General features: G+C 42.4%; 7 protein-coding genes across 9 annotated transcripts; 1 reads left to right on the forward strand and 6 right to left on the reverse strand.

Moving 5' to 3' along the window:
- Positions 1–1,549: 1,549 nt before the first annotated feature.
- On the reverse strand, positions 1,550–8,535 carry LOC103698262 (uncharacterized). Its single transcript, XM_008783790.4, has 9 exons — positions 8,106–8,535; positions 7,706–7,990; positions 6,322–6,375; positions 6,013–6,222; positions 4,385–4,530; positions 4,191–4,288; positions 2,306–2,430; positions 2,057–2,220; positions 1,550–1,929 (listed from the first exon to the last, which is right to left on the reverse strand). Exons 1-9 carry the CDS (start codon positions 8,289–8,291, stop codon positions 1,908–1,910), a joined length of 1,290 nt encoding a protein of 429 aa, XP_008782012.1. The 5' UTR covers positions 8,292–8,535; the 3' UTR covers positions 1,550–1,907.
- A 14,337-nt stretch (positions 8,536–22,872) lies between these two features.
- Positions 22,873–25,103, reverse strand: LOC103701644 (uncharacterized). The gene is made up of 2 exons (XM_008783789.6): positions 24,319–25,103; positions 22,873–24,143 (listed from the first exon to the last, which is right to left on the reverse strand). The coding sequence occupies exons 1-2, from the start codon at positions 24,930–24,932 to the stop codon at positions 24,140–24,142; spliced, it is 618 nt and encodes a 205-aa protein (XP_008782011.5). The 5' UTR covers positions 24,933–25,103; the 3' UTR covers positions 22,873–24,139.
- A 7,945-nt stretch (positions 25,104–33,048) lies between these two features.
- LAF3 (Amidohydrolase family) lies at positions 33,049–88,033 on the reverse strand. Of its 3 annotated transcripts, none has more exons than XM_008783787.5 (15): positions 87,795–88,033; positions 87,554–87,702; positions 87,356–87,457; positions 85,842–85,914; positions 84,105–84,211; positions 83,897–84,020; positions 74,133–74,327; positions 73,668–73,753; positions 70,535–70,642; positions 68,366–68,461; positions 68,172–68,270; positions 67,972–68,046; positions 56,738–56,869; positions 56,515–56,630; positions 33,049–33,422 (listed from the first exon to the last, which is right to left on the reverse strand). In XM_008783787.5, exons 1-15 carry the CDS (start codon positions 87,877–87,879, stop codon positions 33,236–33,238), a joined length of 1,734 nt encoding a protein of 577 aa, XP_008782009.2. In that variant the 5' UTR covers positions 87,880–88,033; the 3' UTR covers positions 33,049–33,235. The 3 variants fall into 3 exon arrangements, with proteins under 3 accessions (XP_008782009.2, XP_088569665.2, XP_088569666.1); XM_088713539.2 differs by having other exon boundaries at positions 85,842–85,933; positions 87,795–87,921; XM_088713540.2 differs by lacking the exons at positions 56,515–56,630; positions 56,738–56,869 and having other exon boundaries at positions 87,795–87,974.
- Positions 45,959–47,541, reverse strand: LOC149751040 (uncharacterized). The gene is made up of 2 exons (XM_089928118.1): positions 46,964–47,541; positions 45,959–46,878 (listed from the first exon to the last, which is right to left on the reverse strand). The coding sequence occupies exons 1-2, from the start codon at positions 47,237–47,239 to the stop codon at positions 46,108–46,110; spliced, it is 1,047 nt and encodes a 348-aa protein (XP_089784244.1). The 5' UTR covers positions 47,240–47,541; the 3' UTR covers positions 45,959–46,107.
- A 2,257-nt stretch (positions 88,034–90,290) lies between the features above and the next one.
- On the reverse strand, positions 90,291–95,606 carry LOC103701642 (Haloacid dehalogenase-like hydrolase (HAD) superfamily protein). The gene is made up of 6 exons (XM_088713541.2): positions 94,888–95,606; positions 94,508–94,614; positions 92,415–92,523; positions 92,167–92,328; positions 91,625–91,798; positions 90,291–90,575 (listed from the first exon to the last, which is right to left on the reverse strand). Exons 1-6 carry the CDS (start codon positions 95,233–95,235, stop codon positions 90,546–90,548), a joined length of 930 nt encoding a protein of 309 aa, XP_088569667.2. The 5' UTR covers positions 95,236–95,606; the 3' UTR covers positions 90,291–90,545.
- Positions 95,607–124,350: 28,744 nt separating this feature from the next.
- LOC149751041 (protein FAR1-RELATED SEQUENCE 5-like) lies at positions 124,351–126,456 on the forward strand. The gene is made up of 2 exons (XM_089928334.1): positions 124,351–125,654; positions 125,727–126,456. Exons 1-2 carry the CDS (start codon positions 124,840–124,842, stop codon positions 126,160–126,162), a joined length of 1,251 nt encoding a protein of 416 aa, XP_089784460.1. The 5' UTR covers positions 124,351–124,839; the 3' UTR covers positions 126,163–126,456.
- A 5,633-nt stretch (positions 126,457–132,089) lies between these two features.
- On the reverse strand, positions 132,090–134,929 carry LOC103701641 (two-component response regulator ORR9-like). The gene is made up of 5 exons (XM_008783785.4): positions 134,411–134,929; positions 134,218–134,309; positions 134,043–134,120; positions 133,812–133,882; positions 132,090–132,714 (listed from the first exon to the last, which is right to left on the reverse strand). The coding sequence occupies exons 1-5, from the start codon at positions 134,556–134,558 to the stop codon at positions 132,426–132,428; spliced, it is 678 nt and encodes a 225-aa protein (XP_008782007.3). The 5' UTR covers positions 134,559–134,929; the 3' UTR covers positions 132,090–132,425.
- Positions 134,930–144,179: the final 9,250 nt, after the last annotated feature.

Consider the following 144,179-nt stretch of genomic DNA (forward strand, 5'->3'; position numbering starts at 1 on the left):
GTGCATGGACCAAAATATGAAAACATCTAAAAGGAGGAGATGACATGAGATCTATTTCTTTTATTGAGATTTTTAATTATTTCTGGAAATCTTTCATATTTGCATATCAATCCTGTATTTTTCATATTTATATTAAAAACATGCGTAAAATTTTGCTCATATAAATTAATCCTTCCACATTTTTTTTTTTTTTTTGTGATTGAATCCTTGTTAAAAATAAACGAGAGTTGCAGAAGGATAAACATATCCTTGTCTTAACAACAAATGAGGCTTGGGACTTGGCATCTTTTGGCTCACTTTACTTTCTTCTCACTTGGGATTTGGTTGCTAAGCATGAATTCGGGCGCCGATAAAGTTTAAAAACTAGGAGCAAAAAATGTTCAAAAGGTATGAAATTAACCCCATTGGAAGAATAAAAATGAAATATTTCGTCCTTCCCTAGCTGAATTTAGGATGTATAAATAATAAATTACAAGATTTTAAAGATTAAGATACAAATATGAAAAGGTAGAGATTAACAAGCAGATATAAAATTATCAAGGACTAATCTACAAAAAACCTCTTTATGAATGTATACTTTGAGAGAGCTGAAACAGGTTCTACAAAATAGAGGAAATAATACTTAACATGTGCGAACCGGAGTCAATGGTAAGAGAAGTAAACAGACATGATGGATTCCTTGGAAAGTACAGAAATCTTGTTGCTGATTGCTAAACTATGGAGAACCCTCCAAATGTTGGGCACTATTCTGCATTTAGACCTAGTAGAGGAAGGCAAGTTAATTCCTGAGAGCACAATCCCATCTTTTTCTTAGAAATAAAAACTTGTGACCAGTTTTGTCTCTGGTCACTTCACTTGATTCCAAATTGGCATCACCTCTAATACTACAATGTCCTCCATCATAGATTCCTTGGTCTCCTACCTGCTTGACCTTGCAAATGAACTGAATGCTTGCAGCTTTCGAAGATCTATTCATCACTTTCTCCGGCCTTAGAAGTCCATTGCACTTTTTTTTGCAACGTATCAACAGGAAGTAAATGTTACAGTTGCTCCCAATCTAATGTTCTCATCGTCACCTATCCAACTCTAAGAACATTTGGCTACCAACTCGATTTGTTGGGATTATACCTAGGCCAAATTACCATAAATTTGAAAAGAACTCCCTGTAATGATACCAGAACTACTTTGTGAACTGCAATGTCGGATATTCATACTGATTTTTCACACATTGCATCACACTGATGTATTTTCTCTAGATTGGTATTGATAAAATCTGGTTTTACCCCAAAAACAATCCCCATGATGATATTAAAAATAGAGATGGCTAGCATTGGTACGATCGAGGATCACATTATAGTTCACCATTTTTTATTCCAAGTTCTTTAGGTCAAAGATGGACAGGAATACATGGGAGAAAAGCTTCCTTGATCATCGCAAAGTTTGGGATTTACACAGACAATTTGAACATTCAAGTTGTGGGGTAAGGTTTGTACCGTTCTTCAGTTTTTGATGGTCCAAGGGCTAATTCATGTGAATAAAGAAGTTCATAGACATTAGAGAGTTTTTCAATAAGTTAGAGAATACTGTCTCAGGGCAGTGATATACAAGAATTCCACACTACATTGCTTCTCTCCAAATAATTGCACATAACAAACTGAATATGCTTGTAGTTGGGATGCAATGTAGAACTGATAATAATGTCACAAGAGAACAAGGTTTTAGGAAAAGGAATCAAGATTAAACAATGCAAAGGAGAAACTTTCAGCACTTTCAGATAACTCTTGTGGATACAATGTGAATGCTACTTTCTGGGTTCAAACCTGGATCTTTTTGCCAGTTCCAATCCCACCTGCATAAGCATGCATTTATTGAAAGAAACTGCTGCTCATTGTTGATAACCCACTCCATCAGCAGCCCATCCATTCCGTGCTACATAATCACAGAATTTACGGTAATATAATTCTATAGTTTGCCTACCAAATGCTCAACCATGATTAAATGCTGCTTGTGTGAATCATTGTTTACTTGTTGTGGATGACATGAGAGAGGAACCTACCATGGTTCCAAATTGCAACCCCCATAACTAGCACCTATCTTGCGCTTGCTCCAACCTTCCTCTCCTAAAATGAGGTTTAAACGTGCTTTTAAATTCTCTACCGCATCTTCCTCCAACTCCTCCCTTACTTGATCGGATCGAGACTTTGGACATGGAGAACAACTCTGCAACAGTGTAATTATCTTTAGTTTTACCAATGCATTAGTAATTTCTGGTCTTAGCACATGATTCGGGTATCATATACATTACCTTTGCAGTTTCATATGATTTCAAGCACTGTGAACATTCCTCATAAAGTCCACAATGGTATAGGAGAATTGCATAATCTCTTAATTCTCGGAAATCAATGTCCAGGAATATAAGGCGTTCACAAGCTGTCAAAAGAGAATTTAATCAACAACTATAAAATGGATGCACAGCAGAAATACTTCTAAAATGAAATAGTCTAAAGATCAGTTATTTGTTTATAACATGATACGATCTCAAAGAGTTCATGTGAGAAGTGCCAGGCAATGGACCCAAGTCCCATTTGAGTCAATCTTAACAATAAATACTACACAGGAAACAGGACACCCCCCCCCCGGCGCGAAAAAAGATATTCTATAATTTCTGAGACTTGACAATTGCAGAACAACATAAGACGAATGCAGTCCATGATTAGACCAGATCTCAGTACAATGAACGTGAGTTGAGAAAAAAAAAAGCAAACAACAAAAAACATTAAATAAATCATTTACCAAAACCTGCAATTTGAAACCACTTCATATCATTCATTTTTGCACCCGCATATTAAAGCCTAACAATACAAGTTGCTTGGTGACCAGGCTGAAGAGGTGTGTGCCGAAGCTGATTCCATTTAAGATGTTTGAGAAGATGTTTGATTTCCAACAACTCTATGTACAAAACATCCTTCAACCATTTCTAACAGCTTTAGAATCAGCTGAGGAGAGAAGATGGTCAAAGAGAGAGGTCCTTGATCTTGCAAACCCCTTGAATTTTGAATGCTAGAAATCACCTAATATTGTCAATGTGATGGTCTAGATCATGTGAATCCATCGTTTCCAATAGGGTCATGGCTCCACCCATTGGAACTCCTAAATTCACCTTTTTAATTGATTGTAGCGTTGCCTTTATAGATGTGCTAGAGATTACAACTCTATAACCATATCATGATCCTGCAACATGCATTCCATCTGATGCTCCTATCTGATTATAAGGTATCCTCACATATCATAACCGGACATTGCAACATCCATAATAGTATGCAATACTAATTTACATTCATGATCTTATACCTTTCCAATAATATGCTTCAAAACTTGTTTACCACTGTCTTAACAAAAAAAATCAATATGAGATATCACACTAAACGTAATTTCATCAACAAAGGAAAAATTACTGCATAAAATAGGAAGAGAAGGTAATGAGCTCTATAAAGTAAACAAGAGTCTGTATGTTGGTCTGGATACTTGTGCCTCTGTTTGGTCATTGACATGGCATTTTATTTTTTGAAAAAAAAAAAAATATTTGACAAGGCAATTAATTGGTTTCAACCTGCATCAGTGGCATGTGTTTTAACTTGCAAAGGCCATGTCGAGGGTTCAAAAATAAAATTATCCTTCAGCCATCAAAACCTAGGTATATTTAAAAATAATATATGCTTGCTAATATAATTTCTGAGAGTATATCAAAACAGAACGGGGAATATTAAACACTTTCCAAGAAACCTTTTTCTCAAGGCAAGCCTCTTTCTTTCTGTAAGCTTCCGTAAGCCAAGGGTTTGAGGTGATTTAGTAGAGGGTTGGCATTAGGTTTACAGTTGGCTGCAAGAAGCATACTTTGGGGGGAAAAAAAGACTGGCTGCCCAGAAGAGCTTATTGTACATAGATGAGAAAAGTTTGTTTATTTTAGGTTAGCAACTCATATAACATGATTTTATGAACACAATATTATGTAAACTTAGGGAGGTTTATGTTGCACTCATTTCATCTTTTTGTTTTCTCTATGTCTCTAGTTTGAAAACATTTGGGACACCATGACATCTTGAATGGAATGATAGATATTCTGTCAAAAGTAGGAGGAAAACATATAAGCCGTTAGACTTAAGAGAATAAAAAGCAAATGATATAAACACCTGCCAATGCACGCCGCATATCACCAAAGCACACAGTAGTCCAAACTCCACGTTCTATCCTATGCTGAGCAGCCTTGGCAGAAGCTATCTCTAAAGCACTGCAAGCACAAGTTACAATACCCAAGTCAACTACTATACAAATTGTAATATCTCAAGAAACAAATTAAAACCTCCTGTAGAAGATAAAGGCTGACCTCACATTGCTATCTGACTTTGAGTTCCTTTCCCCTTCAATGCTTGATCCATAAATGTGATTTGCAGCATGCGCTGCTCTCAAAAATAAACTGCTAGAATGATCATACTGGAATGGCCAGAAAGCATCTTTTAGATTCCTTAGTACCTGCAAAGAGTAATAAATAGAAATAAATGGATCAGAAGTTTCCCATGCCCAATTTAAGAAGTCTCTCCAGAGAAAAAGTTGATACTAACTTGGCTGAATCAATAAATGGAGAATGAAACATGTTGCTTGAAACAGACATCCAAATGCATATATATGTAAAAGTTTAAATGAGAAAGACCTTATTAGTTTGTTCCAACTCTTAAGTGCTAATGTTGGAGCATGAAAAATCCAAAATCCCATCAAGTTCTTGCCAAGCAATATGTTGGCCCTGCAAACTAATTCACCTATTTGCTACCGAAAATAAGGTAAAATCAAGCATCTATATTTTGTGATCACTGTTAACAATCTACAGTGTAAGGGGGCTAATAGAATACTTTGCTGACTGTGGAGAACCACAATGAGTGATTGAATCTACCAATTCCTCTCTAAAGCTCTCATGAAGTTCCAGAAAAACATGTTATTTGACAAACTAAAGTCGGAAATATGCAGTAATGCAAATCAATTGCAATCATGTATATACACCTTGTTGAGATAGATCTCATCAACCTCCAATAAACTGAAAATGAGACAATTTCTTATGGTCCACCCTTAGATAATTATCAACCTTTACTGGTCGTCAATTTACTCAACTTTGTTAATAAGTACAACTTGTCAGCCAATCTTTTGCCAACTCATTGTCGAAGTCTAGAATGAGTTGGTCCAGTTTCTCAATTCTTTATGACACTTCTAGAGTTCACCAATTTCTATATTCAGATGATCACCTTTCCTCCAATAGCAATATTAACAGGAAAATAATATTACCGAGGTGTTATGGCGCCGTATTCTTCATTTTGTTCATTTTGTTTGATGCCGGATATTCATCTTTCCAGCAAACAAAAAAAGTTGAATACCTCAATCTCTTGAGATGAGGCAGAGCAACTGTCATCCCATGAAGCACAACTCATTATGTACATGTACCCTCAAGGTGATATGGGATCACTATTACATATCTACTCTCCCTACTTTATGATTGTGGAACATCATGATTGATTGCTCCCAGCTGTGTCTCTACACTGGCTAATCCCCTGGTTGCTATATCTTCCCTCTGTAGAAACTTTTATAGAAGAGACTTATACTGTTGAAGAAAATCAGAACTGTCATTCTATGTTTTATGATAACCTATAATCTTGTGAAGGTTTTTTTTGTTCAGTTGAGGCAAAAATAAACTTTAATATTTAATTAATTTTTAACAATTAACTACTAAAAACAATAAATAAATTATTAACAATTACTGGACAAAACTGGGTTAGTAAAAGGTAACAATGACTGTAATGGTATAAATAAAGCACATGATTTGAACTAATTATTAATACAAACATTATAAATATGTTATTTTCAACTATAAATTCCTAGTGCCAATAATTCTCTATATATCATGTAAATTAGTGTATTATATCACGTCAGTACAATGCATCATTATCAAATACAGAATGATAAACTCACCTCGACAAGGAGTGACTTTGATGTCATAATATCAGGTTGATCTGACATTTTACTTTTCTGTTTCTGGTATCCCCTAGGAAGACCAACAAAGTCATGGGGAAAGTAGATCTCTGCATCAAAATCCAGAAAGCCGCATATCCTTAGCGATTTCAACATTTCTGAGTATATAAGCGACAGCATAATTGCAGATCCTGATCGACATGTCAAAACCTGGTCATAGTATAGAAAGAGAGTAAAAAAGATGTCTCATCAAAAAAATAATAATTCTAATATTGCAAAATAACACAAATTAAGATGAGAAGAACATACTGAATGGAGATATAAAGCCTTTGAATCAGACGTGATATCCACCCTGCGAAACCCCTGACAAAATGAGAGAACTAGCATTAGTTCCCTATAACAAGAAATAAAACAGTATGCTGTAAATGTCAAATGTTCAATACTGATTGAATTCCCAAAATATGAATTGCCTCACTCAAATAAGCTGAGCAACCATAAGGTTGAATTAAAATAACTTCACGGAACACCCATCTATAAATTAAACGCAACAGTAGCGAAACTAGAAAAAAGAAAGCACACTTAGCATGATGTTGAAGTGTCATGTCAAGCAATAAGTTATGAACATGAGAACCCTAGAGGCCATAAAAATATTGTTCGAAATATGCGACACAGCTGCACAAGTAGACAGCCGAAATACTGCATAAAGCCTGTATAATAGTGCTCATAAAATGGATCTTGAAATTGCGTTAGAAAAGGCAAGTGAAATTCAAGTCAGGGTAGTCTTACCCCAACCATGGTTAATATTACTTGCACCAAAGTTTTCAAATAGCCCAGCTGATCCCATGCGATTGTTCTTTATACAAACCTACTCAATTAGTCTTCAGTTCAACAGCATCGACAATTTTTCTTAAATATCAGTACATTAGCATTTATATAAGTGTAAAGCATTAAAAACACTTTCAAGATATCAGTAGGCTTCTGCCTTGATGCCCAATTAACCTATTGTGCTGCTCTATCATATGATAAATACAAGTTGATAAAACTCATATGTAGATATGTTGTCTTTAAGTCTAACCATTTCATTCCATCGATCGCCTTACCAAGAAGATATAGCCTATTGATATAAATGCAGTTGGTTTTCCGATATTATTTTTATTTTTCTTAATTTTTGTTGTCCATTTTGCCGTAAATTTTCATCCCCGGTCTCAACAATTTATTTCACTACAAGTGTTACTTGTCTGCACATCACCTTTATTTTCATATAAAAGTAGTATAATCCCTCTGCTCCAGTCAATCTTCTCTTGTTAATTTCCGAATTCTCATTAGATAACTAGATCAACAAGTTTTCTCCCACAAATGTTTTTAACTCAATTTAAGTGGTATAAGAAATACTTTAGGGATATTAATTTCCATGCTTATGTATTATGTATGTGTGTAAATGAGAGGGGCAGCCCAATAAACCTGTACACGCTGAGCAACTATTGATAATTGTGGTTGATTTCATCCATCAAACCCATAAAGCTCTTCTGCTTCTTGGATTTCGTGGAATTAGATTGCAGTATCACATCTCCAAACTAGAGGGGCGACACTAAAATGCAAACAGAGCGAGCATCTCTAACTTGAATTAAACTGTTCAAAACCTTTACAACTTCCCTGGACCCTTCTTTAGTTTCAGAGCATCAGGGATGCATACCTTGTGAACATAGAAGTATCTTTCCAAATTCCCAAAGAAAACCTCCGGCGCCGCATTGGAGGGGGGCAAGTAAAGTGAGCAGAAGCCCATGGAGAGATCATCGAGCCGGTCGATAAACGCATCGACGGGGAGCGGAACCGACGAGTGCGAGACGAGAGAATCATCCTCCGCCGCAATATGAAGCGCCGCCTTGGCAAGATCAGCCCCTCTGCTGATGGTGATGCTCGACTCCAAGTCGATCCCGGACAGCTTTCCCACCTGCTGGCAGAAGCTCTCCCTCGCAGCCTGATTCTCTCACAATTTCCCAATTCAGCCACCATGAACCAACGAAGTAACAAAAAAAAGAGAAAAAAAACGGAAAACAGGAGTGTGTATGATTTTGGAGGAGGTCGTCTCTCACCCTGGCGAACCGGGTGTCGATGCCGGCGGTGTCGAGGGAGTCGTGGAGGACGACACGGGGGAGGCCGGCCGCGGCGAGGGCGGCCTCGGCGCGGGGGAAGCGGCAGAGGACGAGTTTTTTTCTTTGGGAGGAGAAAGAGAGGCGGAGTTTGAGAGGGGAGGAGGAGGTCAGGGGAGAGCAGCTCATGGTTGGAGCTCACAACACAAGAACGAGGAAATCCTACCGGTTTAGAATCAGTGAAGGTACGTCGGAGAGCCGGTAATATAATAATCTCGGACGGTCTTCCTTTCTTTATTTTATTTTAATTTTTTTTTCTTCTTTTGACCGAGGTAACAGCTGATGGCCGCCCTTAAAGATTTTTTTTTCCCTTTTTTGACAAACTGCGTTTCGCTCTCAACTTCTGCAAGCGAACTGCATCCATCTCAAAAACAAATTGGCTACCGTAGTCGAGTGAATTTGAAGGCGACATACTGCAAGGGACGGACAGCTTTGCTCCACGACATTCAGAGGCTCACGGGGCTGTGACTTCTTCTGTGCCATCCATATTTATCAGAAAATAAATAATATAATTAACTAGATGCCATTTTTTACGGCGCATTACTCTAATAAATTTTTTTAAATAAATTAAATAGTTGTTTTTTTATCTATTTTTTTTAATTTTGTTGACAGTACTCACATCTCTATTATGTCACGCATGCCAATGTATATTTAAAAAAAAAAAACTCTGAAATGTGAACCGGAAATGTGAAGGATAAGAACTGCTGCAGAGAACATTGGTGGCGGCATTCTTGTCGTTGCATCATATTTGGATCCTTGTCTTTTTGGATTTTGTTTTTATTTTATGACATTGGCGTGGGCGTTATGTGGAACGTGGTGTCCTTGGAATGGAGCTGGCTTTGATTGGAACGGACAGCAGAACTTTGTTCAAAAAGCAAGCAATAATAAGGGGAAAAAAGATGAAGAGAAACAACATGATTTAAGTATTATTAGAAGCCAGCTTTTATTTATTTATAAAGGACTAGCAATTGATTCAAACTTTGGCATATTATTTCTTTTCACACTAATAACTAATAACTAATAATATGTGCCTTTTCAGCTAAAGGTAATGCACATGCACATATACACCTACTCATCCAAATGAACTCATGAAACATATGAAAATTAAAAGATCGGTCGAGACCTTTTGAAATACAAGGAAAGCAAAGAGCAGACACAATGATAATTCTCTTCTTTTTTTTCACTTTTTTTCCATCAATGTGCCCTTTTGTTCTAAAATTTCCTATAACATCAAATGTTCTTTATTTTTCTTAAAAAAATAGTTCTCTTTGTTACCATAAATGTTCACAAAGTGGAGCACTGCTAATTCAAACTCTTACCTCAAGATCATTTGCTACAACATGACTTGCTAGTGGAGTGTTGATTTACGATTTTAGGCATCATTTAAGTGCCTATATTCTCTTATTACTTTTTATTTGATAAATCTAATTTATGATTTGATTTGGTAAATTACAAAAACAATACTTATGAAACTACACCCAGAATCCAAGATTGTAATGAAAATCCAATTTGCATGGTACCATGAGACTTCTACGACAGCAATATATTAGCAAAACATTATTTTCCTTGAAATTCTTGAAGTTTTTCTTTTTTTTTTTTGCCTTTGTTGAGTGTTGTATAAAAGAATTTTTTCCTTCAAATTATGGAAGAATGAGAATTGGAGAGAAAGCTTTGGCTTGCCTGATATCTACATTGTTGGTGATGGAGATAACAATGCCAAGCTTGAATAAGGAATGGAGAACCAAGGAATGAGGTGTAAATAATATCTACCCAACATTCCCCCCACTAGATATCTCATATGATGTTGTTGGTCCAACGAACCAGGCAATTGGATGCATGGAGTCAAAACATCAATTTCAAATGTCTACACACGCACTAAAGAACTCTAGTATTTTATCTAATAGAGATAAGAGAGAATCATGACAAGATGTTAAAGCAGAATCTGAAAATGAGGCTATTAGTGAACTTGTCATCGCATCGCTAATCCTTAGCTAGAGGAGACAATTCAAACGTTTAATTTTAAATAAGATCGAACTAAAAGCTGTTACACCAATATCTATCGCTACTATTCTAGATCGAGAATTTTCAAACGAACAAGCTATTCATGAGCAGCCTACAGTCAACTTGAATTTCAACATGCTCAATTACTGAAACAAGCCAAACTAGAGCTAGTCATGGCTCACTTAGGCTCAACTCAATTAAATTTATCTAGAATTAATTTTTTATATTATAATTTTAAAACTATATAATATTTTAATATTGTAATAAAAAATAGTGTTGTATGGATGAAAGTTTTGAAAGATCTTAAAAATCTTGCTAGGCCTTTGGAGCAATCACCTATGGCAGCTTGAGTTCAACTTGATTTAGAAAGAAAAAAGAAAAAGAAAAGATAGTGTTGGAGTTTGAGGGTAAAACCTTGCTCCATCATATGATATGGGTCATATCAAGATGTTGACCCACAAGCTCCAAAACAGACACATTCTTAACCTATCAGTTCTAAATATCTACCCTAACAATCCCAAAACAAGCTAACGGCTAAACCACTCAAAATTGGTGGACGTAGACACTTTCTTGGACGATGGTCGCAACTAGCAGAAAATTCATGGAACCAGTGACTGTCTTTTGAGTGTCCAAGGGAAATCAATGCTCTAAATAAATGGTATACGATTGGCCGCTGAGCTGGGAACACTAGGGAGCTTATCTCCACCTTATCCAGTGGAATTTAGCCATGTTTTAATCTTCAGAAACAAATTAATTTACGGTGTAAAGCACTTGTTGGAGTATTTCAAAAATTATAAGCCTATCCTTTGTTTTCTTCTATATACCTTCTTTAGTCCCACATTAGAAAAGATGAAATTCTAATGGTCTTTATATAGTCTTCAACCTTTTTAACATGATAAAGCAAAAAAAGTAAGAAACTCACGCGCGCATGAGCCTAATGGAGGCCCAAGACAATCTAACAGATCAGATCCGAAAACAGGTTAACCAAGCGCGTCGTGCTCGATCATCACACGCAGGAAGGGAGCCCCCCTCGGGAGTCGAGCGCGTCACGCTCGATCATCATGCGCAGGGAGAGAGCCCCCATGTAGGAGTTGGGCCTGGCTTGTTTTTGGTAATTATCGTGTTCTTTTAAACATGCCTATTTTCGTACTCCTTTTTGTGTTTTCCCATTTTCTGTTTGTGAGCGAATCTGGGTTGTTCATTTGTCACTGCGAGTGTACGCTTGGAGTGACCGATTGTTGTATTCTGGAGCATAGGTCTCCATTACCTGCTACACCGAGATTTATTCTTCGAGGGGCGAGATCTATTCTTAAAAACAGTGATAACATGCCTCAACCGACGCGATAAGTTTTCTTTCCATCTGCTCTTTTACCCACAACACTTACATCAATCTCTAGGGGAAAAGATTATGGCAAGTAATTAGTTGCCGGAAAACCTTTTCTATCATAATCTTGGTTTTATAGAATTTGTTAAGAAGTGCTTTTGGACCAACTACATAGCCAGATTTTGATCAGAGCCTGTCCAAAAGCTTAAGAATAAGAGGGGCAGAAACTTAGCATATGTAAAACATGTCCAGAAAAAAATCCCAGCAGAAAAGAAGCCTAATATATATCAGATTCTCTTGTTCTTGGTCGTTTTTCTTCGCACAATTCTTGGATGTTATGGACAGCATTTTTCTGAAAAACAGATGCACCAATACTTGTAATCATTAAGGTTTATTCTCCTCATCTTTGCTGGCTGCTGAGAATAGTAAGGTTAAGTTGGTTGTGCGCAGTGCATGAATTGTACTTCAGGTTGCATTTGTCCATCGTGAGATGAATACTTGTTGCATCTGAAGGTAGGTGTGATATGCACAATAACATCCATGCTGTCAATGAAAATCTAATACATTTCTGTAATGGATGTTCAGATTATACAAAGCTTTATACGCATGAACGCCAATATTCATATGTTCCGCCATCATTAAGATCCATTGCTTAATATGTAATAAAAATTTGGCTATTGCAATATTCCATGGATTATAATTTGTTACATGTCATATTGCATTTTAAAAATTGTTGAAGAAAAAGAAAATTTGAGCCTTGCATATGATATGGGCCAACATGATATTGGTATTAATAATGGAGCTTCTGGAGTCTTAGCTCTTGCAAATTTCTCCTGTCATTATTATATAATGATAGAAATTTTTTGCTCGAGAATCATTAAAGTTTATTAGTTAACATGCAAAAAAAATTTAGCTATTCAAGCTTTTTAAGAGAAAAAATATACTTCAGGCACTGTGCACGTTATATGCTAGTTTGTTAAAATTATCCTCTTTTTTTTCCTTCTAGTCTTTTGATAAATTTTCTCCTCGTAATTTGCTATTATTCTGATATTTAGCATGCTTTTCAAACATTCACACTTAAGTTGAATGATTCGAACATCAAAGCTTCTTGCTCTCTCGTTTCCTTTGCTTTTCTTTGGTTCCATGTCAAATTAAAGGAAAGACGCCTGATGGATTACTGTCCTTTTGGGCTTCCAACGGTTGAACGACCAGAATCTCGTTGGTATGCGCGATTCAAAATTTGAGCTCTCTTTTGTGATAATTGAATGTAATTAAGATAACGGACATCATGTGTACATGTAATAATTAGGTATGATCTCTGTAATTTGGCTTGCTATACTAAAAGATAGCAACAACGCCTGGTGTAGACTAGCCAGACCAAGAAGGCCAGGTTTGGGTCAGGTTGGCAAGATCTGGGTCGGGACACAAATAAAATTGCCACTTTGTTCGTTTTATCTTAGGTTTGGTGTAAATAGGCTGTGGCCCAACGGTTCGGCATGTTGGGCTACCCCTAGAACATAGCCTACTGGCATGTAGAACTCTCATTCATACCGTATTCGGCTATCTGATACTCTCTCTTCCATATTTCTCCGGGTTTGACAAAGCTATTAGCTACGAGAGGAAACTTTATAGCATAAAGTCATTCGATGAGGAATGGCAATGGATAGAATACCTGCAAACAGGGGTGGCTCAAGCCTTAGGCGAGTGAGGCGGCCGCCTAAGGCCCCCGGCTCAAAGAAGGCCCACTACAGTCTTCACTCTTCACAGTGAAAGGCTGAAGCATGAAAGCTAGTGCCTAGTGACTACAAGCTACAGTGAGGTAACCAGTCATGCCTTCAGCTTCAAGATGACAGTGGACAGAACGTGGCTACAGCCTACAGCCCCTTGCCGACAGGCTACGGCTATAGGAAATAGGCTATGGCCCCTTCTCGACAATAGACAACCTCCTGCTTCTCTCCCCCCTTTTCTGCCTTTTTTTTTTTTTTTTTGCTGAAGCCTGAAAACCCTTTAATCCTTCTCTACTAGGCCCCCTTCTCGGCTTCTCTCCCAGTCTCCCCCTTTGGGCCCTTCTCTCGTTCTCCGCTTCTCGGCTTCTCTCCGATCTCTGGGCCTCCGGCAGTCCGGCTTCTCTCCCCCCTTCTCTGCCTTTTTTATTTTGCTGAAGCTTGAAAATCAGAAAATTCTTCTCTCCCCCCTTCCCGAGTTGAAGCTCAGTTTTCCTTCTCTCAGTTCTCTGCCTTTTCAGTTTTCACTGAGTTCTCTCCCGGTCTCCCCTCTTTCAAGGCTGGCTCAAGCTTTAGGTAAGTGAAGCGGTCGCCTAAGGCCCCCGTCCTAAAGAAGGCCCATCGCAGTCTTCACTCTTCGCAATGAAAGGCTGAAGCCTGAAAGCTAATGCCTAGTAGCTATAAGCTACAGTGAGGTAATCGGCCATGCCTTCAGCTACAAGACGACAGTTGACAGGATGTGGCTACAGCCTACAACCCCTTTCCGACAGGTTATGGCTATAGGGCACCGACTACGGCTCCTTTCCGACAACGGACAACCTCCGGTTTCTCTCTCCCTTCTCTGCCTTTTTTTTTTGCTGAAGCCTGAAAATTCTTTAATCCTTCTCTGCCTAGCCCCCTTCTCAGCTTCTCTCCCGGTCTACCTCCTTCGGCCCTTCTCCCGTTCTCCGCTTCTCGGCTTCTTTCTAGTTTCTGGACCTCCGACAGTCCGACTTCTCTCTCCCCTTCTTTGCCTTTTTTTTTTTACCGAAGCCTGAAAATCAGAAAATCCTTCTCTCCCCCCCTTCTCGGCTAGTCGGCTTCTCTGCCCCCTTCTCAAGTCGAAGCTCAGTTTCCCTTCTCTTAGTTCTCTGCCTCTTCAGTTTTCACCGAGTTCTCTCCCAGTCTCCCCCATTGACTGCAAAATTCATATCTATACTCATCCTATCAAAAAACCATAAATCCGTCTGGTACTCGAACCTGCCTGATTAATCTTTATTTGAATCAGGTTGTTTGGGTTGGGTCAAGTACCTGATCCAAAATTTCAAGAAATAAAAAAATTGAGGAAATTATATCAAATAAAAATGGGTATAAATAATTTGTTCTGAATTTTCCAAATCTTATGTTCTAAATCAAATTTTTCATAAATGATGTAGCTTATTCACCATTGCTTGTTTTCTCCTTTTCCTCTTGCGTGGGGATACCATTAAGCGTGAACTTTGGATCTCTCTCTCGTGGAGATGAGTGCCAACCAAAACCAATTGTGTCCAGGCTGGTTGTTTTTTTTCTTAATTTTTTCTCTAAGTAAAATAAAGATCATGGCCTCGTTATCAGAAATCTTTATCATCCTGCTGTCATTTATTCATTGAATCATGGTTGGATTCCAGACAATTTCCAATTTAGCACTGAAACTTCACTTATGCAAGAGATATGACACCTCTAATAATTCGCAGTTGTATGAAGGGCTAATATCGAGAAGCATGGCGAGTCCGGATCCTCTTAAAAGTTTGGAAATTAAACTTGATAGCCCTATTTGCAATCATGACCATCCGTGTATTGCATGATAAGCATCATGCATCAGGTTCCAAATATCGCAGGAGCCACTATTCTATATATAACATGGGTCTCGATGCATCATGGCCATCACACAATACACGAAAGGCCAGGATGTCGAAATTGATTTGTCAAGTCCAGGACTTCCTAAACTTAACACCACCTAGTATAGTTAGTAAAATTATTAAAGATCGACACCAATGACCTAAGTTTGGCCGAGCTATCCAGCATCCTAATTCTAGCAAATTTATTAGGACTTGTTTGGTTCGCGAGAAAAGAAGAGGAAAAAGTGTGGTCAACGAAAAAGTAATGAGATGCCTCTTATTTGGTTGGAATTTTCGAAGGAGAGAGATGGAAAAATTGTATTCCCATGGAAATATAATTCTCACATTTTATGAAAAAGTCTTTCCAATGAGAAACATGGAAAAGTTACTTTCCTACGAGGCGGAAATCACTCCATCTTTATTTTTTTCTCAAAAAGGCCCTTCAGCATTAAAGAGGCATTAAATACCTAATTTTTATTAAGGGTATAATAGGAATTACATATAACTTTCCCAGAAAAGTGGATGGTCAACCAAACATAATTATTCTGGAAATCTGTCACTTTCCCATGTTTAACCAAACATGCCAAAAGTACATTCTCAGGCATTCTCTTCCTAGGAATTTTCTCCCCAGGAATCATATTCCTAAGAGAAAAAAATGCTTCCCGCGATCCAAACGAGCCCTTAGTTCCTCATCATCACTATATATAGTTATATAAAAATACATTATGTTGCACATAGTTCGAGGATAAAAAGATAAATGCCAATTAAAACAAGGAATCAAGAAGTGAATTTTTAGCTCTGATTTTCTTCTATCTTCATTTGTTTATATTTTTTTTTTAATAGGAACACCATCAATTAAAACAATTGGGCATCAAACTCTTTTGCCAACTAACTTCCCAAATGGAGACGGGATACAAGCACCTATAGCCCCTTTGCCCACTCAACATAGTTTCTAATGGTGCAATAAGAATAGATATATAGTCTAAAAGATAATTTTTGCTGAATTATAACTAGTTTTCATTGCTGGTGGCTGTGATTTTTTGAGCCAGCATATACAGCCATTGCATGTGAGGTGGCTATGTGTCATTAAGGGTCCATAGATCTTATTTTAACTTTTAGATTGCTAATATTAAGTGTATCCCAATGCTTTGCTCTGGGCTGCGGTATTTTTCTTGTTGTCAAGTGCTTAGAGAGGCTAATCAGGCAGCGGACTATTTTTTCGAGCAGATATTGCAAGTGTTTTCATTTCTTCATTTATTGTGTTTTCGCACTTATCGTAACCCAAAAAAAAAAAAAAAATCTCTCTCTTCAGATGGAAGAGTAAGATAAAGAGAGATGATTGCTTATTCCATCATGTCCATATTACAAGAACTTACTGTGTGACATAAGCCAAACTGCCTCTGTTATCTTATTTATTCAACACTCACATATGACCTCACAACTTTTTAATATTTTATGATTTTTTTCTTTTTTTTTAATTAACATAATCAGAAAATTTCTAAAAGGAACAAGATTTTTTTTGTTTTCCTGAAAACATTAAAAAGACAATCACTTTCAGTAAGAAAAATGAAAGATGTAAAGAAGGCAATAAAATAAGGTTATAGTTATCTCGAGACAAAATCGAACAGGTTTCAGTAGAAGTCCATGATGAGAAAATTGACTCAAGAAATAGCTCATGATGAATGCCTTCCAATCCAAAGGCTTCAAAGAACAACAGAGGCCAGGAATCTTTTCTTGAAGAACGAAGGCCTAGAAACCAGTATAATAAAGAAGGCACTAAAATAAGGTTATAGTTATCTCGAGACAAAATCGAACAGGTTCAGTAGAAGTCCATGATGAGAAAATTGACTCAAGAAATAGCTCATGATGAATGCCTTCCAATCCAAAGGCTTCAAAGAACAACAGAGGCCAGGAATCTTTTCTTGAAGAACGAAGGCCTAGAAACCAGTATAATAAAGAAGGCACTAAAATAAGGTTATAGTTATCTCGAGACAAAATCGAACAGGTTCAGTAGAAGTCCATGATGAGAAAATTGACTCAAGAAATAGCTCATGATGAATGCCTTCCAATCCAAAGGCTTCAAAGAACAACAGAGGCCAGGAATCTTTTCTTGAAGAACGAAGGCCTAGAAACCAGTATAATAGAGATCCACTAAAATGCACCACCGTATCTGCTTGAAACACAGAAGTCTCTAATGGTACATACTAGTAGTATTGAGAAAGCTATCCAATAACACTGCCTATTTGCCCACTATAGGACATTCAAATGAAAGGTGTGATTGGAGATGATATATGTCTTTTTTTTCCACCTTGGTGTAGAAAAGAAATTAGCATCACAGATTAATATGTGATTCTAATTTCTACTCAAAGCCATGTACTTATTGTCTGATTGTATACTAGCAGGGTCATATGGAACTAGCTCCGGATGTGGATCTACTCCACTTTTAGAGACCATACATAGTGATTTGAGAGATTTTAGCTATATATCTTAAATCACATTTTCTTAGGTCATACATTCTTAAAACAGCCGTGTAATCATTCCTTTTATAACATAAATGCAAATATCATCAATATAATTCATAAACAAATCATTAATATTAAAATATTCATAGAATTGTTCTTTTATAATAAATTATGAGTTTTATAATATTATATGCTCGATCTTTAATTTAAGAAAACATGGAATCATCAATGTCAAATATTTTTTATATATATATTTCATAAAGTTTTAAGCATTGAAAACTTTTTTAAGTTTTCTACAATACCCTGTATTTCCTAACATGAATTGTTCCAAATCTTTTTTCACAATATTAACACTTCAAACCTATTTCAGCCACGTTTTCTCAAAAAAGGAAACAAAATAAAATTAGATTTCATCTAAATGAATCTTAACCATTCATATGGGACAAAAAGGAATGAGAGTAATACATGATTAAGCTAGTAACTGAGTGGAAAGATTTTAGAGATTTTGTGGAACCAATTCAAGAAAAGAAGTGATGAGGGTAATGGTAATGTCCACCTGAAATAGAGTTGCTTCAACCATTTGTCCCCATCATTTCTTTGTTCGCATACCATAACATTCATCTTGACCCATCCATTGCTTTTGTTTCCTTAACCATGTCCATAATCATAATCTCCCACTTGTTCCATGACCAAATTATAAGCTACCCTCTTCTACAACTCAACAAATTAAATCATATAGGAGACTGGCATATCAAACTTGAACTTTTGCTCATGATCATTGGATCTCTATTGCACACTAGGTAATCAATAGGAATACTGGATTTTTGCATATGTTTTTTTTTTTTTTTTTTTGGATCCCGATGAGCTCAAATTCATGCAACATTTGCATACAGTTCAACAATCACAATTTATTAGTTAAAATGCACTCCGCATACTAATAATCCAATGGCCACCATTGTTTAGCTAACACATGCTCCATCGAGTGACACTATATCATATTAGTAAAATCCTTTTTTAGAAAGCTTAATATCAATTTTCATATTGTTTTCCCTATATATTTATAATTTTTAAAATCATTGTTTTATTTGATATAATGCAAAATTAAGTTGAGTTGTAATGATTAAAAGTATGCATCAAGTGCTAGCTAGATATGGGTTTGAAATTTCGTTGCTGCATTTTGATGGTGTCTAATGCGGACCAGGACAATAAAATCTTGACTACTGCAATGTTAAAGCAATCCAAAAGGATAATTGCAGTTATAATAATCAATTTAGCCACTTTGAATAGGTCCAAATAAAACTCAGAAGTAAAATTAGCTAGGTTTAGATTCACTCGTGGACTAACTTTAGAGGTCATAACTTTCTTATTTGATGTCGATTTTCGATGTTATACCAAAATAATGCTCTTGCCCAAAGCATAGAGACCGGGGTTGTATCTTTTGCACGAAGAATGATTCACCTTTCTTCACAGAAATCCATAATTGGATCATGCACCGCATAAATCTAAAAGCACTCGAACGTGTCATTCATCTATCCACATAAATCTCAAAGCGACTAGTGGAAGCTTCCAATGGTCTTCATCTTGGCAAAGAACACTCAATCACCTTGGAATTGGCCCTCAGAGCACATCATGCTCCAACCTACCACTCACGCTGGAACATGATCCCGCCAATGTTTCATAAAGTATATATAATCCCATGAAATATTTACGAAGCTTGTGTAACTAAATCTCGCAACACTAAAAAAAATAATCAATATTTGAAAATAAAATAAAATAACAACCATCTGATCCCTCTGCTCTCTCTACCTGTAATATAGGAGTTGCTGAAATCCTTGATTGCTTCATCAAGCCGTTAAATTATACGATATTTTCTTTGGCTTCTCCTCCAAAAGCTCTGCTTTAAAGGTTAGTATAATATCTGTTGTTTTGGCCTTGTTAGCAGAGAAAAGAATTGAGGATTTCTGCTACAGTTCTCTCCAGTCTCTACCTAAGCAAACAAAATGGCATGGCAAGCAAGCTAGCTGCAGCACCAAGAGCAATTCCTCAGCTTGAAGCTCTGGAAGCGTGCGAGGAAGGATGATCCACCAAAGGAGCATGGTGATTGTGTAAGGACCTGTGTAGGCGTGTGTTTAGTCCCACATCGATTATTTGCTAAGGAGATCTTGGGTACTTATACAAAATTAAAAAAAGCCAAAAAAAAACCATCGACTAGTCTTTTGGGGTGAAGTTCTGAATTGTTACAAATAGTATCAGAGCAAACTCGGTCCATAGCCTGTGAACTAGGAGGCATTGCAGCATTGGTTCATAGAGGCTGCCCACGAGCCAATCATGGTAGTTGTGATTAGATTTGAATTCTTAGCTCGACGAGGACATCAGAGCTTGTACGGGGAGAGTATGTGAGGACCCATGCAGACGTGTGTTTAGTCCTACATCGGTTATTTGCCGAGGAGATTTTGGATACTTATACACAATTAAGGAACCCAAAAAAATACCTTTCGTCTAGTCTTTTTGGATGAGGTTCGGGGTTGTTACAGATTGTCCACACGTATGTTGGGCCAGTAGATGTTGCAAGGGTTGGAAACTTGGAAATCATTGTCGGAGAGGACTAGATAGGTTAAATAATCATGACTGGAAAGTGAAGATGGCAAGCTTCCTGTGAGATTATTATAATGAAGGTCAGGTGCAACAAGGGAAATAAGATTAAAAATAATGGCCTACATAAGCTACCAGAGAAATGGTTACTACAAAGGTTCGTGCAGTTGAAAAGATATGGAGGGATACTTCAGCCAATTTATTCCCTTTGTCAATTCCCAATTGAGTTTGGGATGTCTCCTTCAAAGAAATTGTTGTCCAGCGATAAGGTATATAAGCCAGATTTAGCAATGCTATCTGGAATTTGACCACCAGATCATTGTTGCTGACATATTTCCGAAATGTTTGAAGAGTTCCACAGCTGATCAGGAACCATTCAAGAGAAGTTTTCCCATTCCAATGTACGTAAGAAGAGGCAGTCCACTTAAATAGCCTAGTGGCTCGCCATACAAATTGTTTCCCTCTAGAATCAAATCGTTGATATGATCAACCTTTGAAGCTTTCTTTTATGCCACCTGTTAGCTCACTCTCAGATAAAGAGAGAAGAGCCAATGTCTTTGCTCCGCATATCTTGGATGGGATTCCCCTCGAAAACTGGTACTGGTTGGCATCAGCAGAGAATGAGGTTAGATATCGCAGTTCTAGTAGAGGCAAAGATCACATGAAGTTGTCCATATCCAACATCAAATTCAGGTTTCGAGAAGATTTGGATTGCCAATCTCCATTGGAATACTCTCTGTGAAGCCATTCGGTCCTACTCAAATACAGGTGCTTAGATTCTGTGAGTCCCATTATGTCTCCGCGATTTGATCAGAGAACTGGCAGCCACTGAAGTTGAGTTGTTTCAGAGATGTGAATTCCTTGATGCAGCTTGGAATCAGTAATTCGAATGGTATGAAGGATAACGTTATTGCCTGAACAAAAGGACCTGAACATGCGATGCCTGAACAATTGCATGCATGGGTCTTGGATCAAACCAGCTCAGATCTTCTCGATGTCACCATTGTAGCTTGCAGCTACCGTAGAAAGATGATGAAGACAAGGATGCAGAATAAAGTGCGCTTGTGTCGACATCTTTATGCTGCTAGGCCCGCTTGATAAGCTTTTAAGATTTCGGATAATTTCAACCTATGGGTTGAAGGGAGATTAGCGAAAAGTGTACATAAATCCTCCTACTAATTTGGAGTGTCTGGCAATTTGTGGTCAGTAAAACTCCAGCAAAATGACTATTGTCACTTGTGCAAATCAAATTAATAAGCTTCCAAGATGTCCAGAAAACAATTTTAGAGAATTTTGGCTAATCTATTAACTAACTCTGATCCACTAATCTTGCATTCAAACAACTTATTGCTCCATATAATACTCCATAATTACTATAACTTTAACATTCATGTTAGTTAAAAAAATAAAACTGTGAAACCTGAAGCATCTAAATAAAGTCGGGTCAAGTTGTTTATGACCAGATCGAACCCAATTCAGTAGAAACTAGACCTGCTAATTTCATGTCTTCATGGCGAGCCATGTCGAGAATTGCCAGAATATGAGCCCAACTGATTGATGACTGACCTTGAGGCCTGACTGAATCCAATCTAGGCCAATGATCAAGGCTTGGCCATAAAAATAGAATTAGTATAGTAAAAATAAAATAAAATAAAATAAAATAAAATGTAAAGCTAGAGGTCCGCTTCTGGTCTAGGTCTGCTTGCAGTCTGCCATGCACATTTGCCATCCTACGTTGAAGAGTTCTTCTTTCTCAAAAGAATAATATTATCGAATGGTTTAATTACTTTCTCTTCTTTTGTAAATGAGGTTTGCACGCAATTATTGGCTTGCACAACACGATAGGAAGCAGATTTAAATAGTTATTTCTAACAGGTTAACGGATGGTTGAAAGAACTTCGGGATTCCTTTCTAATTTTTAGCTGTTAGGAACGAACAAATCAAATTTAAATAGTTATAGGAATTAAAAGATTGCTGCAAGCATGCAAGGAGTGACATGTAAGCACAAGAACACCTCCAAACGCATATACTCAAAAACAACTCAGAGGGGGAGAGAGAGAGAGAGAGAGTGAGTGAGAGAAAGAGAGAGGCTATCTACCTACAAAGCGGAAATAGAAGAGAAGTCTCCATCTTTCTGAAGGGTTGTGTGTCTGCTGGGCAGCTAACTAATGTTGAGTTACACAACGTAGCAATCACTGATCAATATGCTAGGGTTTATTAAAAGGACAAAGTTATTCGTGGTTTTTCGAATTTTGTTACTTCTTTTTTTTTTAGACGGGTTCTATTGAGACATTAGTTTTCTTCCATAAGGAAACATGTACGTTGATAACCTAAAAATCTAGAAAATAGCTTCATCTACCTTGAAGCCCTTGCAAGGTCTTCACTAGTTTATCTTTAAGATATAAAGATATTTATCAGACATATGTGCTTTTATAAACACATTAAAGGCGTGTTTGATTCACAACTGGAATCAGAACCGCAATCGGAATCAGAATGGGAGTCAAAATTGGAATAAGATTTGAATCCTAAAGGAGAGTAGGAATTGGATTTTAGAGGATCAGCATGATTTGTATGTCTCCCTGGAATAGAAATGAGAATAGAACTCCCCCCAACCAAATAACTAAAATAGAGAGTTACTTATTCCCATTCTCAATCTAAAGTCCAACACCCACCCCCCAACCAAATATGCCCTAAAAGACGTGAATGTTAGTACATAGATAGCATGTGCTGAATGAATGAATATCACATGCTCATTTTGTGCTTGTTATATTCTACCTTTACTTTTATGCGAAATACATTAGGAAAGTATGTTATTTTCTAAGATTCTCTTGTTAATTCAAATTAACCATAATTGACTGGAAAAATGAATCTATCTTTAATTTCCAAGTGGGTTGTAGAAGAAGGAATAAATTGACGATTGATTAGGAATGCTGAAGTTGAATTGAAAGTCCAGAGTTGACTCAGGCTTAAAATTCTCCAGTCTTCATTGATTTATAGTGATGCTTCATAGGTTTCAGTCACAAGCATGATTGTTACAAAGTAGCGAGGAACTTTTTTACATATGGAATTATATTAATAGTTAAGGGATCAGCGTCCACACTGTTTTGTGTTTGAAAAAAAGAATTAAAGCTGGTTTACAGCTCTTTTTGTAAGCTATAGAAGATTAATAAGAAGTAGGCTAAGGAGATTCTAAACGTACAAGTTCCATTGCAAAAGAAAAGGCAATATATGAATAACATGCGCTTCCAGTGGATCATTGGCAATTGATGTTGAAGGTTAATCTGAAGAACATTAAAGTGTTTTAAATTTTTTTTTCAAAAATGATTTGTAATCTATTTTTAAGTGATAGAGTATTTGAATTTCATCTTTGCAAAGTAGGAGTTCAGGTCACCATGCAAATTTAACATGATAAAGTTGTTGAAGAGCTGGACCTAGTTGAAGTATGAAAAATATATCAAGGAGCACAAATCTGCAACAATAAACAGGTATTATCACACATTGGAAAAGCCCTAATCTTTGCACTCAAAATTCTTTTCCAATGATGCCCAAACTCAGATCTAAGCGCTTGCAATCTAGTGCTCCATTCTCTCAAGTATAGACGTTACAATGAATACCCTAACACCCAAACTAGCGTTACTAAACCTCCATGCAAGCAAACACTCAATCCTAACTTCTACTCTTAACTTCAAGAGTAGGTAATCCAGGTCATAAAATAGCACATCCAGCAATGAAACACGTGAGAAGCTATGGCTAAAGTTGAACGCCTTAAAGAATGATTAACAACCGCAAATCCACTATGGGAGCCCGTCTAAATTGTATTAACTTCAACTCAGGGGCCCCTAAAATGCCTAGAATTGTACCAACAATGGTGGAAGAACTCATCATAATCATTCACAAGGATGTTTGCCTCCTTATTGGATTAGTCTCTCTTTACCTCCTATCATAATGATTTCATAGCCAGTCAAAAGTTTCTTTTTCCTTTTGATGAGGCAACCAGCTATTAGTAGCCCAACCATTGTTAGCTGAAAAAAAAGGGCAAACAATTCATGGGTCAGTGATAAAAATCTATACAATGTTCTCTACGACACCAATTAATCTACTTATTCAGGAGAGCTGCATCTTTTTTTTTCCTTCTTCCCTTAGAAAAGGAGAGTTTACAAGTATAATCTTTTCTCAAATAGGATGAAGCAATTCTACCTTGATCTCTTTTCCAACCCCAACAATCTCACTGATGATAACCTCCCTGGGGATAACCTACTTTTACTCTCTGAGATCGTCTCGAGCTTCGGAGACCAAAGCCGGTCTCTCGACCCTACTAGAAGGGCGTAGTGCTTCTTTAGCTCCGGCGTGCTGCACAAAGTTTCACCGTCGCCACCACACTTCTGCCGTCCTTCCTCGGCGGTGATGACCTTCGCTATAAACTCCGGCTGAACCTTGATGAGCGTCCTCCCATCACCGCCCTTCACGTACTCAAACGGACGCTGACCAAAGCTGACAAGCGATGGCTTCTTCGGGCCTGGGGAAAGCGAGGCTAGGGTTACAGCTGTGAGGGTTTGGTTGCATGGGAAGCGGTCGACCGGCATGACGAAGTAGGTCTCGCCGGCAAGCAGCTCGTCGTCGATGGACAAGACCGGGACTGGCTGCCCGATGTAGAAGGAGTCGGCATGGCAGACGACGCTGCCCGGGAACTGGAACATGAGCTCGCCGGCGAGCTGCTTCCCGGCGAGGAACTTGGTGGTGCCACCCCAGAAGATGAGCTTCACCAGGCCACTGGAGGTTGAGCTGAAGCAAGGGGAGAGCCCGTTGCCCATGGTGGATTGGATTCTATTATTGTATCAGTTGAGGCAACAAGGAGAAGAAGATATCTGGTTTTGTGCAAGATGGATGATTAGGCTTCGGGCGAAGACTTAATTTGGTGGTTGGTTTTATAAGAAACTCGGAGACGCTTTGACCTGGACAAATCGGGGCCTGGGTTTGGATCCAGTCGGTGGTCAGAGGCGACGGCTTTGGCATGCATGGGATCTGGATTGGGTGGAGCCCACGTATGTGGTTGGCGTAGGAATCGGGTCAGTCTGAGAGGGAGGCTGGTCTTGACGAAATATATACAAACCTTTCACCTCGGCTGCCCTTTCCAACTTCTGGAGGGGGAAAAGCATGGGAAATCTGTGGTCAAATGATGCTGATAGCAAGTTGGCCCTTGAAGGATAAAGAGGGTAAAGAGGCAAAAAACGTGACTATATATGTATATAAAGGAGGAGGAGATGTTGAAAAGTCATCCCAATGAGCTTGCTTTAACTTTGGTGATGTAACAAAAGAGTAATGGGTGATGTTCGCTAGTATTGAGCACATGGAACACGTTGGCCCCAAGGGACGCTTTGGGTGGGCAAGGAAGCCATTGTTTTGCATTGTAATAGCACAAGAACATGACCCGTGCAATATATAGATTGTAGGGTGGTAGGTGGAAATTTATTTCAATTGAAGATGGAGTGAGATGGATATGCATTTGCCATGCAAAGGCCATGTTGGAAGCCAAATATCTCTTTTATTCAAAAAAAATAAAAAAATAAAAAGGCTAGACATCGAGCTTTTTTTTTTTTTTTTTTGGCGGTGGAGGGGTATGTAGTAAAAACATGCAACACTTGATAACATAAACCTGTATAAAGTTTTCATTTTAAGCCAGACATCGATGTTAATGAGGTAGAGGTTTTCATTTTAAAATTATAATTTTATCTTTTGTATAAAGTTTTTTGAGTTTTTTTTTCTCACGGAATGGAAAAAATCCGATCAAAATTGGGATGAGGGTGGAGCATAAACCAAGTCAATGGAATTGACCCATAACTTTACTAACCGCACTAAATGGCACCCTCCACTTGCTAGGTTTCAAAATCGAAAGCAATTAGAAAGTATTTGGCTGTGCATAGAGGCTTGCCCCAATTGTTGCAACCCTTTGTTAAATAATCAAAGTTTATGGATTAGAGTCTTGGATGGTGTATCTTTAAGAATTTGAACTTGAACAGTTATAATTTGTCCTCCTTTTTTCTTAAAATTAGAAGGTACTTTATTATTAAGAAAAGATTGTCCTGAAATTAAGAATAAAAGATGATTAGAGAAGCTATGAGGCCTAGCCTAGAGAAGCAATCGAGAGAAACTCTAGAATCTTTTGAAAGGGACAATGCAACCCATATTATTTGGTAGTAGTTATAAAGTTCAATCGAATGAAAGCTGCTAATAAAAAGATGAGATCTTTACAACCTTTCAATTTTCTCAAATTAGAGGACCACTTTGTCTTGTTATGGGATGGTTGTTATCTTATTTTCCTTTCTTGAGAATAGTTGTTATTTGTTTTTATTTTCCCTTGTGCTTCCTTGCATTTTGTTAATAAAACCGAGTTATGTGGGCTAGGTTATTCTTGTTTATTTCTATTAAAAATTTTGGAAAAAATATGAATTTGAACATTGGAAACAAAATTAAAAGCTTTAATTTCATGATTTTATGGCTTTTATGAAACTTCATTATACAACCAAGGTACCCGAAATATAAACTTATAATTTCTAAATTTGAAGACATGTAAACCTATAAAATAATGTGATCTCATGTACATCCAAACCCATCTTGCGAAATGGAGATTGAATATTATGTCAGGTCAAACGGGTCATGCCACTTTGTTGGGAGATTTAACTTAAATATAAATGGATCCTGTTGCTTGACAAACAGTAACTCAAATAAATGATTAAAAATAAATCATGATATACTATTATAAATCTTATTTTATCTTCTTATTTAGGTGCTACAAGATTAATTGTCCTCATAGTTAAAATGGAGATGCATCATTATATAGTCATTAGTAGCTTTAAGTCTTTCAAGTTTCAAGCAATTATATAGTTTGGTCAAAATTAGGAGAAAGATACAAGTGGAGTTCCACCAGCATGACTGGGATGTATCATAAATACGAGATATATGCATGGTCCATTTATCTCTAGTAAAGTAGAGATTACTCTCCTACAAGTATATCCAAATGCTGAAAAAATCCAATCTTTTGAGGCTGTTGTGGATGCTTTGTCAGGAAAAGTGGACCATTACATGTTTTAGCAACAAAATATTCTATAGACAGCTGAAAAAGTTATCGACAAGAATTGAAATCAACAACTTGATCCATAATAAAATACTCCAAATAGATAACAATTAATGGCATTCTTGTTCCCACTTTGAATACAAGTTATTTTCAATATCTGAAAGTGATTACTTCTTTATTCACTAACTGTCTTCCTGCTTAGTTTTGATCACTTGCTATTTCAGAAATGAAAATGGATGCTTTATCATGTTATCCTCATATGGTATACATAAATTTATTCAACCATGACTAATAATTTCTACTACCCCAGATTTTTTATTACCAAGCAATATATATATCTATGTGCCCACAGTATACATATGCCTTGGCTTATGCTCTTCCATGATATTATGTAAAGCACGATTGACTGGGTCTTCTCTTCTATATAGTAAATTTTAGGTCATCATCTGATAATGTCAAGAGCTAATTGACTTGCTTCTTTGAAGATGTTCTTGTGTATATCTCTACTTCATAAATTCCTTCAACAATATATTTATATTGATACCATGGTACAACACTTTCCACAATTCATGCTGTTTTTATCCTTCACCATTTATTGTTTTTCTCTTCCATTTTCTGAAATGGAAATTGAAAGTACAAGACCATTAGTTAATTATATTACAATGATATAATATATTAGGTAGTATTGTGAAAGAAACTAAATCCAGGATTAGCAGAGTAAATAGTGGACACATAAAAGACGCAAACTTTTACATGGTTCAGCCTGTGGCCTACATTTATATGTGGAGACCGGCTAGAAAATGTTCACTAACAATAGCAATCTCACCAGCAATCAAAAATCCCAAAACAAAGAGATAGCCTTGAAATCTTAGAAAAGGCAAAAATATATATATGTCTCAGAAAGGAGAGGCTCTTCTTATGGGTGTATCTTTTGAACACAAGAGTATTACAAGCAGGAGTATGACAAGAAACTTGTAATTGTCTCTTTCTTCTGAGATAATAACAACAATTCTTTTATATATATAAGTCTACCTCTCACAAGTCTACCAATATGTGGATAGGTTGTTAACAAGTCTTACCCATTAATATTTGATAAACCTAGCACGTTTCTCACCATTTGCAAGTTGCAAAATGGTCTTAGAACATCTCCAAATTTGGTACTCCCAACCTTTACGATCCATGGTTAGGTATCTTAGTCGGCCAAAATAATCTTTAAATTTCATATATAGGTGGGAAGAATGCTAATCAAGGGGATTAAGTTTAACAAATTCAAAGTTGCGTTTCGCCATCATACTACGTTATCTTCCAACAACACACTGTAGAACTCATATAAGTTTGCCATCACAAAACTGTCAAACCCTTTCCATAGTTGAAAATTATGCTCAAATTTAATTATGCTGACCATTTCTTTGTCACAGGTCAAATGTATATCGTGTATGAGCTTATGTCATTATGGAAGCAAAGCTAAAACTGGACACAGCGACTCTTCAACCCATAATGGCAGTTATTTATGTGTAAAGATCCTGCACCTCGTATTAGGACTCAACTTTGGACACCAAAACCTTGAGGTTTAGAATTCAATTTGCTGCCTCTTTTCTCTACTTTTTGGTTGACTGAGATTGTGGATATATATCTGGCTTTGGGAGCCAAGTTGGTTGTATAGTTGTGGATTTATCGTGCCATCACGACTTAATTGGAACCCGTGCAATTACTTTTCTTCCTTGGACTGTCTTAAATTTGTCTGCATACTTTGTATTCAATTAGAATATAGGAATTGGAATGAAGTTCACGACTGGGGTTCACAGCCGAGAAAGGAGCACTTTTGTTGAAGTTTATTGGTCGTCCATGTTGAAGCAAAGGTGAGGAAAAATTAAATTGGAAATCTTCTTCGTGATAGCTTCGAGGCGTGTAGGAGGAGATTAGATTGGCTATCTATAGAACAGTACATGCGAGGTTAAATTAGCTATATTTATAGTGTAGTACATAGATGTTTATGTTAGAAACACATTGAAAATTTGAAGAATTCGAATTCACAACATTTCGAAAAGATGCCATCCAACTAATTACCACAGCACTCGACTAGTTTTGATTTAAAATAAAATATTATTTCTTAAATTTTGAAAATATCCAATGATATGGAGAGTAACTTGGTTTTGCCGATTTCGATACCTAAGTTTTTCCTGTCACTCTTCTTCAAGACTTTATCAGATAGAGGGAGGCCTAGATGGAGGGTGGGGAAGGATTTAGGCTTATACTGCCAAGTTGCTGCCAACTTACACTACAAAAAAATCAGATATTGTTGACGCATTTTAATATATATACCGACGTTTATAAGCATCAATAGTTTTATTCCAACGACACTAATAAAAAACATCGGCAAATATTGGCGTAGGGACTAAATTTCCGATGCTTCTTTCTAGCGTCGGCATATTACAGTCACAGAAAGTTATTTTTTCTATAATATCATTTTAGAGCTTATCATCACAACAATTTGAGAGCTTTTGTTGAAGTTGCTTGATATTCTAAAGAGTAACTTTGAAACAATATGGAATTACTTTTAAGGGTCGAAATCTGAGCTTTGTCAGCTTTGCAATATATAACTGAGTCATATAGCATTGTGATTGGTCAAAAACAAGAAGTCATACCATTGTGTTATTTTATACTTCTTTTTGATTGATGCTTATTTTATACTTTGATACATTCAGTTTATATCATAAAAATATAGGATTGCATTCTCAATATAGGCGACCAACCCATGTTGCATCCATTTGCATCCCATGGACCTATACATACATGGTACATAGCATCACACATGGATCTCTTTTCCTTTGACATGATTCCATAGTAGATATACGTTCTCTTCATGGCAAACATAGATAAGCTTCAAAAGTGTAGAATAGACAAGTTGGGTCAAAAATACTATTCATATTTTGGAAGGTAGCGTTACCTTCTAAGGTATTACATTCTCCTCCAACTTAGAGTCAAAATCAAACGCGTGTTAAAGAAAAGAAATTATTATATGTTCCATCGGATCACCAAGCTGTGGGCTACGTCGACATACCCATTTTGAGGGCAAGTAGCCATTTTTTTAAGAGTATATTATTTTAACTCTATTTTATGATGATTGACTTCTTTACAATTCTATTTCCAATCTTCTTTTTTAAATAAATAAAATACTAGAAAACGAAAGAAGGTTTTTTTTTTCTGGTTGGTCAACTCTTTTTTTAAGGAAAGAATCTTATTTTAGTATCATATACTATATAAACTTAGTCAACCAAGAGAAACATATAAGATGACAGATAATTTGCAGGCTGGTTCACAGCTCAGCGGTTGTTTTTCTCCTCCATATGGGAGGTTCTGGGCTCAAAAAAAAAAAAAAATCCTTGGTCATTCTAATTGATGGTGCTCCCACCATTGCTAAACTCAATGAAATTTTCTCTTCTGAAGAAATCTTGAGGATGAATTCTTGTATAAACACTTCATCTTCTTTATTTGATCAGATCTAATTTAAATTCTGATGGGGTTAAATGGAGATGAACAGCTTCAGAGTTTCTTACTTAGAAATTCCTCAGACTTTGAGGTAAACTAGAGTATGGAATCTCTTTTATTGGGAAAATTCATAAACCTAACAAGGTTAAGATCCTTATCTGATAGCTTTGAAAGGAATAATTCTTACTGCTGATAATTTAGGAAGGAGGTTTTGGCCAGTCCTATCAAACAATGTTCTTTGTGGCTTGCATGAGGAACTTGTTTCAAAAAGAATCTGGAATAACTTTAAAGATACATTGAAATGGAAGGGTTGGTCAGGATCTATATTATGTTGTCAGCAGGGATTTGATGGAAAATCCTGAAGAAAAAAAAATGCAAGAATATTCGACTTTGTTATTCTGAAAAAGATATGCTGAGGCATTGAGCATCTTTTATTCTTTTTAAACCTGAGAACTCTATGCTTTTTGAGAACATATGTTCTGTATATAATCTGTTTTGTTTTGTATCAGATTTCTTACTCATTGCCCATCTTTCTTCTTAAAAGAAAAAAATATATATATTACTGTTTTATTATTTAAAAATCTTATTTTTTATGTCAAGGATCCAGTTATCTATACATGTATTTTGTTTGAGTGCATGAATTCCACATAAGCATTTAAAAGAATCCTTATCCTTGTTGCACTTGACTAGGTCAAGCCATCAATACTGCTGCTTATGTCACAAACAATGACACTCTATAGATGGTGGCACAAGAGGATTTGTAACTATCACCATGTTTTTCATCACACCATTGGTGCTGCCTAGTCATCCATGGAGACCAAGTAAAACATCCATGGAGACCAAGTAAAATTTAGATTAGATTGTCTGCTTGCTCATATCCAATTCACACACACACACACACACACACACACACACACACACAAATCCTCAGTACAGACTAACCTTCTGAAACAAAAATTTCCATTGCTAACTATTCATGTTTATAGGTATTGTTGACATTAGATAGACTACTATTCATGCAAGGTGGTCTGCCTGGCCACTGCTGTTGAGCCAATCTACTCACTATTTGCAGCCAATATACATCACAGCTTCCTCACCCACAGTTTGCTTTCACCTTTAACCAGGAAGGATATTGCAGGTTATTAACTTCAGGATATTGTGAAAGTTTGAAAAGGAATAGTGGAAGAAAATTATGTGCAGCTAACAACTTTGGTAGTATTTGACCCATTTTGTTTCTTCACGTTTCTTCTTAGCCTTGTAGTCATACGTATATCTCATATTTATTTTAAAAAAAAATCATAAATTTCTCTCATACATGTAGCATGCAATGAGGTGTATCTTTGGCAGCGTCCTGATCCTCAATTGGATTATGATGCATATTTAAGTAGAACCAAGCCTAACCATATTTTGAATTAAAAATAGTTACGCCAAGCTTGAACTCAGCCTTGCACAACCCCATTCAACCTAACATCTTAATGTTACTTTAATTATAGCATTTTATGCATAATTATATACATGCTTTAATGTATAAATATGTAAAAAAGTGTAAGTGTATGCAGAAGAGCTAATATACAAGTGCATTTATATATTAGAACCTACACATACACTGTTTATCGCATGAAAATATAAACATCTACAACTCATTATATGGAACATATGTAATCTCATTGCATGCATGGGCAAGCCCGTTTGAGATCAACTTGACCATAGACTTATTTTGCATTCAACATGGTATTATCAACTTTGCATCTTGGCTGAAATACTGTTCCCTATTCGTATGGGCAAGCACTCCCATGTATGATATGCATGATATTAACTCTATGATAATAATATCAACTCTTGTTACCTCACTCCATGTAAACTGATATATCCTGAGATGTCATCCTCTATATGATATCAATTTAGCAGCTCCAATTCTTTTAATGGTTTTTATCAATACTATGACCCACACATAAGACAATATTTGCAGTTATCAGAAGATATTAAAATAAATACCATAGTTGTTGTATGGCATAGAGACATCAAGATATTATTTGCTTTACTTACACTTTCTTCAGCCGCCCATCACCACCACAAAAAACAAGAAGAAGATGGAAAGCCAACAATGGCAATGGCACAATAAAACACAGAGTTCCTTGCTGAGATGCCATCCAAGCTACGACACCTGCTGGCTCGACTCGATCAATTGACTAAACAGGTACGACTTAACCCAATATGCAAGATGGATTAGCTTGACCACCTGAATGGCCAATTTAGCACATACTGCTTTAATTTTCCACTAGTATATTAACATCTAATTGATTTGATTTAACTTATTTGGCAGTAATCCATAGCCCATACTGAACAGAGAGATGTACTCATTCTTGTTTCATTAACTAGAATATGCACCTTTTTTTTTTCTTTTTGTTCAGTTGAACCACTAGTATCAGCCTGAAGTACAGCCCTCAACTGAGGGGGAACTGCAACAATCCACCGAACAGGCAAACTGCTACAGTTATATTTTACCATTATTTATTTGTAAAGTGAAAAAGCTAATTACTGTTGCACCTTCAATCACATGCTATTTGATGGGTAGGCCTGCACTCCATTTACGTAAGTGGCTAGAACAGATGATGGTAAATCACTCGAAAATTCATCCCATGAATTGGCTGGCAATACTACAAAATCTGCATATTTCCCGGCAGATAAACTACCCAAATCATGATCAAGGAAGCAGGCATAAGCAGCTGAAATGGTGTGCCTGCATATTAAGGACGATCAGTCAGTCGTGTTAGCAATCACAAAAAAATAAAAGGGCTGATATAGTTTGCAGTAAGACAATTGATCAGCATGGTAGCAAAATAATGCTGGACTTACCTTTCAATATGTTCTAAAATAAAAAGGTTTTCTGGGGGGTCGTGAGGGACAACTACACTGGTGTAATGGTAGATTCAAATTCACAAGGTAAACTAGTTTGACAAAAGGATAATAGCAGTTTCCCCCAACACCTGAAACTGCAGTCATTGAATAGATGATGGAATCGTAATTCGAAATCTTGGAACTTGTAATTGGGCTGGCAATGCCAAAAAAGTGACTCGGAAAGATTGACTTGGAAACTCAAATGAATTATGACAAGTTTTGACTTAGACATATAAATAATAGAAAAAAATAGAATCGGTATTCATTATTGGTTTGTAGTCTAACAATAGAAACACTTCACATTTGTCCACATGAAACCAGAAATAAGATAACTAAAATTTCTCAGCATCATTCTTCATTTCTGAAATCTAGGACATCACAAGAATGTGTAATTAAAATATAAGATAACACTTGGATCTAGCATTTATGTGAACATGTGATGCTACCTTTCACATAGAAATGCTGAAGAAAAAGAGAATAACAAAGGGCTAAACGCAAATTTGCTGCCATCTTGTAAAACTGTAGCAGCATTGATCCAAGTACCCACTTGAGTTTCTTTTAGGTCCTGAAAATTTTCATTTGACTCCGAAATAGAAATCCTCATATATGGTCTTTTAAGATTTTCATGTCAGAGTAAGAATTAGAAGGTTAAATTGATGATTTAATAATAACTGTTAAATAAAAGCCTATGAGATTTATAACAATGAAAGCAATAATGGTAGATTTTGCCACCAGTTTTCTTTTTCCTTTTTACTTTGTGTGCATTTCTTTTTCTCTTGGAGAATGGGGGTAGTGGTAGAGATTGCCACTAAAGAAAAGAGCAAGAGCAAGAAACAGATTTTCTTTTGGCTACCATGGTTTGGCAATAACGGTTATTAAATAACCCTATGAACTAGAAACATTGTAGAATGAGTTGTGATCATGTGATGTAGAGTATGAACATGAAAATTAAGGTGGGACTGATCCACTGATGGTACATACTTCATGAATCCATTAATCTTTCAAGACTTGGATGATCCAGACCTCAAGTCAGACAACTTTAGCCTGACTCGATCATAATATTTATTACCAGCAGAAAAATCCCCACAAAGCCCTCCATAGTGGCTTTCTTTTATGAAATATCATTAATGATACAATATCTGTATCATTTCCATTAGGAAAGCTGTCATGTAAAAGATTTATCCTGATGCTTTTGTAAAAGGATGTTATATTGATAAGTAGAATCTACAGCACATTTCACCTATCTATTTTTTACGGTTCCATTAGTTCATATGCTGCCCCTTTGCAGATTTCATATCTTCAGACTGTACAATCAGTTAAAAGAATGTCTTTCAGACAATGATGATCACCACCATAATCATCGTCATCATCATTTTTATAATACTTACTGCTTGAGTAAGAGCCATCGTATAAACAGGCTTTGGAAAATGGTTTGAAGGTTTTCATGAGGCCACACTGCCACAAACTATGGCTCTATTCCCTTGCCATGAAGAATGAGCAATCACCAGAAAGAATGGGCAACACATTATAATATAATATAATCACTCCCCAGGGAGTTCCCTGTTCCTTGCTCTAACAGTCTATCATGCCTAGTTTTACCACAGATCTTCTTGGGTTCTCTTAATAATGCATCATTTTTGAATTCTAGATATATTTTGATGTAGTTTTATTCAGTTCTCTTTAAATCATCAGGGCATGAGTCAGTTATAACACTCAGAAACATCTCTCTGCTCCATCCGCACAGCTCTAATTCTATTATCTTTACTATATATATAATGGAAAGGCAGCTTGGAGGCCGGCCTCCAAAGCCTAAGGCCTTCCTTCTCATACGAGCCCTATGTTGAAATATGAAGAAAAAAATAGAAAAAACATAAAAGCAGCCAAATGTATTTCATGCTCCATGCTCCAGGAGGAGAACATATCCCACGTTTCCTTTTTCTTCCTACTCTTAAGCCAGAGCCTTTTAGCGTTCTAAATCCTATCTCTACTATACTCTTTTTTTCCTTTCAAACTCAAGCCATGACGATCATTTTCCCCCTCTTATTTTTTGCTTTCTATTTTTCCCTCTTATAAGATAGATCCTTCTAGAATCCTAAAATCATTAACTCTTCGAGGAATTCAGGAATAAATTCCTCCTCTATATTGATCAAGTCACCATGTGCACCTCTCAGCAGCAACCATAATTCAAGACCCATTCTTTTCTTTCCCACTCCACTGGTTGCAAGGCACCAAGTAACCTTTTCCTTTCTTTTTTTCCCTGTTTCCATGCTTGCACGTTCATCACGTGTCAAGATCTGAAGTTATATAAGTCTTCATTTACTTATCATTTCTTTTAAACCATAGATCTGAGAAAACTAAATCAATCACACTTCGGCCACAATGTGGCATGGACATGGATACCAGAATCGAATTTGAACAAATATCCAAGTGTCTAACTTAGCAAGAAAGAAAATGAGAGATACGGGGATACGTAGCATAAATTATAATTTTAACTAAATTATATATTAGAAATTTTATTTAAATGTTAAAAGACATATTAAAGACATTGTCTGAAGAGGTCTTTAATATACAGATTTCTCGTTACAACTTTCCAATAAACACGAGGATATAAGAAAATTAATATTTTAAAAAGTTACTTCAATACCTATATCCTTGGTTGAACAATAAAAAGAATGAATATTCACTTCTAACATAAAATAGAGGGTCAAACTCATTGTTCAATAAGTTCGACTCTCTGCCAGTGGCAACCATAGAACTTCATAAGTATCCAAATATTTGATACATATCCAGTTTGGGTACATAACCAACAGGGTTTTGGAGCCAGCTGTGAGTGTCTAGGTAACACAGTTTGGCTATCAATTTGGGATAGATTCTCATTTTCATGTACATTTCCACTAAAATTACATTCCATCTACTTTGTATTTATATTATTGACCTTAAGTCCTTATCATCAGAGGTTTATCACCATAGGTCTTTTTGCAATAACTTAGACCCTGGTTGGGAGTAGAGCTTTTATAAGTAGAGCTATTAGAAGTAGAGTTTTTATAAAACGTTGTTTGCTGTTTGGTAACTACATTTTTAAAGTGCCGTGGCACTTTAACGTGTGTTTGGTAAACAAACTGAGAAAATACTTCTGTATGACAAAATTACCATAAAGGACATTGCATAATATTATACAACAGAGCGTAATAAAATATAACATCTATTAATATATAAATACATGATATAGTATAATATTACTGTAATATAATATAATATTATTATAATATAGTAATATAACATTGTATACTATAGCATAATAATTTAATATAATATTAAATTATTTAACATAATATATCAATATATTATGATATAATGTAATATAATATTATATTTATAGTACAATACAATAATAAAGGTACAAAATATTATAATTATTAGCGTACATTAATTTTTCATAATATAACATAATATTAAATTATTTAACATAACATATCAATATATTATGATAAATATAATATTATATTTATAGTATAATATAATAATAAAGGTATAAAATATTATAATTATTAGGATAAATTAATTTTCCATAATATAACATAATATTAAATTATTTAATATAACATGTTAATGTATTATAATATAATGTAATATAATATTATATTTATAGTATAATACAATAATAAAGGTGTTGGGGGGAATAAGATTTTTTTCAAATGACATAAATGCCCCTAAGAAGCCGTACAACTTCCGACCCCGGACGGCCGAAGTCGGCGTCCGACTTCGGAGCGCCCGACCTCAAGACGACCGACCTCGAGACCTCCGACCTAAGAAAAACCCCGATATTCGAGGTCTACTCTTGTCAGCCACCTACTACGGCCGTGTGCCTCTGAGGTCTGGCCGAGGACCATACCCTGACGCCCCTCTGGCATTTATTGCGCATGGTCGCCGTAACTCTCCGGCTTACTCCACAATAAATGCGGATCTCCGGCTTACTCCACAATAAATGCGGATCTCCGGCTTACTCCACAATAAATGCGGATCTCCGGCTTACTCCACAATAAATGCGCATGGCTCCTGTCATCTACGGACTCTCAGCTCTCCACGGCGAATCAGCCCAGCAGAGTCTAGTCAACTATGATAAGTCTCCGATCTCGGCCATACCTCCGACACCAATGCAATAATTCGCCTGATAGCGTGCTAGTTCGGGCTGTACGACGCCCTCACCGCCGACATCAGTGCAATGATCCGCCTAACCGTGCGCCGACCCGAACGACATGCCGAGCCGTACTACGGCTTCGCCTTGTTACATCGCAGGTAGACCGACCCCCGCCTATAAAAGGGAGCCTTGGCCTCTCAGGAGGGGGGAAAGATGGATGCACTCTACTGACACTGTTTATCTCCTTTCTACACTATTTGCCCCCTCCCTGACTTGAGCGTCGGAGGGCCGGCGCCGGAAAACCCGGCCACCGGCTCGTGTGCAGGCACCCAGACGGAGGACGCCGCCAGCTGACGGATCGTCGCCTCGCCGCGTGGACCAGCCGTCCCTTCTCTCCGACCGCCCCAGACGGAGGACGCCGCCAGCTGACGGATCGTCGCCTCGCCGCGTGGACCAGCCGTCCCTTCTCTCCGACCGCCCCAGACGGAGGACGCCGCCCGCCGACGGACCGCCGCCCCGCCGTGAGAACTCGCCGCTCCCTCTCCTCGACCGAAGATTGCCCCCGGGTCCAATTTCCAGCAACAGTTGGCGCTAGAGGAAGGGACCGAGTAGCAGTCATGAAGTTGAGAAGTAAGGGAGCCTCTAACATCTCCCGACGTCCCCCGCAAAGCCCCGAACACTCTGTCCAGAATTCTCCAACTCCGGCTGACCCAGTTCCTCAGGTCCAGCCGGAACAGTTCGACGCCTTGGTACAGCAAGTCCAGGCCCTGGCCGCCGCCGTTCAGAGTCTGCGGCGCGAGGAAGCCTTACCTACGCTCCCCCCACGGGCTCAGGCCCCGCCGGAGTGTCTCCCCAACGGCCCGGTTTTCCCAAGCCAAAACTTGCATGGCTCTTCTAGAGCCAACAACGGAGAACGAGCTTCTCCCCGGAGGGAGTTACCGGGAGAAGGTTTCGATCGGAGACCCCAACTTTCTGAGACGGAGTCAGCCCCAGATCACCGTGAGCCGGCGCAAACCACAGCGACAATCCCACGGGTGGGGGAGCTCGACCGGAAAGTTGAGCATCTGGAGCGTCAGATTGCGGCGCTCCACAGCAAGAAGGCAAGACAAGAGGAAGACTTTGAGTTCACCACCAAGTCCCCCTTCTCCCGCCAGATCGAGGATGAGCCGGTTCCCGCGAGGTTCAAAATGCCTCAGGTGGAACCCTACAACGGGACGACCGACCCTCTCGACCACCTGGAGAGCTATCGGGCCCTCATGGCCCTACAAGGGTCCTCGGAGGCCATACTCTGCAAGGCCTTCCCAGCGACCCTCCGAGGGACCGCTCGGCTTTGGTTTTCTGGACTGAAGCCGAATACGGTGTCCTCTTTTGAGCAGCTCGGCAGGCAGTTCGCCACCAACTTCGCTGCCAGCCGGCGCCAGCGACGGACGTCAGACTCCCTCCTCGACATCAAACAGAAAGAGGGGGAGCCCCTCAAGAAGTACCTGGACCGCTTCACCGCCGCCACATGGGAGGTTCGCGAGCTAGACCAGTCGATGGCTATGTCGGCTCTGAAAACTGGGGTTCGCTCCTACCGATTCCTCTTCTCCATCGAGAAGAGCTTCCCGGCCGACTTCACTGAAATGTTGGCCCGAGCCCGGAAGTATGCCAAGGCCGAGGAGGCAGTTGCATCCAGGCGGGGGGCAATTGAGCCCGCCTCCAAGAAGCAGAAGAAACGCCGCGAGGAGCGCGGCCGACAAAGGAGCCGATCCCCCCGCCGAGAGAAGAACCTCCCCAGACTGAGAAGTCCGCCCCGACAGCAGGGGCGATCTCAGCAAAGGACCCCTCCTCGGCCGAGGTCCCCACCACGGCCTCGGACGTACCCGGGAAAGTACGAGAACTACACACCCGTCAACGCTCCCCGGGCCGAAATCCTGATGGAAATCGAGGGTCGGGACTTCTTCCGACCCCCGCCTCCTATGCGAGACACGGGATTCCCCCGGAATCCCAGGAAGTATTGCCGCTTCCACCGAGATCGTGGGCACGACACGGAGGACTGCTACCAACTCCGGGATGAGATAGAAGCGCTCATCCGACGGGGAGTACTCAACCGGTTCGTGAGGAACCGACCTGAGGAAAGGAGGCCGGCGGAGAATGTCGCACCAACCGAAAATCCGGGCGACAACAGGCCCATCGCCGGCACCATCAACATGATCGGGCGGGCCTCGGCAGGAACGGCCGCCCAGGGAGCACCCCCGAAGCGCCCACGTACTGGTGAAGTCATCTCGTTCTCGGACGAGGACTTAGAAGGGGTCGAAACCCCCCATGATGACGCTGTGGTCATCTCTATGATTGTAAATAGGTTTGATGTAATGCGTGTCCTAGTTGACAATGGAAGTTCAGCCAACATTTTGTATTATCATGCCTACCAAAAAATGGGATTGACGGAAGGGCATCTCCGGAGAATCAATGCCCCGTTGGTTGGGTTTACCGGAGATGCAGTCCCGGTTGAAGGTGAGGCTAGCTTCCTTGTCACAGTCGGCCTCGCCCCCCGGGAGAACACTGTGAGGATGGACCTCCTGGTGGTCCGTCTGCCCTCGGTCTACAACGCCATCCTTGGGCGCCCAGGGCTAAATGCCCTTCGAGCCGTGGTTTCAACTCGCCATTTGCTCATGCGGTTCCCCACCGACCAAGGAGTAGGCGAGGTCCGCGGAGACCAGCTGGTCGCCAAGCAATGCTACATGGCGGCCCACACAGTAAAGCAACCAGCCGAGGCGCCGGACCACCCAATGGGCCCTTCGCTGCCCATAGAAACCCTCGATGCGAGGGACACCCTCTGGAAGAAGCAAGTAGAGCCCGGTGAGCTCCTTATTCAAATCCCACTACAAGAAAATTTTCCCGAGCTAACTGTGCAGGTCGGCTCCGGCCTCGGCGCCCGCGAGAGGGATTGCCTTGTCAGCTTCCTGCGGGACAACGCTGACGTCTTCGCCTGGTCGCCTGCGGACGTGCCGGGAATTGACCCTGGAGTCATGGTCCACCGACTCCAGGTAAGGCCGACCAGCAGGCCTGTGAAGCAGAAGAAAAGAGGCTCTGCTCCGGATCGACAACGGGCTGCAGCTGAAGAGGTGGACAAGCTCCTCGGAGCCGGTTTCATCCGGGAGGTCTCCTACCCGGACTGGCTCGCCAACATAGTCCTCGTAAAGAAGGCCAACGGAAAATGGCGTATGTGCGTGGACTACACCGACTTGAACAAGGCCTGCCCAAAAGACAGCTTCCCCCTCCCGAGCATCGACCAGCTCGTCGACTCCACTTCAGGACACCAACTGCTAACTTTTATGGACACCTTTTCAGGATACAATCAAATCCGAATGGCGCCAGAAGACGAGGAGAAGACGGCCTTCATCACCGACAAGGGCACCTACTGCTACAAGGTGATGCCCTTCGGCCTGAAGAACGCTGGGGCCACCTATCAGAGACTGGTCAGCCAAATTTTTAAAGACCAGATCGGCCGGAACATGGAAGTCTATGTGGACGACATGCTGGTAAAGAGCCGAGCGGCGGAACACCACATAGCCGATCTCAACGAGACATTCGCCAAACTCAGAAGGTACCAAATGAAACTCAATCCGGCGAAGTGCGCGTTCGGGATCACCTCGGGCAAGTTCCTGGGTTTCATAGTGACCCAGCGCGGAATTGAAGCCAACCCGGAGAAAATCCGGGCACTGCAAGAGATGTCGCCTCCAAAGACAGTTAAGGAGGTGCAACGGCTCGCGGGGCGGGTTGCCGCCCTGGGAAGGTTCGTCTCTCGGTCAGCCGAGCGATGCCTCCCCTTCTTCAAGAGCCTCAAACGGCCGAAAGACTTCCGGTGGACAGAAGAATGCCAGCAGGCCTTTGAAGAGCTTCGGAGCCTTCTGGCCTCTCCCCCGCTGCTTACCAAGCCCCAGAAAGGCGAGATCCTTTACTTATATCTGGCCGTCTCCCCAGCTGCAGTGAGCTCAGTTCTCGTCCGGGAAGAGGACAAGCTCCAAAAGCCGGTCTATTACACCAGCCGGGTTCTTAGGGATGCTGAGACCCGATATTCTAAACTTGAGAAGACCATCTTCGCTCTCATCATCTCGGCTCGGAGACTCAGGCCTTACTTCCAAGCCCACACGATAGCCATATTGACCGACCAGCCTATGAAGCAAATACTGCAGAGGTCGGATCATGCGGGGAGGATCGCCAAATGGGCGGTCGAGCTCGGAGAATTCGACCTCGAATATCGGCCCAGGCCGGCTATCAAAGCTCAGATACTCGCCGACTTCATCGTGGAGTGCACCCTTCCGGACGACCCCGAGAGGCCACCCGAATCCGTAGAGGAGGCCCCGAGGCAGCCATGGGTCCTGCACTCGGACGGGTCTTCGACCTCGAGGGGTAGCGGGGCCGGACTCATCCTCACCAGTCCAGACGGAGTGGTGGCAGAGCAAGCTTTGCGCCTCGAATTCCCGGCCTCGAAAAATGAGGCCGAGTATGAGGCTCTCATCGCCGGGCTCAAGCTGGCGAAAGAACTAAAAGTGGAAGACCTGACGGCCTTCAGCGACTCCCAGCTGGTAGTGAACCAGATCCAAGGAGACTTCGAAGCTAAAGAGCCATCCATGCAAAAGTATCTCCAAAAGGTGCGGGAACTCATATCTGCCCTGAATTCTTTCAATATTCAATACATCCCCAGAGCGGAAAACCTCAGGGCAGACCAGCTATCCAAATTGGCAACCTCCCGCATGAGCGAGCTTCCCAAGGGAACAGCGCTCGAGTATCTTCGGATCCCCAGCACGGAGGAACCCGAGCCCACCATGTGCATCGACTCCGAACCAAGCTGGATCGATGGGCTCGTCTGCTACCTTCAAGACGGAACCCTACCTCACGACGAGACGGAAGCTCGCCGAATCAAGCGCCAGGCCCCCCGGTATGTCTTATACGAGAATAGACTCTACCGGCGATCATTTACTTCTCCCCTTCTCAGATGCCTCCGCCCCTCCGAGGCGGACTATGCCCTCCGAGAGGTCCATGAAGGGATCTGCGGAAATCACCTGGGGGGTCGGGCATTAGCCCATAAGGTCCTGCGACAAGGATATTATTGGCCCACACTCCAGAAGGATGCAACGGATTTCGTCCGGAAGTGCGATCGGTGCCAACGAAACGCCAATGTCCAGCGCCGACCTTCAGCTCTGCTGACCTCCATCATCGCCCCCTGGCCGTTTGCCCAATGGGGGATCGACATCCTGGGGCCCTTTCCCCTGGCCACCGGACAGAGAAAGTTCCTGGTCGTCTCCATCGACTACTTCACCAAATGGGTCGAGGCCGAACCCGTCGCCCGGATCACCGAGCAAAAGATGCGAGACTTCGTGTGGAAGTCCATAATCTGCAGATTCGGACTACCCCGTATCCTTATATCTGACAATGGTCGACAATTTGACAATGTTCATTTCAGGGAATTTTGCTCTGAGCTCGGCATTGACCACCGTTTCACCTCAGTCGCTCACCCCCAGACAAACGGGAAAACTGAGGTAACTAACCGCACTATTTTGCAGGGGCTCAAGGCTAGGCTTGATCGGTCCAAAGGACAGTGGGTCGAGGACTTGTACAATGTCCTTTGGGCGTACCGGACCACGTTCCGACTGCCCACGGGAGAGACCCCCTTCAACCTAGCATACGGCACTGAGGCCGTCATCCCGTTGGAGATCGGCCTGCCTTCTCCAAGGGTGGAGCATTACGACCCCGACACCAATTCTTCCCAGCTCAGGAGCAACTTGGACCTCGTCGAAGAGACAAGAGAGGTTGCCCGGGTCCGCATGGCGAGATACCAACAGCGAACGGCCCAATACTACAACTCTAGAGTCAAGCCCAAGCTCTTCAAAGTGGGGGACCTCGTCCTCAGGAGAGCCGAGGCTTCTCAACCGACTGAGCAAGGAAAGCTCGCCCCAAATTGGGAAGGGCCGTATCAGATCGCCCGGGTACAACGACCAGGAGCGTATAAATTAAAGTCCCTAGAGGGGACCCTGATCCCGCGAAGCTGGAACTCCGAGAATCTACGAATGTACTACCAGTAAAACCCCTAGGGGTTCAAGACAATCAGGACAATGGACTCAGCTTCCTTTTCGCAAACAATTCTCTTATCTTGATGGCTGTAATTCTCTTCTAATATTGGGTCGTCTGTGATCCTCAGATTCCCCGGCCAAAATCGGGATGCCTCGAGGCTCGACCGTAGAGTCCCAAACTCCCTCGACCTCGGGAAGAATCGCAGGACGACGAAACATCGACTTGGCGCGAAATTCCCTCGACTAAGGTCAGGATGCCCCGGTTCGTCGGGATGCCCCGAGACGTCGGGATGCCCCGGCTATAGGGATGTTCGAGACGTCAAGATATGAGTACGGTCCTCTCTGACCAGACGAGCTCGGCTCGTTCTCCATCAACTTCAACCTATGAGCACGGTCCTCTCTGACCAGACGAGCTCGGCTCGTTCTCCATCAACTTCCACCTATGAGCACGGTCCTCTCTGACCAGACGAGCTCGGCTCGTTCTCCATCAACTTCCACCTATGAGCACGGTCCTCTCTGACCAGACGAGCTCGGCTCGTTCTCCTACCTCGACTAAGGTCGGGATGCCCCGAGGGTCGACCGTAGAGAACCAGACTCCCTCGACCTCGGGAAGGCGCCGTGAGGGGTGGAAAGGGTGGCTCCACCCGGGGCGCCACAAAGTGGACCCCCGGGAGCGGTCGACGATCCCCGATCCCCGAAGCGAGCGATCCCTCGACTTAGGTCGGGATGCCCCGAGGGTCGACCGTAGAGAACCAGACTCCCTCGACCTCGGAAAGCGTCGCAGGTCGGTAGAGCGTGCCCAGACCCGCCGACTTGACGAACGATCCCTCGACTAAGGTCGGGATGCCCCGAGGGTCGACCATAGAGAACCAGACTCCCTCGACCTCGGGAAGAAGCCGTAAGGGGTGGAAAGGGTGGCTCCACCCGGGGCGCCGCGAAGTGGACCCCCGGGAGCGGTCGACGATCCCCGATCCCCGAAGCGAGCTATTCCCCGACTAAGGTCGGGATGCCCCGAGGGTCGACCGTAGAGAACCAGACTCCCTCGACCTCGGAAAGCGTCGCAGGTCGGTAGAGCGTGCCCAGACCCGCCGACCTGACGAACGGTCCCTCGACCAAGGTCGGGATGCCCCGAGGGTCGACCGTAGAATCCCAAACTCCCTCGACCTCGGGAGGCACCACAGGTCAGCAAAGCGTCCACGGACTCGCCGACCTGACGCAAGATCCCTCGACCAAGGTTGAGGCGCCCGAGGTCCTACCATGGGGTCTGAAACTCCCTCGACCTCGCAGAGAGCTACAATTCAATAAAGCCTCGCCAAATCCTCTCAACCTCGGTGGGCGCTGTTGGGTCCGTGAGAAACTCGAGCCCCCCCTTTAAGTCAAAATGACTCCGGAGGTCGACGAGGAAAGGAGGCAACCTACTCCACCATGCGAAGCATAACTCCGAGAATGCAAGAGGTACATCTAACTAGACGCCCTCCTTGTCAAATTTTATCTACATACTGCTGAGCGGAATCTCAACGTTGGAGTCTTATCACGCCCCAAAGCTGGGCTTCTCCGATAGGTCGGCTTAAGACCGACCCCCTAACTACGCTATGTATGCTCCGTTCGTCAAGTCTCCGCAATTTGTACAAAGGCTTCATAAATTAGGGCCCAACTCGGCTCTTCTACGTAAACTCCGACGTCCGGCTGAGAAAGTGGTCCCGGCCACGAGTGTACCAGTCAAACACGGGTACCAAGGCAATCTTTGGAAATCCCGGCCTTGCTCACCGAAATCTCGGCAGAATCCGAGAACGATAACTACGAAAACCTTCGGCAATAACTTGTTTATTAGCCCGCGCTCCCTACGAGGGGTTCGGAGTTGAGTTCGGAAATCCGGCTAAACTCCCCGAATAGCAGCACGCACAGACCTAGTCCGGTCTTACTTAAAGGGCCAAGGCCCGACCTCGAGCCCTTGAGATTTTCCTGAAGGCTAAACGCGATGACTTTCACGACACTCAGATCCGAGCTATAGAACTTAGAGAAATTTTCTAAAAAACCTAAGACTCGGAGCTCCTTTTGGTCGGAATGACTGGAACCCGAGAAGGCTAAGACATAGCCCGGAAAAAGAGGGCAACTTCGTTAAGCAGCCCGGAAATTAAAATACAAAGTCAGAGGTCTTCGAGGCAGTTAGCTAAGGCTCTAGCCTCATTCACAACAACAGAGGGAAGACGAACACGGAATGACAAAAATATTTTTTCATTAACAAAGGGCCGGAAGGCCAATTACAAAATTGGAAGTCGGCCACCCAAGGGCCGACCCCGGATACAACGAAAAAGAAAAGAAAAATACGCTAAGTCCTAAGCGGCGGGAGCAACATCCGGGGGGTCGTCCGGCACATTGATGACCTCATGATCTCCATCCGGAACAGGCTCGGGGTCGGGGGCAGGAGCTTCGGGCACCGCCCCCAGGACGGCGTGCACCTCGGCCGCCGGAGCTGCCTCCATGACACCGTCCGCCTCGGCCACCCCCGTCGAAGGCTCGGCAGGGTCTTGTTCATATATTCCCGCCTCGGATGTCAGGATGGCAGGAAGGGCTTCCACGTCGGACCCCCAGCCCAGGTCCTCCCTCGGACGGACCGTCGAAAGGTCGTACTGAGCGCAGTACCAACGCATCTGCACCCGGAAGTTCTCGAAGCCCCGGAGGAAACCGTCCACCGTCTCCTCCTCCAACATGTCGCGAAACTCTTGCGACTCTTTGAAGAGTTCCACAGCATGTTCGGCTCGGTCGAGTGCCCTCCTCTCCCGGGCCTCAAGTTGCTCGATCCGGAGGCGGGAGACCCCGTCCTCATACTTGAGGGCCGCGACCTCGGCCTGGACCTCCCCCAAGCGCGCCTCCGTACCGCGCATGGCCGACCTGGTCAGGGCGTGAGCCGCCCTCTCCTCCTCAAGCGCCCCCGCCATAGCAAGGCGCTCGGCCTCGGTGGCCGTCCTCCGAGCCTCGGCATCGGCCAATGCCGCCTCCAACTCGGCGACTTTCTTCTTGGCCGGCTCCAACTGTTGGCCGAGCCGCCAGGCCTCCTCTTGACAGCCTTGGGCGATAAACACCAAGGCGTCGAGCTCGTGGACATGCTGAAAAGAAAAGAACGAAGATATCGTGAGTTGAAAAGCATATGAACTCGCCAATGACTCAAGGCAATCAAGGAAAGAAACTTACTCGGGCAGTGTTGCAGTAGGTGCCGTTGACGACCTCCTCCAGCGGAATGTTCCGGAACTCGGCCCGGTCCGCTGGGAGCATCGCACGCCGCAACACGGAGCGTGCGACCTCGGCATTACGAAAAGCCGAACTCCCCTCGGGAATAGAGGAGTCCGGCTCGACTGACTCTTCTCGGAAAGCCCGGGAAGAGCTCGGCACGATCGAGCCCGAGGTCCCGGAGCCGCTCGCTTCGGGGCCTCGGGCAAGCCCGGGTTCTGGCTGCTGCGGCCGGGCCATGGACGACTCCCCCCGCTGGGCAAGGGGGGCAGGGCAAGGAAGGGCCGATGGGCCCGCGTCGCTGGCGACCCGCGCCCGCCTCGGCTCGGCTGCAGAGGCCCCCGCCTCGGGGCCACTCCTCCCGGCCGACGTAGAGGCGCCGTCCGTCCTCGCCCTCTTCCGAGGCTGGGGCGCGGCTCCCCCGGCCTCGGCTTCTCGCCTTCTCAGGCGAGAAAAAAGTGATGTGTTGCTGGTCGGCAGGCAGGGAATATCTGAAATCAAAATTTCGTTAAGTGTCAGACCAGTGACAGTAAAAGCAAATAACGAAGAAACCCCTTATTGCTTGACGTTTCCTCAGCGGCATTTACATTTAATGCTCAAAGAACCTTTTTTCAGCGGTAATTCATGCATGTAACCACCCTTACCCTCGGGGCGCGCCGAGCTCAGACCTACGCTCGCCAGGGCGTCCTCCCGCAGGAGCTCGGTCAGGTCGTTGCCCCTCCCGAGGGCTCGCACGGAGTCCAGGGTCCTCAGCTCCCTCCTCGAGGGCTCGGAGAGCTTATTGAGGGTCTTCAACCGAGGGTCCCCCCACCTCGGGTCGAACCCCCAAGGCGCCTCGGACGCCAGGAAGAAAAACTTCCCCTTCCACTCATGAATCGAGGAAGGGGCACCCTGGAAGAGTGACATACCGCCCCGAAAGGCGAAGTATAGCCACCCTGCGTCCGCCGGGTTCTTCTTTAACAGAAAACACCGGCGGAAGAGGCCTACCGAGATCGGGATCCCGTGCCCGAGGCACAGGGACAAGAACCCGATTATGGTCCTCCACGAGTTCGGAGCCAACTGCGCCGGGACGAGCTGGTACTCGGCCAGCAGCTGGCTCACGAACTCGTGGGCAGGAAAATGCAGGCCAGCCCAAAGTGTCTCGCGGTAGACCGCGATCCGACCTGGGGGCGGCTGCGTCACCCTGTCCTCCGGCCCCGCAGTTTCAAGACGAAACCCGGGCTGGAAGAAGAACCGGGAGCGGATCAGCTCCAACTCCTCCCCCGACAGGCTCGATCCCACTTCCTCAGGACCCAAACCCATTCCCACAGAAGAACGAAATAAAAGTTAAAAACAGCGAATGGAAACTGGGGAGGAGAAGAAGAGAGGAACTCTAGCAACCACGAGGTAGGAACCTACTGGACATCGCCGGAAATCGCTCCGGGCACCGACGGCAAGGTTCGATTGAGAAAGGAAGCAAGGGAGAAAGGCAACGAAAATAAGAAGCAGCCAAACAAGACCTTTAGGGCAACCTCGAGGGGTTTATATAGACCCCCCTGACGGCCCAGATCGATGGGGTCGGTTCCCATCCCCCGATCGGGTTGCGCCACGTGTCGACCTCGGAAGCCGAGGCACCGTATTCACTCCGGATTAATAAATCGGGTACGAAATCGAAGCGTTGTCCCATCGGATCTCGGGGCCTCATCATGGGTCCGCAAAATCAAATCGTCTTGAGGAACGAGCGGACGCTGCCCCGCTCCCCTCATTTAATAAGATCTGGGACACGTGGAGCCTCGATGTAACCTCCACCTCTCCGGAATTATGATCCAGTAACACGAAATCGGAAGCGTCCGACCTTGGGTCACGCCGCGTGTCCGTTTTAAACCCCGTAACGGCACACTCATTAATGCGCGAGAAGCCTCGATTACGGGATCGAGGCACCGCCTCGACAAGCTCGAGGACCCCCATCATTAATCCGCCGTAAAGCGATCCTGGCGATTCAAAAGACGCCACCTCCGCTTCAAGAAGCGTAATGATACGAGCTTCATCATAAGCTCACTGAATAAAGCAGCCTCGAGACGCCAAAGGGCGCAGGTTTCACCATGAAAGCTCCGAGAAGCGCAAGGGGGCGGACGAGACTCGCCCCCCAACCTTAGTGACAGACTTTACTTCCCACGTCCGAGCCCACAAGTCGCTCGAACTCGGAAGTCGGGGGGTAGTGTTGGGGGGAATAAGATTTTTTCCAAATGACATAAATGCCCCTAAGAAGCCGTACAACTTCCGACCCCGGACGGCCGAAGTCGGCGTCCGACTTCGGAGCGCCCGACCTCAAGACGACCGACCTCGAGACCTCCGACCTAAGAAAAACCCCGATGTTCGAGGTCTACTCTTGTCAGCCACCTACTACGGCTGTGTGCCTCTGAGGTCTGGCCGAGGACCATACCCTGACGCCCCTCTGGCATTTATTGCGCATGGTCGCCGTAACTCTCCGGCTTACTCCACAATAAATGCGGATCTCCGGCTTACTCCACAATAAATGCGGATCTCCGGCTTACTCCACAATAAATGCGGATCTCTAGCTTACTCCATAATAAATGCGGATCTCCGGCTTACTCCACAATAAATGCGGATCTCCGGCTTACTCCACAATAAATGCGCATGGCTCCTGTCATCTACGGACTCTCAGCTCTCCACGGCGAATCAGCCCAGCAGAGTCTAGTCAACTATGATAAGTCTCCGATCTCGGCCATACCTCCGACACCAATGCAATAATTCGCCTGATAGCGTGCTAGTTCGGGCTGTACGACGCCCTCACCGCCGACATCAGTGCAATGATCCGCCTGACCGTGCGCCGACCCGAACGACATTCCGAGCCGTACTACGGCTTCGCCTTGTTACATCGCAGGTAGACCGACCCCCGCCTATAAAAGGGAGCCTTGGCCTCTCAGGAGGGGGGAAAGATGGATGCACTCTACTGACACTGTTTATCTCCTTTCTACACTATTTGCCCCCTCCCTGACTTGAGCGTCGGAGGGCCGGCGCCGGAAAACCCGGCCACCGGCTCGTGTGCAGGCACCCAGACGGAGGACGCCGCCAGCTGACAGATCGTCGCCTCGCCGCGTGGACCAGCCGTCCCTTCTCTCCGACCGCCCCAGACGGAGGACGCCGCCCGCCGATGGACCGTCGCCCCGCCGTGAGAACTCGCCGCTCCCTCTCCTCGACCGAAGATTGCCCCCGGGTCCAATTTCCAGCAACAAAAGGTATAAAATAATAATCGAAAATAAGAATACATTTTTCTTGCACAAAAGAGAGTCTGATCCACGGCTAGGATTCTTTGTTAGGGCTCCAGCAGATTTTTAGTTTTATAGAGGGACAAAGTATGTAATTGTTATATTTTATTATGGGTATTTTGGTTAAAAAAAAAAATTCCGACAAAGCTCAAAACAGCTTTATCGGAAAGCTCCAAAATGGAGCTTCTTCCAAAAGGCTGTTTTTAGCTTTCTGAAAAAGCTAAAACAGCTTTCCAAAATTTTTACCAAACACCTTTTGTCATCCAAAAGTGCTTTTGGAAGGCCAGAAAGTGCCTTTTGGCCCTCCAAAAGCTCCCTTAAACAAGGCCTTAGTCCTCTTTTGAATGAACAATGTATCTTGGGTAGAGAGATATTTTCTTGGTGCTAATTCTGACAAGCTACCATATGCTACTTATTTGCATTGTTTTTCCATAGCTGTATTATAGTAGGATTTAGCATCCCTGTCATTGCAATTCCTACCTTTCACGCTCAGACCCTCTCAATTACCTGACTTTTTCACCATTCAACACTCTTAGCGTTATGTTATCAGGGATTTCTACAAATCTCTTAAGGCATGAAATGGCAACAACATTATAAAAGCACCTTTTCTTTGGAACTGCCCTAGCCATGGTCTGTCGGGTCGGCCCGATACGGACCGGTCCGGCCTAGAACCGGTATCCGGACTGCATGGAAGCCGGTTCCAGCTATTTTCGCGCCGGTACCGACCGGTACGCATTCATACCGACTGCATACCGGTCTTGTACCGGCCCATACGCACCGGTATCATTTTGTTTTTCTTTTAATCACAGCGCGCGCTATGGATTTTAAACCATAGCGTGCGCATTGTGGTGTTAGAGCGTGTAGCCCGGGACACAACGCCCCACGCGGGGGGCAAAGCGCCCCACTCGGGTGCGGGACAGCGCTCCACTCAAGCGCGGGGCTGCAGGCCCACGCGCGGTTCCCAGTGTTGAGGATCCCCGTAAGCCACACCGCCGGGGCGGCAGGATAAGGGAGCAACTGATGGTTATGGACGAAGTTCATACACGACATCGACATCACATGGGATCCGCCCGCGTGCTAGACCTCGCCTTGTCAACCCAACGGGCACTCGGCCTAGCCTCTGGCCAAGGTCGGCCTGGCCTAAGGTCGGCTCAGCCTTCGGCAGGGCCCGAGATCGGCCTGGCCTAAGGTCGGCTCGACCTTCGGCAGGGTCTGAGGTCAGCCAGATCTGAACTAGAACTTCCGGGTCGTGCGACCCGGTCAACCGGGACACGCATCCCGTGCATCCGAGACGCGCATCCCATGCAGACCGCGTGGAACCTTCACCAGCCTTGGTCGAACCTCACTTGGCCAAGGCTCATGACTTGGAGAGCAGCCATGCCGACACCTCAGCCACTTGATCCATCCGCCCAAGGCCCTCCAAGGGCATTTATGTAATCTATGTTCGCTAGGGTTTTGGGAGAGACTATAAAAAGCCTTGTAAGGGGTGAGTTAGGGCATCTATTCAGAATTTTCACTTTATTCAGCCACTAAGGCTTTAGGGAGGCTTTGCCTCATTCTTTCGGTCCTTAGATCATTGTCTAGGATTTGAGCTAGTGTAGGATAAATCAATCCTCACTAGATTGGGCTAGAAGGATCCATTCCGGTTCCTACTAGATGATCATTTTGTATCTCTTTTTCTTGGAATAGAATCAACCAACCTTTTCCACCATTGTTCTTCTTACAAAGGCTGATTCAACCAAGGCCAAGGAAAGGGATAAGCTGCAGCCAGTAATCCCTCCTTTGGCCTTGGATTCCACGGCAACAAGGAAGCACAACCGGGCGTTACCTTCCCAAATCGGTCTGGCAGCAACTTCAAAGGCGTGCGGCACAAGGAGCAGCCGCAAGAGATCCTTGGTGTGGGGCTTGGGACCGAAAGCCCCCACCAACATTGGTGCTTTCATTGAAAGCTTCCGAAGGAGGATCTCTCTCTTCAAGTAACGCCTTAAACCCGCAACAAAATTTTAGATTTGGGGTTCGGGTTAGATAAGTGTTTATTTTTCATTGCATACCCTAGGAAGTGAGGTTAAGTACTTACTTCTATCATACTATCTTTTGAGCTTTGGGGTGTGTACATTAGAGGCTTATTATGCATACAAGTAATGTTAAAATTGCAGCATATTCGTGAGACTTATGTGAGCATTCTTTTGGAAGAGGTAAAACAAAGAGTTGAGAGACTTTTCTTGTAAGGGAAAGGGAACGGATTGATCTCTCTATATTGCTCATCATAGGGATGGTGCCAATGGGAAGGCTAATGGTAGTACTCGGCACTATTTGATCCAACTATTCGGTGTTAGGGTATATTAGGGACGGCACAAGAGGGAGGCTAATGATAGTACCTCATCTCCTTTCCCAACTACATCGAATAGGGAGTAAATAGAGCATCAAAATGTCTCTCTTGGGTTGTGAGGATTTTCTATCTTGTAAACCCTTGTTGTAATTGGAGACGATTGAGTGGTGTTCATTCAAAATTTTATATAAAGAGGAGGGTCAGATTATCCCTTGGGGGACGGCCAAAAGAGATTTGGAGTGGTGATTTGGAGAAAAGAAAAATGGAGTCCGGAGGTTTAGAGTGAAAGGGCTGGGTGAAACATGGTAGAACCCATGAAGAATAGTGAGGCCTGTTCGAAGAGGGCAATGGAAACCCTATCCAAGCTTAGAGAGGATATAAGGGATAGGGAAGAAAGAGAAAGAAAAGAGTTTATGAGAATGAGGGAAGAAAGAAGAAAAGAAGAAAGAAGAAAGGAGAAAGAAGTGAGGAAAAGGGAAGAAAAAAGAAGAGAAGACAAGATAGAGAGTTGGGGGAAAGAAAGAGAAAAAGAAAAGGAGTATAGGACTCATGGAGCCATGTTTAGGTCATATGTCTTGGCAAGACCGGGGGTGGTATGAGGAAGGAAGTGATGATGGTGATGGCCCTAGGCAAAACATAAAAAATAGGAGGGAGGACATAAAGAGAAGCGAAAGATTAGAGGGCTCAAGAGTCATGATAAAGAGGGAGAGTGATGAAGCAAGTAGTTATGCTATCCACCATAGGGAGTATGGCTATGGGAAAAGTAGGAAGAGAGAAGATAGAAGAGAGGGCCGAAGAGTTGTAGTGGAGAGAAGGCTAGAGAAGAATCGGCCGAGTGCAAGGTGGGGAAGCCATGATGGGAGAAAGGGGGAGCCTAAGGGGGAGCTCTTCCTTGCTCAAAGGCCTCTAGGCCAGAGAGAAGACATGGGGAGGAGAATGAGGCCTCTTGTTGTTGATAGTAAGGGGTTTATTGAGGGTCCACGGCCTCAAGAGTGGGAGCCGAGGGAACCAAAGTTTGACTCCCAAAATTTCTGCAGCAAGAGCCTTCCATCCTTGCAACCGAAGGCTACTCAAAGGGCAGATTTTAGGGCCCATCTTGCAACACCGAAGCCACCACAAGTTGCTGTTGCAAATGAGTATGCAGCGGCAAGTCATGAGGAGGAAGTTCAACATCTTGTGGCCATGCACGATCATGATTCTGCAGCCGCAAATTCTGCAACTGCAGAAATTTCAGCAGCTGTAGAAAATTCTGCAGCCATCACAGCCCCAATTCAAGCTGAGGTACCCCTTCAATCTTGGGCTATTTATCTTCATGATACTGAAGCACATGAGGCCCAAGTTGCTGCTGAAAAATCTGTGGGCAACAGCAGCAAAACAGAAGCTCCCACTGCCCCCAACCGAGCCTATTTGTTGGACCGGGACAACAAGGAAGAAGCTGCTGCAACTTCAGAAGTGGACAGCAACAAATCAGCATCTCCAAAGGGCGTTCAAGTGAGCTCATTTGAAGACAAGGAACGCCATGCTGAAAAAGTTTACAGCAAATCCAATGAAGCTGAAGCAAGTTTCAACGACAAGCAAGAAGATGCTGCAGCACAACCGGTAGCAGCAACTTGGGAAGAAGTTGAGCCGCATGAGACGGCCGATGCAGGAGGCCTAGATTCGGGCATAGTTGAAGGACTATGCTGGTGCCATGATTAGCAGCAGCAAGATGCTGATTTGTGACCATGAATGCAGGATCAACATGTGGGAAAAGATGGTGACACCTCGGCGGCAAAAATTCAGAAAATTGCTACGGCAATTCAAGTTCAAGCTTGTCTACCTCCCAAGTAGAGAAGTGGAGGATGCCGAGGAAGGCTATTATCGGGCACTTAAGGGTGCCAAAATTTCGATATGGAGTACAACTCGTGAAGCATCAAGGTGGAGGGATGTACAAATGTTCGACATGGAGCATGGGCCCTTCTACAACAACCATGAGGTTGATCGGTTGGAACACGACATCCAAGTAGAGCTTCCCTTGTACTCAAGGAAAAATTGGAGGAAATGGAAGTCATGGCAAGGGCTGATCTATTGGGGTAGAAAGCCAAAAGAAGAAGACACATGGGAGGCCTATGTTGATGTGCGTTGGCGGTGCCCAAACGTGATTCTTGAGGTCAAGAATATTCTCTAAGGGAGGAGTGTTGAGGACCCCCGTAAGCCACACTGCCGAGGCGGCAGGACAAGAGAGCAGCTGATGGTTATGGACGAGGTTCATCCACGACATCGGCAACACATGGGATCCACCCGCACGCCAGACCTCGCCCTGACAACCCAACGGGCACTCGGCCTGGCCTCTGGCCAAGGTCGGCATGGCCTGAGTTCGGCCTGGCCTCTGGCCGAGGTCGACTTGGCCTTCGGCAAAACCCAAGGTCAGCCTGGCCTGAGGTCGGCTCGGCCTTCGACAGGGTCCGAGGTCGACCTGACCCGGACTGTGACTCCCAGGTCGCGTGACCCGGTCAACCGGGACGCGTCCCGTGCATTCGGGACGCGCGTCCCATGCAGACGGCGTGGAACCTTCAACAGCCTTGGCCGAACCTCACTTGGCCGAGGCTCATCACTTGGAGAGCAGCCATGCCGACACCTCAGCCACTTGATCCATCCGCCCAAGGCCCTCCAAGGGCATTTATGTAATCTATGTTTACTAGGGTTTTGGGAGAGACATATAAAGCCTTGTAAGGGGTAGGTTAGGGCATCTATCCAGAATTTTCACCTTATTCAGCCACCAAGGCTTTGCAAAAGCTTTGCCTCATTCTTTCGGTCCTTAGATCATTGTCTAGGACTTGGGCCAGCGTAGGATAAATCAATCCTCACTAGATTGGGCTAGAAGGATCCATTCCAGTTCCTACTAGATGATCGTTTTGTATCTCTTTTCCTTGGAATAGAATCAACCAACCTTTTCCACCATTGTTATGGCAAAGGCTGATTCAACCAAGGCCAAGAAAAGGGATAAGCTGCAGCCAATAATCCCTCCCTTTGGCCTTGGATTCCACAGCAACAAGGAAACACAACCGGACGTTACCTTCCCAAATCGGTCCGGCAGCAACTTCAAAGGCGTGCAGCACAAGGAGCAGCCGCAAGGGATCCTTGGTGTGGGGCTTGGGACCGAGAGCCCCCACTTGAGAGTCCCAATCTGAGCCAGGCCGACCTCGGGCCCCGCCGAAGGCCGAGCCGACCTCAGCCAGAGGCCAGGTCGAGTGCCCGTTGGGTTGACGGGGCGAGGTCTGGCGTGCGGGCGAATCCCATGCAATGCCGATGTCGTGGATGAACCTCGTCCATAACCATCAGCTGCTCTCTTGTCTTGCCGCCCCGACAGTGTGGCTTACGGGGATCCTCAACACCCTGGGGCGCTGCCCCGCGTGGGTCATAAATGCCATATAGTGGCATTTAATGCCACTCTATGGCCTTTTTATCTACCCCCGTCCGCACGCAGACGCGAGCGGACGTGAACCAAAAAAAAGAGGCGCAGGAGATCGGTTCATACCGGACCAATTCCAGTACGAACTGGTCTCGAACCGGTCCGGTAGGCGACCGGTACGCCTATCGGTACCGGTTTAGCGTACCCTGGCCCTAGCAAATTGGCAAGTTATGAAACTAACTTTGCATGGAGCTACATTAATAAAAATTTTTAGTCCCCAAAAGAGAGCGGTTAGACCTTGATTACCGATAATCTATGCCATGGCATAGCTCACAAGATTCACTATAATGTGTACTAGATCAAATTCCAGATGAAAATGGTTGAAGAGTTACTTCAGTGGCTGATAAACTTTTCAAGTGACAAGCAAATGAAGGCACATTATCCACGCAAAAAATATTTCCAAGGTTGAGACCAATTCTAAGAAATGATGCTGTAAAGATCGACTACTGATCGTTGTATGTCTTACGCTTTTAGAGCATCATTCAATGCAATACGCTCACTTGGAATCCAAGCAGCATCCCATCCAGGAGGTACCCGAGACATTGCAGTTTTGATCCCTCTTAATGGATAAATATCAGCAACCTGTATAAACAATTTATCATAAAAAAATCCACAGCAATTAATGCATTATAGGTAGTGCCAAAAAAGACCAAAAGTTGTAAATCAAGAAAAAAATTATTAACGCTCACTGGCCAGTCAGAACCAAAAGCCAACAATGCATCACCAGCTAAGAGTGAGTCAAATAAATATGATTCCTTTCGTGCTCTGAAAGCCCCTAGCTTCTTTTCAGCAGAATCAGCATCATCTAAGAGATGATCTGGCTGTCACCAAGGAGTAACCATTTAAGTAAATAAAGTAGACTTTAAAAGATGAATTTAAGAAGGGGAGTATATTTGTATGTGTGTATGTGTGTGTGTGTGTGTGTGTTGTTTGTGTGTGTGTGTGTAACATGCTCGGAGCATATTTAGTAAGTTCAACATAAGAAATGTAAGATGCAGAAAACTGTGTCTTGAAAAATATTTTACATCATTTTCCTTTTTCCTTTTCTGAGAGAGAAAGGAAGGGAGACCCACTTGGTATATTAAATTACCCAAGTCTGAGTACTGTGGAGTACACAACCCAAGACACAAAGCAGATGCGTGTGACAACTCAGACAATGCCAATTTCAGAAGTACATCATGATATTTGCTTTAAAGTAAATGAGAAGTTTCTCAGTATACAAAGAAAAATCATTTCAACAAAGTAATTGTTTATAACCTAGAATTGCAACGGTCCAGCCACATTGGTCAGCCATGTACTTTTAAACATGCCAGACATGCATGCATACTCGTATGACCATGTGAAGGCTTAGATGAACATGATTGGAGGGACCAACATGAACCATCCTGATGTAAAGCATGTATACTTATCATACTTCATCATGAGCATGTTATCAAACACTGTAAGTCATTCAAGGCATTGGATTTTCCAATTTGAGCATGGATAGAAGTCATAGAACTAAGATTCAAGATTTTTGCAGAATCTGGGAGGAAAGGACCTTAAACTCTTATTAAAAAATCCAATAGATCGAAGCAGAACAAAAAGATTGTTATCAAACAAATGGCAAAAGATCATTATGAAAGAGTTGATGCCCTACAAGCCAATCGCAATATGTATTGCGAAAGATTTTTTCTTTTGATTTGTCCAAATCATGTACATGACATTTAAATATGAATAAAGGCGTTATGTTTTATCATATGCTGTTGATTATATTTATGATAAACTCCTTAGATTAGGGCAATGGTTTTAAGACTATGATGAGATCATACTAGTGAGACTTAAAATTCTAAAATCCTAATCTTAAATATTCCCAGTCATTGGTACATTGAGTCGGGGATCAATGATTACCGGAAAGACTGGCATGTCTTATGTATGCTCGATGCATAGGATGATTGATCTCACAATCATTTGTGTGGAGACACTAATACAAAGATGTGGGTGCTCATTAGAGGAATGAGTTCACTGAATTGACCTACAAAGAGAAATCTTATGAAGTCTTACTTACATGTCAAAAGATAATTCTCTTAGTGGGAGTTGTGCAACTGATCCTATGACCTGAGATCACCATGGTATCTTGTGCACATGAACCCATATTTTGGTTTACACTCATTCATGACAATAAGTTATGTACGAGGTCTTCTGGATATGGTGAATTGTGTACGAAGATTATGAGTAGGTCAACAAGGAATTAATCACTTCTAGTAAGAGAAGATATCATCCTATTTATTCTAATCATATGATAATTCAGGAAGCCTTTGATCAAAGCAGAATGAAAATTAGAAAGAGTTTCTAATGTTTCATTATTTGAATTATCATTAAAAGATTGAGAAAAATATGAATATGAAATTGAGTTTGACATATATTCATACTCATATACATATTTGGGATGCAGTTTAATTAAAGGATTGAATTGCATGGTAACTTGCCACTGAAGGGTATTTTTGGTATTTCCACCAAATTTCATATTTTTCGGGTAGACATGACACGTTGCTAGACGTCAATCTTGTTTTATAGTTTTGATCAAATTAAAGAGTTTAATTCGATCACCAATTAAAAAGGATTCTAATTGTTAAATTCGGGTTCGCGCAGTTTGGACTTAAATCGATTAGAAGAGTTCTAATCAAGTTGGGTCAACTCGCACTCACACCTATTGCTGGCTAAGTATGAAACCCAATGGGTCACACACAAGGAAACTTATCAAGGGTCTAATTGGATTAGATCATGTTTGCAAGATAAACATCCTAGCAGGTGTTGCAAACCTTAGCTCCTGATTCGAATTGGATTCGAATCTGATTCTTAATTGATCTAATTTGATTAGATCATATTCTAATATGGGTTAGCCAAGAGTTGGCACCTAATTGGCTTGGTTTGAGTCTAATTGGATTAGATTTAATAAATCATTCAATCTAGACCGTTAGATCTTGATCTACCGTTGGATGAAGACATAATGGAGAGTTGGTTTAAACCAATTGGATTGGGTTAGAGGATGGCTACCATAATTGACCATTGAATCTTAATCCCACCATTGGATGAAGACATAATGGGTCAAGTGAATGGCGCCTTGCATTGGAGCCCTTGGATCATCATCATGAAAGATCAAGAGGTGAGGCGTGATGGACATGTGATTAGCATGTGATGTTGACTTGGTCAAAATATGGCACCACATGAAAGGACATATCATTTGATACACCTCCTCACTTGATCTGCACCTCCTCTTATTTGATATGGCCCTTTAGATGATGCCCTTTCATGAGAGGATGTGTGGATGGGATGCATCCCTTGGAGATGCATCCCTACACCTATTATAAATAGGTTAGCACTCCATGATTTTCATCATTCCAATTCCACCCCACTCCTCTCTTCTTTCTTTCTTACATTAGTTTCTTTCTTTCTAGCATTGCTTCTAGTGTGTCCTAAGCCAAGACAAGGTGGTCTTCTTTAGGACAAAAGGATTAGAAGTGATTTTAGAAGGCTAAAGGAAAATAGAAAGGAAGAAAAGCAAGCCATTAGAGTTCTTTAGAAGAATTCTGCATTAAGGATCAAAAGTCTTTGGAGCTAAAGTCTTGATCAAGTTTTCGTATGGATCACCATTGGAGGGCGGACACTTGGACGCCTCGTGGAGATTGTACACTTTGGATTAGCGTTTGAGGTATTATACTAATTCTGCATTTATTTTATATCATTTGATTGTAATCATTAAGGTGATCTAGGCTTAAAAGGGTTTCATGCATAGGGACTTTATTAAGAAATTTTAAAATCCCTAGCTTCCGTTGCGCATTATAACATGCTAAAACCCTGCAGTGGTATCAGAGCCATCCTTAATTGGTTCAATCAAATAATAATGCATGATGTATGATTATTAATTTACTATGAGATAGTAATGTCATATGCTTAATGAAATGCTGAAATATATGATTCATATATGATATGTTATGTAATAAAAGATCATGATATGAAATTTTTCATATGAAAATATGTTGAAGCATATTAATTAAATTGCTTATGATTTATACATGCTATGAGATAGCCATGATGCATAATAGTTTATTTTAGATATGTTAAATATATGTTACAATTAAAGAATGTGCTAGAGACTAGTAAGCCCTCAATAAAAATTATATTAAGTCATAGTGTTGAAAAACTTTGAGCTAACCCATTCTAGAACAATTAATCTAATTGGTGTCTAAGGAAAGCACTAAAGGTGGTTACTTAATTAGGACCTTACTCTCTGAGTAAGGGGAGCCTCCCACCTGCTTACCTGGCCAATTGTTTGATTGCCTATTATGGATAAGCTTAATATTGATATAACACTATTGATAGCCTTCCTTCATGCCTCGATATTATTATGTCAAGATCCATGCTAGTTTGTTGTGCTAACACAAGACTTGCAATGGGGACTGATGTTATACTGTCTTGGTGCATTAAGTTGCTTATAGCATATTTTAATATATTGCCTTGTTGTGCAACCACAAGGGCAATATTATTCGAATATGACTATATGGAAATGAAGGGTTTGACTTAACTAAAATATTATTGTTTGTTGTGCTAACACAAGGCAATAAGTATTTTAAGAGGACAAAATAAAGTTGAGAATTGCATGAGATGCAATTGGAAAGAGTTTCCTACCTTTGAACTCATAAGAGTTTGTTGTGTAAACACAAGGCTTTTTATGATGAATTAGGATCTCAACCCTACTAAGAAAAATTATATTTTCACGTTTATCATAGGAGAGGGCTATGATATTCGATAAAAATAGTAGGAGACAAATTAGATTAAAGTCCTTATCTAGTTGCAAACATGTCATCATGATTGGTCTGGTTATATTAGTTTTGTTCTTGCATATGTAAAATTATTATATGGCTTCTTCACTTTTACTAAGAGGCATCTTAGATGCCAACAAGTTGACCGGACCAAACTATGTGGACTGGTTGAGGAATTTAAAGATAGTACTCACTCAGGAGAAAATTTCCTATATACTTGAAACCCCTGATCTTGGAGATCTAGGGGATGATGCTACAGAAGAGGAGATTGCCACACATAAGATGTGAAAAAATGACAGTGTGACTGCCAAATGTATCATACTTGCCTCTATGAGCAATGAATTACAGAGGCAACATAAAAGCATGGACACTCAATCCATACTTCTCAATTTAAAAGAGTTGTATGGAGAACAAAGCAGGACTGCTAGGTATGAGATATCTAAGCAGTTGTTCCGTGCTAGAATGAATGAAGGAACTCCAGTGCAAAACCATGTTCTTATGGTTATAGACTTGATCACCAGATTAAGTCAATTAGGTTTTGCTATGGATAGTGAGCTCAGTCAGGATTTGATCCTGCAATCACTGCCTGATTCATTCTCTCAGTTTGTTGTGAACTTTCACATGAACAAGCTGAACACCTCCCTGCCCGAGCTGTTAAATATGCTCAAAACAGCTGAAGGGCATATTAAGAAGGATAAAGGTCCACTCCTTCTTATAAATAGCACCTCTATGAGGAAATCGAGAAATAAGGATTCTAAGAAACGATTGAACCCCAAGAGTAGCATCAAAAAGAAAAAAGGAAAGAAAAACTCCGGATCAAGTACCTGTTTTCATTGCGGCAAAGCTGGCCACTGAAAAAGGAATTGCAAGAGTTTTCTTGCAAGTATGAAGACCGATGCAAGAGTTGCATCAAAAGGTATGTTTATGTTACATGCCAACTTGTCATTAAGTTCTTCAAATTCAAATTCATGGGTATTGGATACCGACTGTGGTTTTCACATTTGCAAATCTTTGCATGGACTACAGAAAATTAAAATTTTGAAGAAAGGTGACTTCGAGCTATATGGCGCTGGAGGAGAGTCCATCCAAGCTGAAGCTGTTGGAACCTACAACTTGGAATTGCCTTCGGGAAAGCTCCTACAATTAGAAGATTGTTATTATATGCCCAAAATTATTAGAAATGTAATTTCCATTCCTTTGTTGTTAAAGAAAGGTTTTGAAATTAATGGAAAGGGCAATGGTTGCTCTATTTATTTTTCTAATAAGCATCTTTGTAATGGCATTATGGAAAATGGTCTTCTAGTTTTATTACTTAATGACAATGTCTTTCATATTAATAAAAGCAATAAAAGAAAGAGAGAGGAAGTGAATAATACCCTCCTTTGGCATTGCCGACTTGGTCACATAAGTGAATCAAGAATCAACAAGTTATACAAAGAAGAGTTCTTTGATCCTTATGATTATGAATCATTAGGAACTTGTGAATCTTGTCTTATGGGAAAAATGACCAAGTCTCCATTCACTGGACATGGAGAAAGAGCAAGTGAGTTATTAGGACTTATACATACAGATGTATGTGGTCCTATGACAACTCCAGCTAGAGGTGGATACTCTTACTTCATCACATTCACTGATGATTTATCAAGGTTCGGATTTGTGTATCTTATGAAACATAAATCCGAAGCCTTTGATAAGTTTAAAGAGTATCAAAGTATGGTTGAAAAACAAACCGGAAAGTGTATTAAAATCCTTCGATCTGATCGAGGAGGTGAATACCTTTCTAGTGAATTTTTAAATCATCTTAAAGAAAAGGGTATTCTCTCTGAATGGACACCTCCGTATACGCCACAACTAAATGGTGTAGCTGAACGGAGGAATCGTACTTTATTAGATATGGTAAGGTCCATGATGTGCTTTACAGATCTTCCTATTTCCTTCTGGGGTTATGCCTTAGAAACTGCTACATATGTGCTAAACAGGATACCTTCAAAATTTGTATCTAGTACTCCATATGAGATATGGAGAGGTAGAAAGCCCAATCTTAAATATTTTAAAATATGGGGCTGCCAAGCATATGTCAAAAAAAATTTTGGACATAAGCTAAGTGCTAGATCAGATAAATGTACATTTATAGGTTATTCCAAAGAAAGTATTGGATATCTCTTCTATCACCCTACTGAACAAAAGATATTTGTTAGTAGGCATGCCACTTTCTTAGAAAAAGAATTTATCTTAGAAAAGGGCAGTGAAAGAAGAATTGAACTTAATGAAGTTCAAGACCTACAAATAGAAACACAAGAAATTCTTCAACTAGATGTACCCATTGATCAAGTACAACCACAACACACATCTCCTCTCCAAAGGTCAGATAGAGTGCGAAATGCACCTAAGAGGTATGGGTTTATCATTGAGAATGATGAAGCCCACATCGTCGAAAATGATGATCCTCTGACCTATTCGGAAGCTATCATAAGTAATGACTCTAACAAATGGTTAGAAGCTATGAAATCCGAAATAGACTCTATGTATACCAACCAAGTATGGACTTTGGTTGATGCACCAGAAGGTGTAAACCCTATAGGTTGCAAATGGGTCTATAAGAAGAAGATTGGAGCAGATGGCCAAGTAGAAACCTACAAGGCTAGATTGGTGGCAAAAGGTTTCAGGCAAAAGCAAGGAATTGACTATGATGAAACTTTTTCACCAGTTGCCATGCTTAAATTTATTCGGATTTTGCTTGCAATAGCTGCATACTATGATTATGAAATTTGGCAGATGGATGTCAAAACCGCCTTCCTTAATGGTTATCTTGAGGAAGAGGTTTACATGATACAGCCAGAAGGATTTGTCTCAAGTGGAAGAGCAAATCAAGTATGCAAGCTTAAGAGATCCATTTATGGATTAAAGCAAGCATCGAGGAGTTGGAACATCCGTTTTGATACAACAGTCAAAGAGTTTGGTTTTATCAAAAATATGGATGAACCATGTGTGTACAAGAAGACTAGTGGGAGTACCGTTGTCTTCTTAATATTGTATGTAGATGACATACTAATCATTGGAAATGATATTCCAATGTTACAATCGGTCAAGACTTGGCTATCAAAAAGTTTTTCCATGAAAGACTTGGGAGAAGCATCCTATATACTTGGTATAAAGATCTATAGGGATAGATCTAAAAGGATGCTAGGCTTGTCCCAGTCTAAGTACATAGATCGTGTGCTGAAAAGATTCAGCATGGAAGGAAGTAAAAGAGGTTACTTACCTATGAGTCATGGCATACGTCTCTCTAAGAAGATGTCTCCTAAGACATCTGAAGAGAGGAATAGAATGAATTCTATTCCCTATGCTTCGGCAGTAGGATCAATTATGTATCCTATGCTATGTACTAGGCCTGATGTTGCTTATGCCTTAGGCATAACAAGCAGATTCCAGGCTGATCCAGGAGAAAATCATTGGATAGCTGTGAAAAATATTCTTAAGTACTTAAGAAGGACTAAAGATATTTTTCTAGTTTATGGAGGATCTGAGTTGAAACTAGAAGGATTTTCTGATTCTAGTTTTCAATCAGATCCAGATGATAGCAAGTCCACTTCAGGGTATGTCTTTACCCTAAATGGTGGTGCAGTGAGCTAGAAGAGTTCCAAGCAGCAAACTGTAGCTGACTCAACTACTGAGGCAGAATACATCGCTGTAAGTGAAGCCGCTAAGGAAGCTGTCTGGATGAAGAAGTTCATCGCTGAGTTGGGAGTAGTTCCTGAGATTGCTGGACCAGTTTCAGTTTATTGTGACAACACTGGAGCTGTTGCTCAAGCAAAGGAACCAAGATCTCATCACAAATCCAAGCACATTCTAAGACGCTTCCACCTCGTTCGAGAGATCGTCGAGAGACAAGACATAGTTATTGAACGAGTAGACACAAAGAACAACTTAGCAGACCCGTTCACTAAAGCTCTACCACAACAGCAGTTCGATCGCCACCTCGATTGTATGGGGATAAAATATAAGAGCGATTGGCTTTAGTGCAAGTGGGAGATTGAAAGAGTAAATGCCCTACAAGCCAATCGCAATATGTATTGCGAAAGATTTTTTCTTTTGATTTGTCCAAATCATGTACATGACATTTAAATATGAATAAAGGCGTTATGTTTTATCATATGCTGTTGATTATATTTATGATAAACTCCTTAGATTAGGGCAATGGTTTTAAGACTATGATGAGATCATACTAGTGAGACTTAAAATTCTAAAATCCTAATCTTAAATATTCCCAGTCATTGGTACATTGAGTCGGAGATCAATGATTACCGGAAAGACTGGCATGTCTTATGTATGCTCGATGCATAGGATGATTGATCTCACAATCATTTGTGTGGAGACACTAATACAAAGATGTGGGTGCTCATTAGAGGAATGAGTTCACTGAATTGACCTACAAAGAGAAATCTTATGAAGTCTTACTTACATGTCAAAAGATAATTCTCTTAGTGGGAGTTGTGCAACTGATCCTATGACCTGAGATCACCATGGTATCTTGTACACATGAACCCATATTTTGGTTTACACTCATTCATGACAATAAGTTATGTACGAGGTCTTCTGGATATGGTGAATTGTGTACGAAGATTATGAGTAGGTCAACAAGGAATTAATCACTTCTAGTAAGAGAAGATAGCATCCTATTTATTCTAATCATATGATAATTCAGGAAGCCTTTGATCAAAGCAGAATGAAAATTAGAAAGAGTTTCTAATGTTTCATTATTTGAATTATCATTAAAAGATTGAGAAAAATATGAATATGAAATTGAGTTTGACATATATTCATACTCATATACATATTTGGGATGCAGTTTGATTAAAGGATTGAATTGCATGGTAACTTGCCACTGAAGGGTATTTTTGGTATTTCCACCAAATTCCATATTTTTCGGGTAGACATGACACGTTGCTAGACGTCAATCTTGTTTTATAGGTTTGATCAAATTAAAGAGTTTAATTCGATCACCAATTAAAAAGGATTCTAATTGTTAAGTTCGGGTTCGCGCAGTTTGGACTTAAATCGATTAGAAGAGTTCTAATCAAGTTGGGTCAACTCGCACTCACACCTATTGCTGGCTAAGTATGGAACCCAATGGGTCACACACAAAAAAACTTATCAAGGGTCTAATTGGATTAGATCATGTTTGCAAGATAAACATCCTAGCAGGTGTTGCAAACCTTAGCTCTTGATTCGAATTGGATTCGAATCTGATTCTTAATTGATCTAATTTGATTAGATCATATTCTAATATGGGTTAGCCAAGAGTTGGCACCTAATTGGCTTGGTTTGAGTCTAATTGGATTAGATTTAATAAATCATTCAATCTAGACCGTTAGATCTTGATCTACCGTTGGATGAAGACATAATGGAGAGTTGGTTTAACCCAATTGGATTGGGTTAGAGGATGGCTACCATAATTGACCATTGAATCTTAATCCCACCATTGGATGAAGACATAATGGGTCAAGTGAATGGCGCCTTGCATTGGAGCCCTTGGATCATCATCATGAAAGATCAAGAGGTGAGGCGTGATGGACATGTGATTAGCATGTGATGTTGACTTGGTCAAAATATGGCACCACATGAAAGGACATATCATTTGATACACCTCCTCACTTGATCTGCACCTCCTCTTATTTGATATGGCCCTTTAGATGATGCCCTTTCATGAGAGGATGTGTGGATGGGATGCATCCCTTGGAGATGCATCCCTACACCTATTATAAATAGGTTAGCACTCCATGGTTTTCATCATTCCAATTCCACCCCACTCCTCTCTTCTTTCTTTCTTACATTAGTTTCTTTCTTTCTAGCATTGCTTCTAGTGTGTCCTAAGCCAAGACAAGGTGGTCTTCTTTAGGACAAAAGGATTAGAAGTGATTTTAGAAGGCTAAAGGAAAATAGAAAGGAAGAAAAGCAAGCCATTAGAGTTCTTTAGAAGAATTCTGCATTAAGGATCAAAAGTCTTTGGAGCTAAAGTCTTGATCAAGTTTTCGTATGGATCACCATTGGAGGGCGGACACTTGGACGCCTCGTGGAGATTGTACACTTTGGATTAGCGTTTGAGGTATTATACTAATTCTGCATTTATTTTATATCATTTGATTGTAATCATTAAGGTGATCTAGGCTTAAAAGGGTTTCATGCATAGGGACTTTATTAAGAAATTTTAAAATCCCTAGCTTCTGTTGCGCATTATAACATGCTAAAATCCTGCACATTAGTACACTTTTTGGTGCAAAATTCTGTTAAGTTGGTAAAAAAGTAAATCTGAGCATTAAAAAATAGCTCAATTCCCACTAGAAAGAACTTAAACTAACCTGGGGGAGAAGGTTTCCTAAGCATAGTAGTGCGTATAATTTAGCATCCTTGCTTACCTTCTTGTGTCTGTCACTGCCAGTCAATATACTGGAGCATCAGCATGATATGTGAACTATGCTAGGTAGCAGTGATTTTCTTATCTAGTCAATAAAGACACATTATTTGCATATACCATGTGTCTTCCCTTATCAGTGGCTGGTTCATGTTCAAGTGGAAAGGGACATTGTCTTATGTCTGAACCCTAGTGTAGCCTTCCATGATAGAAAACTTATTAATATTGAGACAACTATCCTTCCAACTGGTATTCCATGTTAGTCTTTTATAATCTCAATGAAAACTTTTGAGTATGCCCTTCTCCTCTGAATGCCCACAAAATTATTCCCATCATACTCTTTGGCTTTCTGTAAGCCAATAAAAACAATATGTAGATTCTTCCTTTCCTGCAAAGAATATCATCATTTTCCTAAGAACACACACACCTTGACATATATCCAGTATTTTTCTTGCATAACTTACACAATAGTTTCCCATAACTTAAAAGTCTGTGAGGTGATTTGTTGGTGAAGTGGGCATAATTTTAAACAAAACTTTCCTCTGATAAATTAGGACAAAACTCTTCAAAACAACATGATCCTTATATTTTAATCGAAGCAGATATTGGCATAAGAAAAGCCAAGTTGATCTTATAACTAGGCCAAAAACAGCAAAAGAGAGAGATGAAATGGATAATAACAGGGAAACAAAATAATCAACTACTACTTTACCTGCACAGATGCAATAACCTTTTGTTGACCAAAACGGGTTGTTGCTCCTTGAGCCAGATGCTGGGCATGTTCAATCTGAAATTTGGCTAGTCCTATTAAATACTTTATCAGGCTATGAAATACCGATATGTAAAAGTGCCTTTTTCAACCATTGGTAAGAATTCACTAAAACAAAATTGATATCGCTGAAGAAAAAGTACCCTAAATCTGCGATCCCTCATTCCATTAAAAGATGCCACTGAATCAAACATATCTAGCACCATGTCATTTGCTTTGTCTCCAATGGCATGAATTGCAACCTTAGAAACATTTACGAAACCTTGAAACATTAGACATATATTATAATTATTAAAAAAAGTGAAATAACAAGAAACTTCCACAAAAATGAAACTACCTGAAGTCCAGATTTGTCTGATTCTAGTGTCGCATTGAGAAGCCAATCTATATCCGTTACTTGCAAACCATAATTATCGGGATCATCCTCGTAAGGCTACAGAACCTCATTAAGATTTCTTTTGTTAGATAAATCATGCACAAACATCAGATCAAAATCTCATTTATTGCACAAAAATGGTAGAAAAAACAAATCATTTTTCATTAAATAAAAACAGAAAGTGAAAAATCAGAATATTAAGTTATTTAAAATCAAACAAGAAATCAATTGCAGAATTAATTTGATCATCCTACCAAACCACATTATCAGTCTACAGGAAATGCAAAGTTGAACAGTGTTATTTGGATTAACAACTATGTCAATCTAATTACAACCGATTGCACTACCTTATTCCATTAAAGCATGTCAAAGAGAAATAAATTTCCATTATCTCTTTCTGAGTAATATTTTCATTATAAACTGCACTACAACAGTTGTTTTCAATAAAATCAAAGAAAACAGTAAAAAAGCACAAGAGCGCATAGGCTATATTCTGACAATGTAACCCTAAAAAGGGTTGAATTAGATATTTCAATATTAACAAAAAATATAATGAACAATAGACCAATCTAGGTCCAGTTGGATTCCCAACTGCTTTGGTAATTTAAGATTGCACATTCTTCTTTCGTGCCAAATGTTGAGTAGACAAGCCAACTTGTTGCATCTCATGATCAATGATGATATTTATTTGCATCGGCAACATTTCCACATATAAGGCTGGCTAAAATATATAGTACCTCAGTTTGCTGTTGGAACATCACAAACTTAATTACCCGATAAGCCTAAAACTTTTCTCCTGGATCTATTGATCTGCGTCATCAATGGTATCATCATAAAGAATAGCATAGGTTTGATTGTTATACATGTTGCTTTGGATGAGAATCTCTCTCTACCCTGGTGAATGAAGAAATATTTGTAAAGCCAATCCATATAGATAGGATAATGTTTGTCAGATACTGTCATGGCGAATTTAGGGAAAAATCTCCAAAGCAAAGCAAACTACATTCTTATCAGGAAATGTTCTCGTACAAGTTACAATTTTGTTTCGCACAATCAATTATTAATCTAAAACCTACAGCCTCCTAAAAGTATATGCACCATAGTTACAGAAAGTTTCTTGTTCTAAGTTTTCCATTTTATAACCATGTCAGTCTTTTCAATTTGTTGCTGTGCAAAATCATATAATATAAGCAACCAGCTAAGTTTAGCTTAGGCTTTAGTTCTGTAAGGCGATCAACCCAGGATTACCATACCATGTCAAGTCGGTCATATTTACGGACGCTATAGAAGATAGAACCAGAGGCCATGCCAGTGTGTGCTGATTATGCAACAGCAAAAACCAATATAAACCAGCAACAGACCAGTACACATACAGAGCAGTATGGTGAAAAACCCTCCATCTTACTAAGAATATCTAAAATTGTTTCACACATCCAAAGAACTCTTCAAAATATCCTCACGTATCAAGTTGGTTGACAATAATTCAGTCGTTCACGAATTTCATGATTTATCCAGAAAATGCACCCTGGCTTACAAATTAATAATGTCACCCATTGTTTAGGGAGGAGCCTTGCCATCTTATAACGTTCTTGTTTCTCCCACATTTATTTTCATATTTTTATATATAACAGAAAAAAAAAGAAAAAAACAGAAAAAAAGAGCCTCTTTGTGATTTAATTGATCAAAGATTTCTAATAATTTATGCATGGGAAACTGTTATTTTGTTTACACTGAGAACTCAAACAGAAATGATAAATGGCAAATCTGTAATTTGTTTGTGTTGAATTAAGTGAGTTCCTCATATTTGGAATTTGGAAAGCCAACATAGATGGGGCAGCTATGTATGTGATATGGCATTGATGCAACATAAAGTTACTAGTATCATCTTCATATTCATGAAGGGTGAGCTTAGAAATATGAATTCAAAAAAAGCCTTGAATCAGTGCATTGTACATAATGTAGAAACAGTAAAATAACATTGTAGATTGCCTCTGTAGAGTCTGTACAGCTCGTGATGTGAGATACAGCATTTTTCTCTAGTCTTTACCAGAAATAGCATGTATATTGGACTGTTACCAACAATGACATCCAGAAGAATCGAAGTGCATAAACAGTGCAAGTATTACAGACCTCATAGAATAGTGCACTGTTGGAACCTAAAGACCCATCAGCAAAAGCTTTGACACCACCCAAATATATCCATTGACTTAAAGCTCTACCCTTTTCTTGGAAAAGATCCTAAAAGAGTCAACAATTGGATCAAAAAGTTAGTATAATGCTACAATATGTGTGTACATAGTGAGAGAGAGAGATTGCAAATAAATGTCAACTCTTCAACAAAGGATTTAAGGATTTGAAATCAATGATAGGCCATTCAATTCAGATATCCACACCATTGATCATGATGTGTGCCACTAAAAGTGCCAAGAAACTGTAATTTAAATAGTTCGGTTGCCTCCTATCTATGCATCAAATGGGTGTAAAAATGAATGGCAGTATGGTACCAATTGCACATTAAAATAGGTTATGAGGCATATAATTGAAAATCCATATGGTTGATTATGATCCCTGCATCTTAAATGATATAAATTGAAATTCAACAGGATTCATTGCTTAATTCATAACAAAACTAACATCTCATGCCACTAAAGCCTTTACTTTTGCGTGCACTTAATACATAAGTTGAACACCTCAAAAACATCTCACTTTTGGTTCCTAGGTATTGTTAGCAGCCTACGTCATGATCAACACTATAGATCTCCAATTTAGAGGCCCATCATTAAATTTTGGGCCATTGGTTCTTTTACAAAGATTCAATATTTAGTCTAGTGCATGTATTTACTAGATTAGAGACCAAATCCAGTCAAGTCAAATTCGATGATGGCCATTCCAAATGCAGATCTAATATTTTGAATATGACCTACTTTCTCTAAACTGACTACTACCTCTAAACTGGCTACAGACCAAATTTATTTGTTTTGGAGGTCCAAATATAACAACGTAAATAACACAATATAATGTTTTGATTTGATTCATTGCAAGGTACGCGGAACCGACCAAAACGACATAGCAGTTGGAACCGGTACCGAACCGGTTCAACCAAAAAAAGAAAAAAAAAAAAAACGACCGGACGCACGTGCATTAAATGCCACTCTGTGGCATTAAAAGCCCACATGGGGCAGCGTATGGGCTCGCTGCCCCGCGCGGCGAGCCCGCGCAAAGAATCGCGCATGCGCGTTTCGCACCGCGTGGAACGTGCGCGGGTGCAAGTTAGGGACGCGTTTCCTCACTCGCACCCGCGCGAGCGCGCTACCCCGCATGCGAGCGCTATTCCCCCGGCCTCTCTCTCTCTCTCTCTTTTCTTTTCTTTTTTATTCCGTTCTCCTTTACTTCTTCCCAAGCCTCTCTTTTCTTCCCCCCTCTCCTCCTCTCTTCACCTGTATTTCCCCCCTTCTCCCGAGAGTAAGAGAGGTCTTCTTCCTCGCGAGGTGCTCGGAAGGAAGAAAGAGGCCCGGTAGCGCAAGAGAGGCCTTCTTCCCCTCTCTCCTCCTCTCTTCTCCTCTCTTCCCTCCTTCTTCCCGCGAGTACCGATTCGCACCGGTACGGGCAAGGAACCGTTCAGTTCCGACCCCAAAGGAGTCAGAACAAAATTCCATAGCAGTACCGTAACGGTGGAGGCCAGTACCAGTACGGTACAGGCTGAACCGGTCGGTTCCGAATTCATTCTTTAGATGTATTTATTAGAATTGAAATATGATTTAGATGTATTTAATATGTCTAGATCCAAGATCAACATTTCTGACTTTCAATTTCTATAGCATATGATGCACTTTGGGACCCTCTCTGTTTGTACCTTCAACATTAAAATGGCTTACTATATAGGCAAAAAGTCTCCAGACATCTGATTTTAGTTTGAAGACAGTTTTCATGTAGCAAATCACATTCAACAGTTTGGATCTTTGTTTATATATCAAGGCACTCTATGAAAATACATATGCTCCATGAATGTTATACATGAAAACATGCATGCCATTTCTGGAGGTTCATGTTCATTGAAATAAAAGTCCTCTTTTTGCTGCCATATGCTGCATTTATGTTTACAGGCTACATCGGCCATATTTCCGTTTGAATTTGGGCATTTGATTAGCTTGCCGTTATGCACTTAACCAACCACTTACTAAAGGCATACTAGTCATTTTTTCCCCTAATTAATGGTTGGCCCCCTTGTTACAAGGGACCATGCAGCATCCCCTTCCTCTTCTCATGTCTCTCTCTCCATCTTTCACATCATTAATCTACTCTTCCTTCTTCATCTTCTGTTATACCACTGTTCTTTTTTGTCTAATACTAACACAAGGTATTACAGCAAGTCTAGGTTTTATCCTTTGTTTAGATTATGTCTTTCTAAAATCAAGGAAACCATGAGGAAGGGACCTCAAGTTAGGGAAAGGAATCCTTTGTCCAGCTGTATTTTTAAAAAAAAGAGTAAGATCCATGTGAATATCACATGTTTGTTGGCAATTGTAGACATCATTGTTCTATTGAATCATGTAATTCCATTGGAAAGAGGGACATCAGGAACCAGTACTGTCATCCACATACAAAATTTCATCTCATGGCTCCTAGATTATGGTAAAGATTTTTCACCTTTCTTTTATTGTTAAATCATTAATACTGGTGTTTGTTGTCCAGAAATGCAGTGATCAGCATGTTAAGATTTAGCTAGTGACCTATTAGAGGCCTCTTATTAATTGGATATCCTTAAAGTGTTTGATTTAACAAACTCAGTCATGCTCTATTTGACTTTAAATGTACTGTAACTCATGTCAATAACTCACTGTTTATCAAGAAGGCCTCCTAGCTCATCCTCACATTGCTTACAGGGTGTACATATGTATGTGTGTGTATATGTATGTATATGATTCAGTTTAGACGTTAAAATAAATAGCCAAAATTTAAAATTGCTCTGGTTAACAACTAGAACTATTCTAATTTATGCCCCAGAACAAAATTGAAATTATAACAATTAATTACCAAGCTCAGCCAGAATAAAGCATAGGGCTTCGTTATGTCATTAAGGAAACAAAAAATGGATATTCAAAAAAAAGAACTATTTATTACCATATTGTAAGTAAATAATTAATGAGTCTTTTTTGCCCTCATTTTTTCAGTCCGTGACCAGAAATTATTTTCTCTTCAATAGATGTTGGAATTCAGTTAGGGGAACAAAGAGAATGGATAAATCTTCATGACAGACACTTACAACTACTTGAGACCATGTCTGCATAGGAAAGAATAAGCAAACTCTGATCAGCATTTTTCCAGCAGAATCAGCCCATTTGTAAACATCTGCATCCACATGGATGTCATAATGCATCAGCACACCATGCTTTCAAAGCCACATATGGACAGCTCCTCCTAAACAGCAAATTCATTCAAACTCGAGTATGTATTTTTCAGGATGAGTAGGGATAGCCTCCTCGCAGAAGGGTACTTTACCTCGAAAGAGGTATGGGGAAGCATTTCATATGCTTCCAACTTGAAACACAATACCCAACATTGACCTTATAATTTGGGAAAGTGAAATATACATGTTTCAGAGGTCAGCTGAAGTCCAACACACTCTGATAAAGGTTAATCGGCCTCCTAGGTATGCCTAACTCAGATAGAAAGCCTGCAACTGCAAACCTTATCCCCAAGAAAAATGAAAGAGGCCACATATTTTAACCTGATAAATCATGCCAAACATGATCAACTGAGGCACCAGGGAAATATCTTCCAAAGTCGGTCATTGTTGTCACCCCCCTCATCAGTGCATACTTGCTTGCTCTGACCATGGCCTCTCTCCTCCCATGGATTGAAACCTCGGGAATCAAAGATAGAATAAGTTTCATTGCAGAATCAACCAACAGGCCTGTAGGTTCTGCATGCAAGGATGACAGAGAGTTAAACAGTTCCCATTTTCCTTAAGCAATGTGAATTTCAGCATGGACATTAATACATATGCTTGAATGTCATATTAATAAATCAAACAAGAAACACTAAGTTTATTAGTTTAGAACTTCAAAGATAGTACCAAGCAAGGATTTATGAACTAGTGTCTACAGAAGATACCGGATTGTACCAGTAAGGTACTAGCTCCGGTATGTTCATTACAAATATAGACACAGGGTTTTCACCCTTTTTTTTTTTTTGCTGCCTGATACTTGAATGGATTAAAGTTCTGATGGGACGGGGAGAGTCCGAGCCATCCCATCCTGACCTTGTGACAACATCAAGTCTCTACCACCTCTTTCTTTATCCTTCTAGTATGCATTTAGACCTTCTCAAGGTCACGATAGGTCACAATCTCTCTAATATCCATCTTAAATGACTATAACATACATAACATACTAGTTGATCCTTGACCGTCATTGCTTGTAGAGCACAATAACTGAAATACCAAGGATCGAACCTGTATTACTCAAGGATGGGTTCAGTACATGCTGTACAAGGGACCTTACCAGAATAAAGGGTGTTGATAGGTATGCATAGATGCACCCTAGTTATCCTTGGTATGGCATACTTTGGCCTCCAAATTCTGGCTCTTAGATTTTTTATCATATTTTTATCTAAATACTACATTTTCCCAAGGAAAAAAGGGATGAACAGTTAACCACTGTAGTTATGGTTTTTGATTCATGGTGAAGTCCGAAATATGCATATTTATCACATAAATGACATATCATATACTATCTAAATTACATATAAAATATATGGATATTAAGATTAGCATTTGACAAAAAATATTAGACTACCAAAAAATCATAGATCAGTATAGGAAGGGCATGCCAACAACTAGAAGATCGATGTACACTAAAGAAGTCTAGAAGTAGCACTAATAAAGTGTGGTTAATAACGTGCTAGGATGGGTGGTACACAATAATTTATATATTCATATTTTTTTTTCAATTTTCTGAATTTTTAGATATACTCTATGGACAAGAAAGAAGTGCAAGTTCAATCCATGCCCGCCCATACATTATTTGAATAGGTGAATCAATTTATCTTCCTCTTTTGGTAATCTAATTCTTAATTTAAACATACAAATATTTTTAATTAATTAAATATAAAATTTTAGTTCAAAAATACACCAATTTCAAAATTATTGCATAATTATCTAACACTTCACTTATCATTTTAATATTTCTAAAAATAATTAATTCATAAATTACTCTGAAAATTCAAAAAATAATAAAAAAGTTTAATAGAAACAAAAATCACTATTTATCTGGTAGTGTTGTGGAATAAGCCATTCCCTACATCATATTCGAAAATCAACTTGAATAAGCACCATTTGCTCAAGTTTTCAAATTAGAAGGATATTTAGATCTAAGCATTGAGGTTAAACCAAAATTCCCGAAATCCTCATTTTTGAACCTAGATTCATGCTCTAAGGCATGAAGCCAAGCAACAAATCATATTTAAACCAAGTTTTGGCCCTGCATTTAGCAATTAAACTTGATTGTTGGCCATACTTTTGAAAAATAATTATAAAAAAATATGAAAAAAATTATATGCCTTAATCCTTTGATTATTCAAGCCCCAAATTGTTGATTCTAGTGGAGAAAGCTGGATGCCAAGCCTTCCCAACTTTCCTTCTCTCCCTCGCTACCTTTTCTAGCCAAAGGAGACGAGCAAGCAGAGAATCAAGCATGAAATGGGGGGTCCCATTCAGTACCACACAGTGTCACAAATGAACCAATCAATTTGGGAGCGAATGCGATGTGCCCCAAACCACTCGATCCTCAAGCAATTCGAGCAAGTTGATACAATTCACTCAATTTGGCCTTGAACTGGCTGTTGTTGTATTGAGATAGCCTCGGTATCGAGTGATAGATATCGAAATGCTTAGTTCCTTAATCCTTCTTGGTGCAACATGAATAGATCTGATGAAGACCAAGGATGGAAAGACAAATGGTATGAAGGATCTTTAGAAAATGTTAGTCCGCAAGCAGGATCCCGTATTGGCCCTTTAGCCGACTAAGGGAACAGATTCTTGGTAAATTTGTTGACGTGAGTATGACTTACTAAATGAAAGAATAATAATAAAAGAAAGTTTAAGAATAGCACATTCACTGATAGCAGAATGGACAGCTTCGAAGGCTTACAAGGATACCAGATTGAAAAGCATTGCCCCTTCCACGATGAAAGACATTAGGCCCTGACCGATAGGCTTAAGGGAAGGATTGGGCATTTCTGTTGTTTCAACAATAATAATTTAAAGCAGGGCTATTGAAAATTAATTGGAGATTCAAAAATTTTTTCTAGCGCCTAGTACATAAGCCAGATGTTAATATGCAATCAAATTGGAAATTTGATTTCATCTTTTGTGATGATTCTTCTATTTTTTATATGAAGCAATACTTAGCCCCCCAAATGTCCAAGAGTCTCTACTCTCTACCAAGGGTTTAAATCACCATAACAGGCCCCATCCCAGTTTGCTTCTAGGATAGTATAAATGCATAATACCAAGTTGGGAAGGTACAGTCTGGACATACTGAAATGACCAATAACAAAGAAGAAAAATAAAAAATTGTAACCCAGTCTATCTCCAACATCCTAGTATATCTCGAGTGTTAGGGTGCAACCAGGACAATTGGAACATACCAGGATGGTCGAGAAGCCCTAGTTCAAGAAAACTCATGTCATGCATATGTAAGGGCCCGGTCCATTACCGGCCCGCACTTGAATTGGGCTCACCAACCTATCCTGAGCTGGGCTCATGTGGCACGCACATGAGCTAGGAAAGAAAAGGACTCCTACCCAGAGTTCATCTCTAGGGGTGCAAATGGGTCGAGTCGGACCGGGTCATGAGTGACCCCGACCCAACCAAATTTCTTAGTCGGGTCCTAATTTTGGACCCAAACCCAACTCAATAGAAGATCGGGTCGGGTCGGTTCAGGTCCACAGCTACAATTTTTGATCCAACGGGTCATTCGGTTCAGGTTGGGTCCATATATAACCTGAACCTAACACAAAAAATTCGGATCCAGTTCGGGTCTGGGTCGGGTCCGGGTCTTGGCGAAAAATTCCATATTATCTGTAATGATAACAGCTATTATTGTAAAGGGGAAGTTTGGTAAAAGGGGAATGGAAGGGATAAGGAGAGTGATGCGATGGCAGTCAAGAAGACTGACTGACTGCCAAGAGATGAATGCAGCGTATCGCAAATGGGGTAAGTGAACCGGACAGCATGCTAGATACATAGCAGTCGCTAGCTGATGCATGTCCACGGTGTTTCCCTTAGAAATGGGGAAAACGTGGACCTTGAGGATGCCACCCAAGGCAAAAGGAAATATAAATTTGTAATTTAAATTTACAATATCCAATCTACTTAGATTTCCTTTTTATTTTTTAACAAGACAGTTGCAAGATTAAAATGGACAACTCGAAAGAGGAAGAAGAGTAACAATGAGTACTGTAGAAGGAGGAGAAGATCAACATTTTGTTCAAATAGAGCGCCAGGAGAAGAACAAAAACAATGCTTTGCAGAGCATGATAAACTTGTTAGGAAACCCCCTGTTGTTACTTTCTTTCCAAAACACTCCATGTGACTGCAATAATAAGTAGCATCCAAGATGGTCGCAGCATCACAATAGATCTATTTTCAGATGGCCAAATCCAAAGATCTTTAAGAAAGTATGCCCTTCTCCTTCTGAAGTTGCATCCAAGTTTGATGGAGTTTCAGATGGCAAAAGGGAAAGGGCATCAATACAGTTTAGTTCTCTGAGCATAAATGACAGCAAAAAACTTATTGATATTATTTTTTTTAGTAAACCGGAATCATTAAATCAATAGAGAGTAAATACATCCGTGAGCATTTGAAAATAAAATGTCCAATAATTTAGAAGGAATATCTTTCACAATCGTCCATGGAGTAGGTCCCATGTGATCAGCAAAATACTACAGTTGGTTGCAATATATGGTGGTGCAGATTATTCTTTTGTTTTAGAACTCATGTTGCATAGTTAAATAGATGCTCATTAGGAAATAATATGATGAAAATATGAAATACATATCAAGGGCACGAGATTAAATTCACTAGATTTTGCCTCTGCCAAGTAGCCAAAACTTGTGAAATAAGTTGGGGTTGTGACTATTTTCACCTACAAATTGGGATTATATTATGCATTTCTATCCCTGGTTTCATGCTACATTTTAAACTCATTTCTTGTTCAGGTAACTCTATCTGGAGACCCGGATGGAGAAATAATAAATTCCAAGTGGCCATCTCTTATGATCTTTCCCTACCTACCCACCATATTTGTGGAACTACTCTATTTCCATGTGCCAAAATCACATGCATTGGTAAAGCGTTGTCGGTAGAATCAACAATTGACCAAATGCGGACTGGACCGCTTGCTTTGGGCTTTTGGCTTCTGACTCTCTGAGCACGATTTCAATTTTCACAGGGGTACAAAGCTTGGATCAAGCCTTAACAGAACTTGTTTGTACCTCCACAGATTGCGGCTCGTGGGCCCAAATAATTTTACAAATTTAGGTCGGATCGGGTCAGGGTGGGTTGTAGGATTGAAAACCAAAAATTATCCAAATTTTAAATGAGTTGGGTCGAGTCGGATCAGGTCTGAATTCAGTAAATCCAGACCCGACCTGAAAATGAAACAGATCCAATTTTAGAACCCAACCCGGCCCCATGGGTCCTCCAAAATGGGTCGGTCGGGTCTAAACAGGTCGGGTTATGGGTCAACCCGACCCATTTGCAGCCTTATCCGTCTCCTTCCATGACTCCATCAGGTGGAGAAGTTTTTGGCCACGATTCCCCCTTCTAATCCTTTGATTTCAACTATAAAAGATACCCCCATGTCCCTCTCTAGCAACCCACCTCAAGGATCCTTGAATAGAGCTATAGAATTTCAAATTTTTCTGTGGATATTTTTTGGAAATTTCACAGCCAATCCGACCGGAAGAGCTCGCCAGAGGCAAGGTATGATAATCGAACTTCCACTCTTCCTTTTTCCCGATTTTGGGCCACCATCTTCTCCTAGAATCCGATCGGCAAATTGCCGAATTAATGGTGAATAGGGCCTCTGCTGTTTTTTAATTTCTTTTTGTTTTGTCAACCGCCGCCAGGCGTGGCTCCCACCATTGCCCCAAAGGGTTGCCGCCCACTGAGGGTCGCTATCCACTGGCGACTGCTGCCGCCTAAGGCAGCCTTCGTCCGTTTAGGAAGGAGAGAGAGAGAGCCTTCACAGTTCTCTCTTCTTCTCTTGTTTTTCTCTTTCCTCTCTCTAGTTCCTCTCTCCACTTGTTTCTCTCTTCTTTCTTCCTCTTTTCTCTCTCTATCTTGGTGTTTTCTCTCTCAAATTTGATTCGGAGAAATTTTGAATGGAAGGGACTCAGTAGATGGTCCTAGGTTACTACATGATGGTGAACCCTTTAGTGGACCAGTAGAGGGTTCTGGATTGTCGATTACCTTGGATAATTTTGATATCAAATTGGTTCCATAGGAGAGCAATCGTCTAAGCAAGAGGGCATTGGGCAGAATACTTTGCCCCTAAATTTGTAGACCGAGGAGTGGATCGATGTTCATTGTACCTGAGTCTGAGACCGGTAGAGGTAAGAATTTTCAGACATTAATCACCTATATATAGGGGCGGCCCAATACATTTGGAGGCCTAAGACGGATTCAGTGAATGAGGCCTTTTTTTTAATAATAAAAAATTTTAATAAGTATAAAATACTTAGAAAAAAGTTATGAAAATAGATAGCTATCAAGTATATTATTTCAACAAAAATGTATGTATGCAACAAAGATAGATAAAAAGTTTTTTCAGTTTAATATAATTTTTGAATGGAAGCACGGAGAAGTAGTTATGCTTAAGGAAGGGCCCATGAAACTGATTAAATAACTGAGATAATGCTTGGCAATATTGTTTACCATGTCAAGCAAGAGCAGAGTAGGAAAAGGTTATCCCATGGCACTTCATGGTCAAGGTAAAGGAAAGAATTTGTCCAGAAAGGAACCTCTCTATAAGAGAAAGTAGGGGCATTATGGAAAATTCACTCCATCTAATTAATAAAAGTCTCGTCCCACCATCTCCCCTTCAAGCGAGTACCCAAGCAGCCACTGCAACATCACAGCACAGCAGCCATTCAACCCCCCCTCCCTCCTTTTCTTTCTCTACCCTCCAAGAAGTCGATCTCGAATCCCCCTATCTTTCTTCCTGATGGCCCAGCTGGATCAGGAGTAATGTGAGGGAAGGAAAACCTAGACCAAAACCAAAAAAGAGAAGGGATGAAAGATAAGAGTGGCTTCAGACGTGTATCAAGCCAACCAAATCCCTCCTCTCTCTTTCTCTCCACCCAAAACAAAACTATTGTCCCCAACTTCCCAAATTGCCCCTCTGCAGGCCAAGAAACTCTTCACCTCCCTTCCATCAAGGGGGAAGACTCGTAGCCAGCTACTGTTCCCATTTTATATGGGGCCTTTGCTTCCTTTTGGCCAGCCTCCCGGAGGCCTTCCATTGGCCCGAGGCCTTAGGCGACCACCTCGGTCGCCTAGGGCTCGGGCCAACCCTGCCTATATATATAAGTTATTTTGTGCATCGATGATTTTGCATTTTGTGGTATATGATGACTTCTTATTATGTACTTATTTGTTAAGCATATGTGGTTCTTAATGAATTTATGTATTATATATTACTGATCCTGATTTATGTGGATATTATTACTTGGGTGTATCAAATTTTGTTAAAGAGCATGATCCTGAATTATATTTACATAATCAGCATGTAATTGAATTGTGGGTTGTAGTGCTCTGGATTAGCTACATTGTTGATACCCTATCACGGGCCGAAAACGTGGTACTGTTGATGCTCGCCACAGATCGGAAACATAGTTGTGATAGTCCAAAGTTGAGAACCTAAATATTATCGGACCTAATATATGCTAATTTGAAATATTTATTTGATGTGATTTATTGCATTAAAAGATATGTGTTTGCTATGCACGTTTTATGATCATGGTATTTTGTGGCATAAAATTTATATAAATAATAATTATTTGATAATTTTTTATTTATTATTATTATAAAGGTGTGGATGTGTGGAAATTCTTACTGGGTTGTAAAGCTCCCACCACTTCTTTTCTTTTTCTTTTTCTTTCAAAGTTGCAGGATGCTTAGTCTCAGATAGGTCAGCCTGGAGTTTGAACGATGGAGTCTTTAGTTTATTTTCTGATGCCAAACAAACAATTGAATATCATGTAATTGAATCAATTTTATTATTTGAAAATGGTGGTTTTATTTAGTTGGATTAATTGATCATTAACTGTTGATTTAAAATTATGAAATCATTGGAATTTATTTATCTCGGACCTTCCATGATCTTTAGGGCATCGCCCTAGGGTTCATGAGGCCGCATCACATGGCCGACCTAGGTGACGAGTCTGGGGCATAACAACAGGTTTCTCGGGTCCTGGTTTTTTGTCAAAACATTATGGTACCAACGGTATTATTTCATATTATCTCGTTCCAATGAGATTTCCTCAGTTTTTATATTTTGAATGGGCAGTTTGCTGGTTCCATTTAGTACTCCTTTTCCTATCTTGCTGATTGTAGTAGAAAGAGTGTAGGCTATTCTTCCCTTCTTTTCTCTTTTTTTTAAGGGAGGAAGGTGGTAGAGTGATGGAGCGTTAGGTTAATGATAGCATTTTCACTCCCATGAAAGAAAAATGAATTAAAAGTGCTCACAAAGTCAAAAAGCTGAGATAAGTCTCGTAACATTTCAAACCAAACTGACCTTTATTTAGCACATCTCTTCTTTCACCAATCACAAAGGTCTTGGAAATATTGATTCGGTTAGACTCCTTCAAGTCTAGGGCAAAGTTAGAAAGCTTTCTCTAGCAAGGTTCGTCGTCTCGGTACTAAACCCCGTACCAGTACCACACTAGCACCATATTGATGCGGTATGGTATAGAGTCTTTTCAGCGTACCGAGTGTCGATACACCTATACCGAGTACCGATACCGTATTGTCCGGTTCGGCCCGCTATGGCAAACCCTATTCCCTAGTTTGACAAGCTTAAACCATGTAACCAAGAATACAGATTTCTTCAGCATCCAATCAGCCTTCAAGGTTTTATGGCAAGTTCCTCTCTTGTCAAAATTAGCCTTGGCCAAGAAACTATAACAACTAATACCATTTACATTAGGTCAAGAGCTAGTGATAATATATTCTCCAGCTATGAATCATATTTTGATCCATGCTCTACTATAAGTGGGATAGAGCTTGTTGATGACAAAAATAAATAAGTTGCATCTATCATCATTCATCATATAGAACAGTTTTAATTGCCTTGGACTATGCTTCCATTACCAACAAACTCAAAATGCTTATTTTGTTCTCAAAGCATTAAGGCTACTGATGATGATTTAAAAGAAAAAGGCTCTACGAAAGGCACTCACAAAATGATGGAAGTCAACAAGGAAAAGGATTGGTTGGGTGTAAATGAGTTTAGCCATCAAAAAAGGTAAATGGTTTTGTAGATCAATATGTAGTTAGTAAAACAACTTGGACTCTCTAATAGCCAACAAACTAAGAGACTTACAATTTCCTTGAAAAAAAATTCAGTCATATCGCCTCCCTCTTGCTTCTATTGGAACACAAACTTCTTGCAATATATGAACTGTTGTGTTTTTGTAGATCTATGAAATACCAACCACTTCTGCACAAGGTGTATGAGTTGTATTTCTGTGAGTTTTGGCATATATGATTAGCAAAATATTATTTCATCCATTTTATGAAAGCTGTCAAAAGGCAGCTTTTTTTCAAAGAATATCTTGTAAGCAACACAGGTAAAGGCTTGTCAAATATGATGTTAAGGTACACATTTCTTTCCATAAGCTCAAGTTCTTTCTTGATTACAGAAGTCCTTTAGTCATTTGCCTCTTTTATTCATTTCAATAATCAAACTATTATATCCTAATACTTGATGCAAGTTTTAAGACTATTTACACATGGATCTGGCCTGTATGAGCAGTTTTGCATAAGTAACTAGACCTCATAAAAGTAAGCTCCACTTGTGTAGAAAATTAAGCTCATCATCATTTTGTTTACTGCAGGCTGACTTTTTGAAAACAGCAAATAGAGTCAAATTAGGTTGGTATAATGCCCTTGCAGGGGAGATCTATGTTTCACATATGTTCTGACTTCAATGTGAATGCAAGTGCACAGTGGGAGTTACTTAATATACAAAATGTGACAATTAGTGACATTCGATGATCACTCTAACTAGACAGATACTTCAATTCTATAAACTACAATTATATGTAATCTGTAAAAGTATATATTCCTTTCATTTTTTAATATACTGATAACGTAGGCAACAAGTTGTTGGCTGGATACCACAGTCTGAAAAGATAGCCGATGCATATCATAAAACCATTTAATACTAGATGAATTTTTAAAGTATTTGAAGACCTGAACTTCACCTCCATCATTAGTTTTCACAATGGTTCCACCAACTGGATTGTGAGTATCATTAGTGATTCCAGCAATCTTTAGAGCGAGTGAATTGGCCAGGCCCATATGACCATCCATGCGTGAAAGCCAAACCTGCATATTACAGGTAACCAATCAAGGCATGGTTACAGCAATTCCTTTAGCATAACCATAGATAATATATTAGAAAATGCATACAGGATTGTTAGGTGAAATATCATCTATCCAAGAAATGCAAGGAAAATCTCCACCCCAGAGATCATTATTCCATCCTCCACCTAAGACCCACTCACCAGGAACTTTATCTGTCATGAATAGGTTTAAGGAAGACAGAAAGCAAATCAGTCTAAAGAACATAATAATAAATTGAAGGCTTCCATAACATGCCAAGTGTGAGATAGAGAGTAGCAAATCCTATGCCTCTCAAATCATTTAGGATTAGTTGTTTATAATATTAAAAAGTGACCAGATCTTTAAAAAAAGCTTCAGATGTGCTATTTTGTTATCAAATAAAATGCTAAAAATTCCGCAACCGATAAGTCAAACTGGAATTATAAAAGTGAAGAGATTTGATAAGTACACCAATAAAACTAATTTGCATAAATAAAGTCATAGAGGTAAAGTGGGAATAGATCCAAGGATAATACATGAGAAGAGGAATAATAATATGGCCAAAAATTTGAAATAAATTGATAATACTTGAGAAACAACTTTGAATAAAAACTAGAAATTTAAACCACAGCTAGCAAATAGAAGCCTGGAAGATTTGGTACTTTCCAACTCAAACTAGAGTCAGCCAGCAAAATGGACTGGTAAACAGCGAAAAAAAGGGCTCTATACATTGTCCACATCCCCAAGTAAAATGCTTAAATTTGCTGTTGATGAGCAATCAATCAACAATTTGATAATTGGGATGAGCATGACCCTGTTAAAGTGAACCAGAGCGAATGCCCTCGCCATGGTTGCCACCAGCAATGATAGTCATCAAATGAGTATGACCAGAATCCACAGATATCCTGGTCAGAATATGAACATTGTTACACAGATCAGTCTGATAGGACTCAATGAGATGCAATGGAAGCACAGTTGGTCTAGCTGAGATTTCGAAATTCCTAGTAATTACCAACGTTAATATAGCATGCCTTGATGTGGAGTTACCACAGCGTGGCAGAGTCTTACTTGCCTTGCCAAGCTAATGCCTTACCGGCACGGCACTTGGATGGTGCTTTGGCATGCTGCCAGGCCCATGCATCTCAAGCACTAGCACAGAACAGCATGGCACAGTAAAGTATTATAGAAGTGCCAGGCTCACATGCCACCAACATAAAATACTTTGATCCTTGAAGTGTATGCAAGCTAACATAACCAACAAATCCAAGGGTGGGAAAGATTATACAACATAGCTTAAGTCTTTGGAATATATACTTAAGCATGCAAACAATGTTGTCAGCATCAAACGTTGAATTGTTTAAAATTCAAAACTTTAAAAAAAATATTATTCCTTTTACCCTTTGCAATTTCAATATGGTTTTTTCTTTTTTTGATACAAGAATAGGGGGTTTTTTTCCCTTGGATGGACACACCCTATCATGCTTGCACATCCATCCCCACCACAATTTACAGTTGTTTAATAGAGGTTGCAAAAGTTTTGAAGATCACTTGCACAAATTCATGAAAATGTCAGTCCTTATTATTCCCTTGTGCATTTGAATGATTCCTCGATCAAAGTTGGCATACTGCTGACAGCCGATAGGCCACTTTTGTGATAATATAAATAATTATTCATGAGGTAAAACCAATCACAAACTCAATAAAGCAGCATTGGAACTAACCTGTTCTAGATATTATAACAATTTACGAACTTTGGGTTACCCAACCAGTTGACAAATAATGATGTTGGACAAAAATGTGAAGAAGAATTGCATAGATTCAAACCTTTCACAGCTTCTTTGACCTTTTTGGCAAAGCTATCTTGGCTTTCGACACCTCGAAGTTCCACTTGCCCCATCTGATTAAGCAATTTGAGTCTAGGATAATTCAGTGATGTTATAGGAAAGGAGAGATGAAATATAGCAAAACAAGAAAAATAACTTAAAATAGTTTAGGATGTGCATCAAACAGCCATTTGCATTGACCATTAAAATTGATACAATAAAAGTTGTTTCTTCTGTGATAGTGCATAGATAGGAATGTGTCTATACCAAGATTTAATCTTTCAGCTGAAAACAAGATGAAATAAAATCAGATTCAGCCAAAACGGAAGTCCAAAACTTGATTTTATTCCATTTCAGCTCAATTTCAGGTCATATTGGTGGTCTCAGCTCAATCTGGAAGAAACTAACTATGGTTGCTATCAAGATCCGCCGAACCAGTACCGGTAGGCGTACCGGTGGCCTACCGGACCGGTTCGTACCAGTGTTGAATTAGTCTACTCCCCAGCGCGTGCGAGCACGGTTCCCAGTGCGCCCGTCCGGGGCGTAGTTCGCACAGGTACGCATTCGTACCGCTCGGTTCCGGCCCAAAAACCGTATCAGTCTGGACGGGCTGAACCAGCCGGTTCATCATACCATGGTTGCTATATTATTCATCATTCAGATGTGCATCATTTTGGAGCCATTTTCATCTATTTTGAGTTGAAAAGAAGTATTAATCATTGGAATGATTAATCTAGTATTTGCAAAGCATTTTTGTAAGACTAAATATAGCACTTCTGCAGCTTATGATAAATATTAGAAGCGTTTGAAAGCTTGATCCCAATAATTCAAGAAAAGGTCAATTTTTCTGGATTTAAGAGAGTATTTAGGATATTTGAGAGCTTCTGAGGAGAGAGGAAGAAACGGTCCATTGAGTAGATCAAGTTACCCTTGAGAGTGGATTCACAAGTTTTGAGCTTGAATTTGTGAGTTTTGAGATCATAACTTATTTGATGATAAATGGTGTGCCTCATTGTGATCTTGCTCTTTAAACTACTATAATTTTGTATTCTGGTACTTGGTAGGTACTTCAGATGATGATAATCATGATGTCATATTCATATGAAGCTTCAAAATTGTACATTCTATTATTGCAGATTAAGCCAGAGTAGACCATCCTCCTTTCAAGGGCCATTTATATATAATTTGAGAGACGATTTACAATTTATCCCATTCGTCCTTTATATAGTTTATCAAATAGTGGCTTTTATACCTCCAAATTCCATGGTCTGTCCAACCGACTCATCACATGCAAGCTTAAGCTTACAACAGCTGATCTGAATGAAACAACACATTTGCTTCTTTTTTTTTGATGATGATGATGCATATTTGCATATTTGATGAACATGCGATTGCACAAACAAATCGCCATTATGAATTTTTTGCAGGCCTCCTAATATGGATCCATGTCCAATAACTTAATTATAGAAGAAAAACTGATCAAGTTACAACAAACAACGTAAAAAATCACACTACCTGCAAACCACCATTTATAAAGTGCGCATGCGAATCGATAAACCCTGGAATCACAACCTTCCCATTAAGATTCAATTCCCGAGTTCCATAACCCACTAGGTCCTGCAGTCACGATGACCAAAGACTCCAATAATCGACACAAGCGGTTATGAACAAAGAAAGCAGTGCTTTAATAACAGAAAAGAGATCAAAAACTACCTTAACAGAGGAATAGTTTCCGACTCCGAGAATCCGGCCGTTCCGGATGGCCATGGCTTCGGCGAAGGGAAGGGAGTGGTCGCTGGTGTAGATAGTGGCGTTCATCACCACCAGATCCGCGGAAGTCCGGCGCCACTTCCATAGACTCCCTGCGATTCCAACCACGATTGCTTAGTTCTCGCTATCTTCTTCTTTTTTTGACCATTAGATTTTAAATAGACAGGGGTTTAGTGATTAATACGAGAGGGGCTTCGAGTGGGAAGGAGGAGGATAGCTAAAAGCGCGACGCCGGCGGCAGAGAGGAAGATGAGGAGATTTTTCCCCATCGCCGGCTACTCCTTGGTAGAGACCGCCCCCAGGCGAGCCACGGTATGAAGTGGCTCAAGATGGATGGCAACATCACGAGAGAGACGGCTTGAAGCCACAAGGATGGTAATTATGAGATTGGCTGTTGCAAGAGGGTTAGGCTGGATTGAAGATGGGCAAACTTCGAATCCAGCACATTCTTGAATCGTGTCGGAAAATTGAATCTAGGTCGAATCCATTTCCGTTTGGGTTGGATCCTGTCGGATTTACGATATGGTTTTGATCCAGAAGTCTTTCGGTTAAACTCAGGTAAAGCTATAAAAAGTGCATTTATAGTTGCTGCATAACAAGTAGATGACACGTCAACACCATCAACAACATATTTTCTGTTAAATGTGATAGACAACCACGTAAAGTTTGGAGTCAGCATAAATTGATAATCTAATTTTGGGAAAACGATATGTGAAAATATTGTATACAAATTTTGGATTCGTACGATCGGGATGCCTAGTGATTCATATCTGGACTATATTTAAAAAGTATCATGTTTTTTTTTTTTTTCCAATCTAAGCTTAACTCAGATAACTTGCGAATTCCTATCAGATTGTACCAAGTTATTTTTCAGATTGGCTTTAGACTAAGAGGTGGCACTAATTACAAAGCTAAGTGTTATATACGCTCATACGGGAATAGATATTTGTGTTGATGGTAATTTCTCGTCATCCTAGCATTACCATGACTTCATTTTTTTTGATCGGTAATTGAAGCACACCTAAATCTCTTTTTGAGTGAAAATATGATTTTTTTTTTTTTCTTAATAGACCGGCTCCCGCAGAGAAGTTCCTAAATTTAAGACTCATTTGGTTCGCAGAAAGAATTTTTCTTCATTGAAATATTTTTTCTTAGTATATGATATTTATGTTTGGTTAAGCATTGCTCTTCTGGAATAGTTGTATAAAATACCTACTATGCTTTTAATAAATTTGATATAGAGAAGCCTTACCCATGGATTTTAATGGCTTAAAGGCACTTTAAAAAAAAAAAAAAAACTAATTGGACAGTAGCTTTTCATATCCTCCGTAAATTTGTCTTTCTCATAAAATATGAAAATCTTATTCATATAAAAATACTACTATTTATCTCTCTCATTTAAAAACTCTAAGTAAGAGATATTTCTTTTTTTTTTTCGTTAACTACACTTTTCTTCCTTCTTTTTCCGTGAACCAAATGAGTCCTTAGATCCTGATCAAAGTCTTCATAAACATCATTTCTTATATGGTGTTTGACTTGATGTTCCTCTAATCGCAAATATATTTCATCAAGAAGTTCTGGTTGAAGAATTTAATCAACAACAATAAAATGTTTATTAGCATTACATGATGGTATTTTCTAATCTTGATGCAGACTAGCCAAATAGATTGGCAAGAAGGGAACTCAAGAGTTACAGAAACAAAGGGAACCACAAACAATCCAGGTAAGACAGGTGGGCACGTCCAACATCAAGTTGACCCGCCTAGCACATCCACATGTAGCAGTGAAACCTAATTTTGTAGGGTCGAGTGGGAAAAATTTGCAATGGAAATACCATCCGAGCAATCCTACCAGACACTTTATAGGGCAAACACTACATAACAACAAACCTGTCAATCTCTTTCATCAATATAACGTTAAATAAATTCACAAATATATATATATACATATCAAACTTCCAAGGATTGGAAGATTGGGTCGGTTTAGTCCTGGCCTTGAGTCCTGAGGCTACCCAACCCACGGCCGTGAGAATGAATATTTCGCATTGATATCAGACACACTTTATAGGGCAAACACTATATAACAACAAACATATCAATCTCTTTCATCAATATAACGTTAAATGGGTTCACAAATATATATATATATATATATATATATATATATATATATAGGATTAATTGATATCAGACCCACTTCATAGGGCAAACACTAGATAACAACAAACATGTCAATCTCTTTCAAAAATATAAAGTTAAATGAATTCACAAAATAGTTGATATCATGCTGATGAAAAATACATATCGTATTAGTTGTTCCTTGGGATTTGTCACAAAATAGTCTACCGAGCTTTTTCCTACGTGCCTACACTGTTTTGGTGTCAGGAAACACGATTATTGCTTCAGCGATTTAACTTGAAATACAAAACCATTCTGAGGATTGCAGGAGGAAAAGCATATATGCTTCACCTTCGTCATAGAATAATGAAGATGGCTTAATTTTCTCCCCATCTTAGAAATCAGAAAGGCCAACTCAAATCTATTTCAAAATTCCATGAACATACTCTAGTCTAGATTAGGTAGCTCCCTCGAGAGAAGATTTTCTTTTTTTTGTTACATATCCCATACTCTTCTCTTTTTTTTTCTCAAAGGGACTTGCATTTTCCTTGCTCATGTTACAGTATTCCCAACAGCAAAATATCGTAGTAGATAGTTATGATGGATAGCCAAGTTCACATAATTATTTCCAACTTCAGAAACTGAAAATTCATGAAGATCTCATTTTCCTGATACATCTCCCTTCTTCCTCACTATTTTTTTTCTGCAAATTAATATAATATAGCTATGATCAGAAACTTGATGTCAGAGAGGAGATGATATCCTGTACACATGATCTGAACATGGAATTACTTGGCGGCATGAGCATGACTGCTTCCTCAAACTTGGACACCAATTCTTTGGGCAACCTGCACAAAAAACCCCATGAATAAGATTCCATAGTGTCATTGCGTGAAACCAACTTGCCATGAGATTAACCAGGAAGGCATTTTGTTCCTTTTTTTTTTGGTTAAGAAAGATGTTGTTGAAGCACCACCATTTCAATAAGAATATAGAGTAGCGCTAATATACTCGCAAAAAGATATCAGCCCCTGTTAGGTCAGTCCTAACCAAACGAGAGGGACCTGGCACTGATGATTCAAGATATTGGATATAGTCTATTATCTCTAAACTATTTACTACCAAAAGATCATGTCATTTGAGGATCCCTAAGCTATGCATCAAGTAGTCAAAAGTATGCATTGTTTTGTTTAGTTAAATTGTCCAGTTTTAACCATTTGATGCATAGGAGGCTAGGAGTCTCCAATTCTGACAGTAAGCATCTTAGCGACAGTAGATCATATCTAATAGCTCAAATAATCGGTGCCGGAGACCCCATCATCAAGTCAAAACTAATCTAACGGGACTAATATCATTTTGCAAGTGTATTAGCATTACTCAAGAATATACAATGATCGCAAGAAGAGAAAAGAAAGAGGAAAGAAAAGGAGAAGAAACAAGGCCGGCACCACCGAGCTGCTCAAAGATCGGACCACACCAAAACAGGCCAGATATAAGAAGCCTGAGAACATCCAGCCTGAGAGCTCATGAATATTTCTCTAAATTCCCACAAACATGACATGCAACCCTAAGAGTAAAAGAAATCACAGAGGAAACAACAGGGTTCCAAAACAGAAAACCAAGGCAGTCTCCTATAAGGTATTTAAGTTGATTAAGGACTTAGAAATCATGTGAAACATCTCCAGGAAAGCCTGCAACATGAATTTAGCCATGGCAGAAACTTGTAAAGAGTCTTGGAATTATCATAGTCAAGATCAATGGTGGCCTTTTGAATGATATCCACATTATATCATAATAGTTGTATCCAGACGCAATATTTTCTGAGTACCTTCATCATATCATTGATGATATCTAAGGATTTAGGTCATGAATTGACAACTGAGAGTACGTAAGATACCTCCTTGAAAGAGTGGACATCGCTGCCCCAAAGCCATGCATCACAACCTGCATCCCTAGCTCCCCATATATCATTCCTGCGATCATCACCGACATGCACTGCTTCCTCAGGTTTTACTCCCAACAACTCACACGCCTTCAAAAATATTGTCGGGTTGGGCTTTTCAGCTGCTACCTGTTACAAAGCATTCCTAAGATCTTAGAGAAAGTCTGGAAACAAGATCAATACCAATAAATTAGTAAGTTTGCAGTGACAAGGACAAACATTTAATAGTGGATCAAATGAAAAAGGAACACTAAAAAGAGCATATTATGCCAGTTTATTTGTGTGAAATACAAGATAATATAAACATGGATTCACCAACCTAAAGTCTATAAAGCATCTTAATACAAATTAACAAATGCAAAAATTTTGAGGGGTGGTTTCATAACTCAAGTTGCAACTCTGTATGTCAAAATAACATTATAGGTGACTACTGACCATACACACCGCATACCTATTCATAGGAAGGGGAAAAAGGAGAAACAGAAAAGGCCACTTACCTCAGCTGACACCGCAACTGCATCAAACCAGTGATCACATTTTAGCGCTTGCAGCAGAGGCCGTAAGCGGGTGTCAAAATTCGAGACTATAGCTGTTTTCACTCCAGCCTTTCTCAAAGCTTGAAAAACTTTTTCTGCATCAGGATCACAAAGATGCCAAGCCTAGAAAACAAAATAATAACTGTAAGACTTGACTTAACAGCAAACTTGGAAACTACAATGACATTCCCACATAAGATTCAGCCCACCTTTTCTGTTGAATAGTATTGATACAGCTCTTCGAAGTATTGTAAATCTGAACACCCTGTAGAAGAAGTAACTATGAATTGCCAAAAGGGCCTCCCATCAGCCACATACCTGGGATTAGCGCACACACACAGGAATGAATCAAAATCTTAATGAGGCAGTATAATAAACTGGACAAACACGCATATTTAAGGAATTGATGAAGTACAAACAATGCATGATTGTATAAATTATATGAATGCTGAATCTTACATTTGAACCTAGACAAAGAAAAGTAGGAATGATGTGGCATTGGTGCTATCCTATAATCACAAAGCAGCCATAACCAATAAAAGTTTGGTTCCATATCAGACTCGCATTATTGAAAGGGAATTCCATTACGCTGTTGATTATGGTAAACATTATCCATGCTCTCTCATTCCCTAATCGCTATCAAATGCATGCTTCTAAAATAGGCATAATATCTGTCCTATTTTTCCAAATCCAGATTTGCAAATAAGTATTTAAAAGTTCATACGAGAATGTTTTCAAACAGGATCAGAGGGTAGCTTGGTAACCAGACAGAGATTTCCTTTGAGCATCAATTGAAGATCCTCCACAAAGTGGGGGGAAAGAAAATATCAGTAAATGACATATAACATGCATGAACATTAAGATTCAAGTTAAAACTATCTTGTGGAAATAACTATAAAGTACTCAGACAAAGCAACACCTATCCAAAGTTTTTCTTCCCTGCTCACTACAGAGCATTACGTATACAAGTGACATAGGTTTTAAGTGTCCCCAAGTGTCTGACATCATAACCTCCAAAAAATCTTGACACAGGACACTTGTATCAAGACATTTCCATATAATACAATTTATAAAAGCAAGAAAAATAAATATGTAAAAGATGATAACAACTAGATTTCGTTGACTGGTAAATAGCACTCAGATAAAAAATTTGCATCCATTAACACTAAAAGAAAAGGAAAAAATAGGAATGACACTTCACCAGTAGAATCTGAAGACTTCCGACAAATAGTTTGATACTGATGTAGTTGAGAATTCAAGTGTCATGAATTGCAATGAGGTATCCTTGACAGGACACACCAAAACACAATGCCAAGTGCTGACAATTCTAGCTGACTTAAGCACAACATTCAAGTTTTCGAGTATCACACAGTGTCTTGTTGTATCATGTCATGTCTAGGAGTGTCCGTATTCTAACTCCCAGAAACTGAAGTGTCCTGGTAACATGGCTTGACTACATAGTGAAGCTAGGTAGCTAACCCAAACATGTCGTTTATCATATCAATAAGTACCAAATCTTTCAGTTGCATAATTTATATCTTGTATGTCACATCTACAGGTATAGTTAAATTTGTACCTAATTTAAGAGCGATATTAAACATTTGTCTTCTTTTGATTCCTATATTAAAAATTTCCCTATATTCCTTTCTTAGTTGAACCAATCCATAGCCTTCATATTCTGAAATATGTTGATAATTTAAGCCACTTCAACCCACATTGCCCATTGACAGACTAAAAATAGATGATGCAAATCTTACGAACTTTGAGATCCTCTAAGGTAAGCACTTAACTATTTTCAACATCATAGAATCTCTATATGAAAAAGAGAAAAGAAAAAAAATTGATTTCTTCCTCACATAAATCACTATGTTTGTCAATTCAAACATTCTAAACTAATAAAAAAGCATGCCAGGGAATTAAGGTTTCAATCTCATTCAACTGCTATTAAATTGAGGCAAGTGAAAACATCAGTTAACATCAAGGAGATAATTAGGCATCTATTGCATGCAGATTGAAGGACCAATTTGTCTTAGTAAAGCAAGCCTGCCACTTGGTCCTGCTACAAAAATTATGGAGGAAAATTATAAATTACACTGTACAGATACCACCCATTTCTACAATAACAACAAAAATGATGAATAACAACTTCTTACTTGACTGAGGAAAAAAAAAGTGACAATCAAAGTCACATATTTAGTTTTTAAAATCCGATCAATTCTGTCTTCCTACACATCAATTATAGAACATAAATCATGATAGCAAAAGAGTAGGGGAAAGAAATAAATGCTTTTGGTAATCAGACCTCAACCGAGATCTGCCCCATGGCTGCTCATAGGCCCAACGGTACCGACTCAATATCTCATCTTCTGAGTACTGGACGCCATATTTCTCACCAAGATTCCTGTAAATCTAAAGCCACCAAAAGATTACATAGCACTAGAACAAAAGCAATCCTAAAAACAAATGCACCTGCCTGGTCTGTTACTAATTCTAGTATCGAACACATAACACAGGGAAAAAAAAACAATGCAACTAAAAATTTCTTTTTTAAAAAAAAAAACTTTAAGAACCACATCCGATCGCCAAAATAACAAAACAACTTACGACCCTAAAAAGCCCACCTTGGAGCTTAAATGATGATGAATGAGTTGTTTCAAAGGGAAAAAAAGAGTCGGAGAAAACCTGAGCCATCGGTTGAGAGGGGACGACGAGGGTGCCGACGGCGTCCACGAGGACGGCCTTGTGCGTGATCTCTCCATACAAGGCCCTTCTATACTCCAGATACTCCCTCGCTCCCACGAAATCCCAGCCACCACCGCCTCCCGGCAGCGGCCGCAACCCCTCCGCCACCTCCACCTCGGCCGCGGCCGATTCGGTGGAGTACTCCTGGTGGCGCTGCCCGTTCTTGTAGCCAGAGGTGCCATATTTTCCGCACAAATGGTAATAGGATGAGAGAACAGGTCCGGATCTCAGCCTCGTCCAGAGGCCGACGGCCGCCATTAGCGAATTCCTGGTTAGAGCCCTAGTCATGGTCCCTCTCGCCGCAGCCGCCGCCGCCTGGGCCTTGTCGTCCGGTGGTCTCGGCCGCTCCGCCGTTCCTCCTCTCTGTCATCAGAAAGGAGGAGTATTCCGTTTTCCGATTTGTTTTTGCTTCGCCGGCAGGTTTGAGAGCGGAGGCGTCGCGTTTGGCCGCGTGCGTGTTGTCGCCAAGGAAGTTGGCTGCTGTCAGTTTATATATATTGTAGATATAGTCTACAAGGCAGCCGAGGAGATGTTACGGAAATGCCATAGCTTGGATTAATGGAGAAAACTTTTCTTTTGGGGGAGGAAAGATCGCCACGGACCAAGAATTAAGTTTCACTTCTTTTTTTTCTTCTCCTCCTCCTTTTCTTTTCACCCACACAAAGATATCACATGCTTCTTTTATTTAAATTCTAACGTCCTTGTCAAGATTCCAAACTCAATCAAATCTAGTCACATTAACTATATACTTAGGATGTATATTAAGTCGCGCACATATTTATTATGTATTTGGTAGGCTTATCTAATTTTTCTTTTTTTTTTTTTTGATTGGAAGGCTTATCCAATTTTTCATAGAGTAATAAAGTGAAACTTTCTTTGACCGGTATATAGATATCTTGTAAATTGATCCAAAATTAAACACTAACTATTTTGCTAAAATTACAAAATTCTCTTCTTCCATGCACTCGTACCATTACTTTCCAACTAAAAAGCAAGTTTATTGGGAATTAAAACTTTCACTTTAATTTTCTAAGTTTCCTTATTCTAAGAATTTCTAAGTTAACTTTAAAATATAGTGTCATCATCAAAAACAACACTATTTTCATTACATACAAATATTTATTATATGCACATAAATAGAGTTTTAAAAAAAGGCAAGTCAGTCTATTTTGGATATGGAGCACTTTATTAACAACAATCCTTTGTGAAATCTAATTCAAAACCCTTCTCTCAAAAGAGAAATCTGATTCAAAATAACATTCTTTTCTTTGCAACAGGACTTGGATTATGTAATGGAAGTGCATATGTTTCAGTTTTTTTACATGTAGAAAAGTTGACCAATATTATCCCTGAAAGGAGCTTCTTCTTATGATCATTTCCTGCTCTCTTTTCTTTGTGCATTCTTCCTCTGCCTATTTTGTAAATATTTATTTTTTGATAATATTTAGATTAGTAAGGATTGGCCCTTTGTCTCTTTTTTTTTTCTTAAAAAAAAATATATTATTCTTGAAGGGCTTGGTCTAGTAGCCAAAGTAATTACTATCCTTCTCCATTATGATGACATTATAAATCTGCAAATAGCCAATAAATATATGCTTGAAATTGATTATATAATTTATAAACTTAAAACTTTTTATATGTCGCATCATCCAAAATTTTATTAAAGATGTAGTTCAGTTTCCTCTGTGACTGAGTTTTGCTTGACTTTTACCTGGCTAAACTAAATGTTTTTGGCCTTTGATTCAAAACTTGATCCGTCTTATTTACTTTTCACGGCAGAGTACCATTTTTATGTGTCAACTTCATATTATGTTTAAATTCTAAGGATGGGGTTAATATTTTAAATTAATTATATTGAGTTTAATCAAGTAGGGTCTAATACTATTAGTGTTGAGGAATGTCCCATATTGGATGGTTAAGAACTCCAACGAAGCTTTTATACCAATGGGCGCATTCACTGACTAGCTTAAACTTTTAGGTTGGATTTTAACATGATATTAGAAACTTACACACAAAAGAGGATATTGAAAAATAGTCATGCTTATATACTTATAGGCTCATCCACTTACTAGCTTAAGCTTTGGATTTTAAAAATTAGATCCATATTAAGTTTAAGTAAGTGGGCTTTAAGTAATGACCGAATTAGATATAAGTCCCTATTATCCATGTGCACACATCAAAGTACAAACAATACCTTCTTCCGTGAATCATGAATCATGGCTTAAAGGGAATGGTTTGCTCTCCAGCATGTTTTTGTGATAGAAATTGACACCTAAACACCTATATGCATGAATATCTCACAAGCAATTGGTTGGATTCTTTTGGTATGGGAAAAAAAAATGGAAGAAGCCTCACATAGACCTAAACTAGCATCTCAAAGAAAACGCTGGACATTGTCCACCGAATCACCACTCGTTTTACTAGCCCTAAGCAGAAATTAGTCTCTGAATGATTTATGGCGCATACAGCACACCAATTCCCAACTATCACATGGAACCCATGAACGGTAAATCCATGCATAATATATAGCAGTATAACCATACTATAAAAAAATTTGCCTTTTCCGACGCTTTCTAAAGCCTATACCGACGTTTATAAATGTCGGTTAATTTTCCGCCAATGTTTTCTAAAGCGTCGCAAAAGTGTCGAATAGGTGATAGTGGAAAAAAAATTTACCGACGCTTTTGAAAAACGTGGCGAAAAGATCGGTTTTTCGCAACGCTTTCTAGGGATACTTAAAAGTGTCGCTAAAAACCGGCATTTATAATCCTTAAATTGATATTTTTTATAATGACGCTTTAAAGCATCGTTATATATTTTTTAAAAAAATATTTGTTTGGAAATGTAAACATATTTTCTGCTGGATAATAATTTAATTTTTTGTAATTTAGAAAACTCGTTTTAGAACTCTAATTCTCAACTAGACTTGGGCATCGGGCCGGGCCGGCCCGGCCCAGGCCCACCGGGCCAGGGGTCTAAACGGGCCGTGCCTGGCCCGGCCCGCTTCGTTAGCGGGCCGTGCCAGGCACGGCCCGCTCAGCAGAAAACCGAAGCCCGGCCCGGCCCCAGGCCCGTCGATTGGCGGGCCGGGCCCGGCACGACACGAGACGGGCCGTGCCTGGCACGGCCCGTCTGGAGAGGGGGGGAGAAAATAGTCGTTTCCAACGGCTATTTTGGGATTTTTCCAAAAATGCCCCTCCCAACAGTCCAAAAACAGCTAAATTGAGGGGTATTTTGGGCTAAATTGAGGGGTATTTTGGGTATTTTAATAGAGACAGGCACGGCCCGGGCCCGGTTCAGGCCCATAAGGGCCTGAACCGGGCCTGGCTCGCGGGCCGTGCCCGGCCCAGGCCCGTATGGGCCGTGCCGGGCTGGCCCGCGGGCCGTGCCGTGCTTGGCCCGCGGGCCAAGAAGCAGGCCGTGCCAGCCCAGGCCCTAATGGGCCGTGCCGGGCTCGGCCCGCGGGCCAGAAAACCGTGACCCCGCACGACCCCCTTGAATGGGCCGTGCCAGGCATGGCCCGGTACTGTAGCAAGCGAGCCGTGCCAGGCACGACCCGCTTCGTGCCGGGCCGTGCCGGGCCATGGGCGGCCCGGCCCAGTGCCCAAGTCTATTCTCAATCCTTCATCGGACAAATTTTAGTGTACAAAATGGCTTCGCCTAACTTTTTATAAGCGTACGAAGAAAAAAAAAAAAAAAAAGGCTCATGCACTCCAAAGAAAAGCATCATACGTATGGGAAGAAATTATTTTCTACCTACATGATGTGTAACATACGATCATGCATGCTGCCAATTATAATTATTTATTTTATAATTCAAAAAAAGGAGCACCAGTCTGCATCATATAACCATGCACACTGCGAATTATAACTATTCGTTTTGTGGAGGCCATGGAGATTAGCGTTTTGATATATAAAAAAAAAAAAATTAAAAAATAAGCATTCATGATTGCAGTCGTGCGTATGGTGCAGAATATAACTTCACGTGCACGAGGGGCCCATATTTGACTACTGAGTGCTGATAGCTTTCTTCGCGAGAACTTCCAAAGGAGGGGAGACCATACGTTTTTCGAGTATATGTACCCTCGTAAAAGCATGGTGACGATTATTTTACCAATTTAAGGAAGCCAAAAAGGGAAAAAGCTAAAAAAAAATTATGTTAACTATCCTGCCACGTAGTGGCCACGCAGCCATGGTTCCACCTCACGCGTCACACGTACGTTCCTGGTGGGCCCCTTCAATTTTCCGTCCACACGTGTTGGTGGCTGGCAGCGAAACGGAGTCAGGCGTCAGGAAGCCGTGGATGAGAGCGTGTGAGAGGTCGGTCCGTCGGGAGAAGGCGCCGGCCTCGAAGATGGAATAAAGCTGGGTCCAACCTATCGGTTTTTTTTTTTTTTTCCCCTTCTTATCCACATGTCACATATTTCTAAACCGAAAGCCACAGCTGGGATGTTACCTTGGAGTCCGACTCTCGTTAATTATGATAGGCGGCACAGCATCAGCCAAGAGATGTTTGAGTGTGATTTCAAATGCTGCCCCTTGATGTGAACACAGCAAACCATTCGGATAACTATTGTGGATTTCTTCTTAAATTTTTTGTGTTTTCTGAAAAATAGAGCAGCTCAAGATAAATAATTCTGAAGCTGAACGATTCAAGATTAAAACTAAAAACCTCCTCCAAAGAAGAAGAGGCAGGAGTACCATCAGAATAGGAAGAAATTAAGACCGTAAATGAGTTTGATTAGCCAGCGACCAGATCCGACCTGCTTAGATCTGATCCGACCCATTTTAAAAGACCCGTGAGGTCGGGTCGGATCCTAAAATTGAACTAGTTCTATTTTTTAGGTCGAATTTGGATTTACTGAATTCAGACTTGATCCGATCCAATCCGATCTATTTGAAATTTAAGTAATTTTGGATTTTTAATTATACAATCCGACCCAATTCGAATCTCTAAAATTATTTAGACCCATAGACTGCAGCCCGCAGCGGAGCAAACAAGTTCTGGAGCCATGGATGGGTTTACCCGAACCAAACCGGACCTAGACCGAAACATGATCGAAATTTTTTAGATTAGATCAGGATTATACATGAACCCGATCCGACCCGAATAACCCGTTGGATCAAAATTGTAGCGGTAGATCCGACCCGACCCGTTCCGATCTTTTATTGAATTGGGTCTAGGTCCAAAATTCGAACTCGAATAAAAAACTGTATTGGGTCAGGATCACTCATGGTCCGACCCGACTCGAACTATCTACACCCCTATTAGGCAGCAATTGTAAAATTTCTGACTATGTTTGCTTGACTTGGCTTGATAGATTCGTAGAAATAGAAGAAATTATAAAATCTATAAATTTAGTATGCTTGGACTCATCATCAAGATTTTACAGCTCAGACTAACCAAATCCATATGGCTTGGTTTGGTAGTTCTATTTTATAGGCTAAAGTGAGATAAGATAATGATCAAAATTTTCTTTTTTCCTTCTCATGTAAAGGAAAAAGAGATTCTGATTCTGATGGTCCAATACAGTGATAGCCGCATATTACAAATTGAGACAATTTCTTCTTCTATTTTAATATATATATTTTTTAATTTTCTTCTTCTCCACTCTTTATATACTGTCCACATATTATATCGCAGATGCTAAATACTACCGGTAAACAAGAACTCTAATTCTTGGTTTTTTAATTTTTTTTTTTTCTCCCAGTCAGGTTGTCACTTTTATTTACTAACCTTTTTATTGACATAAACATACATCTTGTTACATATACTGAAGCAGCACAATAGCTGGCCAATAGCAATCAGGTCAGGCAATTTAGTAGGAACATTCCTCAAATAGCATGCCATGCACAGTGACCTCGTAAGCGTGTGACTCCTCTGGATCGTACATTATCTACTTTGAGATTTGTACAGATAGATAGAAAATAGAGATTAGGGTTTATTTTGAGATTTGTGCAACATGCGATGCAATAGTTGATGTCAAAAAAAGAAGATTAATCATTCTTTCCTGCAAAAGTTACGACTCGAACCCAAGAATGTTTTGCAGCCATGAGACCTAATAATAGATGTTTCAACCTGTTGCTGGAAATTGGACCCGGGGGCGGCCACGAACCGAGGAGGAGGAGCTCTGGCGAACACTGGCGGACGGCGATCCGTCGGCGAGCGGCGTCCTCCGGGGGACCTGCAAGAAGCCGGTGGCCGGGCTTTTCCGGCGCCGGCCCTCCGATGCCTAAGTCAGAGGGGGGCTTAATTTTGGAGAAGGAGAGGGACTGTATTTCCAAGTCCGAAGCCTCCCTTGGGAGGAAGAAGCCTCCTTTGGGAGGAAGAAGCCTCCGGCCCCCTTTTAGAGGGAGAAGCTCCCCTTTTATAGGGAGAGTGGCAGGGTTACCTGTGATGTGACTGGGCGAATTAATGGGTTACCGTCACGATTGGACGTGGGCGTGGAAGTAATGAGTTGCCGTGGATGGCTCGTTCCCATCATGGAAGGAGATGGCGTGCAGCCAGAGCTTGCTTGAGGCGCGCAGTGCAGTACATTCTTGGGAATGATGAGGCGTTGACAGTCGTAGCAGGGTATGGTTCCTGATTAATGTGTCGTGGCGTGGCCGGCAAGTAAAACATGGTGCGGTAAGGCTGCTGCAGGGCATGGCCGCAGCATATAGATGACGAGGCCGGCCTTCTGAGGTCAGCTCAGCCTTCTGGTCTCGTCCTACTGGTCTTAGCCTTCTGTGCTCGGCCTGCTGTGCTCGGCCTTCTGGTCTCGGCCTGCTGTGCTCGGCCTTCTACTCTCGGCCTACTGAGCTCGGCCTTCCGAGCTCGGCAGCCTTCTGGTCTCGGCTTGCTGAGCTCGGCAGCCTTCTGTGCTCGGCAGCATGGATGAGCTCGGCAGCTTTCTGAGCTCGGCTTGCATGAGCTCGGCTCGGCTTTCTGAGCTCGGCCTGCATGGTGAGTTTGATCTTGCTGACGGATTTGGGTGCTATAATTGCATTTGTGGGGTGGTCCATTTTTCCCCCAACACTACCCCCCGACTTCCGAGTTCGAGCAGCTTTTTGGCTCGGGCGAAGGAAGTAGTCTAGTCGTCGATCATCCTCTAACATAGCCAAATATATATGGAGATGTGCGTGCCAAGTAGGGTGTACCTCTCATGCAGTTGGAGTTAAGTGCTCCAGGTTGACTCAGCGGCCTTCTTTGGCCTTGTCTGTTGACGATCAAGCCGAAATCGAGCCGAGCTCGATAGTCGATGGAGATCGAGCCGAGCTCGATTAGTCGATGGAGATCGAGCCGAGCTCGATTAGTCGATGGAGATCGAGCCGAGCTCGATTAGTCGATGGAGATCGAGCCGAGCTCGATTAGTCGATGGAGATCGAGCCGAGCTCGATAGTCGATGGAGATCGAGCCGAGCTCGATTAGTCGATGGAGATCGAGCCGAGCTCGATTAGTCGATGGAGATCGAGCCGAGCTCAATAGTTGATGTAGCATGACGTTAATCCTTTAACTGGGGGATCCGAGCTTGGTCGGGAATCCGATCTTGGAGACATACGGGAGATGGACTTCATTCGTTGGCGATCGTGCGCCCTTATTCGGAGCGGGGCGACGTTGGAGATAGAGATACCCGTAGGTCGTTTTTTGGATTCTCCGACCTGAAAATAGATAAAATATTAAAATTATTTGAAGCCAAAGTGGCGTCCTGTACCTTTTGGAGATATTTTGATGGCTCTCGAGCTTTGAAGTCCCTCAGGACTTGGCTCAACACCGGCCTTCTTTGGCTCGATTTTCTGGGAGGGGTGTTCTGCGCTCGGGCTTCTGAGCTCGGGCTTATGAGCTCAGCAGCCTTCTGGTCTCGGCCTTCTAAGCTCGGCTCGGCCTGCATGAGCTCGGCCTGGATGAGACTGCTGCAGGTCGTGGCTGCAGCATGTGGATGACAAGCTCGGCCTTCTGAGCTCGGCTCGGCCTGCATGAGCTCGGCCTGGATGAGACTGCTGCAGGTCGTGGCTGCAGCATGTGGATGATAAGCTCGGCCTTCTGAGCTCGGCTCGGCCTGCATGAGCTTGGCCTGGATGAGCTCGGCAGCCCTCTGTGCACGGCCGGGGCTTCGGTGATGGCGACGCTCTGAAGGAGAGCAACGTCACGAGCGCCGTCGTAGGGACTTACACCCATGAGGAGGGAGTACATAACTCTCCTTCTCCAGACCTCAGCTTTTATTTCTCTTTCCCTCCAACTCGTTGATGTGAGACTTGGGCTACTACTTCTCACTAGTTGCCCCCACGTACGTCGTTGTAGCGGGAGCCATGCCTGATTCGAGATGGCTCGGGAGAAAGTTTCTTCCTCCGCTTAACATGAACCCGTGGAGGCGGCACAGGAGGATCCTCCACTTGTTGCAGGCTTTGGGCTGCAATTGCTAGCGCTTGGACTTGCTGCACTAGCGCGTCGAAGTGCTCGGGTTGGACTTGTGGAGCTTGATCTGCCGGAGGTCTTGGTGGTGGATTCTGGACTGAGCGCCCGGGGCTTGGAGCATGATGCCGGGAGGTATCAGAGACTCCTCTGCTCCTTAGTTTCATGGCCACGACTCGGTCCCTTCCTCTAGCGCCAACTGTTGCTGGAAATTGGACCCGGGGGCGGCCACGAACCGAGGAGGAGGAGCTCCGGCGAACACTGGCGGACGGCGATCCGTCGGCGAGCGGCGTCCTCCGGGGGACCTGCAAGAAGCCGGTGGCCGGGCTTTTCCGGCGCCGGCCCTCCGATGCCTAAGTCAGAGGGGGGCTTAATTTTGGAGAAGGAGAGGGACTGTATTTCCAAGTCCGAAGCCTCCCTTGGGAGAAAGAAGCCTCCTTTGGGAGGAAGAAGCCTCCGGCCCCCTTTTAGAGGGAGAAGCTCCCCTTTTATAGGAAGAGTGGCAGGGTTACCTGTGATGTGACTGGGCGAATTAATGGGTTACCGTCACGATTGGACGTGGGCGTGGAAGTAATGAGTTGCCGTGGATGGCCCGTTCCCATCATGGAAGAAGATGGCGTGCAGCCAGAGCTTGCTTGAGGCGCGCAGTGCAGTACATTCTTGGGAATGATGAGGCGTTGACAGTCGTAGCAGGGTATGGTTCCTGATTAATGTGTCGTGGCGTGGCCGGCAAGTAAAACATGGTGCGGTAAGGCTGCTGCAGGGCATGGCCGCAGCATATAGATGACGAGGCCGGCCTTCTAAGGTCAGCTCAGCCTTCTGGTCTCGTCCTGCTGTGCTCGGCCTGCTGTGCTCGGCCTTCTGGTCTCGGCCTGCTGTGCTCGGCCTTCTGGTCTCGGCCTGCTGAGCTCGGCCTTCTGAGCTCGGCAGCCTTCTGGTCTCGGCTTGCTGAGCTCGGCCTTCCGAGCTCGGCAGCCTTCTGGTTTCGGCCTTCTGAGCTCGGCAGCCTTCTGTGCTCGGCAGCATGGATGAGCTCGGCAGCCTTCTGAGCTCGGCTTGCATGAGCTCGGCTCGGCTTTCGGAGCTCGGCCTGCATGGTGAGCTCGATCTTGCTGACGGATTTGGGTGCTATAATTGCATTTGTGGGGTGGTCCATTTTTCCCCCAACACAACCTAAAAAATCAGGAGCATAACCAACACTAGGATGCTAAAACTAAGGAGCCAAGGTTCTCCCAAGACTCACTCTTGAAGTCCAAAATAATCCATGTTTGTGTCTATATGAAAATGGATCTTATCGTGATCACCAATATTGATCCTATGATAGAATTTTCTACTCATCCACACAAAAATTCTTAGATAAACAGTATTTTTAAATCATGTTATATAATCTTCAAATAAACGTTGCATGTATAATAAAATAATATTTAAATTTTATATAATGCCTTAAATGATGTTAACACTTCATTCATTTGACTTTTAAAAAAGTAATATTTTAGAGTTAAAGTTTAAATTTTTTTTCTTCAAAAATTTGTATCATCCAAAAAAATTATTAAGTAAACAATGACTTGGGCAATAACATTAGTATTTTTCAATAGATTTTCGGTTACAAAACTATAATGGCAGCCATTATAATATTTTTATTTTAATATTAATAGCTTGAAATTATAATATTTTGATGTTGTTACTGAAATCTTGGTATTGACAATTAATACTGTTGGGGGAATAAGACTTTTCCCCCCAATGACACGAATGCCCCCGAGAAGCCGCACAATCGCCGACCCTGGACAGCCGAAGTCGGCGTCCGACCTCGGAATGCCCGACCTCAAGACATCCGGCCTCGAGACCTCCGACCTAGGAAAACCCTGATGATCAAAGTCTACCTTTATCAGCCACCTACTACGGCCATGCCCCTCTGAGGTCCGGCCGAGGACCATACTCTGACGCCCCCCCCCGGCATTTATTGCGCATGGCTATTGTAAACCTCCAGTTCACTCAACAATTAATGCGGATCTCCGGCTTACTCCACAATTAATGCGGATCTCCGGCTTACTCCATAATTAATGCGGATCTCCGGCTTACTCCACAATTAATGCGGATCTCCGGCTTACTCCACATTTAATGCGCATGGCTCCTGTCATCTACGGACTCTCAGCTCTCCACGGCAAGTTAGCCCAGCAGAGTCTAGTCAACCATGATAAGTCTCTGATCTCGGCCATACCTCCGACACCAATGCAATAATTCGTCTGGTAGTGTGTAAGCCCAGGTCGTACGACGACCTCACCGCCGACATCAACGCAATGATTCACCTGATCGTGCGCCGACCTGAACAACATGCCGAGCCGTACTACGGCCTCGCCCCGTTACATCACAGGTAAACCGACCCCGCCTATAAAAGGGAACCTTGGCCCCTCAGGTGGGGGGGTTGGAAAAATTACGCACCCTACAAACACTATTCTTTTCCTCTCTACACTATTTGCCCCCTTCCTAACTTGAGCGTCGGAGGGCCGGCGCCGAAAAACCCGGCCACCGGCTTGTCTGCAGGCACCCCAGACGGAGGACGCCGCCCGCCGACGGATCGCTGCCCCGCCGTGAGGACCTGCTGCTCCCTCTCTCCGACCACCCCAGACGGAGGACGCCGCCCGCCGACTGGTCGCCGCCCCGCCGTGGTGACCTCCCGCTGCTCCCTCTCCTCGACCGAAGATTGTCCCCGGGTCCAATTTCCAGCAACAGTTGGCGCTAGAGGAAGGGCCCGAGTAGCGATCATGAAGTTGAGAAGTAAGGGAGCCTCCAACATCTCCCGGCGTCCCCCGCAAAGTCCTGGACGCTCCGTCCAGAATTCTCCAACTCCAGCTGACCTAGTTCCTCAGGTCCAGCCGGAACAGTTCAATGCCTTGGTACAGCAAGTCCAGGCCCTGGCCGCCGCCGTTCAGGGCCAACGACGCGAGGAAGCTTTACCAACGCTCCCCCCGCAGACTCAGGTCCCGTCGGAGTGTCCTCCCAACGGCCCGGTCTTCTCAAGCCAAAATCTGCGTGGCTCCTCCAGAGCCAACAACGAAGAATGGACTTCTCCCCGGAGGGAGCCACTGGGGGAAGATTTCGACAGGAGACCCCAACTTTCTGAGGCTGAGTCAGCTCCAGACCACCGCGAACCGGCGCGGATCACGGCAACAATACCGCGGGCGGGGGAGCTCGACCGAAAAATTGAGCATCTGGAGCGCCAGATTGCGGCGCTCCACAGCAAGAAGGCGAGGCAAGAGGGAGACTTTGAGTTCACTACCAAGTCCCCCTTCTCCTGTTAGATCGAGGACGAGCCGATTCCCGCGAGGTTCAAAATGCCTCAGGTGGAGCCCTACAGCGGAATCACCGACCCTCTCGACCACTTGGAGAGCTATCGGGCCCTCATGGCCCTACAAGGGTCCTCGGAGGCCATACTTTGCAAGGCCTTCCCAGCAACCCTCCGAGGGACCGCTCGGCTTTGGTTCTCTGGACTGAAGCCGAACACGGTATCCTCTTTTGAGCAACTCGGCAGGCAGTTCGCCACTAATTTTGCTGCCAGCCAACGTCAACGACGGACGTCAGATTCCCTCTTGGACATCAAACAGAAGGAGGGGGAATCCCTTAAGGAGTACCTGGACCGCATTACCGCCGCCACCTGGGAAGTTCGCGAGCTAGACCAGTCAATAGCCATGTCGGCTTTGAAGACTGGGGTTCGCTCCTACCGATTCCTCTTCTCCATCGAGAAGAGCTTTCCGGCCGACTTCACCGAGATGCTGGCCCGAGCCAGGAAGTACGCCAAGGCCGAGGAGGCGGTCGCCTCCAGGCGGGGAGCAATTGAGCCCGCCTCAAAGAAGCAGAAGAAACGCCTCGAGGAACGCGGCCGACAAAGGAGTCGATCTCCCCGTCGAGAGAAGAATCTCCCCCGGCTGAGGAGCCCGCCCCGCAGCAGGGACGACCTCAGCAGAGGACCCCTCCTCGACTGAGGTCTCCACCACGGCCTCGGACGTACACGGGGAGGTACGAGAACTACACGCCTGTCAATGCTCCCCGGGCCGAGATCCTGATGGAAATCGAGGGTCGGGACTTCTTCCGACCCCCGCTTCCTATGCGAGACACGGGAGTTCCCCATAATCCCAGGAAGTACTGTCGCTTCCATCGGGACCGTGGGCACGACACGGAGGACTGCTTCCAGCTCCGGGACGAGATAGAAGCACTCATCCGTCGGGGAGTACTCAACCGGTTCGTGAGGAACCGACATGAGGAAAGGAGGCCGGCGGAGAATACCATACCGTCCGAGAATCCGGACGACAACATGCCCATTGCCGGCACCATCAACATGATTGGAAGGGCCTCGGCAGGAACGGCCGCCCAGGAAGCACCCTCGAAGCGCCCACGCACTGATGAAGTCATCTCGTTCTCGGACGAGGACTTAGAAGGGGTCGAGACCCCTCATGATGACGCTGTGGTCATCTCTATGATTGTAAATAGGTTTGATGTAAAGCGTGTCCTAGTTGACAATGGAAGTTCAGCCAACGTTTTGTATTATCATGCCTACCAAAAAATGGGGTTGCCAGAAGGACATCTCCGGAGAATTAATGCCCCACTGGTTGGGTTCACTGGGGATTCAGTCCCAGTTGAAGGTGAGGCTAGCTTCCTTGTCACAGTTGGCCTCTCTCCCCGGGAGAGCACTGTGAGGACGGACTTCCTGGTGGTCCGTCTGCCCTCGGTCCACAACGCCATCCTTGGGCGCCCAGGGCTAAACGCCCTTCGAGCCGTAGTTTCAACCCGCCATCTGCTCATGCGGTTTCCCACCGCCCAAAGAGTAGGCGAGGTCCGTGGAGACCAGCTGGTTGCCAAGCAATGCTACATGGCGGCCCACGGAGTAAAGCAACCAACCGGGGCAACGATTCAGCCAACGGGCCCCTCATTACCCATAGAAACCCTCGATGCGAGGGACACCCCTTGGAAGAAGCAAGTAGAGCCCGGTGAGCTTCTTGTTTAAGTTCCACTACGAGAAAATTTTCCTGAGCTAACTGTGCAGGTCGGCTCCGGCCTTGGCGCCTGCGAGAGGGACCACCTCGTCAGCTTCCTGCGGGACAACGCTGACGTCTTCGCCTGGTCGCCCGCGGACGTGCCAGGAATTGCCCCTGAGGTCATGGTCCATCGGCTCCAGGTGAAGCCAACTAGCAGACCTGTGAAGCAGAAGAAAAGGGGCTCCGCCCCAGAACGACAACGGGCTGCGGCCGAGGAGGTGGACAAACTCCTCGGAGCCGGCTTCATCCGAGAGGTCTCCTACCCGGACTGGCTCGCCAACGTAGTCCTCATAAAGAAGGCCAATGGGAAATGGCGCATGTGCGTGGACTACACCGACCTGAACAAGGCCTGCCCGAAAGACAGCTTCCCCCTCCCGAGCATCGACCAGCTCGTCGACTCCACCTCAGGACACCAACTGCTAACTTTTATGGACGCCTTTTCAGGGTATAATCAAATCCGAATGGCGCCGGAAGACGAGGAAAAGACGGCCTTCATCACCGACAAGGGCACCTACTGCTACAAGGTGATGCCCTTCGGCCTGAAGAATGCTGGAGCCACCTATCAGAGGCTGGTCAGCCAAATTTTCAAAGATCAGATTGGCCGAAATATGGAAGTCTACGTGGACGACATGCTGGTGAAAAGCCGAGCGGTGGAGCACCATGTAGCTGACTTCAACGAGACATTCTCCAAGCTCAGGAGATACCGAATGAAGCTCAACCCGGCGAAGTGCGCGTTCGGAGTCACCTCGGGCAAATTCCTGGGTTTCATAGTCACCCAACGTGGAATTGAAGCCAACCCCGAGAAAATCCAAGCGCTGCAAGAAATGGCGCCTCCGAAAACAGTTAAGGAGGTGCAGTGGCTTGCAGGGCGGGTTGCCGCCTTGGGAAGGTTCGTCTCCCGGTCAGCCGAGCGCTGCCTCCCTTTTTTCAAGAGCCTCAAGCGGCCGAAAGACTTTCGGTGGTCAGAAGAATGCCATCGAGCCTTTGAAGAGCTCCGGAGCCTTCTGGCCTCTCCCCCGCTGCTCACCAAGCCCCAGAAGGGCGAGGTCCTTTATTTATACCTGGCCGTCTCCCCAGCTGCAGTGAGCTCAGTCCTCATCCGGGAAGAGGACAGGCTCCAAAAGCCGGTCTATTACACCAGCCGGGTTCTTAGGGATGCTGAGACCCGATATTCTAAACTTGAGAAGACCATCTTCGCTCTCATCATCTCAGCTCGGAGACTCAGGCCTTACTTCCAAGCCCACACAATAGCTATACTGACCGACCAGCCTATGAAGCAAATATTGCAAGGGTCGGATCGTGCGGGGAGGATCGCCAAATGGGCGGTCGAGCTCGAAAAATTTGACCTCGAATATCGGCCCAGGCCGGCCATCAAAGCTCAGATACTCGCCGACTTCATCGTGGAATGTACCCTGCCGGACGACCCCGAGTTGCCTCCCGTATCCACGGAGGAAGCACCGAGGCCACCATGGGTCCTACACTCGGACGAGTCTTCAACCTCGGGAGGTAGCGGAGCCGGGCTCATTCTCACCAGTCCAGATGGAGTGGTGGCCGAGCAAGCCTTGCGCCTCGAATTTCCAGCCTCGAACAACGAGGCTGAATACGAGGCTCTCATCGCCGGGCTCAAGCTGGCGAAAGAACTGAAAGTGAAGGACCTAAAAGCCTTCAGCGACTCCCAGCTGGTAGTGAACCAGATCCAAGGAGACTTTGAAGCTAAAGAGCCATCCATGCAAAAGTATCTCCAAAAGGTGCGGGAACTCTCGTCTGCCCTGAACTCCTTCAGTATTCAGTACATTCCCAGAGCGGAAAACCTCAGGGCAGACCAGCTGTCCAAATTGGCAACCTCCCGCATGAGCGAGCTTCCCAAGGGAACTACGCTTGAATATCTTCAGGTCCCCAGCACGGAGGAACCAGAGCTCGCCATGTGCATCGACTCCGAGCCAAGCTGGATCGACGGGTTCGTTTGCTATCTCCAAGACGGGACCCTACCTCATGACGGGACAGAAGCTCGCCGAATCAAGCGCCAAGCCCCCCGGTATGTCTTGTACGAGAATAGACTTTATCGTCGATCATTTACTTCTCCCCTGCTCAGATGCCTCCGCCCCTCCGAGGCGGACTACGCTCTCCGAGAGGTCCATGAAGGAATCTGCGGAAATCACCTGGGGGGTCGGGCACTGGCCCATAAGATCCTGCGGCAAGGATATTACTGGCCCACACTCCAGAGGGATGCAATAGATTTCGTCCGCAAGTGCGACCGATGTCAACGGAACGCTAATATCCAGCGCCGACCTTCGGCCCTGCTGACCTCCATCATCGCCCCCTGGTCGTTTGCCCAATGGGGGATCGACATCCTGGGGCCCTTTCCCCTGGCCACCGGACAGAGAAAGTTCCTGGTCGTCTCCATCGACTACTTTACCAAATGGGTTGAAGCCGAACCTGTAGCCCGGATCACCGAACAAAAGATGCGGGACTTCGTGTGGAAGTCCATAATTTGCAGATTCGGGCTACCTCGTATCCTTATATCCGACAATGGTCGGCAATTTGACAATGTCCATTTCAGAAAATTTTGTTCTGAGCTCGGCATTGATCACCGTTTTACCTCGGTTGCCCATCTCCAGACAAACGGGGAGACTGAGGTAACTAACCGTACTATTTTGCAGGGACTCAAGGCTAGGCTCGATCGGTCCAAAGGACAGTGGGTCGAGGACTTGTATAACGTCCTCTGGGCGTATCGGACTACTTTCCGACTGCCCACGGGAGAGACCCCCTTCAACCTAGCATACGGCACTGAAGCCATCATCCCGCTAGAGATCGGCCTTCCTTCCCCAAGGGTGGAGCATTACGACCCCGACACCAATTCCTCCCAGCTCAGGAGCAACTTGGACCTCGTCGAAGAGACACGAGAGGTCGCCCGGGTCCGTATGGCAAGATACCAGCAGAAAACGGCCCAATACTACAACTCCAGAGTCAAGCCCAAGCTCTTCAAAGTAGGGGACCTCGTCCTCAGGAGAGCCGAGGCTTCTCAACCGACCGAGCAAGGAAAGCTCGCCCCGAATTGGGAAGGGCCATATCAAATCGCCCGAGTACAACGATCCGGAGCATACAAATTGAAGTCCCTAGAGGGGACCCTGATCCCGCGAAGCTGGAACTCCGAGAATCTACGAATGTACTACCAGTGAAACCCCGAGGGGTTCAAAATAATCAGGGCAATAGACTCAGCCTTTTTTCTGCAAATAATTCTTCCATTTTGATAATCATAATTCTCTTCTAATGTTGGGTCGTCTGTGATCCCCAGATCCCCCGACCAAAATCGGGATGCCTCGAGGTTCGACCGTAGAGTCCCAAACTCCCTCGACCTCGGGAAGTATCGCAGGACGATGGAACATCGACTTGGCGCAAGATTCCCTCGACTAAGGTCGGGATGCCCCGAGGGTCGACCGTAGAGCCCCAAACTTTCTCGACCTCGGGAAGCGTCGCAGGTCGATAGCGCGTGCCCAGACCCATCGACCTGACGAACGATCCCTCGACTAAGGTCGGGATGCCCCGAGGGTCGACCGTAGAGCCCCAAACTCCCTCGACCTCGGAAAGCGTCGCAGGTCGATAGCGCGTGCCCAGACCCATCGACCTGACGAACGATCCCTCGACTAAGGTCGGGATGCCCCGAGGGTCGACCGTAGAGTCCCAAACTCCCTCGACCTTGGGAAGCGTCGCAGGTCGATAGCGCGTGCCCAGACCCATCGACCTGACGAACGATCCCTCGACTAAGGTCGGGATGCCCCGAGGGTCGACCGTAGAGTCCCAAACTCCCTCGACCTCGGAAAGCGTCGCAGGTCGATAGCGCGTGCCCAAACCCATCGACCTGACGAACGATCCCTCGACTAAGGTCGGGATGCTCCGAGGGTCGACCGTAGAGTCCCAAACTCCCTCGACCTCGGGAAGCGTCGCAGGTCGATAGCGCATGCCCAGACCCATCGACCTGACGAACGATCCCTCGACTAAGGTCGGGATGCCCCGAGGGTCGACCGTAGAGTCCCAAACTCCCTCGACCTCAGGAAGCGTCGCAGGTCGATAGCGCGTGCCCAGACCCATCGACCTGACGAACGATCCCTCGACTAAGGTCGGGATGCCCCGAGGGTCGACCGTAGAGTCCCAAACTCCCTCGACCTCGGGATGCACTGCAGGTCAGCAAAGCGTCCTCAGACCTGCCGACCTGACTTAAGATCCCTCGACCAAGGTTGGGGCGCCCCGAGGTCCGACCATAGGGCTCAAGCTCCCTTGACCTCGAAAAGAGCTACAAATCAATAAAGCCTCCCCAGGTCCTCTCAACTTCGGCGGGCGTCGTCGGGTCCGTGAGAAGCCCGAGCCCTTACAAGTCAAAAATGACTCCGGAAGTCGACGAGGAAGGGAAGCAACCTACTCCGCCATGTGGAGCACAACTCTGAGAATGCGAGAGGTACATCTAACTCGACGCCCTCCTTGTCAAATTTTATCTACATATTGCTAAGCAGAGTCTCATCTAACGTTGGGGACTTATCTCGCCCAAAGTCGGGCTACTCCAATGGGTCGGCTTAAGACCGATCTCCTGATGACATTATGCATGCTCCGCTCGTCAAATCTCCACAACTCGTACAAGTTTTCACAAATTAGGGCCGAACCCGGCCCCCATACCTAGACTCCGATGTCTAGCTGAGAAAGTGACTCCGGCCGCGAGTGTATCAGCCGAACACAGATACCAAGGCAATCTTTAAAGACCCTAGCCTTGCTCACCGAAACCTCGGCAAAGCCCGAGAACGATAACTATGAAAACCTTCGGCGATAATTCGACTATTAGCCCGCGCTCCCTACGAAGGACCCGGGAGTCGAGTTCGGAAACCCTACTAGACTCCCCGAATAGTGGCACGAACAGACCTAGCCCGGTCTTACTTGAAGGGCTAAGGCCCGACCCCGATGCCTTTAAGAACCTAAAGGCCAGGCATGGCAACTCCTGCGATTCTAAGATCCGAGTTATAGGACTTGGAAAAATTTTCTAAAAAACCTGGGCTCGGAGCTCCCTTTGGTCGGAATGACTGGGATCCGAGAAAGCCCATATATAGCCCAGGAAAAAGGGCGACTTTGTTAAGCAACCCGAAAACTAAAATACAAAGTTAGAAGTCGGTGAGACGGTTAGCTAAGACTCTAGCCTCATTCACGACAAGAAAAGGAAAGACGAGCACAGGATGACAGCATTTTTTCATTAATAAAGGGCGGAGAGGCCAATTACAAAATTGGAGGTCGGCCATCCAAAAGCCGACCTCGGATACAATGAAAAAGAAAAAAATACGCCAAGTCTTAAGCGGCGGCAGCAACATCCGCGGGGTCGTCTGGCACGGTGATGACCTCGGGTCCTTCAGCCAGCACAGGCTCGGGGTCGGGGGCAGGGGCCCCGGGTGCCGCCTCCGGGACGCCGTCCGTCTCGGCCACCCTCGTCGAAGGCTCGGCGGGATCTTGTTCATACAATCCTGCCTCGGATGTCAAAATGGCAGGAAGGTCTTCCGTGTCGGACCCGTAGCCCAGGTTCATTCTCGGATGGACCGTCGAAAGGTCGAACTGGGGACAGAACCGGGCCACCTGCTGCCGGAAGTTCTCGAAACCCCGGAGAAACCCGTCGACCGTCTCCTCCTCTAACATATCGCGAAACTCTTCCGACTCCTTGAAGAGTTCCACGGCATGTTCAGCTTGCTCGAGTGCCCTCCTCTCTCGGGCCTCAAGCTGCTCGATTCGGAGGCGGGAAACCCCGTCCTCATATTTGAGGCCCGCGACTTCTAATTGGACCTCCCCCAGGCGCGCCTCTGAGGCGCGCAGAGCCGACCTGGTCAAGGCGTGGGCGGCTCTTTCCTCCTCGAGCGCCTCTGCCATAGCAAGGCGCACGGCCTCGGTGGCCTCTCGCCGAGTCTCGGCCTCGGCCAACGCCGCCTCCAGCTCGGCGATCCTTTTCTTAGCCGACTCCAACTGCCGGCTGACCCGCCGGGTCTCTTCCTGACATCCCTGGGCGATGAACACCAGGGTGTCGAGCTCGTGAACATGCTGTAGAGAAAGAGACAATGATCGTGAGTTAAAAACATATAGATTTGCTAATAACTTTAAGGAAATCGAGAAAAGGACTTACCCGGGCGGTGTTGCAGTAGGTACTGTCAACGACCTCTTCCAGCGAAATGTTTCGGAACTCGGCCCGGTCCGCCGGAAGCATCGCACGCCGGAACACGGCGCGTGCGACCTCAGCATCATGAATAGCTGAACTCCCCTCGGGGATAGGGGAGTCCAGCTCATCCGACTCCTCTTGAAAGTACCTTGAGGAGCTCGGCACGTCCGGCCTCGGGATCTCGGGGCCGCTTGCTTCAGGGCCCCTGGTCGGCTCGGGCCCCGAGCGCTGTGAGGAACCCGAAGCCGGGCCCTCCCGCTGGGCAATGGGGGCAAGGCAAGGAGGAGCCGCTAGGCCTGCGTCACTGACGACCCGCGCCCGCCTCGGGTCGGCTGTGGAGGCCCCCGTCTCGGGGCCACTCGTCCCGGCCGACGTGGAAGCGCCGGCCGACCTCGCCTTCTTCCGAGGCTGGGGCATAGCTCCCCCGGCCTCGGCCTCACGCCTCCTCAGGCGGGAGAAGAGGGACACGTTGCTGGTTGGCATGTGAGGGATGTCTGAAATCAAAAATTTCCCAAGTGTTAGACCAATATAAACGAAAAGAAAAGACAAACAAGAAGGTAATGCAACTGCTCTTACCCTCGGGGCGCGCCGAGCTCAGACCCACGCTCGCCAGGGCGTCCTCCCGTAGGAGCTCGGTCAGGTCGTAGCCCTTTCCGAGGGCTCGCAGAGAGTCCAGGACCCTCAGCTCCCTCCCCGAGGGCTCGGAGAGCTTGTTGAGGGCCTTCAATCGAGGGTGTCCCCACTTCGGATTGAACCCCCATGGCGCCTCGGACGCCAGAAAGAAAAATTTTCCCTTCCACTCATGAATAGAGGAAGGGGCCCCGTGAAAGAGCGACATACCGCCTCGGAAGGCAAAGTATAGCCACTCCACGTCCGCCGGGTTCTTCTTTAATAAGAAACACCGACGGAAGACGCTCACGGTAATCGGGATCCCATGCCCGAGACACAGGGAGAGGAACCCGATGATGGTTCTCCACGAGTTCGGAGCGAGCTGTGCTGGGACGAGTTGGTACTCGACCAGCAAGCTGTTCACGAACTCGTGAACGGGGAACCGCAGGCCGGCCCAGAGGGTCTCGCGGTGAACCGCGATCCGACCTGGGGGCGGCCGCGTCACCCTATCTTCCGGCCCCGCAGTTTCGAGGCGGAACCCGGGCTGGAAGAAAAATCGGAAGCGGATTAACTCCAACTCCTCCCCCGACAAACTTGACCCAACCTCCTCAGGACCGAGACCCATTTTTACAGAAGAGCGAAATGAGATTGAAAATGGAGGATGAAAACTGGGGAAGGAAAAGGAAGAGGAACCCTAGCAGTTGCAGGGTAGGGACCTACTGGACATCGCCGGAAATCGCTCCGGACACCGACGGCAGGAGTTGGACAGGGAATAGAGCAAGAAGGAGGATAGCAAAAATAAGAGGCAGCCAAATAAAACCTTTAGGGCAAACTCGAGGGGTTTATATAGGCCCCCCTGACGGCACAGATCGGCAGGGTCGGTTCCCATCCCCCGACCGGATTGCGCCACGTGTCGACCTCGGAGGCCGAGGCACCGTATTCACTCTGGATCAATAAATCGGGTACGAAATCGAAATGTTGTCCCATCGGATCTCGGGGCCTCATCATGGGTCCGCAGAATCGAATCGCCTTGAAGAACGAGCGGACGGCACCCCCGCTCCCCTCATTTAATAAGGCCCTGGGGCACGTGGAGCCCCGATGTAACCTCCAACTCGCCAGATCCATGATCCGGTAATACGAGATCGGAAACGTCCGACCTCAGATCATGCCGCGTGTCCATTTTGAAACACAAAACGGCACACTCATTGATGAACGGGGAGCTTCGACCACAGGATCAAGGCGCCGCCTCGCCGAGCTCGAGGACCCTCATCATGGGTCCGCCGCACGAAGCGACCTCGGTGATCCAAGAGGCGCCACCCCCGTTACAGCCGCCTCGAAAAACGTAAGGATACAAGCCTCATCATAAGTTCACTGAATAAAGCAACCTCGAGGCACCAAAGGGCGCAAGTTTCACCATAAAAACTCCGACAAACACAAGGGCGCGGACGAGATTCGCCCAACCTTAATGATAGACTTTACTTCCCACGTCCGAGCCCGCAAGCCGCTCGAACTCGGAAGTCGGGGGGTAGTGTTGGGGGAATAAGACTTTTCCCCCCAATGACACGAATGCCCCCGAGAAGCCGCACAATCGCCGACCCTGGACAGCCGAAGTCGGCGTCCGACCTCAGAACGCCCGACCTCAAGACATCCGGCCTCGAGACCTCCGACCTAGGAAAACCCTGATGATCAAAGTCTACCTTTATCAGCCACCTACTACGGCCATGCCCCTCTGAGGTCCGGCCGAGGACCATACTCTGACGCCCTCCCCCGGTATTTATTGCGCATGGCTACTGTAAACCTCCAGTTCACTCAACAATTAATGCGGATCTCCGGCTTACTCCACAATTAATGCGGATCTCCGGCTTACTCCACAATTAATGCGGATCTCCGGCTTACTCCACAATTAATGCGGATCTCCGACTTACTCCACAATTAATGCGGATCTCCGGCTTACTCCACATTTAATGCGCATGGCTCCTGTCATTTACGGACTCTCAGCTCTCCACGGCAAGTTAGCCCAGCAGAGTCTAGTCAACCATGATAAGTCTCTGATCTCGGCCATACCTCCGACACCAATGCAATAATTCGTCTGGTAGCGTGCAAGCCCAGGTCGTACGACGACCTCACCGCCGACATCAACGCAATGATTCACCTGGTCGTGCGCCGACCTGAACAACATGCCGAGCCGTACTACGGCCTCGCCCCGTTACATCACAGGTAAACCGACCCCCGCCTATAAAAGGGAACCTTGGCCCCTCAGGTGGGGGGGTTGGAAAAATTACGCACCCTACAAACACTATTCTTCTCCTCTCTACACTATTTGCCCCCTCCCTGACTTGAGCGTCGGAGGGCCGGCGCCAGAAAACCCGGCCACCGGCTTGTCTGCAGGCACCCCAGACGGAGGACGCCGCCTGCCGACGGATCGCTGCCCCGCCGTGAGGACCTGCTGCTCCCTCTCTCCGACCACCCCAGACGGAGGACGCCGCCCGGCGACTGGTCGCCGCCCCGCCGTGGTGACCTCCCGCTGCTCCCTCTCCTCGACCGAAGATTGCCCTCGGGTCCAATTTCCAGCAACAAATACAACCATGCATTGTTTATATGCATCATTCTATTAGTTCAATTTTGTTCATGCGCCTTGCCTTAAATGATTAGCCGAAAGGTATTATTTAGGTTCTTTGATTTTGTATAAGTATCCAAGATCTACCTAGCGAATAACTAATGTGGGACTAAACACACGCCCATATAAGTCCTCGCATACTCACTCTGTTTAAGCCCCAATATCCTCGTCAGATTAAGAGTTCAAATCCATTCAAATTTAATCGCAAGCGCTAGATCGACCTGTAGTCAGTCCCAATGAATCTGTACTGCAGCGTCCCCTAGTCAATATAGGTTATGGGCCGCTCTGATACTGTTTAGTAACAATCTAGTATTTTACCCAAAAAGTCTAGCCATAAGGTATTATTTGGATTTTTTGATCCTGTATAAGTATCCACAATCTACCCAGCAAATAACTGATATAGGACTAAACACACATCCGCACAGATCCACACAATGCATCTGTTAGATCTTTTCAATGCAATATAGATAATTGATTTTAAATAATTAATATTTATGAAGCATAATATGTGACCAGATTAAAACCAACAATACTATAGTACCATTGTTAGTCACACATGAATAATTTATGGTGGATAAGGTTTAATTAACCTCCTAAATCTTCACCAACCCTTTCAAATAACACCAATCTGCCAATTAAAGCATGAGGAACTTTTTGTATGGGTAGCCATCCCTCAAGGCCATACACAGCTATAGAAAGCATAACATTTGCTTATATTTAGAAAATTAAATGTCTTCACAACACTTACAAACCTTCAATTTGTTATCTTATGGATCATCTGATTCATCCATGGTACAACAGTTGTGAATCTCCATGTTGCTAACTACTCTCATATTAGATAAACAATTCTCATAAATCAAAACGGTGGCAACCGGTGCTCATGGTTAATCTGCAGACTTCCTGACTATTTTTGTAGCTCTGCGGAGATCGGAGCCCGCAGAAATGCAATAATAGGTTAGAACAAAAGAGAAGTTTATACTTCAATATTTCTATATGCGAAAAATGCTTTCAAGCATCTGTTAGTCCAAAAATAAATGAAAAACAGACATTCAATTGATTGGATGTTAGCTGTGATTTTATCATTAGAATATATTGATTCTGCTAGACCGCACTTTGCTTCTTCTCATGTTGTTTTCTGTTGCTGGAAATTGGACCCGGGGGCGACTGTCGGCTGAGGGGGGAGAAGCTCCGCTGCTGGAATGGTAGGCGGCGGTACATCGGCAGGTGGCGTCCTCCGGAGGACTTGCAAGAAGCCGGTGGCCGGGGTTCCCGGCGCCGGCCCTCCGATGCTTAAGTCAGAAGAGGAAAAGTAAGAGGGAGAAAAGGAGGAGGATGTTTCTTTTCCGGATTTCGGTGTCCAAATCCCTCTCCCCTGGAGGGGTTCCCCTTTATAGAGGGATATTGTATTACCTGGGAGGTGACGGGGCAGATTGTCCTCTTTGTGATAATTGAGCACGATCATGTGCATTAATGGCGTCGTAGGGGATGAGACCGGATGAGACCGGAGTCAGTGAACTGTTGTGGTTGATCGGACCTGGTGGAGTAGTTCAACCGCCCGCTGTGGAGGGCCTGGGGTCTGTAGATAACAAGCGCATTGATTGTTGAGTGAACCGGTGATCGGGGAAGGTCATACGCTTTAATGGTCGAGTGATCCGGAGATCATTTTGAGTCGTGCTCATTAATGGTTGAGTGCACTGGAGGCCTGCAGAGGCCATGCACATTAATGGTCTGGCGGTAGCCTGATATGGTGAGATTTGAGTGTCTGGAGTTAGGCTCCCGAAAGGTGTCAGGCCGAGCACTAGGGTGGGATGCTTCAGAACCTGGCATCCGGCCGGGCACTGAGCGGGGCCGGCTGCTCCAAGTCGGGCGTTTGCGGCCCGGGTGTTGCCTGGTCGGCGCCTTCTAGTCGGGCGCCGGGCCGAGCTCGTTGCCTTCAAGTCGGGCGCCTACGGCGCCTACGGCCCAGGTGTTGCTTGGTCGGCGCCCTCTGGTCGGGCTCCGGGCCAAGCTGGCTGCCTTAAGTCGGGCGCCTGCGGCCCGGGCGTTGCTTGGCCGGCGCCCTCTTGTCGGGCGCCTGGCCGAGGCGGCCGCCTTACATCGGGTGCCCCTTGAAACAGCATCTTCCGGATGATTTGGGTTTTTCCCCAACATTTTCTTTTGCTAAGGATGGTCGATATCCTAACGTCCATCAATAATTCACCAAGATCATGAACTGTGGTGAAGGTAGTACTTCAACCTAGTTCACTTGTATCAACCCCAAAAGGTTAGTGAACTAGATTCTTCAAACAGCTGAATTTGCAAGCTAATTACCTGCTTATAAAGTCTCTGAATGCCCTATTAACCAACCCCAAGCGAAGTAACTGCATGCATTTATCCACCTTTCATGCAAATCTCTCTCTTAGCATTGATTCATGTTTTGCTAATAAGATTGCTTCCTTGGAGTCACCAAGCAAACTGTGACACCATTCCTAAGGTAACCAACAAAAATATATAGATTCATATTGGTACAAAAGATAGAAGTCTTTTAACATTAAGACAGGTGATAAAACTTAAGAGAAGATGAGCATCCAAAGTATGAAGCGATTCCTTGAGCAGCTTCTGGGCTTCCACTCTCCAGAACAGCAAAGAGATCAGAGTTATAAAACCATGCAGTTAGTATCTTCCACCGAAAAATCATCAAGAAGTGATGGAAGCAGTAAATATTTCCTAGTTTTACGAGAGAACAAACGGCGAAAAGCCAAATCTTAATTGACAAGCAAGTTAAAAGCATCATTTTGCAATATCTACTATTCAAAGCCACTTTTATCCATGTCACAAAGTCTACCAGTCATACCAAACACTGATGTTACCGTGGCGGTAGTTATGTCTAAATATTCAAGTTTTATAATTTTAAATTTTCTTCAGAAAAGAATTTTTTTCCACAAAATATGTTCTGCAAAATAAGTCCTCCTTATTAAAAAATTTTCTCAACCTGATGAGATTCCAAGTTTAAGTCTTTGGGGTGATGATATCCCCTCTAAAACCTGCACCTGTGAAAGTTGAGGCAATTGTTCCTGATCAAGTGAGCCCCTTCAGTTTTCCCTTCGATACATGCTGCAATAAGTTTGCTGATTGCAAGTTCCTGCAGATGAAAGAATTGCTGTGAAGAGGGTGATGTTTATAATCCTGGAAGTGAAATCCAAGCCAGATGTCTTAAATTTAATTTGGAGCTTCTACAATGCCTGTACTAAGAAATCATCCCTCAGATCTATATGGTTCCGAACAAGAAGAAATCGACCATTTAACAGTCAAAGGAGTGCACTCACCTTTTTATATCCTCCACTTCTTGTTTACGATGCTTCGACGTTCTAAAATGGGAATGTGTGTTGATTTGGCCTAGAAGTGGAAAACAAAATGATGATACCAGGAATTATAAGAATGAAAAATTTAATTTGTCAGTTCGTTTTTAGGCAAGGATGAGCAATTAAATTGTCAGGAGATGGTGCAAATTCTTGAACATAAGAGAAATGTCCACCACCTCCAGACGTATTGAGAAGGTCTCTCCACTAGAACATCTGCTAGCTCCAAGATATGCAGTTGAAGCTCCCTATTAAGTGATCTTAATTCCTTTTTAAAATCTGAGTCCAAAATAACTTCCAATGAATAAATCCAAAGTCATAATTCACAAGAATTCAAACTTAGCAGATGAGACATTAGTCCACTAGAATATCTGCTAGCTCCAAGATATGCAGTTGAAGCTCCCTATTAAGTGATCTTAATTCATTTTTGGAATCTGAGTCCAAAATAGCTTCTAATGAACAAATCCAAAATATAATTCACAAGAATTCAAACTTGACAGATGAGACATTAGTCCACTAGAATATCTGCTAGCTCCAAGATATGCAGTTGAAGCTCCCTATTAAGTGATTTTAATTCCTTTTTGGAATCTGAGTCCAAAATAACTTGTCATGAACAAATCCAAAGTCATAATTCACAAGAATTCAAACTTAGAAGATGAGACATTAGTCCACTAGAATATCTGCTAGCTCCAAGATATGCAGTTGAAGCTCCCTATTAAGTGATCTTAATTCCTTTTTGGAATCTGAGTCCAAAATAACTTGTAATGAACAAATCCAAAGTCATAATTCACAAGAATTCAAACTTAGAAGATGAGACATTAGTCCACTAGAATATCTGCTAGCTCCAAGATATGCAGTTGAAGCTCCCTATTAAATGATCTTAATTCCATTTTGAAATCTGAATCAAAAATAACTTCCAATGAATAAATCCAAAGTCCTAATCCACAAGAATTCAAACTTAACAGATGAGACATTTGTCTAGATCTGGCCATGGGGGAAAAAAGAAATGACAGAACCCAGAAAAAATTGCTAACTAGGCAAATCAAAGTGTCATTCTGAATAAAAAACACAGCAGGATGCCAACAAGAGGCAACAAATTGGTTAAGGTGTATATATAAAGCGGTAACACTCAGTAGACTACCCCATTGAAGGCAAAGGCTTCAGAAAAGAGGGAAAGGGGAGCAAAACAGAAATAGCATGAGAAAATGGCTTAATTACTGAATCTTCCAAATGTCATATAATCATAATCATCATGTTGTATCTCTACTATTCCAGTATTATGAGTCCCTGTTTCCCAATAAATCCTATGAAGGAGATCGATCTTAGAGTCCTGAAGTCCCTAAAATAAAAATACAAAGAAAAAAAAAGGAGAAAAAGAGCTGCAGAAAAATTAAACTTAATGACGCCGTTAGAATTTGATTAGGTCAGGTGCAATAGCGTTTCCTTCATTTGAAAAGTTCCGAGTCCTAATTTGTCCCCTATGCTTGGCCAGTAGGAATTGGGTATTGGTCCAGCTGAAACCTAGTTTGGGACCTAGATAATCAACAAAAGACTTTTGTAAAATGCATTGGAACTTTGAACAAATAATTCACCTGGGAGCAACAAATAAAGATTGCTTGTTGAATTCGTCCATGGGCCTCCCTTTCGGCCATGGATCTAGGTTGAACTGGATCACTTCTGTTTTCCAACACATTTGCATACTTGGAATTAGATTGATTGATACCATCTCGGAGCAAAAAAATAAAGTAAATGTTTAAACTGCATAAAAATAGTTTAACTTAGTCTATTAAAGATTCAAAATATTTTTACTATAAATATAATTAAATTTTCTATTGCTTATTAAACTTTTCTCTTGGAAAACCTTAAATTTACTAATGTTGACGGACTTTAAGTCTATTTACCAAGAAAGAAAAAAAATTCAAAAACATCTAAAAAATATCTAGTATATTCAAATGGTACAAACTTTGGAAGAGGAAAAAAAAATTCTAAACCAAGAGACTAAGATAAGCCACAATGCATTAAATATTAATTATAAATTTATTATTTTAGATTTTTAGAATTAAAATTCCAGCACCAACTCATGAATTACAACTAGTTTTATAAATAATGGCTTGTGCTTTTGTTGAGCCTTGCCAAGTCCTAATCCTATTAGGATTGCTATTTAGTTGGTCATTAATTTTAATAACATTGGGATTCTATTCCTAATTTTATTCTACTTAGTTATTCTTTCTAGAATAATTATCTTTATTCTTTAGTGGTTATCAAGTCTCGTCTTTTAATCGGTGTTGGTTTTTGAATCTAGTAGGAATCTAACATCCCACCCATGTGATATGCTACTTTTGGTGTCTCCTTTGGTATGGTACAAGAAGAGAGAGAGAGACAGAGAATAAGAGCTGTCTTCTTAGTGAGAGGTGGGAGAGAGCATTATTGTAGCTCAATTTTGTAATAAAATATTTTTTCTCTCTTAATTATTTTTTTAACGTCTTTTTTTCTATTTTGTTTGGTATTTATTTTAGATCTTGGGCCTGTACGGTCAATTTACTATACATAGCATGCCATCCTAGAGGGGAGTTCTAAATACACCCCCCCGATTGCTCAGGACACCCCCCAAAAACCCAAAAAAAAATACCCAAACTAACCTTTAGTGTAATTACCATATTGCCCTTGAAATTTTCTCAGTACACCCCCCTTCCTCCTCCTCCGTCTCCTCCTCCGTTTCGTTTTGAAAAGGAAAAAAAAAACCACCCCTCAAACCCCCCTTAAACCCCTCGATCCATTTACATCGTTTAGGCGATCTTTGAAGGAGATTTAAGCCCCATTCGAAGCATGGACAAGCAACTAGTGATTTGGGACGAAGAATCGGCCGCAAAGGTACGTGTTCCACCTTGTTTCGAAAGTTTTTTTTTTTCACGGTTCGTGCTCCGTTCGGCACTGGATCGCCGAACAAAAGGCTTCTGTTCGGCTGCATAGTGCCGAACAGAAGCCTTCTGTTCGGCAACGCTCTACCGAACAGAAGGCTTCTGTCTGGCACACTGCAGCCGAACAGAAGGCTTCTGTTCGGCACACTGCAGCCGAACAGAAGGCTTCTGTTCGGCACTCTGCAGCCGAACAGAAGCCTTCTCGTGCCAAATCGCGTACCGTGCTGAATTTTGTGCCGAACAGATCCTCTGATTCATTAATTCTTGGTGATAAATTATTTTATATGTAGGGCTATGCTACAACCGAATCGAGTATAATTGGATCAGAATTTGTACTGAATTACACAAGCGAATTTACAACTTACGAGGTATTATAATATATTGTGCAATTTTGTATTAGTTTAGCGAGCTATTTTTACAACTGTGTACTTACATAAATTGTTTAATGTATAGATCTTCAAGAGTAGAGAGGACTTGTGTAATTGGTGTCGTGAAGCTGGGAGGCGAAATGGTTTTGTTGTTGTAATCAAATCATCCGATGCAGGTACCATTTCTAAGAAACCCAGAATTACGTTAGGTTGTGAGAGGGGTGGGACGTACCGAACCACAAAAGAAAAGCGAATAAAGACTGCCTGTGGGACAAAGAAGTGTGGATGCCCTCTTGCATTAAGAGGAAAGAAATTGGATACTGCGGATGATTGGATATTACTGGTCGTATGTGGAGTGCACAATCATCCCGCTGCAGAGAATCTGGAGGGGCACTCATATGCAGGGAGATTATCTGAGCAGGAGACGGAATTGTTAGTGGATATGTCGAAGAGTTTGGTTCGTCCAAAGGACATATTATCCACATTGAAGGAAAGAGATGCCCTCAATGTTACGACTATCAAGACTATCTACAATGTACGTCAACGGTTTAAGGTTGCAGAGAAAGTCGGGAGGTCTGAAATGCAACATCTATTAGGTAAATTATCAGAGGCTAAATATATTGAGTGGCATAGGAATTGTACTAATACGGATGTTGTGCATGACTTATTTTGGGCACACCCTGGCAGCATTGATTTGTTCCGTGCATTTCTCCGTGTGTTGATAATGGATTGCACGTACAAGACGAATAGGTATCGTCTTCCGCTCTTAGAGATTGTGGGGGTGACATCTACTGACATGACATTTTCAGTTGCTTTTGTATACTTAAATTCTGAGGGGGAAGAAAGCTATACTTGGGCATTAGAGAGATTGCGCAGTGTCATAGCTGATGATGTTTTGCCTGAGTTGATTATTACAGATAGAGACTTGGCTTTGATGAATGCAATTCATAGAGTATTTCCTACTGCTAGACATTTATTATGTAGATGGCATATTAGTAGGAATGTTTTGGCCAAGTGCAAAAAATTTTTCGAATTGAAGGAGAAATGGGATAAATTTATTATGAGTTGGAATGTACTAGTGCTGTCCTCCACGGAAGACGAGTATAATGATCGCTGGAGTGCACTGCAGAGAGAGTTCGGTACCTATCCAGATGCACTACAGTATGTGTCAGATACTTGGCTGAGCAAATACAAGGAAAGATTTGTTGCGGCGTGGACTGATACATGCAGGCACTACGGAAATGTGACGACAAATAGGTATCACAAATAAAGACTCATTTAATTTTAATTTGCCTCAATTCTTATATCTAACTTTCATTTGTTTACTAGGGTCGAGAGTGCACATGCAAAGCTCAAAAAGCAGCTTGGATCAAGCCAAGGAAGTTTCGAGTCATCTTGGACTAGAATACATGGATTGATTGAGTTGCAGCACAGCTCCGTTAAAGCCTCATTGGAGAAGAGTTTATTGGTAGTGCAGCACAACTTCAAGCCAGCTGAATTCAAAGAGTTGCGAGGTTTCATATCTATAAGTGCGTTAAATCATGTCCTCGCCCAATCGAAACGAGCCAATTCAGTTGGGTTTGATGATTCAAATTGTGGGTGCGCTATTCGACGCACACATGGTATACCATGTGCTCACCAGATTGCGCGGTACAGGGTGGAAGGTCGGCCCATTCCTCTCGACTGCATAGATCCTCATTGGAGGAAACTTGATATTCTGCCTACCCCCCCCCCCCCCCCCCCCCCGTGCAGCCAATTCAGTTGAGTTGTGATGCAGAGTTAGATTTGATTGCGCTACGATTCAAGAAGTTAGATGGGGCTTCTCAATTGCAGATGATCAAGAAGTTACGAGAGATTGCAAGTCCAGATAGTACACCTCTTTTAGAGCCTGCAAAACGGAAGACCGGTTCACGTGGGCGCGCTTCACTGAAGGTTGATACGTCTACTCGACGTGACCCGTCTGCGTTTGAGTTGGTTCTATCTGGACAGGATAGTTATTCACCTGGTGTTGAGAAAGTTACCATCCGCAATCCATCTACTCAGATTCAAAAGAGACGGCCCAAACAAAAGGTAAGTACCAAATATTTATTTCCTTACAATAGGTATCACAACGTCTACGGGACGGTCCGTGCCATGCCGGTATGTCATGTGCCGATACGGGACATGTCGGGACGTGCCGTGCCGAGATGTGCCGATACGGGACATGTCGGGACGTGCCGTGCCGAGATGTGCCGATACGGGATGTGCCGTGCCGAGATGTGCCGATACGGGATGTGCCGTGCCGAGATGTGCCGATACGGGACATGTTCTGCCATTGTTACATATTTTCTATCATTTGATATTATTTGCAGGTTTTTCGTACTAGAGCCCAGTCACATACGCCCATTATCTATATTGATGCTATTCCTTCTGCCTTGAGACCATACATCCAGCATATCAAGGATGTAAAAGCTGATGGGAATTGCGGATTTAGGGCAATAGCTGACTTACTGGGATTTGGAGAAGATGACTGGGTGCGTGTTAGGAAGGATTTATTGCAAGAGTTGCAATGTCATTCGGACCACTATCGCACATTATATGGTGTGGAAGGGACGATTGCTGAGATCACTCATGCATTATCATATTATGATGATTGTCCACCATATGACAGATGGATGACTATGCCGGACATGGGTCATCTTATAGCATCCTGCTATAATGTTGTCCTATACCATCTCTCGTTGCAACAATGTCTGACATTCCTACCTCTCCGTTCTGTGCCAGTACATCTTCTATCCCGCAAAGATATCGCTATCGGATTCGTAAATGGAAATCATTTTGTTGAGGTACTACGTTCACAACACTTGCGAATATTTAATTTTGCTTATTTAATTTTGCTTATTTATAATTTTGTAGCTATTAATATTTTCTTATTTCTAATTTTGAAGGTGTTCTTGTTGCCGGGACATCCCGTTCCGCCAGTAGCGACCAACTGGCGAAAATATCATCTTCCTTGTGCTACCGGATGGGAAAATTCATATGAAGCACGGATTCAACAGTTCAAAGAGAGCATCTCACCTAATGTTATAATTAGCGAGACAGTAGAGTTAGATTGATTATTTATATATGTACAATTTTTGAAAGTTGTAAATTTTTTTGGCCTCTTAGAGTCATGTACTGTAAAACTCCATCATCAATATAAATCAAAAAATATCTGTCTTCGTATTGTTAGATTGATTGTTATGTGCACTGTTATATTTGTGTAAAATAGAACGGGCCAGGCTTTACAAAGATTACACGTAAATGTACCAAAAATATATATTTTTCATTAATATCAAAGGCTTTACAAAGATTACAAAGGCTCCATCATCAATCCCTATGACGCCATCGTCGACGCGTGTACTGCTGTACGTCCGAATGAGAGGGTCCTGGATCCGAATGAGAGGGTGCTGTACTCGGGCCAGGCTCATCACCCAGAAGTACCTGATGCATCTGAGAAATAGCATCATATAGGTGCCCGGCACCTAGTGACGTAGCCTCTGAGGGACCCATCCGTACAATGTCGGTACTGATACCGAGTGCAGCTGCATTACGCCGCCGGTGCATGTCAGCATCATCATGACCTCCCCTAGCTCCAGAATGAGTACTCGAGCGCAGATGAGGAGGCTGAACTGCAACGTGCGTGATACGGAGATACCACTCCATATATCCCGGTACGCTGTCTGATGGCCGGGTAACTGGGTGGCTCCTGCTCGCCTGGCTCAGCACGTGGTCCTCCCACCGCTCCCAAAGCTGATCCATATAGGAGTAATGTATCCGGTACGAGCCTGCTGTGGAACCTCTGTTGGCTCGCGTAGGGGCTAGTGGCGCTCGAGGGATGGTCTGAATACGACCAAACTGTCTAAGAACCCTTTCTGGATGATAGGGTTCTACGATATCAAGGCACTTGATGGAGCCACTAAAAAATGCGACGGGTATATATGGGCGATCTCCCCGAAGCCGATGATGGGGATCCCAAATAACCTGTAAAACAAAAGGTCCATTTCAGTTTAATACTATATCGCATATTAAAAGTACTGACAAACACAAGCAAATGGTAATATGATACGTACCTCATCGATGCTCAAAAGGTCCAATGACTCACGTAGAACCACTAAATGGTCCATCGTGGTACGGGATGGAGTACCGGGCATCCAGCGGTGCACGCGGGGACTGGCATCAGTATACTCGAGCGACGGGTGAGGACTGAGTGCTGGAAAATGCTCATAAATCCATGCCTGCAGAAGCGTCATATAACCACTGATCTGTCTCACTGATGACCTCGACGCAATCCCCAACTGCCGATACAAATATGCTAAGGCAGCTGTACCCCAGGCATATGTGCTCACCCTATCCAGATCCCGCAGTAAACACAGATACGCTATAGGCACCCTGGTCCCACTCTTATCAGCAAAGAGTGTGCAGCCTAACAAAAATAACAAATAGGCTCGTGCTGCACACTCTATCCTCTGCTGCCTGTCTCTATCAGATACAGAGTGAAACTGAGTCCTCAGCCACTCCATCCTCACAGACTGACCGCGCGATGACAGTACCTCCTGACGCGCGTCTCCAGCTGACACCCCCAACAACTCCACAAGTAGCTCCTCAGCATCCCGATCACTCATCCTCTCAGGAGAAACTGATACTGAGGAACCTGCGACAGGAATCCCTAAAATGGCGGATACATCATCCAACGTGATAGTGATCTCGCCAAATGGTATATGGAAGGTGTTCGTCTCGGGCTGCCATCTCTTTACGAAGCCCGAAATCAGAATCTTATCGATGAATCGATAAGAGCACTGTACTAACTCTACGAGGCCCGACTGCCTCAATAGTGCTCTGAACCTGGTATTTGGTTGGTTTGAAGACCACCACTTCCATTCACCAACCTTGGCAGTATGGTTCATGCACTTTAGTGGAGCTCGTTCCTGTAATATAAATGTATAATTACTACTACTTTATAAAACATCAATAAACAAAATATAATGCTATAACAAATAAACAATACCTGTTGCCTCCAGATGGAAGCTGCTATATGCGTCCTGAAACTGATCAGGACGGACTCATCCTCTGGACCTCCTGGACATGGTCCAACGGACTCATCGTCTTCGCCCCTAGCGGGCATATCATCATGCTCTGACTCAGGAGAGTCCGATGGCATATGAGCAGGCACGGGAGAAGCAATCCTAGCACGACGTCTCCTAGCTGACGCCGTAGGTCTAACTCTGGCGGGACGGGGATCCATGTCTGAAAATATAGAAATTCAATGTTAGGCTATATCAAAGAAAATAATTCAATTGCATACATAAATGTTCGGCACAAAATTCAGCACGGCACGCGATTTGGCACCAGAACCCTTCTGTTCGGCTGCACAGAGCCGAACAGAAGGCTTCTGTTCGGCTGCACAGAGCCGAACAGACTCAGAGCCGGACAGAACCATTCTGTTCGGCACTGTGCAGCCGAACAGAAGGCTTCTGTTCGGCACCGTGCAGCCGAACAGAAGGCTTCTGTTCGGTTGAGTGTTGCCGAACAGAGGGCTTCTGTTCGGCACTGTTCAGCCGAACAGAAGGGTTCTGTTCGGCGATCCAGTGCCGAACGGAGCACTGGAGGCGGGGGGGCGGAGAGCTACCTCGACGTGGTCGTGGAGGCGCCGGCGAGGTGCTCGTTGCTCGGGAGATGGCCGGGGAGGTGGTTCCGGGAGAATGCCGGCGACGAGAGGGAGAAGGGGAGAATGCCGGCGACGAGAGGGAGAAGGGGGAACGGGGGGGTTTTGGGCGAGGGAGAAGGGGGAGACGGAGGGGGTTTGGCCGCCGGCGAGGTGCTTGAGGTGCTTGAGGCGAAGTTTTTTGGGCCTAAGGGAGAAGCCGGCTGGAGTGGAGTTTTGGAGGGGAAGAGCGGGGTTGGGGGGGGGGGTTTGGGGGGTGTAGAGAGCAATTTAGGTGAGGGGGTGGGGAGGGTGAAGGGTAATTTAGGATTTTTTAATTTTTTAGGGGTGTCCTTAGCAAATGGGGGGGTGTAGAGAGTATTTAATTTTTTTTTAATTTTTGGGGGGTGTCCTGAGCAATCGGGGGGGTGTATTTAGAACTACCCCATCCTAGAGCTTTCTTTTACATTGGCTGCTATATCGATGTACAACATGTTTTAGCCCACTAAGTTTGCAGAGGCTAAGAGAGAGTCTCATACGAGTGGTGCATTCAAATTTAAGGTGAAATTTTGAGAGAAATTAAGCACCATTCAACACCTGAATCCGTTATGAACAGAAGGGCATGACCAACGAGCTAACGTTCAGGTCATAATTGGTTGGTTTCTGAGTGGAATGATGCAGAAATATAGCTTGGTTGGTGTGCAGTAAAATAATGTTAAGCTGCCATAATTTCCCCATCCCAGTTAGGCTGCAGTCTAGATAGTAGGAGAAGAGACATCACTTGATTTGTGTGAGGAGTTAATTAGCAGCAAAAAGAACGTTGGGATTTGCAGGTGAAATGACAAGGATTAAGATGACATGAATAGCTTAAGGGCTGTGTTTATGGGGAAAAATTTACCAAAAGAGAAATCCAAGGGCTCATCTGCAAAAAATATAGAAATATAATCCCCTATGGTTACCAGACAAGTTAGTTAGGAAGATAATCTTAAACTAGGTACAAAAATAAATTTTCAAACTTATGAAGAGCAACTTTGTTTGAAAATACCTACAGGTGAAGTCTCAGCTTCTCATTATCAAGTTCGCAAATGAATGCCTACGAGCTGAAGGAATTAGGGCTGTCACTAATATGGCAATAGTGTTTCCTTTCCTTCTTGTCTTTCACATTTCTTGTAGAAATTCATGATCCATTAAAAGGCTACATGATTAGTGATTAAGTTTTGAGAGTTGAGCTTAATAGAGTCCGATCGATATCATACCCAATTTTATTGAGACCGGACCGTGACCCAATTTTTGGAAAGGATAGTTTTGGTTTAAAATTAAGAACCAACCCTACTAACCGGTCCGGGTTAAGTTTGGAATAGAGCTGATCATAAGCCAAGCTACGGGCCTAAATTATATTTATTTTTAAACAAGCATCAAGCTAGGTTACTTTAAAATTTGTCGTGGTGGTAGCACCATAATAGACTTAAAAAATTTAATATTTTTTGTGCCCAAGACCCGTAATCAGCTTTAGTTCTACCTGGCCGAGTAACACCCTCTAAACTAGGAAATTTGTTTTGTAGTTGGAACAAAAATCCCTTGGCCAAGCAATAAAGTTAACACAAGTTTAAGGTTTGCACTGCGTCCATTTCAAGAGGGACGAATTCTAAATTCCTAATGGTGTTGTGACTTTAGCCCCGTTGCCCCATTATAAAAGCCTTAGGGATCGCTGAAAAGCTTCAAGCATTGATGTGTTCAGATTCTCAAATGAGTCGAGCTGCTCTGACTTTACTAACAACCCCCTTTATTGATGCCCCCATCTCTTTCTTCTTTTCCTCTCTCAACTTTGGTGTTCCAAAGAAGAAAAGGTTAAGACCAGCTGAAAACCACTGACCTTTTGACACAAACGTTAGTACCAACAAAAGAGAGGCTGTTCAGCATTCTAAAAAGCTGTGACACAGGAATTAGAATGAGAATCTTGGTAAGCACACCAAAATTTTGGGCCAGAGATCCAAGACACCCTTCTTTCTCATAGAAAGAATTGAGTATAGTTTCTTCCAATCAGCAAGTCCACAGTAATGAGCTTCCATCAAATTAGCTATACAAAAGACCAGTCATTGAAATCTAGAACTGAAGCCCTTATAGCTCAAAAATACCAGCCTAACCATGAACAAACCACCCATCTTGCCTTCTCCATTATTTACATTTTCAATCTGGGTACTTCTAAGCACAGCAAAATTGGAATGGAATAGGTGTGTGTGTGATTAAAGACTTCCCAACCCAAAAAATTAAAAGAAAAAAAAAGGCTTGATGATGGGAGTGACAAAAAAAAAAAAGAACTTTAGAGTCTCTCATTCTTGGTGAAACAATAATTAGATTTCTTAACATCAAACCACTGTCAGGCTGTCATTGGAGAATCTTGGTCTTGTCCTCTCTGGTGAAAGCTCCTCATCTATGGCCTTCCTTTTGTTGCTGCTGCTGTTCTTGTTATTGTTGCTGCAGCTACTGGTGGTGCTGCTGCTGCTGCCGTCATTACTACTGTTATTGCTGTCCTCCTGTTGCTGCTGTTGCTCGTTGCAATTGGATTTCCCTTTTAGTATATGGAGTCTGAGCCTTTTCATGTCTGAGAGCTGTACTGGCTTGAGAAAGAACTCCTCAGCTCCTCCTTCCAAGCACCTGTGATCAGTGCACATCAAGGCATTCCATCTTAGTTAGAAAGAGGAGCAGGAGAAATCTCAATTGGGGGCTTTCCATCCCTCTTCTGTGATGACATCAAGTCAGTACATCCAGCAAAATCTAACAATAAGTTCACCAAGAAACACAAAATCTAACAAAAACAAGGAAAAGATTTTGGGATGTTTGCCTAGTTTGGCATATGGGGCTGCCTTTTTCCAATGATTCCTTTCCAGATTTGACTGGAAAAAGTTAAGCCCCAAGGCAACTTTTTTTTTTTTTCACCACAGAATTTTATTGGAAGCGAAATCTAGCCCATGGGCTCTACTTAGATCTCCCCCTATTAAAAGGCCTGAACTTGGATGTATGCTACATACTTGCACCATGCAATGCATTAATTGGCAGGAGCGAAGCAGAGTAGGTTTGATTGGAACTGAGCAATTATTTGCTTTCCTTCTGTTATCTTTCAAAGAATGAAATGAGATGGAATTAAAATAAATAAAAAGACTCCTATCCATTTATTGCAGTACCCATAAAGTAATGAATGGCTTCAAGTTTGGGGAAATTTGCACCCAGTGGTCCAATCAAGTCAGAAATAGTTCCTTTATTCATGGGCACTCATGAAGGACACCTTTAGGACAGAAATCCATCCCCCAATTTTTAATTCCTCTCCTTTGCCTCCTTTCCTAGCTATGCCTGCGTAAAAAATCATCTAGGTTTCTTGACCTCTGATCTTATTTAATTGAACATGTCAAGAACCTTCTGAAATTTTGAGATCAGTTAAAATTTGGGTGCAAATAAAAAAAAAAATCCACCTCTACAAAAGAAGAGGGACAAAAAGAACTTTGGTGTATCTCTACAAAACCTAATGCCTAAGAAAATTGGAAAAAGGAATCCTAGCACCATCTACGTTTCTTTTGACCACATCTTATTCTTCTCTTTTGCCTTTTCAAACTGTGGCATGGTAAAAATTGCGTTTATATTGAAAACAAAACTCTAATGCAATTTTTTTTTTTTTTTCAAAAACAAAAAGAGGAGGACTCTGTTTTGTTAGATTGATCAAATAATGCCAAAAAGAGGGGACTTGTTGCAGGTCTGACCTGCTGATCCTGGAAGGCACATTCTCAGATGACATGATCACAACTGGGATATCTTTAAGAGAAGAGGACCCCTGCTTCAACAATAAGACCACAGCACAATAAATCTCTTGAAACAAAATCAAACAAAGCAACCATCAGCCAAACAATGTTAATAAAAGCAACTTTGACACCAAAAAAAGCACCATCAACCAAAGAATGTTCATAAAAGCAATAGTTAATAATTAAAACTACCTTAATCTTCTTCAGCAGATCATAACCTGTCATTCCTGGCATACAGTAATCTGTGATAACCAAATTCACCTCAATCTCCTGAAATAAAAAACCCCATCAAGAAGATCAAAACCATCCAAATATCTCAAAGCAAAAAAAAATGAAACCATGCAGCAAACTATGGTGAATAAATTACATGCTGCTTTGGGGGAAGAGAAGGTGTGGTGTCCTGGCCCTCCCTGAGCCCCAGCAATTCCAGAGCCTTGCTTCCAGACTCCACTGTGGTAACTGAGACATCAAACCATGAGCAACCAAAACTACTAAGACATCAGGAGATGGGCGATTCCTTTGTTTTCTATTTTGTTGAACCACCACCAATGAGAGCATACCTTGGTAGGAGGAGGTCTTGAGGAGCCTCTCAATGAGCTTCCTGTCAATAACGCTGTCATCCACAGCCAGAACATGGAACTGAGCCTCTGCCTCCACTGTCATAGCTTCTTGATGTTGTTGTGGTGATTGTTGATTTCTTTGCACCATCACAGCAGCAGTAAAGAAATGATAATAGATGGAGGGTGGGGAGAGATGGAGAAAGAGTAGAAGAACAGGAGGAGGTGGAGGTTGGGTTGGTGTTTTCTTGGTTCCTCTCTCTCTCTCTCTCTCTCTCTCTCTGGGGTGATTGGATTCTCTATGGGGGAGGAGAGGAACGAAATGAGAGGCAGGAGATATAAGCCATCCCACCAAAATACCACCGCATGGAAAGCAAGATCCGACCAGATTTTCACCCAAATCTCTCCAAAAATTCACCCCATTATTGAATTGGAGAGCAAGCAATCCATACACACCTTCTTGTCTCCTTTTCTGTTGTCCCCTTTCCCCTCGTAGTCTTGTGTTGTTTTATTACAAGGACTAGCCTTAAAGTGCACCGCGGACCCTGTTATAGATTAGATTGGAATCCCATCCCATTTTCCTCCACCAGCCTCGGTTTAGCGTAAACGACCGTTGTAACGGCCGTTATTGTAGTTTACAAGCATCTTATTGCTACATGGCTCTTTAATTGTTCATATGATGAAATTTATGTCATTAAATTTTTATATTTATATCACCTCAAAGTCCATGCTTAATATTATAAATGCATTATCTTGATCAAATATTATTTAAATACATACATGATCAAATGATACCCTTCTATTTCCTCATAACATGCATGTAACTGAATTCAGCTATTGTAAAAAGCTACACAAAATAATAGTGGTGATTCATATTTTAACAATGTTGCCAATTTAAATAGAAAATATTCCTAAATAATGGATCCTATCAAATATCAATACTTAGCACCATAACAATAATAACGATTATTACCCGGCAGCCCATTTTTTGATAAAATAATATCATTATATTTATTATTATTTGCTATAATAATAAAAATAAATGTTAATAATAGAAAACTAACACCATTGTTTGCCCAATAAAAAAATGTTGCTCTCATCCTGCATTAAAAAAATCGAGATTATTCTTATTATCGATGTAGGATAATTGCAGAGAAGAGAGAAGGAAGAAGAGAAGAGAAAAAAAAAGAAGGAGAACTAAGCTTTTCATCTGGCTCTGCTGTGGCTTCACACCAAGGTTTCAGAAAAGGAGAGGTTATTTTCATTCAATTATTGCGTAACCCTAAACAAGTGCATGGATCCATATATCTAGGATTACAAATTAACAAAAAGATTCATGCAAAGAAAACAATCCCAATTAATCTAAAATAAATTAAATCAATCCAGCCACAACGAAAATAGCTGCATCGTCCTCCTGCGTGACGGTCGTGGCTCTGCGTAACAGGCGGTCTGATACTGATATTTGTACCAATTATATTGTAGATCTCTCGTATTGGAAAGATGAGCTCTCTTAAATGAATTTCCACTCTATTATTCCACGAAAAATTTAATAGGATCATGTTAAACTAGTTGATTCGATAGGACCGCCCACAATTTTTTTTAAAAAAAATGATATTTGAAAAAAATGGGAAAAAAAAAGGCAAGAATCGTTATAACGGCGTTATTTAAAACCTAGGGAGCAAAGGGGGGCTGGGGTCCTCCGGAGGTACAGTGTAAAGGATCTCATTACGTCTTGTGATGAGTTGAGTTGGGTTGGGTTGAAAGCAAGATAGTGGTGGTGGTGGCCCGCCCGATCCCCGCCCAAGATCCGCTGACGTCACCCCCGGCCCCTCTTCCTTTCTTTTTCCAGTTGTGTGAAATCATGCGGTCTTTGCCGTATCTTCCCCCACACCCACTCCGGAAGCATTTCCATGTGACGCCCCTCAGATTTGCCTCCCCCTCTCTCTCTCTCTCCCCATCTCTATTCTCTCTTTGGACTCTGATGGGGCCAATATATAATTCCAAACCAAATCATAAACACCACCCTTTCATATCTTCCACACCATATTAATAATGGATTAAATATATGTGAGACCCAAGGGATACAATTGAGGGGCAAGTTGTGTGATGGTGAGATGCCTTCTCATTTTAGTAGTTAGGAAATGATCTCCATTGCACACACTATAGTATATACCTCCTAAGTGATATCCCTTGCCCTAATTGTCTAAATCATTAAAGTACTGTATTTTATGTGCTTAAATTATGTAGGCCTTTCAGTCTAATCGGGGGAGAGACAATTCTGGCAATTGGCTTGTTCTAAGACTAATGACTTAGAATGGAATCTTTTAAATTATTTTAAATTATGCTGTATACTAGTTTCGCACGAGTCTTCTTTATGATCGCATCTTTCAAGGACTATTTTGAGATGCATTTAACACAAACCTAGATCTCGACGAGGCACTTTCTTGTTCATTTTCGCACATGCCGACCATGTCAAATCTTGCTTGATTTTTGTCAAGATTATTTATGTTTTTTCTACAATGTATACTTAATTTTAAACTCCTTGGGCCAGAGAGAGGTATATTATACTGTCGCATTTCCCATGGATTTGGGGAGTTATGAGGACCACCAGGCACTAGCAATTGGTTTCTCTCTAGGAGTAACTATTTTAAAATGATGTTGAAACTTGTATGTATAGACAAGTCAATCTTCTTTAGTATCTATTATCTTCAGTGACAACTATGCGTGTCGATGAGACTTTGATTTCAAGGAAGTAACCTCCAACCATCTCTACCAATTCTTCATTTCCATATCATTCATGATTCGTTGATGTATCGAATATCAAACCCTCTTTTCACTCAGCTATCCAGCTCTAATTTTCTGGCGAATAGAAAAAGATATAGCATAACCTTTGGGAGCTGTAAAAGACCACCAGACATTGGCTTCTAACCATTTTGAAATGGTGCATTTAAATTATACTAGTAAATGTATACATGCGAATGCACATCTAGATAGTAATAAAAAGATTCTAATGTATGCAATCAAATATGTACTTGTTTTTCCAAAAAATTGCTTATCTCTCATTATTAATGTTTTATTTTAATAAATTCTGTATTAGATTAAATAAAGATTGTGTTTATGTACTAACTAGAGTTCAACGATTGCAATGGTAAAAAAACAAAAATCATTTAGAAATACGTACTAATTCTAAAATAGGAATTAATGGTGCTTTTGTATGCGGTATAAATTTAAAACTTTTCCGCACAAATTTACCCTAATTCCAACCTTCTTTATTGACCAATTAGCACTTAGTTGAGATATTGAGCTCATCAAACAACCTCTTGTGCATATGGACATCTCAAACAGGTTTTTTTTTTTAAAAAAAAATATATCATTTATGATTCTTCTCCAACATACTAAATCATTACTCTTCATATATCTCCCCAATTTTAAATTTTAATATTTTACTTTGTTGCATGTGTATGCTCATTAAGGTCGCATTACACTACATTATTACTCTGCATGTTGATATCCCCACACATGGGATGTGTGCACCTGGGTCACTCTTCTTGCTGCTTGGCTCATTAAAGATAGAAGGAATAAGCCCTCAAAACACTACTGCCAACCACCAAACTTCAAGCAATCCAATGTACATTTTAAAACACAGTTCTCTTAAAAGAAAAAAATAATAATCAGAAGACAGGATTAAAGGGCAAATTGCTTAGTCTTCAAATCCCAACTAGGTGGAGGATGTTGACATCCTAACAAGCAAGAAATGATCCCCTTGGGTGCTCTATTTATCGCTTCCTTCCCTTCCCTTCCCTTCCCTATGAATGACTCAAAACACACAGACTCGAAGACTCAAAAACAATGCTGCCAACCAAGAAACTAGAAACGGCCAAATGTCAGTCCCATAAAATTTTGATTTTTTTTTTTAAGGTGAAAGTTGGTAAATGTAATTGAAGGAATAATTAGCATCACAACCGCAATTAATATTTAGGTGAAATGGTCGCCAACGTGTATGTTTTATTTAATGACATGCTCCTTGGTCACATCAATGGCCATATTTCATAATATCCCTTATTCAGGGCCGGCTCGAGCCTTAGGCGACTGAGGCGGTCGCCTAAGGCCCCCGGCTCGAGGAAGGCCCCTCTTTGCCGCCTAGCGCCTGCTTTATGCCTTCACATCCGAAAGCTAGCCAGCTAGGAGCAGGACTGTAGCTTGTAGGAGGAATGGAGCCATGGAGGATGTCTGTCCCGCCTGCCGCCTGGCTACACCGCTATAGTGGGTTCCCGTCGACGGACAGCGACTCAGCGAGAAGAGCTACGGCTATAGGTGACACCATGACTGGTGAGCTACGAGCCTACGACAAGGACAACCAACGGCAACGGACATTTCCTGATTTCCTCCCCCCTTTTCTTCTCTGAGTTCTCTCCCTCCTCTTCTCTCCCAGTGCTTTTTTTTTTTCTGAACCTTCTCGGCCAGGCCCCAGACTCCGATTCTTCTCCAGTTTCTCGACGACTCGACCGTCGATGGCTTCTTCAGTTCTTGGGCCGCCGGCTGCCCCTGCTCCGAAGTCCGGAGACCGGAGTCCGGACCTCCTCTGTCTTCTCTAGCTCTCCCCGGCTCCTCCGGCCTTCGCAGCTCCGCTCTAATCCTCCTCGGCTCCTCGCCTCCTCGGCAGCTCAGCTCCTCCGGCCTCTGCTCCTCGCCGACTCGCTGACATCGCCATCCTCGGCTCCTCCATCCTCTGCTTCTCGCCGTCCTCGGCTCCTCGCCTCCTCCGTCCTCCGCTCCTCGCCGACTCGTCGTCCTTGGCTCCTCCGTTTACGGTCCACCGACCACCTGAGTCATGAGGCACCGTCACCACCGTGGCACCATCCTCCGGCTCCAACTTTCGAGAGGCAAGAACTTAAGGTTCGTTTGCCAAATGCCAAAGGCCCAAAGTTCATCGTCCACACTCCACGGCAGAGTTTAGACATTTTAAATAGCTTTGGGGAGACATACATGTTAGCATAATATGGTATTCCTAAATTAGTTGGTGTTCTGTAGACTGTAGTTGTCTTTCATTATTTTTTTTTTTGTACTTCATCGAAAAAGAAAACCAGAATTAATGTACTTCATCAAATGGTATATACTGATTAGTCATTACTGATTACTGAACAAAAAGATTTTTGGTCCAAATGTAGGTTCGTTGTGACTTCGGCGGTTCGGCCTCTTTTCGTTGTCAAGTTCGGCACTATTCGGCCTCTTCTCGACACAAGTTTGTTTTTCTTGACACATCAAGTTATATCATTTTTAACTTTTTTATATTTTGATTTATTTATGGTGTTTTTTTAATTGCTTTATTTGATAATGTTATTATCAAATGAATAGGTGGATTAATTTAGAAGTGAAAATAGTATTTTAATGGATCTTGAGTATAAAAATTTGATTAGTAATTTTGCATCTCAAAAAGCTAGACGAATTATTTTTAAATAAAATTTTAAAATATTTTATAATTATTAAAAAAAATTTATTATTTGAAAAAAAAAAGGCCTCTTCTAGAGAGTTCGCCTTAGGCCCCCAAATGTTTTGGGCCGCCCCTGCCCTTATTCCTCTGGTCTAAAGAGTTCCATATATCCTTTTCTCTGTTTCAGTCTTTCAGATAGTTCATGCCTCACTGTACCCTTTTTTTCTCTTGTTTTCTTAAATAATCATGCTTTCTGTTCTAATACATAACACAAACTCGTCCAACGCCTATTGCTGAGACCATGCATACTGAAATCCATGGCTCTACGTCTGCTGCATGCACTTGTGTTCTGCATCTCCACGTATCGCAGGCACAGTTCAAAGTTCTCAGCTCAATTAAATAAAAATCAATCAGCTTAGGTGTAGAGGACTCTTATGGTCCAATGGATCTTTACCTCTCCAAGTCTAAGGTGATGCTAAAAATTATTTTGAAGACCTTATTCCTCTATGCATCCTGATGACTAATTAAATTCCTGCTTTAGAGGAGACAACAAGAGAAGTAACAAAGAAGAGAAGTGTCATAATTGAAGGGATTGAATGTTTAACTGAGAATGAAACTAAAATAAGGCCTTCCAAATGCGAAGTGGAACTAGAAACAATACTCCATGCCTCAAGCAAGCTGAGCCGTGCATTAAAGCATCTTGTGGCAAAACTGAACTCATTCAACTCAATGCCAATGGCAGACTCTGGGAATCTGTTTGATGCCTGCAAAACGTCATGGAACAACCCTCGTAAATGCTGTAGCATCTGCCTCGAAACTGCTGAAGATCCCAACAAATCTGGATGTAAGGTTGGTTGCCGTGAAATGATTGCACTAGTACAATGTATAGTCTCTCAGCATCACAATAGTTCTTTGAAAGAAAAAAAAAAATATAAAAAATATTCTTCCTTTTTTCTGAATAAATGGTAAAAGAGTGTGATTTCGAACCATTGGAAAAGTAAATTGCGTACAGCAGACGAAGATAAAGCCTCGATAAGCCTATTCTAACGTAAATTATATTGGTGAGATTGTTTTGTATTGCTTACTCAAGTGCATAGGACGGTTGTTTGATGCCTTTTCCTGCGTTGTAGAAATGAGCGGAGGAGGTTATTTTTTATTTACAAATGTTGGTGCTCAAAATTCGATTTGACATATGGATATATGCTGATAGATGAGATGCTCTGCCTGGTGGAATTGAACAAACGTTGCGTAGTACTAGAACCGTTCTATACTTATAAAAAACGATCATATGTCGTCGAAATGTGTCTCGTTGGAGATCCATCGATACTTAAATCGAACAAAATTTTTTTAAAAAATAAAAGAGATAAAAGAGAGGTAGAAGTTTTAGAATATAGTAAAAAAAAATTTCTTCGTTGTTTTCGGGAGAAGAAAGGATGCGAATCTGCATGATTAGGATCGCGAGGTTCGCAGACGAATAGCTGAGCTATTTTCATACATGCTGATTCAGGCAATGAGGATACTCTTTTTTAGGCGCACTACGATTGAGTGCTTGTCTTATCTATCAGTCAATTACTATATTTCTTTTTAGGTGGAACAAGATTGCGCCGAGCTGTAACCGATTGCTGATTATTCAAAGATTTGATCAGTCATTGATTTTGCTGGACACATATCGTTATTTGATTCAATAGGCTGAGCTGTCATGTGAGATTTTAAGGATAATGAACCCAAGCTATATCAACAAGTATGATCACAAATTCAAATGTGCTAGCTTAACATGCCAGTGGAATCATCCCCCACCAAAATTAAAAAAAAAAAAGGGTACAACCACAAAGGTTTTTATGATGAAGTGCTGCATCTTTACAAGCAGCAAGTTTGTTGGATCTTGGATGTGATGACTCTCTCGAGTTCTATCATTGGTCTTGTAGATTCTTCTGAGATGTATCAAATTTTTAATGAGAAAAATGTGGAATTTCACCATTCAGCTTCGAGCACATGATATCTCCTTCACAGGAGAGGGTACAACATTGGTCTTGTAGCTAATTTAACTCCCATTGGCACCAACAAGTTTAAAATTAAACATCCCTTATTATTTAGGTGCTCACCATAGGAATCCAAAGAACAAATTTTTCCTTTCCATATAAGCTTAAAGCACATATCTCATACCTTTGTTGAGTCCCAAAGCAAGTTTGGTACAACTAGATTTATATGATACCCTATCACTTCTTTGGTGGAACAACCTAATTCATAATGGAATTTGAGATCTTTCAGCCCTATCCACTTCAGCTTCACACTAAATTAATCTTGGGCAGGCCTAACATAATACAAAAATCTTAGTTCATCCAGGTAACTTCTCTGTCTACAATTCCTTAGCTATTAATTCATTTCTGTGACTCTCTCTGGTTTATAGATGCTAATGTATGGTGATATGTCCCATTCATGATCAGACAATGTGCATTATCGAACTTCTCCTTAATTGCTCAAGTTTTTGAAATCTAGTGGTAATTTAACAGAAATGGGATCCCATCTTAGCACTTAAATATTCTGAAGATGTTTTTTTTTTTATTTATTTATGGTGAAAGAAGCAAAAAATTACATTGATTCTAAGTGCAAAATTGAGAGAACTAAAAAACAATATATGAAACAAAAACTTTTTTGAATCAACAAGCTCAAATCAGTAACTTTTTGAGATTTAGCTCAAAAAGAAAAAAAAATTTCCGAGATATGCTCATAAACAGTGGAACCAAGGCCATTGCAGGTCATAATCAAATAGCGACCGCAATAACAACAAGAGAATAATGGCATCTGATTGATCCTCACTTGAAAAAGAAAGGCTTTGGTACGAAGACATATCACCTATCATACAAAGAATCCAAGATCTCCAATTTGTAAATTTCCACCTAACTTGCAGATAAGAATGGTATGTTTAGTCCTATACCTGAGAAGATGCTTGCTATTGCTTGAAATGGAAATCATACTGTTGCCTTTCTCGCAACATCCTTTTGAAAGTAGCCTTCATGGTAGCATCAAACTTTGATATCATCCCAAGACAAAAAAAAGAAGCCAGCTTTATGTTTTCCCCTATCCCCTATATAATAACATAAACATAGTTTAACCTTTACATTATAACAGCCGTCAAAGTTGTTTCATAGGCCCTTATTACATTATAAGTATATATAGTAGAGATTCAAATAAAGACTATTGTTTCGATATTATCTTATTATATGGTAGATTGGGAAAACGATAACCATTATATTTATTGTAGCCATCTTCTTCAATAAGGCTGCTTCCCAAAGCAATGGGGCATCAAGGGTCTTCTTTTATCGAGTTCAACCCTATGAAAAGGACCACATTGCCCTCTACAGTGCACGGATTACACATTACCACTGTATCGTACTCGAAGGTTGCCATCAGAAGATGGATGACTATATACCATATATATAGTGCACCATTATTAATAGTTGTTCATCTTCTGATGGCGGTCATCGAGCATGATACAATGCGCTGCAGAGAATCTTCTTCTCGTAAGAAGAAGCTCTCTCTCGGGAGAGGAGAGTTTCCCCCATATCTCTCAATTTCTCTAATACCTACTAGTCCTAGGTTTTTCCTTTTTTTTTTCTATAAGAAAAAAAAAATTCAGAAGAATGGGCTCTTCTCCTCATGAGGAGGATAACCTAACCGATGGGATCCAATTACAATGGTAATGACTTAGCAGTCCTAGAGAAAGGCAGCTTAACTCATTGGCACTATTTGAAACCTTGGGTCTCATTTAACCAACAAGGACCCGGGAGGACCCCAATGGATTCTCTGCCTTAATATCTCCGTTCATATATCTTCCAAATCTCATAAAGTCAAGGGAGCTATCTTTCAGGGGTCCCCTCATATATATTTTCCTCAGGAAAAGCAATCACGAAACCACAGAGATGTCTCCTTGAAAATTCCTTCCGAATCTTTTGTCTTGGCGAAGCTCATGCATGCACTGCCACGCTTATGCGTGAAGGGGGCCATGCAGCAATGGCTATTGGTTTTTGACTTACCTCTCTAATGTATAATGGCATAAGATAATGATCATTATATGTATAACAATCCAAGCTAGCTGGAAGTTGTTATTTGGGTTCCTTAACTCTATATAAGTAAGTACCCAAGATCTATTTGATGCATAGCCAATGTGGGACTAAATATATGCCTTGTATAAGTACCCAAGACCTACTCGGTATATAGCCAATGTTGGAGTAAACACATTCCCGCGTAGGTTCTCATGTACTCCTCCCACTTAAGCCCTATTGTCCTCGACAGATTAACGGTTCAAATCTGATCACAAGTACCACAATCGGCTCGTGGTCA

The sequence above is a fragment of the Phoenix dactylifera genome, chromosome 17, assembly GCF_051530095.1.
Source record: "Phoenix dactylifera cultivar Ajwa chromosome 17, Ajwa_hap1_PhDact_Kaust_v1.1, whole genome shotgun sequence".
In the NCBI taxonomy this organism is placed as follows: domain Eukaryota; kingdom Viridiplantae; phylum Streptophyta; class Magnoliopsida; order Arecales; family Arecaceae; genus Phoenix; species Phoenix dactylifera.

Bases quoted from the DNA above. Each gene is read 5' to 3' on its own strand.
- LAF3 (XM_008783787.5), bottom strand. From the start codon at position 87,879: ATGGGGAAAAATCTCCTCATCTTCCTCTCTGCCGCCGGCGTCGCGCTT. The intron at 84,021-84,104 runs GTATGCATTTTC...TGTAATATGCAG, and splicing joins ATATTTCACCTAACAATCCT to GTTTGGCTTTCACGCATGGA. The intron at 74,328-83,896 runs GTGAAGTTCAGG...CCTTGCATGCAG, and splicing joins TGTGAAAACTAATGATGGAG to AACCTACAGGCCTGTTGGTT.
- LOC103701642 (XM_088713541.2), bottom strand. From the start codon at position 95,235: ATGACTAGGGCTCTAACCAGGAATTCGCTAATGGCGGCCGTCGGCCTC. The intron at 92,329-92,414 runs GTGGGCTGAATC...TTTGTTTTCTAG, and splicing joins AATACTATTCAACAGAAAAG to GCTTGGCATCTTTGTGATCC. The intron at 90,576-91,624 runs GTATCTTACGTA...TTTTTTGTGCAG, and splicing joins ATGTCCACTCTTTCAAGGAG to GTTGCCCAAAGAATTGGTGT.
- LOC149751040 (XM_089928118.1), bottom strand. From the start codon at position 47,239: ATGGCCCGGCCGCAGCAGCCAGAACCCGGGCTTGCCCGAGGCCCCGAA. The intron at 46,879-46,963 runs GTAAGTTTCTTT...TTTTCTTTTCAG, and splicing joins CCTACTGCAACACTGCCCGA to CATGTCCACGAGCTCGACGC.
- LOC103698262 (XM_008783790.4), bottom strand. From the start codon at position 8,291: ATGAGCTGCTCTCCCCTGACCTCCTCCTCCCCTCTCAAACTCCGCCTC. The intron at 4,289-4,384 runs GTCAGCCTTTAT...TTGTGCTTGCAG, and splicing joins AAGTCAGATAGCAATGTGAG to TGCTTTAGAGATAGCTTCTG. The intron at 2,431-4,190 runs GTGTTTATATCA...CTCTTTTGACAG, and splicing joins TATGCGGCGTGCATTGGCAG to CTTGTGAACGCCTTATATTC.
- LOC149751041 (XM_089928334.1), top strand. From the start codon at position 124,840: ATGTCGAAGAGTTTGGTTCGTCCAAAGGACATATTATCCACATTGAAG. The intron at 125,655-125,726 runs GTATCACAAATA...TTTGTTTACTAG, and splicing joins GGAAATGTGACGACAAATAG to GGTCGAGAGTGCACATGCAA.
- LOC103701641 (XM_008783785.4), bottom strand. From the start codon at position 134,558: ATGGTGCAAAGAAATCAACAATCACCACAACAACATCAAGAAGCTATG. The intron at 134,121-134,217 runs GTAATTTATTCA...TTTTTATTTCAG, and splicing joins CTCTTCCCCCAAAGCAGCAT to GAGATTGAGGTGAATTTGGT. The intron at 133,883-134,042 runs GTAGTTTTAATT...TTGTTGAAGCAG, and splicing joins ATCTGCTGAAGAAGATTAAG to GGGTCCTCTTCTCTTAAAGA.
- LOC103701644 (XM_008783789.6), bottom strand. From the start codon at position 24,932: ATGGGCAACGGGCTCTCCCCTTGCTTCAGCTCAACCTCCAGTGGCCTG.